The sequence below is a fragment of the Schistocerca gregaria genome, chromosome 11 (assembly GCF_023897955.1).
Source record: "Schistocerca gregaria isolate iqSchGreg1 chromosome 11, iqSchGreg1.2, whole genome shotgun sequence".
In the NCBI taxonomy this organism is placed as follows: domain Eukaryota; kingdom Metazoa; phylum Arthropoda; class Insecta; order Orthoptera; family Acrididae; genus Schistocerca; species Schistocerca gregaria.
In genome coordinates this window covers 18,139,364-18,283,542 of record NC_064930.1, presented here as the reverse complement: position 1 = coordinate 18,283,542, position 144,179 = coordinate 18,139,364, and the positions used below count along the sequence as shown (strand labels likewise).

The following is a 144,179-nucleotide window of genomic DNA, read 5'->3' as shown; positions in this document are numbered from 1 at the left end:
ACGCCAAGACCGCAGGATCCTACGCAGTGCCTTAGGGGACCGCACCGCCACTTCCCAGCAAATTAGGGACACTGTTGCTCCTGGGGTATCGGCGAGGACCATTCGCAACCGTCTACATGAAGCTGGGCTACGGTCCCGCACACCGTTAGGCCGTCTTCCGCTCACGCCCCAACATCGTGCAGCCCGCCTCCAGTGGTGTCGCGACAGGCGTGAATGGAGGGACGAATGGAGACGTGTCGTCTTTAGCGATGAGAGTCGCTTCTGCCTTGGTGCCAATGATGGTCGTATGCGTGTTTGGCGCCGTACAGGTGAGCGCCACAATCAGGACTGCATACGACCGAGGCACACAGGGCCAACACCCGGCATCATGGTGTGGGGAGCGATCTCCTACACTGGCCGTACACCTCTGGTGATCGTCGAGGGGACACTGAATAGTGCACCGTACATCCAAACCGTCATCGAACCCATCGTTCTACCATTCCTAGACCGGCGAGGGAACTTGCTGTTCCAACAGGACAATGCACGTCCGCATGTATCCCGTGCCACCCAACGCGCTCTAGAAGGTGTAAGTCAACTACCCTGGCCAGCAAGATCTCCGGATCTGTCCCCCATTGAACATGTTTGGGACTGGATGAAGCGTCGTCTCACGCGGTCTGCACGTCCAGCACGAACGCTGGTCCAACTGAGGCGCCAGGTGGAAATGGCATGGCAAGCCGTTCCACAGGACTACATCCAGCATCTCTACGATCGTCTCCATGGGAGAATAGCAGCCTGCATTGCTGCGAAAGGTGGATATACACTGTACTAGTGCCGACATTGTGCATGCTCTGTTGTCTGTGTCTATGTGCCTGTGGTTCTGTCAGTGTGATCATGTGATGTATCTGAGCCCAGGAATGTGTCAATAAAGTTTCCCCTTCCTGGGACAATGAATTCACGGTGTTCTTATTTCAATTTCCAGGAGTGTAATATGGGAACTCTGAAAGAAACTGTGAGAAGATTGCAGCAGGTACATTCCTTTTCTTCATTATTAGAGAAAGCAATTAACCAAGATATCACAATTTCCATCAGAATGACAGTACTAGGAACACACGAAGTAACATCAGTGGGGAGCAGATTGATAATCTACATCAGGCTAATACGGTTCCTAGTGTAAATCAGTCAAACCTAAAGGATATAAATTCAACTAAGTAACCAAGAATTACAATTATGAACAAATTAAATTGGAAAGAACAAATGGAAAATGTTATGGGGAATGCTAACCGATGGCTAGCGTTTTATAAGGAGGACACTTAGGAAATGTAACAGATCTACTAAAGAAACTGCCTACACTATGCTTGTCCGTCTTCTTTTAGAATACTGCTGCGCATTGTGGGATCCTAACCATATAGGACTCATGGAGTAAAACGAGAAAGTTCAAAGAACGGCAGCACGTTTTTTATTATCGCAAAATAGAGGAGAGAGTGTGTCTGACATGAGACAGGATTAGGGTTAGACATTATTGAAATAAACGCATTTTTCGTTGCGGCTGCATATTATCACGAAATTTCAATCACCTACTTTCTCCACCGAATGCGAAAATATTTTGTTGACGCCCACCGACATAGGGAGAAACGATCACCATAATAAAATAAGGGAATTCGGAGCTCGCACGGAATGACATAGGCATTCGCTTTTTCCACGCGCTTTACGGGATTGGAATAATAGAGAATTATTGTAAAGGTGGTTCGATGAACCCTCTCTCAGACACAGTCGGCTAGAGACAGGCCCGTTTCGTGCGCTGAGGAGCATCTGCGGCGAGCAGCCGTAGGAAGAGTAGCTTGTATAGCAGTGCAGACTGGGAGTGACGTGACAAAGCCGGCCACTGAAATGATACCGCTATCAGCTGATGCTTTAAGTAAGCTAGTAGGTGATTGACTCGCTATAACAAGGTAAGAGGAAGTGGACAGATAACTTGCAGTAAATGAATAGGAAGATTGCGTTACAACGATCAAAAATTTGCCTACGGATAGCAAAGAAGTGAAGGAGAAAAAGCCGCGCAGAGTTCACAAGCTGCCAATGCAATTGAATCCAAAAGCACCGCGCAAAGGACGCGCCTGCCTGACGTTAGGGTAAACGAAGATGTCGTGAATGTACGTGAAATGGACGATAAAAATTTAGACATCAGAGAAGAGTCATTCCGTGACAATGAATCTGCGAAAATTATTACTGTCATTTTGCGCGACTGATAGAAATTCACAAAGATTACAACGTATATGAAGTGCAAGCTAATGATATCAGGGAAGATGTAGAAGACAGTTTGGATGAAGACAAACTAAAACGTACAATAAATAATTTGACTGCTAATGAAAATCAGCAAGAGAAACTCGTTACTATCGAATTAATTCAAACCTGCATGTGCTATGAGAGTAGCAATGACCTAGAATTTTCAAATAAATTAAGAAGGGCTTTCATGTTAGAACCAGACAGTGATATTGAAGATTTCGATCAAATGATTCAGAATGGGAAGAAAAGAAACTTACTGAAAACCTCTGTCTTACACATACAATAATGCCAGAAAATGAGTACATTTCGTGTGATAAGTTGCCGAAACGAGATATGAAACAAGAACTTGTTTCAGAAGAAAGAAAAGCACTAGAAGACGAGCCATGTGAAGAAGGAATAATGCCAATACAGGAAACGAAAGACGTAACGGAGCCAAAGACGAAGGAACCACTGTGCGAAACGTTTAGTGACAAACAACAACTGAAGATTGTGAAAGAATTTGCGATAAGAAAGAAAAAAGACCCACCTGACACTGAATTTAAAGAAATGAACGCCATTTCATGGAAATATACAATGTTAGATTAGATGGCTATGGCTAAGGAGGTAAAAGTAACTAAACAAACCCTCAATTCTGATAGAGGTTTATGGATACTAAATTAGAGCGTTACTGGACACTAGCTCTCAATTTAGTGCTTAATCTCAGTCCTTTTACGAGTACATAAAAAATAAACCAGTCGTAATGTCTGTGCAAAGAATGATAATTGGGGGGCGTGGCTGGAAGAAAAAGTACGCCGATAGAGATGAAGGGTTTAATAGAATTTGTAATACAAGGACGTGTTTTTACACACGTTTTCCCGGTGATCTCAGAACTTAGGATCGAAGTAATAATGAGCATAGATTGGCTGCAGAAGCAAAAGTAGTAATTACCTATGCAAATGAAATAGTTAACATTACGAATGGAGAAGGTGACGTAAATAGAATTTGAAGAAGCAAAAGGAAGAATCGAACCAGAATTTCAGTCTGTGATGATTGATATAGATACAGAGAATGACGTACACTCCTGGAAATGGAAAAAAGAACACATTGACACCGGTGTGTCAGACCCACCATACTTGCTCCGGACACTGCGAGAGGGCTGTACAAGCAATGATCACACGCACGGTACAGCGCACACACCAGGAACCGCGGTGTTGGCCGTCGAATGGCGCTAGCTGCGCTGCATTTGTGCACCGCCGCCATCAGTGTCAGCCAGTTTGCCGTGGCATACGGAGCTCCATCGCAGTCTTTAACACTGGTAGCATGCCGCGACAGCGTGGACGTGAACCGTATGTGCAGTCGACGGACTTTGAGCGAGGGCATATAGTGGGCATGCGGGAGGCCGGGTGGATGTACCGCCGAATTGCTCAACACGTGGGGCGTGAGGTCTCCACAGTACATCGATGTTGTCGCCAGTGGTCGGCGGAAGGTGCACGTGCCCGTCGACCTGGGACCGGACCGCAGCGACGCACGGATGCACGCCAAGACCGTAGGATCCTACGCAGTGCCGTAGGGGACCGCACCGCCACTTCCCAGCAAATTAGGGACACTGTTGCTCCTGGGGTATCGGCGAGGACCATTCGCAACCGTCTACATGAAGCTGGGCTACGGTCCCGCACACCGTTAGGCCGTCTTCCGCTCACGCCCCAACATCGTGCAGCCCGCCTCCAGTGGTGTCGCGACAGGCGTGAATGGAGGGACGAATGGAGACGTGTCGTCTTCAGCGATGAGAGTCGCTTCTGCCTTGGTGCCAATGATGGTCGTATGCGTGTTTGGCGCCGTGCAGGTGAGCGCCACAACCAGGACTGCATACGACCGAGGCACACAGGGCCAACACCCGGCATCATGGTGTGGGGAGCGATCTCCTACACTGGCCGTACACCTCTGGTGATCGTCGAGGGGACACTGAATAGTACACGGTACATCCAAACCGTCATCGAACCCATCGTTCTACCATTCCTAGACTGGCAAGGGAACTTGCTGTTCCAACAGGACAATGCACGTCCGCATGTATCCCGTGCTACCCAACGTGCTCTAGAAGGTGTAAGTCAAATACCCTGGCCAGCAAGATCTCCGGATCTGTCCCCCATTGAGCATGTCTGGGACTTGATGAAGCGTCGTCTCACGCGGTCTGCACGTCCAGCACGAACGCTGGTCCAACTGAGGCGCCAGGTGGAAATGGCATGGCAAGCCGTTCCACAGGACTACATCCAGCATCTCTACGATCGTCTCCATGGGAGAATAGCAGCCTGCATTGCTGCGAAAGGTGGATATACACTGTACTAGTGCCGACATTGTGCATGCTCTGTTGCCTGTGTCTATGTGCCTGTGGTTCTGTCAGTGTGATCATGTGATGTATCTGACCCCAGGAATGTATCAATAAAGTTTCCCCTTCCTGGGACAATGAATTCACGGTGTTCTTATTTCAATTTCCAGGAGTGTATTATCAGAATTATTTGAAGGTTACCATAGACGAAACATCAACAGTTTACACCAGATGTTCGAAGAATTTCGGAAAGTTGTCACTGACGTACCATATTTAGATCCATTGCAGAAAAATGAGTTGCTACGTATACGAGAATAAAATTGTGTCATGTTTTCAGATACTCCTGATGGAGTGAAAAATTTCGAATGTCATGTGAAAATTCTGCCACATAAACAATTTTTTGTTTACTCATATCCGGTAACGGCAGCGAAAAAACAGACCGTTCAAGCCGAAATTGACAGGATGCTTGGATGTAAAGTCAGAGCGCAGCAACAAAGAATAAATTAATCCATTGATTACTGTAGGTAAAAAAGATGATGGACTAAGAGTGGTAATTGGTACCAGAACTTTGAATAAGACAAAGATATTACGATATTAAATATTTATAATGCCTGAACACGACGGCCCGTTTCTGGCAGTCAGTTTTGATGCTGAGTCGAGAAAACATACAGCTTTCCTTTTCAGCGGAAAATGTTATTACGACAAGGTAGTACCGTTGTACTTAAATACATCAGATTCTGTGCTCTTACGTGCGTTAAACTGGATGTTAGGAACAGAATTAAGCAGCAAGTTCACAATTTATGTAGACGATTTATTAATAGCTACACAAAAATGCAAAGGAATATTGTGGACAACTCGAACAGGTATTCATTGCATCGCAGAATGGAGGAATGACGCTGAAATTTAAGAAATGTGAACTGGTGAGAGAACAAATTAAATTTTTAGAACATATTATTACAACAAATGGAATAGAGAAGGCCCCTGAGACACTAAAGGCTATTGAATGGTGTCCTCCTCCAAAGAAGACGAAACAGTTGAAAGCCTCTTTAGGTTTGTGGAGATTCTATAGAAAATTCTTAAAGAGACAAACTTTTAACATTCAAGCTTTAAACAACTTGTTACGAAAGAACAGTGCATTAGTTTGGACCTCTGAATGCCAAAGAGATTTTGAAGAAATGAAAAGCGAATTGCTTACAAACAATATTTTGCGCAACCCTGATCATTACCATTCCATATGAGTAGGAATAGTAGCAACTATGGGGCAGGAGTAGAGACCTTTCAGGAAGTCGAATATGAACGGTAAATGCATTGCTTTAGCAACCAAAATTTTTGAAGGATTGGAGACTACTGAACCAGAGGTTATCTCGTTGGGCTTTATATCTACAGCAATATGAATATGAGATACTTTACGTGAAAGGTTGCAGATTCATTTTCGAGACTACCTGAAGGCAAAGGCAAAACTAATCTGGAAACAATGACGACAGAATATTTCAGTTACTATATCTGAAACACCTAGCTTGTTGCGAATCTCAATCAGCCACGGGTACAAACTGAATGTATTAGGACTTATTCAGTGGGAGAGGCAGCTAGGCGTACACTCCAGTACGGATGCACTGCGACAGAGTTTGTCGATGATACGGGCCAGCACCGTCGAAGCGGCGCCAGGCAACAAAAAACCTTACGTGACCAGCTGGACGCTGCAGCCGAGTGCATAACAGGGATCAAAGTAGCTTTCTCACATCACATGATGATGGAAATATACCAAGTACATGGTCAGCCTCCAGGGAGGAGGTATAGAACATTCTAGAAGCTCTCCGTGACGCACGAAGGTAGTATAAATAGGGGGTCAGGAGGACCCTATAGGCAGTCGAGATCTGCTGAGTATAACAACGCAAGCTCCGTGTCGTTCTACGCCAGAAGTGGGAACTTAGTTCGATTCGCTAGCCTCGGCTCCGCAACAACCAGGGAGATAGATTCCAGAGTAAGAGCTTCTACTGACGGAAAGTACTGCAAGATAGCGCCAGTAGGGACTGTCAGCGTTCAAACTGTAAGGGCTCTTACGAATTCTACCCTGCAGCAGTAATCACTCCTCATCGAGTTACATATCCTGCACCTTAGCATTATCTTGCTCCTTCTAGCTGTCGGAGTTGCAAAAGCTGCCCGCGCCTGCTTCTACTGGCTGGTTCAAATGGCTCTGAGCCATGCCCGAGGCAGGATTCGAACCTGCGCTCGTAGCGATCTTGCAGTTCCAGACTGCCTCGCATAGAACCGCTCGGTCATATCGGCCGGCCCCTGCTTCTACTCTTTGAGAAGATCGATTGAGCTAAGTCCCCTGAATCCAATTCGTGTCAATCTCACTCCCTCTGGGGACACGATAAGCTGGTAGTAAGAGAACAGCTACTGTAATCTGGTACTCAGGGAGAAGCAGGATAAGGTTACAATTGTGGACTGATCCGTAATCGGCTACCCATGGTTGCACAGCAAAACATACACCTTATTTAAGGAAATAATTTTCAACAATCAATTTAAAGGAACTGACTGTAACACAAACTACATTGACAGCTGAAGGCCTTATCGAGAAAGAATTCAAGATTTTCTTGTCGGCTGAAGGCCACAATCAATACCACAAAGAATTAATGGATGAAGGTCTGAATTACAAGTGACGAAGGAAAGTACACGTTGAAAATGTTAAAATAAATTTTCAAACAATCTTTCGGTTATTGACTGCTGACAGCTGAAGGACTTATTAAGAAAGAATTCAAAATTATTTGTGAGCTGAAGGCCGTAAGCAATACCACAAACAATGAACCGCTGAAGACCTGATTTACAAGTGAGGCAGAAATTACACTTTGAAGATTCTAAAACATGTTTTCAAAACAATCATTAAAAAAAATTGACCGGGCTGAAGGCCTTATTAAGAAAAAATTCAAAATTATTGGTCGGCTGAAGGCCAGAAGCAATACCACAAACAATTAATGGCTAATGGGCTGAATTACAAGTCAGGAAGAGAACTACACGCTGTAAATATTAAAATAAATTTTTAAACAATTAACACAATCTGACCAAATAAGAAGGGAGTGATCCATAGACATTGCTCCAAGGATCGACCTGAGAAAACTACATACAGCTGTGTAAGCGGTGAGACAGGCAGCCAAGAGTAATGCTCACCTAACAGGATGGTAACTCTAACTAGAGACCGTTTAAACGCCGATAAAACCTCTTACCAAATCCACCTAACGTCAGATAATTCAGGTCAGGGTGAAGTGGCCGACAGCAGTGCTTCTTCAGAATCCGGTGTTTAAAACACCGAACGGCAGAAGAAACCTCTACAACCAAGGTAGACAAGAGAAACAATTATCCACACCCCAATCAAGGAAGCTGTCAAATTACACGCAATGCCGGACAGTGTCGGCAAGAAGAGGGAAAGTACACTACCGCAAAATACGCTAACCTCCAGGGCAGGTAACTGGGGCGTTAGCGGCCACTACGCAGTAAAATACTGCTGGTAACACTTGACCAATAATAACTCAAATTCAAAACTAATAACAAGCAGTAGAAGACGGCTAATAGCTTTAGCCAACTTGATACACTCCACTTGCTGCTGTTGGTCTCACCGACCCTGGGAGCAGCAACACGCAAACAACAGCGAGATCTCAAACAGTGGAGGTTTCACATAAAAACCAGTCACTGCGGAGCCACAAAGACGAATCACAGAGAAGCCAGAATCGGTCGGCAGCCCAAATACACGTCGTCCGCTAAGACGACCGACCGAACGACCAACCAATGGTCGTCGCCGCTGAAGTCAGGCAAGGGAAAGGTCCCAGTATGAATCGTCGACCGACAGCTTATTCCATGAGGTCACTTCGGCAGACGGACTCACGAACACACACACAAGTGAAGGTTGCACTACTCGAATATAACGATCCATTCAACTTGCTGAATCTGGAACTCGAAGTGGTCGTGCACTCTCGCGACCACATCATTCGGTCGGGCAGTGCATGTATGTCGCCAGTGCTCGGGCGAGTACTGGCTGTGCGGACCAAACTGCTGCTCTGTCCCAACTGAACTCCGACACACAACGACCAGGAAATACTACAGGTCGCTCCATAGATAGTACCAGAGAACTCACTATCGATAAGCGGTGCTGCTGCCACTGATGGAAAGAGAAAACGAGCAAACGTAGTGGCGCCAGTGAACACACTAAGAAAACGAGAGGTCACAATCCCAATACACTACACCAGCCTGTCAATGGCACAAATGCGAGTTGAAGCTCGGCTCAGCTACAATATGTAAAAATATCAGACGGTTTCGAAACGAAGGCTAAATGTGGAAGTCAGTGAAGGCCAAAGTTGACAGTGTTGATTGTCAACACATACAAAAATTTTACAAAATCTGTAAAGATGTAATGTATATTAAATAAGGAAATAGTAGTGGAGAATGACAAATTTGTTGGCCATCACAATTCGAAGTGGAGGTAATTGATTACATCCATTTAGCATATGGATATTCTGTAGTGAAAAAGTGCCATGAGAAATGCATTAGTCTCATTTTTGACTACACTTGCTATTTTCTCAAGGCACTTTTTCTCCACGACAGCTATTACGGCCCATATCACTTACACCTTGTGCTTCGCTTACTAGCGACAGATTTTTGACATCAGGAGCAGTTTTGTCACTGGCTTCCTCATCAGGCAAGTACGATTCCGGAATTTGTGTCATCCATCCCACTCACAGATGAGGCCACCTTATGCAGAGTAGTATCTTCAACTTTTATAACAGTAATCTATGGGATGGTATGCAGAACCCCACGGTATGACGGCAGCGAATCATCAACATCGGTGCAGCCGGAAAGTATGGGTCGGAATAATTAGCGACCGTATTTTGGGGCCAGACTTCCCTCCACGTCGCCTGACCAACCGGAACTATCGGCGTTTGTTGTGGGTGACTTTGCCGCTGGAAAAAGTGCCATTGATGATTCGAAGGGTTATGTCGTTGTACATGATGGTCCAGCCCACTTCGCCGTTAACATCCAGACACATCTCAATCGTGTCTTCCCTGATCGATGGGTCAGCGAGGGCATACAGTTGCATGGCGTGCTCATTCATTGGATCTCAACATGTGTGATTTCTAGTCATGGGGCCATCTCAAAAGTATCGTGTATGCAGAGCCCATTACAGATGTGGAGACATTGGAGCAGCGTACTCATGCTGCCTTTGACACTGTTCGGATGTAGCTTGAACGATGTGAACACGTGAGACAGAACACGCTACGGCGTGTACACGAACGTGTCGAGGCACATGGAACCGATGTCCATCACATACCGTAACTTTGGCTCCATGGTATACTGCATATCAGACCGCAGTCTCCATTATAATGTATGATTGAATAAATGGTCTGCAGCATGGACACTGTGCTTTTGAGGACATAGATTCATTTCACCTTTTTGTTCCGCATCCTCTGATTGATCAAGCACCAGAGTGGGTACTGCAAGAAAAGAAATAATTCTGCTAATGGAAAAGGCATGTGTAACACTATTATATTGGGAATTGTGCGTATAGTATAATGTTACGCCTTTCACAGGATTTGACCGTGATCAATGACTAATGGATATGGTAATCAGACTATTAGTTCCTTTTGCTAAGAGTTTTCTAGCTGTTAGAAAGAAACGCAGTAAAAATGGGTTAATACTGAATCTAGAATCTTTCTGCATCAAGTTCATTAAATGCTTTGTCTAACAGATTTACGGTCGTCATCCTGTCTAGGTAAAGGAATGGTTAAGTTTGAGAAAAGCATGAAAAATAAAATGGTCTACTCTCCTGCTGTTCCCTAATATAACTTCACAAATAAATATAACATTGAGGATATGGTTCTGAGAAAGACACAGAAATTTTTTAGCTACTACATCCACATACATACTTATATTGCTTCAGTCTAGAAAGGTCACAAATATTTAATCATTGCTATTTGCAAAAAAAAAATTAAAAATATTGGCTGGCGGGGGCGCAACATGTATATTTTTTATAACCAACAACTTAAATAGTTAAATATTCTAATAGCATAATACACACATTTAAATTTATTAAGAGACTTTGTTTATATCTTTGCCAAAGGTCAAATGTAAGATGGGTGTGATCACTCCATAGTGTCATTCAATATTTATTTGCAACCCTACTTCAGTGTTATTCAGCCACATAAGCAATTTTGTTTTCATAACACTTTGTAATGCATAACAATTTCTATCTCATGTCTGTATTTTGCTCAAAACTTATTTACTCACTTTCACTTTTAAAAATGAGGCACAACAGTTGTTTTCAGACATTTATTCAAAGGTCAAAATTAGTTATACTGAATAAAACACTTCAAAATTTTTTATAACCGCTTTACTCAGAATAATCAGACACAAGGAAAGATCCTATATAGGTGAATCATTAGTAATAAAGGACATGGTGCTTCAAATATTATGTTTTAACACAATAATTAATCAAGAAATGTCAATTTCTATGGTTCACGCTTCTACAATTCTAATTATACTGTTCTTGTTGGCTGAAGCCGTTGGATAAGGCGGTATTGAGGGTAGCAGCCAGTCAAAGAATATTTTAGGGAGCTGGTTTCAAAATTTTTATTTCAAAGAAGACAGTCAAATCGTTACAAGTTTTCTTCCAGAGCAACTTCCGCTGTGCCTAGATGACACAAGTTCAATGCCTTTCATAACCAATGCCGTTCTGTCCAGTTAAAGCAGCTGACAAGAGACGCCTTCAGCTCTCTGCTGAAACTAATAGCCACTGGTTTTAGCAAATGACGTGCGTGGGATACAGGTCACGTGTGTGGACTCTGGAGGGCTCTACAGTGCAGAACACAGTAGCTTCTCTCTTCTGTGATCCAGACCTCGAGCAGAACAGACGTCTTTCTCGTAAGGTCGGGTCTCTGGCTCTGCGTTCCGTGAGTGGCCATTAACACAAGGTAACAAAAATCGCCTCCTCTTCCATTGGCCACTTATTTTGTTGTTCGTCCTCCTAGACTGGCCTACACCTGGTAACTTCCTCCCTAGGAGCGCCACTTGTATACTGTACACTGAAATGTATTCTCCTTATTTTATCTACTTTTTTGTACCATTATTTAACGGCTCTCCTGGATGCCCACTTTCAAGTCCTGACCGCTCGATCTCGTGTACATCGTCGTCCGTAGCCAATAGTAATGGTGTCTACACTGACCATGATACGGCGTAGAAGTTTCTTATAGTATGGTCTAATTAATCTTTCTTGGCGTCGTTTAAACACACATTACCGAGCCCAACAACTTGTACCGAAGCTGTAATAACACAGGAGTCGTCATCCGAGACAAATACGCAACAACTTCCAGCAAGGCATCGTCTGCCTCTTCCACTACTGCCTACAGACTGCGTCCTCTCGTTCTCGCTCCTCCTACAGGTGGTGCGTCAAAACCCAAGCCACCGTACAGTACAAAAGCACTCCATCTTTTACATATCACCCAACCTACGCATTGTCTCCCCCCATGAACCATGGACCTTGCCGTTGGTGGGGAGGCTTGCGTGCCTCAGCGATACAGATGGCCGTACCGTAGGTGCAACCACAACGGAGGGGTATCTGTTGAGAGGCCAGAAAAACGTGTGGTTCCTGAAGAGGGGCAGCAGCCTTTTCAGTAGTTGCAGGGGCAACAGTCTGGATGATTGACTGATCTGGCCTTGCAACATTAACCAAAACGGCGTTGCTGTGCTGGTACTGCGAACGGCTGAGAGCAAGGGGAAACTACAGCCGTAATTTTTCCCGAGGACATGCAGCTTTACTGTATGATTAAATGATGATGGCATCCTCTTGGGTAAAATATTCCGGAGGTAAAATAGTCCCCCATTCGGATCTCCGGGTGGGGACTACTCAGGAGGATGTCGTTATCAGGAGAAAGAAAACTGGCGTTCTACGGATCGGAGCGTGGAATGTCAGATCCCTTAATCGGGCAGGTAGGTTAGAAAATTTAAAAAGGGAAATGGATAGGTTAAAGTTAGATATAGTGGGAATTAGTGAAGTTCGGTGGCAGGAGGAACAAGACTTCTGGTCAGGTGATTACAGGGTTATAAACACAAAATCAAATAGGGGTAATTCAGGAGTAGGTTTAATAATGAATAGGAAAATAGGAATGCGGGTAAGCTACTACAAACAGCATAGTGAACGCATTATTGTGGCCAAGATAGATACGAAGCCCACACCTACTACAGTAGTACAAGTTTATATGCCAACTAGCTCTGCAGATGACGAAGAAATTGAAGAAATGTACGATGAAATAAAAGAAATTATTCAGATATTGAAGGGAGACGAAAATTTAATAGTAATGGGTGACTGGAATTCGAGTGTAGGAAAAGGGAGAGAAGGAAACATAGTAGGTGAATATGGATTGGGGCTAAGAAATGAAAGAGGAAGCCGCCTAGTAGAATTTTGTACAGAGCACAACTTAGTCATAGGTAACACTTGGTTTAAGAATCATGAAAGAAGGTTGTATACGTGGAAGAACCCTGGAGATACTAAAAGGTATCAGATAGATTATATAATGGTAAGACAGAGATTTAGGAACCAGGTTTTAAGTTGTAAGACATTTCCAGGGGCAGATGTGGACTCTGACCACAATCTATTGGTTATGACCTGTAGATTAAAACTGAAGAAAATGCAAAAATGTGGGAAATTAAGGAGATGGGACCTGGATAAACTGAAAGAACCAGAGGTTGTACAGAGTTTCAGGGAGAGCATAAGGGAACAATTGACAGGAATAGGGGAAAGAAATACAGTAGAAGAAGAATGGGTAGCTCTGAGGGATGAAGTAGTGAAGGCAACAGAGGATAAAGTAGGTAAAAAGACGAGGGCTGCTAGAAATCCTTGGGTAACAGAAGAAATATTGAATTTAATTGATGAAAGGAGAAAATATAAAAATGCAGTAAATGAAGCAGGCAAAAAGGAATACAAACGTCTCAAAAATGAGATCGACAGGAAGTGCAAAATGGCTAAACAGGGATGGCTAGAGGACAAATGTAAGGATGTAGAGGCTTATCTCACTAGGGGTAAGATAGATACTGCCTACAGGAAAATTAAAGAGACCTTTGGAGAGAAGAGAACCACGTGTATGAATATCAAGAGCTCAGATGGCAACCCAGTTCTAAGCAAAGAAGGGAAGGCAGAAAGGTGGCAGGAGTATATAGAAGCTTTATACAAGGGTGATGTACTTGAGGACAATATTATGGAAATGAAAGAGGATGTAGATGAAGACGAAATGGGTGATACGATACTGAGTGAAGAGTTTGACAGAGCACTGAAAGACCTGAGTCGAAACAAGGCCCCCGGAGTAGACAACATTCCATTAGAACTACTGACGGCTTTGGGAGAGCCAGTCCTGACAAAACTCTACCAGCTGGTGAGCAAGATGTATGAGACAGGCCAAATACCCTCAGACTTCAAGAAGAATATAATAATTCCAATCCCAAAGAAAGCAGGTGCTGACAGATGTGAAAATTACCGAACTATCAGTTTAATAAGTCACAGCTGCAAAATACTAACGCGAATTCTTTACAGACGAATGGAAAAACTGGTAGATGCAGACCTCGGGGAGGATCAGTTTGGATTCCGTCGAAATGTTGGAACACGTGAGGCAATACTGACCTTACGAGTTATCAGAGAAGCTAGATTAAGAAAAGGCAAACCTACGTTCCTAGCATTTGTAGACTTAGAGAAAGCTTTTGACAATGTTGACTGGAATACTCTTTTTCAAATTCTAAAGGTGGCAGGGGTAAAATACAGGGAGCGAAAGGCTATTTACAATTTGTACAGAAACCAGATGGCAGTCATAAGAGTCGAGGGGCATGAAAGGGAAGCAGTGGTTGGGAAAGGAGTGAGACAGGGTTGTAGCCTCTCCCCGATGTTATTCAATCTGTATATTGAGCAAGCAGTAAAGGAAACAAAAGAAAAATTTGGAGTAGGTATTAAAATTCATGGAGACGAAGTAAAAACTTTGAGGTTCGCCGATGACATTGTAATTCTGTCAGAGACGGCAAAGGACTTGGAAGAGCAGTTGAACGGAATGGACAGTGTCTTGAAAGGAGGATATAAGATGAACATCAACAAAAGCAAAACGAGGATAATGGAATGTAGTCAAAGTAAATCGGGTGATGCTGAGGGAATTAGATTAGGAAATGAGACACTTAAAGTAGTAAAGGAGTTTTGCTATTTGGGGAGCAAAATAACTGATGATGGTCGAAGTAGAGAGGATATAAAATGTAGACTGGCAATGGCAAGGAAAGCGTTTCTGAAGAAGAGAAATTTGTTAACATCGAATATAGATTTAAGTGTCAGGAAGTCATTTCTGAAAATATTTGTTTGGAGTGTAGCCATGTATGGAAGTGAAACATGGACGATAACTAGTTTGGACAAGAAGAGAATAGAAGCTTTCGAAATGTGGTGCTACAGAAGAATACTGAAGATAAGGTGGATAGATCACGTAACTAATGAGGAGGTATTGAATAGGATTGGGGAGAAGAGAAGTTTGTGGCACAACTTGACTAGGAGAAGGGATCGGTTGGTAGGACATGTTTTGAGGCATCAAGGGATCACAAATTTAGCATTGGAGGGCAGTGTGGAGGGTAAAAATCGTAGAGGGAGACCGAGAGATGAGTACACTAAGCAGATTCAGAAGGATGTAGGTTGCAGTAGGTACTGGGAGATGAAGAAGCTTGCACAGGATAGAGTAGCATGGAGAGCTGCATCAAACCAGTCTCAGGACTGAAGACCACAACAACAACAACACATTGTCTCTAAACGTGTTTTAGTTTATACAAACGAAAACCTGCACAAACATATAAAATTACATACACAAACATTTTCATTTCATTACTCCATGACAAAATACTATTTAATAAATTAAACTTTTCACGTTTTTCTTCACAAAAGTTTCAAACATACATTTGAAAAGCACTGTAATATCACATATATCATACTTACCAAATAGTCTTTGCATATCACAGTTATATTACGAAATGCAAAATAGAAAGTATAAATTCAGATGAATGAATTTTTTGGGGTATACCAACACCCCCAGGAACCCAGAGGAATGCCACAGAAATGCCCCCCCCCCCTCCCCCAGGTGGAGCACGTGGAGGCAGTCCTGAATCCGGTGGACAAAGGGTAGATGGGATAGAGAGCTTGGAGGTTGAGAAGAGAGCAAAGCGAATCTGAGCATATAATATACTGCATCCACTGATGTAGACGGATTTATTGGACAACCTGGAGAACAGCGTAAAGTTCCACAATAAAAAACTGAACACTGGTCGGGAAGGCGAAACATAATAGGGGTGTCATCAATAATATTGGCACTCTCATCACCAAAGGTGGTCTTGGAGCCGTCAGTGTAAATAAGTGTGGCGTCCTCCATTTGTGTGCACAGAGCAGCAAATGTCCGACGACGAACTATGTATGAGCATATTATTATCTATAGCTGAGAAAATTATTTTTGTAAACGTATGACATTATGTTGATACTCAGAGCTTCCACTTGATCTTGTAGACTGAACGTAAAGTAGTTGCCTTTTGGATATGTGATGTGCTATCACACTGACTTTAGACCTAAAATTTTGGTCACTTGCAACTGTTTGCAGATTGCATCTAATTATCTGCAGTCTCTCTCTACCTTAAAAAGGGAACATATGAGAACATGATCACCATAGCCTTCCTCTCCACAATCAGAGATTCGTGTGTTACTACATCCCACATGGTGCAGGTGTTTGGGATATGGACAGAGCCCTCGACATCGACCTCTTGCACCATTCCTCGTCCTGCAGTTTGGATCTGTTCCTGATGCTTGACAATACGCGTCAAACGCTCCTTGTAGTGCTCCTAGCGCTCGAATAAGACTGCTATTCATCTGACTTCTACGCTCATAAATGTCTTTTATCAGTAATATGCATTCATCTGATCTCATACACAAGATCATATTACTCACACCCTCACCAAAACAGCACTGCCCTGTAACATACCACGATATCCATCAGACATATCCCTATTATCTCCAACAAACCCTCTACAGGTGTGGTGCGGAAGGCACAGTGAGCTGCAGAAGTATGCTCCACTGAATTCGTCGCAGTATTGTTTTGTTGCTCCCTAGTCTAAGACAATATGTCAAGACGATGAAGTCCATAATGGTGTCAAAGTTAGCTTCGTGTTATAACCACACCACATGAAATGGAAATTTATAGTCAGCACAGGCAATATGATGCATAATTTTGGCCTCTTTCTGAGTAACAGAGTCGGCCGGTGTGGCCGAGCAGTTCTAGGCGCTTCAGTCTGGAACCGCGCGACCGCTACGGCCGCAGGTTCGAATCCTCCCTCCGGCAGGGATGTGTGTAATGTCCTTAGGTTAGTTAGGTTTAAGTAGTTCTAAGATCTAGGGGACTGATGACCTCAGATGTTGAGTCCCACAGTGCTCAGAGCAATTTTTTTAGTTACCGGTTTTTTGTGTTCTTGACAGTTTCTTTCCTCGACTTGAAGAAACCGTAAATATCTACTAGCAGTACTGCAATTTGCAGGTATTCCGTCAAACCTCATGGAAGGATTCCTACTAAGAGAAAGCTTTCCATTCAGAAATATGTATGTGGTTTTATGAACACCTATAGACAATTTGTTGCTCTTGCACCGACGCACCGACACTGCATCTGAGCAAGCACATCACTCGCCATTGAACTACACTCCTGGAAATGGAAAAAAGAACACATTGACACCGGTGCTTCAGACCCACCATACTTGCTCCGGACACTGCGAGAGGACTGTACAAGCAATGATCACACGCACGGCACAGCGGACACACCAGCAACCGCGGTGTTGGCCGTCGAATGGCGCCAGCTGCGCAGCATTTGTGCACCGCCGCCGTCAGTGTCAGCCAGTTTGCCGTGGCATACGGAGCTCCATCGCAGTCTTTAACACTGGTAGCATGCCGCGACAGCGTGGACTTGAACCGTATGTGCAGTTGACGGACTTTGAGTGAGGGCGTATAGTGGGCATGCGGGAGGCCGGGTGGACGTACCGCCAAATTGCTCAACACGTGGGGCGTGAGGTCTCCACAGTACATCGATGTTGTCGCCAGTGGTCGGCGGAAGGTGCACGTGCCCGTAGACCTGGGACCGGACCGCAGAGACGCACGCATGCACGCCAAGACCGTAGGATCCTACGCAGTGCCGTAGGGGACCGCACCGCCACTTCCCAGCAAATTAGGGACACTGTTGCTCCTGGGATATCGGCGAGGACCATTCGCAACCGTCTACATGAAGCTGGGCTACGGTCCCGCACACCGTTAGGCCGTCTTCCGCTCACGCCCCAACATTGTGCAGCCCGCCTCCAGTGGTGTCGCGACAGGCGTGAATGGAGGGACGAATGGAGACGTGTCGTCTTCAGCGATGAGAGTCACTTCTGCCTTGGTGTCAATGATGGTCGTATGCGTGTTTGGCGCCGAGCAGATGAGCGCCACAATCAGGACTGCATACGACCGAGGCACACAGGGCCAACACCCGGCATCATGGTGTGGGAAGCGATCTCCTACACTGGCTGTACACCTCTGGTGATCGTCGAGGGGACACTGAATAGTGCACGGTACATCCAAACCGACATCGAACCCATCGTTCTACCATTCCTATACCGGCAAGGGAACTTGCTGTTCCAACAGGACAATGCACGTCCTCATGTATCCCGTGCCACCCAACGTGCTCTACAAGGTGTAAGTCCACTACCCTGGCCAGCAAGATCTCCGGATCTGTCCCCCATTGAGCATGTTTGGCACTGGATGAAGCGTCGTCTCACGCGGTCTGCACGTCCAGCACGAACGCTGGTCCAACTGAGGCGCCAGGTGGAAATGGCATGGCAAGCCGTTCCGCAGGACTACATCCAGCATCTCTACGATTGTCTCCATGGGAGAATAGCAGCCTGCATTGCCGCGAAAGGTGGATATACACTGTACTAGTGCCGACATTGTGCATGCTTTGTTGCCTGTGTCTATTTGCCTGTGGTTCTGTCAGTGTGATCATGTGATGTATCTGACCCCAGGAATGTGTCAATAAAGTTTCCCCTTCCTGGGACAATGAATTCACGGTGTTCTTATTTCAATGTCCAGGAGTGTAAGTCTCGCCTTGGACTCTGCACACACACCTACTAGGATGTCACCTGTGTATGCGACAACGCTTTCAACAGCATCTGCCTCAGGTGTAACAGAGTTCAATACTAAGTTCCCAAACCAGTGGGCCACTTACGGAACTTTGAGAACAGTCCTTGGTCGTCTTCTTAATTACCTTTCTCTGAAGCCCTGGCTTACGATTTAGCAGAGCACTATCCCGAAAAATGAGAAGTCAGCTACTACAGATCATTTATCCACATTAAAGCACAAGATAAATCAAGAGTTTGCTGATCAAATACGAACTGTCACATATGCGTTAGGGTCGGATACCACACGTAACGACGTGTTAATTGAGGTAGCTACAGCCAGAACAATTGACGTCTTCGTATGTGGAATAAATCTGCAGATATATAGTGAAGTAATTGTGGTCTCACCTACTTCACTACATGAGGCAGTAAGACTGACACATTTTTGCAAGGTAGTTGCAAGGTTCGTCTCTACTCCGTCGCAAAGTAAAAAGCTGTGCATGGTTTTTCTAAATGAGACTAATTTCAAACGCTGAAATGCAAATACTAGCTGCCCAAAAGATCAGAGACAGAATCTTCAATAGCGGAATTCTCCACATGATAATAGACAAAATGTGAGTACACATTGGGGAAATGGTCAGGGATCAGGCCCCACCACCCATCCTCCACGTAACGTGGGTAATGTATCCAGTCAAAGACAGAAGTGTAAATGACGTGACTAACATATTTTTAGAGGCCAATATCAGAGGAAGAGCTGCCAAAGAGTCAGTGGTCAGTAGATACAGGGACTCAAATTAGAGCATTATTTGTTTCTCTTAATGATAAGAGTGCACTTAAATCGTTGCACTGTAGCATTAAAGGATTAAGAGAAGAAGTAATACTGCCTGCACGAATATGTTACGTAAACCTGCGGACGCATGGTAAGAATTATGGTTTTGTAAGGTAAGTTTGGATAGGATGCAGAAGAGATTTCAGTTTCATTCTAGAGAAGGATTTCCTACACTGGTACCGGGTGGGTGTAGATTATGCTACGCATATTGTTCGAATGAGTAAGGCAACTATTTCGGTGGAACTCGCTACCGTCAATCGCTATGAATTTGTGGGATGAGGCCTCTTCCACAATCTCCAACAGAACCACATACATGGGCATTTGAAACTTACACAACTGGTAACAATCAGCGGTGGCACAGGCCAGTGTTCACAATCCAAATGCTGCCTAGATTGGACTTTCTCTTTGATACACTCGGTCTAAACAACGTTCTTTGCAGGTCGTTGATTCATGTGAGAAGAAGTGTAAATAAAATAGAAACACTGGTAAATAAGTTTTGTGTTCCAGTATTTATTGATGACTTTCGCTAAGGAGATATAAAGATTACACGTGAAACAATAATTATTAGTGGTGAGGAAGTTGTAGAGGAAGAATTTCAGTGTGAAAATAAGTTAAACTTTAAGAGCAAGAAGAAGCTGACAGAAGGAGACTTTGCACAGTAGCGACCTTACTTGAAAATCAGGCCTACGAGAAGATAGCACATTTGCCAGTGTCAGTGTAATCTTTTGTACTCGATATTGGAGGAATATGCTTGGTTGTTCGAGGAACAGCAGTATATGTCAGTCACTGACGTTGTACTACAAGAAATTCGAACTTAAGAGATGAGGCCAATTTCTTAGAAACTGGACGAATTCCTACTTTATCTACAACCTGTTGTTCAGGATGTTACACAACAACAGCTGGCTGCAGGGATAAACCAATCCTCTGCGAACCCTTGCATGGTCCCTATCGTTGTGGTACCCAAAATGGGCAATCAGTAGAGAGAAAGCCTATCGCCTATGCATTAACATACAAGCAGTAAACAAGGTAACTACCACTGATACCTACCCTCTACCCCATATCGACGAAACATTGGACAGACTGGGAAACTGTAGGTATTTTACTACCTTTTACATGTATTCTAATTACCACCAAATTCCGATTGCACCAGAATACCTAAAAATCGCATTTGTGGTTCCATAAGGGTTGTATGAGTTTTTACACATGCCTTTCAGCCTTAGAAATGCGCCTATCACTTCCCAAATTCGTTGACTTGTTACTAAGATGATTGAAGCCTACAACGTCTTTAGTGTATTTAGATAATATAATAGTTTTAAGGAGTACTGAGGAACATTTGGTGAGATTGCGGTACGTTTCATCAAGGTTACAGAGTACACATTTTAATTTAAATTTTTTTCTGCACAGTGAAAGGCTAAGTACCTGAGACATATATCTCAGTTAAGATGAGGTTCAGACAGATCCACAGCTACCCAAAGCAGTTGAGACTCTTCCAGGCCCACTAGCATTAAGGAGATGTAACATTTCTTGGCCTCACTAATTGTTATCGTCTTTGATAAAGGATTACACTGTGATAACCAAACGATTAAATAAGTTGTTAAAGTAAGGTGCAGTGCTTGAGCAGACAGAAGGATTTGAATTGGCTATGAGGGAACTTAAATATCATTTGAAAGCTTCACATTATTAGTATACTGATTCTGAAAAGCCTTTTATCCTTTGAAGAGACACCTCGAATGTGATATTAGTGCTGTCCTTTGTCAGGAATAATTCCTAGCACTTTAAGTCGGAGTCAACTATTTCGGATGTTGTCTGTACAGAAGAAAATTCACTGTAGTACCTGATAATACTGCTCTTTTGTAGACGCTCAGTGTAAAGGACCCCAGTAGTCATTTGGCTCGTTGGGCATTGAAACTGTCAAAATAGGATTATGACCTATGCCACAAACAAAGCTGTTCACACCTGAATGGTGATGCACTGAGCCATATGGTCAAAATGATTCAGACTGAAAATGTTTTAATAGAAGAACTGAGAGACGTACAATGTCACTGGTACAATTCTCTTCCACATTTTGTCACAGTTGATTATATTCTATGCCACATAAATCCCCCTGAGCAACAGAGTCATAATTGCAGAAAAAGCTGCAAGCATGTATAACAGCTCAGTATCATGACAGTTTCCAGGCATGTCATAATGGACAAAAAGCCATGAATGCTAGAATAGACACATGGTATTGCTGAGAAGATAGACAGACTGCTGTTCAGAAGTACATACAAAACTGCTTGCCTTGTGGTCAGGGGTCAGTCCCACTATGAAAGTAAATTGTCTTGCAAACACTTCTGGACGCTACAGACGTTTCAAACCCGTTTCAGAATCTTCACTTAAAACTTCCGGGCTGATAGGCCGTGGTCGAAGTATAAAACTCTCTCCTGACGTTTCGTCTCCGACTGCAGGAGACATCCTCGGAGGATGTCTCCCGCAGTCGGAGACGAAACGTCAGGAGAGAGTTTTATACTTCGACCACAGCCTATAAGCCTGGAAGTTTTAAGTGAAGACAATACCGGCCTTGAAAGCTTACATTGTATGACCGTTTCAGAATGTTACCTCAGACATTGTCAGACCGTTGCCAAAGACCACATAAAATTATAAATATATCCTATCACTGATCAGTTCCTAGATATCTAATTCTAGTATAAGTGCGCAGATATGAGTACAGGAGCAGTAACAAGTACCTTTGTCAATAGTTAAGTTTTATCATTCGGATATCCTGATGATATTTAGATTGAACAAAGCACTAATTTCTTGTACACTCTGCTTTTACAAGCGGACAAATTTCTACAAACCAAAAAATAGAGAAACACACCTTTTCACCCAAAAGCTAACAGCCACCTCCAATGTGTTCATCAAACAACAGTTCGGATTTTGTCTTACTACATAAACCACTCAGTGACTGGGCAGGTAGGTCACCTATGTAACTTCTGCGTAAAATAGTCATATACATGAATCAATTAGGTATATATCCCATGAGGAAGTATATGGACGGCTTATGAGCTCCCCATTTGAACATGATAAACTCTCCTCTGTCGTAGATGTGGCAGAAGTGCTCAATGCTATCTGGAAGCAGATAAAGCAAAATAAATATAAGCTACCCAGATACATGATGAACGAAGTAACAAAGGAACTGTGTTTTCTCAGTATAAACCTGGAGAATTACTTTTGATTTGTAACCCCATGATGAAGAAAGGGAAGACTAAGAAATTCATGCCTCAATACTAAACCCCTTATTCCATCACACAAGTGACTTCTGTCAGTGCAGATATTCATTGTCTGACCATACAGTGGTTACAGTGGTAGTACCATGGTAAAGCTCTGTCGCCCTCTGCAGAGTCACTTAGTCCAGCTCAAAATAATTTATGACAAGGCACGTGTACTATCATGCAGAAATGCAGGAAAAAAGGACAAGTTGCTGTCAGTATATTCTCAGTATGTCTTAAGAAATAAGCACCCTTATGCCTTAAGGTCTGTGTAGGAGTGATTTCACTATGGGAAGAAATGTATTTTATTGATGTGGTTGTGAGTAATAATTCTTTCGTTCAGTCAGTCAGTTTGACTCACTGGTGCAAACGAATTGTGCTAGACTGTAGAACCAGTCTCCAGTTGAGTCTAGTTTGCCATCTTTCTTTTGCCTTTTTTTAATGCAAGAAGCTGCAAGAATTGCTTTCTAAAATAGGAATATTTATAATAGCTTTATTATAAGTTACTGTATATTGACAGCAAAGTAACGAGAGCATTGATAATGTAAAAGATTAAAGTGTGACCAGAAGTAATTGCTTATACAGTGGACAAAAGTGTAGAGAGATCAGTTATTTAGTAATAATAATGTACTAGTAAAAGAGAATGTGAGGGGCTACTATTCAACATCATAAGGAGGTTACTATGTTACTCAGTAAAGCTTTAGACGTTCCCCTAAGTGAGAAACACACTGCTGTGATACATGAAATAACTGTTAGTTTTGCATTATATGCAACAAAGATTTTACGCCATGTGAAGTGAACTTTTTATGAACGAATTTACACTATTTCGAATGAGGTTTAATTAGTACTACATTGTTATAAGATCAGAATTTCAGTTTTGAGGTAGAAGAATGTTTTACTTAAGCAGCGTTGAAGTGAAATAGATAAATGGAGACATTATGTAACTAAGTGTCTTTCTGGTAGCTGCTATTAATCGAATGGTTTCTTTATAGCAATACATATTTTTCTTTTGCCGAGTTTCGTATGAAAAACACATACACGAAATTTCACTTATTATCAGATGTCATGCTTTTTCCACCTTACTATCAAAATTTACTTTAGAACACATAGTTCTCTTGTCCACAATAGGCAAATAAACTTCTTAATTAAATACATGAAGAGACAAGAGATAAGTGCATTAATTTATAAAACAGTTAAGAACCAAATTTGCCACAACCAGAGGACCTCCACATGAAGTGTTTGGAGTTAGTACTAAAGACTAATTCATGCAATGAGTAACCTACAGAGATAATGTACTTAACACACTCGCCTAAAATCTGCGAACCACAGTTATTTGAAATTGCTCAAGACTCTCATAGTATACACTAGTGGGAAGTTATAATGTATAAAACAAAATTATCTGGAAGTTGTGTTAGCCTTTTGTAAACAAATAATAACTCACACTGCAACGTTTTACTATCAGTCAGACCAATGCATGCATATAGTGTAGCATATGTCACTGTTTGGCAGCACCTTTGCACATCAGATGATCTATATTCCTTGTAAGTGAAGGATAACACAACAAAAATAAGTCCTCATCTGCGTAATAATTTGTGGACTGTATCATAACTCACGTGGAGTTATATCATGAAACAAGCGATTTATGGTTACGAATTTTGCCATATACCCTTATAGGAAATGTACTATGCCTTTAAAAACTACCCTTTCCAGTACTCTCCACCTAAATTAAAATAGACTTCAGGCGTGAAATCATGAACATCACATGTAAGTCTATTGTCAGACGACACTGCTACATGTCGAGACCCTAAATCCAGCATGTCAAAAGTATGGGGTATCAATGGTAGGTTAGGAGAAAGAAAGCATAGATAAGTTGTATTATATACTACTTCTGTGTCACAAATGACTTAACTCATCACCAAACAATGATACTTGAAAGGAACTAAAGACACAGAAGGTGTCAAATACAGTTTCAGAGCAGTGGTTTGTGAAAGGTGATGTGTACTTATGCCCTATTCCATCTGAGGTTAAGAGACAAACAATTTTCAAACAACAGTAGCATGTACACTGCCATATGGGTGAATTAGACTTATTTACGGGGCTGCAGAGCAGGGTAGATGCATTGATTGTTGTAATTACATAGCGATGGGCTAACTGCTCTTATCACTGTGACAGTTACTCTGAAAGCATTCCATTCATAAACGTTCTTTTGCTTTTCCCTTAAAATATTTCTATGAGTACCTCTTTGTATGCTTCGTGTTACTTTTCCTGTATTTTGTTTACTGTATTTCATGCCCGATAGAAATGATGACATGATAGTCACTGTCCCTGAAACTAGCCAAAACCAGTAAGCTAGTTTGTTACACTACTATGTGGTAGATTACCTTCCTTTAAGCTTCAACACAATATTTCACTTGAAATACTCTGATCAGTCAGTGTGCGTATTCTTATACAATAATTATTTTTCTCTTGCTTTTATGGGTTAGCCAGTGATTGTGATTTAATATCCTCCTGGGAAAACTAACTTACTACATTCACTACAGTGACGCATGTTATCTCTCTGTCCACTTCTGGTATCATTAACTATATTGTGTGTACTCAGACCAAGTAATATAGTACTATTTCTTAATTGTAGTTGCGCTTTTACTGCATCTGCCACTATTCAAATGTGTAGGCATCATTAAAACGAGTTGTTGCCACAAGACCTGGTGATAATTACCTGTATTACACATAGTTAATGTGCAAGTGGACATAATTTTGATACAATCCCACAGGTATGAATAAATGTATGCATCGATCCATGGTTGTACCATTTTGTCGTTAGACACTCCTATGGTGCTGGCATGTGATAATGAAGATTATGCTAGCATCTTTTAACCTGGTCATCTGCTTAAAAAATGCATTTAGTGTCACTGGTTGTCATATTCAGTAAACAAAGAGGAACAGGGACAACATCTCAATTACATGGTTTCTTACACTACTGGTAATGCACGACGAACAGTCATTCTGTACTGCTGGAGAAATCCTGTAGTCATGTATCATTACAGTTAGTTCCTTAACCCTTCCCTGTTATTCCTGTCCCTACCACCATGTCCTTGAATCTGTTCTTCTCTTCTTCTTCCGTTAAGAAGGGATTATTCTGAGCACATCTTGACCATGTCACTCTCATAGTACCAGCTCTGTTTCACTATTCCAGCCAATACAACAGAGTTATCACTGCTGCTTTGTTGCAGTGTCCACTTTAGCTATTCTCCAGAGACTTACTGCATGGTATGTGCCGTAGCTCAATTGGTCAGTTAAGCAATAAGCCAGTGTAATTTTCTAGCGGAATGATTTGGCATATCAGTTGTCAAACAGTAAGTTTTTGAACAGTGACAGCAAAATCGCTAAGCATTCCATCTTGACCCCAGCTAAGCCTACCTGTGATTTATTCACGTCATCTTGGCTCATATATCTTGGCAATGGGAATATCGTCACTCCATTCATGTGTTTCGCAAATTAGATGTATGCCCTGTTCATTTTGGACTTACCACTCCATAAGAGAATGATCTGGAACCTTGATCATTCTTTTAAGATATTCATATGGTACACATCAATTGGACAAAGATGATTCCAGCAAGTTTAGAAATGCTTTCAGTGTGCATCCCAATCTGAAAGATAATAGTACTGCTATCTCTTACACTTACATTGTCTTTATTTACGACCACATACATTTAACATGAGGATGTAAGACCATTAAACAATAATATAATGCGACAAATGTGATATGCCTTGTCTGATGTACAGCCATCCAGTTTATTCCACATCATAAATCACTCAACAATTTATGGTTGAGAGGAACCAATGGGACTCGCTAGATAGGCAGTTAGTGTCTTTCAACATGTACCCCACGCAAATGAGATAGGAGGATGTTGCTTAGCCTTCTGGTTCCTCCAGGGACGTCGTCCTAACAGTGTATGATTAGCGATCAAAGAGACCCTGGTCTGGTCATACCACTTAATTCTGATTCGTCTTTGTACTATAATCCATTCTACCATATGTCATCTTGCTCTCACACAAAAACATGCGTGCCCCACTTGCTCACTGAGAGCTACAGTACACCAATTAGAATTGTAGTGGCTCCACTCACACACACCCAACACAAACACCTATGAAACACAACGTTCGCTCTTACACGCTTACAGAGTGTTCCCTGAGTAACTATCTCTAATTCCTACACTATGGTGTTATTTTTACTCATAATGTTTCACTTACCACAGACACTTTTCAGTTTGAACACTGATCTGCCCTTGGATACCTATCTGTTTAGTACATTTTTATAATAATACTGTAGCCTCTCCATTTAATGCTTATGAACACTAGTCCTACATTACTCGTCGCCATTGTGCAAAAGTGGACCTCAGACATTATCTACATCCTCCATTGAATGAAATATGACATTTATCAGCACAGAATCACATTTGTCGAGCAGTTCCTGGCTGATGCAGCCGGCACCACACCAATTTCAGCTTTGCCCACTCCTTCAAGAAGCAATATGAATAATGAAGTCTTCTCCCAATGTGGCCAAAACCAATGTTATCAGTTACGCTCATACTTTAATTAAATACTCACTAACCCACCATTTTGTGTACTTGTCCCTCCAGTGATGTGTTTCACCTGCCAGTTAGGCTCTGCTATTTTGATGACATGAATTAAAACTCATCTGATGACCACCATTCCATTTAGTGAAAGATTTAGAATACTTCATACAATCTGTTCAACTGCTCTGTGCTTCCCTATCTGTCACTAACCGAAAGAGGAGCGTATCTGGATATGCATACATTACTGATACAGGTTACTTTTTGACCCTTTCATTTCCATTGATATGTACCACATTATGCATTCACATGTAGTACACTATAAACAGTTATACAGTTCGACACACCTCAGCGCCTTACACACCTACAAGGTTAATGTAGTACTTGCCAGCACTGCATCACTGATATAAATTATAAATGATTTGCCTCTTAACTTATTTATTTACCTCATGTATAGGTGTTTCTGCTCATTTCACATTCCTTTACCATCTTTAGCTTTGACAAACTTTAATAGCTGTTGTTGTCTTCAGTCCTGAGACTGGTTTGATGCAGCTCTCCATGCCACTCTATCCTGTGCAAGCCTCTTCATCTCCCAGTACCTACTGCAACCTACATCCTTCTGTATCTGGTTAGTGTATTCATCTCTTGGTCTCCCTCTACGAATTTTACCTTCCACGCTGCCCTCCAATGCTAAATTTGTGATCCCTTGATGCCTCTGAACATGTCCTACCAACCGATCCCTTCTTCTAGTCAAGTTGTGCCACAAACTTCTCTTCTTCCCAGTCATATTCAATACCTCCTCGTTAGTTATGTGATCTACCCATCTAATCTTCAGCATTCTTCTGTAGCACCACATTTCGAAAGCTTCTATTCTCTTCTTGTCCAAACTAGATATCGTCCATGTTTCACTTCCATACATGGCTACACTCCATACAAATACTTTCAGAAACGACTTCCTGGTACATAAATCTATATTCGATGTTAACCAATTTCTCTTCTTCATAAACGCTTTCCTTGCCATTGCCAGTCTACATTTTATATCCTCTCTACTTCGACCATCATCAGTTATTTTGCTCCCCAAATAGCAAAATTCCTTTACTACTTTAAGTGTCTCATTTTCTAATCTAATTCCCTCAGCAGCACCCAATTTAATTTGACTACATTCCATTATCCTCGTTTTGCTTTTGTTGATGTTCATCTTATATCCTCCTTTCAAAACACTGTCCATTCCGTTCAACTGCTCCTCCAAGTCCTTTGCCGTCTCTGACAGAATTACAATGTCATCGGCGAACCTCAAAGTTTTTACTTCTTCTCCATGAATTTTAATACCTACTCCAAATTTTTCTTTTGTTTCCTTTACTGCTTGCTCAATATACAGATTGAATAACATCGGGGAGATGCTACAACCCTGTCTCACTCCTTTCCCAACCACTGCTTCCCTTTCATGCCCCTCGACTCTTATGTCTGCCATCTGGTTTCTGTACAAATTGTAAATAGCCATTCGCTCCCTGTATTTTACCCCTGCCGGCTTCAGAATTTGAAAGAGAGTATTCCAGTCAACATTGTCAAAAGCTTTCTCTAAGTCTACTCTTATGTCTGCCATCTGGTTTCTGTACAAATTGTAAATAGTCATTCGCTCCCTGTATTTTACCCCTGCCACCTTCAGAATTTGAAAGAGAGTATTCCAGTCAACATTGTCAAAAGCTTTCTCTAAGTCTACAAATGCTAGAAACGTAGGTTTGCCTTTTCTTAATCTTTCTTCTAAGATAAGTTGTAAGGTCAGTATTGCCTCACGTGTTCCAACATAGCAGCAGATCAAAATTCTATGGCTTCATGACACAAATGTTGTATGGCAGCAGCACACTCACTTCGATTCCTACCACTCGTAAGTTCATTACGCCTTGATAGGCTGATGAGATGACGAAAAACGTCTGATTCATCCAGTAACAAGCCCCTAACCTTCTTTTGCTTCCCTTTATGATTAAGTGTCAGTTGCAGTAATTCTAGTGCATGGTGTCACCTCTTTTCCTGTTAATGTATTTCTGTTTTTCACTTCATACTGTCATATTCTGCCATCTGTTTTTATCACCTAATTTAATTAGGACCGGCATGGACCAGTTAGGTCCCTCAACAGTCAGAAGACTGCAACCATATTCAAAAATTGTCTATTGTGAAGAACTGTTTTCAGTTCATTACATAGGCTACCCTGTGTGGTGCACAACATGCAATTTTGTTTGAGACATCATGAGCTTGGACAGTTGGTCATGTGAGATCGAGGGGAAGTTCAAATTGGCTAAGCAGGGATGGCTAGAGGACAAATGTAAGGATGTAGAGGCATATCACTAGGGATAAGATAGATACTGCCTACAGGAATAAAAAGAGATCTATGGAGAAACGAGAAGCAATTGTATGAATATCAAGAGCTGAAGTGGAATAACAGTTCTAAGCAAAGAAGGGAAACCAGAAAGGTCGAAGGAGTATATAGAGGATCTATACAAGGGCTATGTAGGCATACTTGAGAACAATATTATGGAAATGGAAGAGGACATAGATGAAGATGAAGTGGGAGATCCGAAACTGCTTGAAGAGTCTGACAGACCACTGAAAGACCTAAGTCAAAACAAGGCCACAGGAGTAGACAACATTCCAATACAACTACTGATATCCTTGGGAGAGCCAGCTCTGACGAAACTACGATCTGGTGAGCAAGATGTATGAGACAGGCGAAATACTCTCAGACTTCAAGAAGAATATAATAATTCCAATCCCAAAAAAAGCAGGTGCTGACAGATGTGAAAATTACCAAACAATAAGTTCAATAAGTCACGGATGCATAATACTAACGCGAACTCTTTACAGACGAATGGAAAAACTAGTTGAATCCGACCTCAGGGAAGATCAGTTTGGATTCCGTAGAAATGTTGGAACACGTGAGGCAATACTGACCCTACGACTTATCTTAGAAGAAAGATTAAGGAAAGGTAAACCTACCTTTCTAGCATTTGTAGACTTAGAGAAAGCTTTTGACAATGTTGACTGGATTATTCTCTTTCAAATTCTGAAGGTGTCAGGGGTAAAATACAGGGAGCGAAAGGCTATTTACAATTTGTACAGAAACGAGATAGCAGTTATAAGAGTCGAGGGACATGAAAGGGAAGCAGTGGTTGGGAAAGGAATAAGACAAGATTGTAGCCTCTCCTCGATGTTATTCAATCTGTATATTGAGCAAGCAGTAAAGGAAATAAAAGAAAAATTCGGAGTAGGTATTAAAATCCATGGAAAACAAATAAAAACTTTGAGGTTCGCCGATGACATTGTATTCTGTCAGAGACAGCAAAGGACTTGGAAGAGCAGTTGAACGGAATGGGCAGAGACTTGAAAGGAGGATATAAGATGAATATCAACAAAAGCAAAACGAGGATAATGGAAGGAAATCGAATTAAGCCGGGTGATGCTGAGGTAATCAGATTAGGAAATGAGACACTTAAAGTACTAAAGGAGTTTTGCTATCTGGGGAGCAAAATACACTCCTGGAAATGGAAAAAAGAACACATTGACACCGGTGTGTCAGACCCACCATACTTGCTCCGGACACTGCGAGAGGGCTGTACAAGCAATGATCACACGCATGGCACAGCGGACACACCAGGAACCGCGGTGTTGGCCGTCGAATGGCGCTAGCTGGGGAGCATTTGTGCACCGCCACCTTCAGTGTCAGCCAGTTTGCCGTGGCATACGGTGCTCCATCGCAGTCTTTAACATTGGTAGCATGCCGCGACAGCGTGGACGTGAACCGTATGTGCAGTTGACGGACTTTGAGCGAGGGCGTATAGTGGGCATGCGGGAGGCCGGGTGGACGTAACGCCGAATTACTCAACACGTGGGGCGTGAGGTCTCCACAGTACATCGATGTTGTCGCCAGTGGCCGGCGGAAGGTGCACGTGCCCATCGACCTAGGACCGGACCGCAGCGATGCACGGATGCACGCCAAGACCGTAGGATCCTACGCAGTGCCGTAGGGGACCGCACCGCCACTTCCCAGCAAATTAGGGACACTGTTGCTCCTGGGGTATCGGCGACGACCATTCGCAACCGTCTCCATGAAGCTGGGCTACGGTCCCGCACACCGTTAGGCCATCTTCCGCTCACGCCCCAACATCGTGCAGCCCGCCTCCAGTGGTGTTGCGACAGGCGTGAATGGAGGGACGAATGGAGACGTCGTCTTCAGCGATGAGAGTCACTTCTGCCTTGGTGCCAATGATGGTCGTATGCGTGTTTGGCGCCGTGCAGGTGAGCGCCACAATCAGGACTGCATACGACCGAGGCACACAGGGCCACAACCCGGCATCATGGTGTGGGGAGCAATCTCCTACACTGGCCGTACACCTCTGGTGATCGTCGAGGGGACACTGAATAGTACACGGTACATCCAAACCGTCATCGAACCCATCGTTCTACCATTCCTAGACCGGCAAGGGAACTTGCTGTTCCAACAGGACAATGCACGTCCTCATGTATCCCGTGCCACCCAACGTGCTCTACAAGGTGTAAGTCCACTACCCTGGCCAGCAAGATCTCCGGATCTGTCTCCCATTGAGCATGTTTGGGACTGGATGAAGCGTCGTCTGACGCGGTCTGCACGTCCAGCACGAACACTGGTCCAACTGAGGCGCCAGTTGGAAATGGCATGGCAAGCTGTTCCACAGGACTACATCCAGCATCTCTACGATCGTCTCCATAGGAGAATAGCAGCCTGCATTGCTGCGAAAGGTGGATATACACTGTACTAGTGCCGACATTGTGCATGATGTGTTGCCTGTGTCTATGTGCCTGTGGTTCTGTCAGTGTGATCATGTGATGTATCTGACCCCAGGAATGTGTCAATAAAGTTTCCCCTTCCTGGGACAATGAATTCACGGTGTTCTTATTTCAATTTCCAGGAGTGTAACATGATGGTCGAAGTAGAGAGGATATAAAATGTAGACTGGCAATGGCAAGGAAAGCGTTTATGAAGAAGAGAAATTTGTTAACATCGAGTATAGATTTAAGTGTCAGGAAGTCATTTCTGAAAGTATTTGTATGGGGTGTAGCCATGTATGGAAGTGAAACATGGACGATAATTATTTTGGACAAGAAGAGAATAGAAAAGCTTTCGAAATGTGGTGTTACAGAAGAATGCTGAAGATTAGATAGGTAGATCATATAACTAATGAGGAGGTATTGAATACTATTGGGGAGAAGAGAAGTTTCTGGCACAACTTGACGAGAAGAAGGGATCGGTTGGTAGGACACGTTCTGAGGCATCAAGGGATCACCAATTTAGAATTGGAGGGCAGCGTGGAGGGTAAAAATTGTAGAGGGAGACCAAGAGATGAATACACTAAGCAGATTCAGAAGGATGTAGGTTGCAGTAGGTACTGGGAGATGAAGAAGCATGCACAGGATACAGTAGCATGGAGAGCTGCATCAAACCAGTCTCAGGACTGAAGACCACAACAACAACAACCAGAATCGTCCAATTCAAACTCTAAATTATTGTACTATTATCTTCAACTTCTTTAAGGCTTTCTGAGTTTTCTATTCCTGTCCACTTTTTTTACTAGAATTTGGGAATTCTTTGTTTCCCCTTTTAGAACTTTGCATCCCTTAGCAAGAGCCACTCATCCAAAGGAGCATTTTGAAACATTATACTACTATTCTGTAATTTTGAAATAATAAGCCAGATGCTATGGAGGGGGAGTGAAGTGTCTGTGTTACACTGACAGACTGAGTGGCAAACACTTTATGAAATATGTTTCACTGCAGAGCTGTGGCTCTGAAGGGGCTGGTTCTGTACTAATTACCACTGTATATTCCTATTCACATTCGTACCATTCTGACAATGAGAATTCTGAAGGGGTGACACTTCTGAGAAGCATTGCTAGTGAGGAATAGCTTCTAGAAAACCATCCAGCAAGCAGTTAGACAACTGTTAATGGTCCCATGGGGCCATAGAGCATAGCTGGGATCAATTTGGCTCACTCTTGGCAACCAGCTTTCAGTCTCATTAGAGGTTCCCTTCCATCCCATTCTCCAGCACTATGCCCCTCAGCCTGTTAGTGACCTTAGAGGTAAAGTTCTGATGTAAACACCAGTCAATTCTTTCAAAGCACTCTCCATTCTTGTTTTTTAAACAATATGCTCGATTTCCATGTACCCATGGATCCACATCCTACAATTGACTTGTACTTGACATTTCTTGTACAACATTTTGTTCTGTCATGATTAGCTTAGGTTATGATTTTATTAGGTGCAGTTACACTCTTTAATTTATAGGTATTTACTGTGTTTATGTAGATTCAGATCTTTGGATGGTTTTCTAAACAACCACTGAATATATTTATTTTCTGCTAACATCTCGTGTACCAGAGAAACACTAAATGACCCATCTTTAGCTGACTCATATAGATATTCAGTACATATTGTGCACAATTTTTAACATATTACTACAAATTTTACTGTTTTCCTTAGTGATTCATTATATGTATAGTCGCCACACTTAGTAGTATATTTTCAGATTCAAGTGCATATTGGCCAGACACCCAGACTTCCTTTCATTTTATTGGAAAATAATTTTTAATATGAATGTGTGTTGCCTATTGTGAATAATCTACACAGCAATTGTGGATATCCTATCATGAGAAAGATGAAATAAAATGTAATCACATCACTACAAAGTGTCATAGCTAAAGTGTAGCAAAACAGAACAGTGGCAGTCCCTTAATCACAACTATCTCCAGTTGTTACATGTATGATGGGACATACTAAACCACTTTCACCAATAACAAATAGACTGGAAATCAAAAATAAAAACAATCGTTCTGAAATTATAAATAAAGCATAAATACAGATTTCAAAAACCTCATTTATTTACACAACTTCAGAAAAATATCCACAATCGAAACATCTTTGAATATAAGACAAGAAATATTTAGTACTGACGTTCTGAGATCTCCCAAGTGTTTTTCTTGTGTATAAAAATATATGGAATCGAATTGTAACATCTAATGTTTGTTTACCTATTTAACTTTTAGAGAAGATCCACAGTATTAAGTGCAGAACAAATAATTAATAGGTTTGATGGATAACACTTATCTACATTATCTCTGAATCATGTACAAAGCTTTGTGAAACAAAAAAATTTCACAGAAAATACAGCAGTTGTGGACTGGTGTAAAAGCAACCAAGCACAATGAATTTGTTAGATTACACATTTTCGCATCCGACCCGTTCTCTTGAAGATGAACTGATGAGCAAAAATGTTATGAACACTGCCCATCAGGAGACTCAGTGCCACATGTTGTACGCACATGATGCAATAAGCAGATTACAGGTATATAAGCAGACCAGAGGTTAACAAGAAATTGTTCCACCAATTAGATGGGTTGCGTGCATGTGAATCGAATGCTGTAAGTGACTTTTGCAACGGGCAAGTTACAGTGGTATTGCAGTTGGGAACTAGCGTCTCAAAAGTGGTGAAGCTGGTTGGCTGGATGTATGCTACATTTGTGAACCTCTGTGGAAAGTGGCTGAAAGGTGATAAACCCATAACCTTATGAAAAGCTGTAATACATCTATACTTCATCACAAATCATGGCGATCAGAGGTTTGCCTACTCTGTAAAGCTGAACATGTGGCAATATGTGGGATATATAATGACAGAAAACAATGCTGCAGCAGCCATACATGTTTTTGAATACACAATTCAATCTACATTGTTGAACATGGGGCTTCACAGCATACGGTCACTGTATTTTTCCATACCAATCCGTCAAAACCTTCAATTGCAACTGCAGTGGCCAAGGGATCATTGATGCTGGAATGAAGGCCAATGCAAATGTCAGCTGTCAGGATGGGTGATATTTCCTGTTACACTAGGTCAGTTGTCACCTCCAGATATGGTATCATCTAGGTGAATGGCACCATATGGAGGGCCAATTACCCCATGTGACAGTCACTTGGGCTCCTTTGGGAGATCTGGTAGTAATTGAAAGCATCATTACAGTTGCAGACTATGTGACCTATATTGCAACTGATTCCTTCATGACTGATGTGGTCTCCCATGGTGAAGGCATCTTTCAGCAGGGTAACTGTCCATGTCACATGTGCAGAATGACCCCACAGTGGTCCACGTAGCATGGTAACTAACACTGATGTCTCGACCACACCACTTACCTGATCTGAATACAACTGGTGCAACATACATCCAGAAATATGTAGAAGACATCTCAAATCCATATCATGTAGAATTGTCATTGTATTGTGTTCCACAGGTGGGCAAACATGCTATTAAGCAGGTTGCTATGTACTAACACAACATAAATGTACACACTACTAATTACATATACAGCAAATATCTCGAGGAAAAATACCTAAGTAAAGTAATTGCCATAATCATGTTCTTTCAGTGTTGAGTTTACTAGCCTCAGTGAAGGAAGTGTGATGAATATATTTTTGCTGTCACTTTCTACAATGCAGAGTTACAAGTACTACATAATGACTATGTTAGGAATAATAAGCAGCAAGTCATCACATTTCCTTGGCCTTATATTGAATATTGCATGGTAATTATAGCTACTGACAAAGATAAGTATTTATCACCATTCACAATCTTCTTGCCTCAACCTCGATAGGAAAAAGCAGCAGTGTTAATGACAAAAACACATTTGATTCATGTTTCTGGAGTATTTAGTAATACAATTTCTTGACATCTCAAGCTGCATATATGGATTTTTATATTGGCACATTATTGTTACCTCAATATAGTACACATTATTTCACTTTTTTCACAATTCAACCACACTTTAATGTTATTTCACTGGCATTACAATTTACTGTCCCCCTATTACATTCATTATTTTATAGGCCCTGAGAGCACAAATCAGGAAAATCTATTTGCATAAACTAACACTTACTTGTAATTTCTTCCTGATGTGAAGTAATGCATGTGTCTTGAAAGTACCCAACTGTCACAGATATCACATTTGTGAGGTCCACTTCCACTGTGGTCTAATGCATGTGTCTTGAAATCACCTGATGTAGCAAATGATTTTCCACATATATCACATTTGTGAGGTCTTTTCCAGATGTGTTTATAAATGCATGTTTGTTGAGATCGCCTGACTCAGCAAAAGATATCCCACAAATCTCACATTTGTGAAGTTTCTTCCCAGTGCGAATTAATACATGCCTCTTGAGAGTGCTTGACCTAGCGAAAGATTTCCCATAAATCACATATTTGTGACGTTTCTTCCCAGTGTGAATTAATGCGGATCTGTTGAGATAGCTTGATGTACCAACAGATTACCCAGAAACCTCACAGTTGTGAAGTTTCTTTCCAGTTTGAATTAATATGTGTCTCTGGAGAGTGAATGACCTAGTAAAAGATTTCCCACATTTCACACATTTGTGAGGTTTCTTTCCAGTGTGAATTAATATATGCCTCTTCAGAGTGCCTGACCTAGCAAAAGATTTCTTACAAATCTCACATATGTGAGGTTTCTTTCCAGTGTGAATTAATGCATGTGTCTTGAGAAGCTTTGACAAAGCAAAACATTTCCCACAAATCTCACATTTGTGAGGTTTCTTTCCAGTGTGAGTTAATATGTGAGTCATGAGAGTACTTGAGTGGGCAAACGATTTGTTGCAACTCTCACATTTGTGAGGTTTATTTCCAGTGTGAATTACTACATGAGTCTTGAGGTAATCTGATCTAGCAAAACATTTTCCACAAATCTCACACTTATGAGGTTTCTTTCCAGTGTGAATTAATGAATGAGTCATGAGAGTACTTGACTGGGCAAACGATTTCCCACAATTCTCACATTTGTGAGGTTTCTTTCCAGTATGAATTAATGCGTGAGTCTTGAGGTGATCTGATCTAGCAAAACATTTTCCACAAATCTCACATTTGTGTGGTTTATTTCCAGTGTGGATAAAAGCATGCTTCTTGAGATCACCTAACGCAGTAAAGGATTTCCCACAAATCTCACATTTGTGACGTTTCTTTCCAGTGTGAATTAATGTCTGTGCCTTGAGATCGCCTGATCTAGCAAACCATTTTCCACGAATACCACATTTGTCAGTTCTGTTTGCAGTATGTATATCAGCTTCGGCACTGACATTACCAGCTGTAGGTAAAATTATATAAGCGCTTGTTTTCTCTGAATCATTTATCATGTGTGTGTTACACATGTCATTAGAGGCCTTCTTTGAAGCTTTCCAAGTTTCCTTATATGAAGACTGTTCAATGTGTTCTGTAACAGAAACTTCTGGCTCACTATCCAAGAAGATACTGCTTTGATGCTCATCACTATAGCCATATTTTTCATGGTTGCCAGCAGTTAAGACATGACAATTCTCTCTCATTATCAAATGTTTTTTCAAACTTACCTTACTGTAAAATACCTCACCACACCACTTACAAACATACAAAGGTGGTTGCATGCCATTAGTGTGCATAGACACATGCATTATGAGTCCGTATTTTGAAGGAAAGATCTGTTGGCAGAAATCACAGCTGTATAGATGTAATTCCTTTTCCCTCTTACTACAGTCATATTGAGTGGCAACTGAGCATTCCTTATCAATAGTCACATGTTCTGTATTGGTTCCAAACTTCTCAATGTCTATCACCGACTCATCCTGGACCAGTCCATGGTGACAAATTTCTTCATATGATATGCCACAGCTCCCACCAGTATTCTGAGTCCATCTGAAGAGTGAGGTCAAGAATAGGCGAGAATTAAAATAATTCACTTTCATGTGTTACAATCTTTTCAAAATACAGTGCTACAAGTTAACAGTTTACACCAAATTATTAAATGTATCAAAAAAGTATCAGTTACATATTTTAATTAAAAATTCTTAATTTCAAGGTATTTAAGATTTAAGTAAGAGAAATCATTTTTAAATGTTCGTCTTCCATTATCTTAGCTCTGTAACTGCCTTTTCTTTGCTTTGGAAACACTTTCAACTTTGGAAATGATAAATTTATTTCGACTAGTAAACAGATTTTTTTTGTTTGGTCCCAATAAGTCAAGAACTAATGCAAGCTGCAACATTTTGTTAGGTATCAAGAATGGATGTTAATCAGGTGGATAATGACGGTTCATGAACAAGAATCAATGTCACATCAATCAAGGGAGAAAATTGCATACTAATGAATGAAAATGAATGACACACTCGCAGATGGTTTTAATCTAAGACTGTGTTTTTGGCAATGCAACTTGTATGAAGCCTTTGACAAATGGAAATACTGTCTGAATAGATGGAAATAGTTGTAAATTTTCCATTATATTTTCAATGAGTCTTCTTGAAAATTTTTACATCTTCCTAACATCTGGGCATCTGGCATTGCAGAACACCATTGACTGAAGGGCACACATATAAATGGCCACATCATCACCCATTAAACCTTTCCAAATGGCAGTGATAACAGCTGATGCATGAGCTACTCCTGTAGTACCTGGGTCCCATTATTCCACCTGCAGTTGAACGCTTTCCCACAGAACAGAACTGTGATGCCTTTCAGGTCCCCAGTATGTGCATCATGTTGAACATGAAAGGTAAGAAACTACTGAAGGCCTGAATGCTCCAGTGTTTTCTTTTGTTCTGACTGTAACATTTGACTCTTTTGCATTTTGTTGGGGATATAGTTTTGTGTGGCATGGTATCTGGTAAATTTCGAGTGTTTTCAAACTCTTAATTAGCATCACACGATTTTTTAATGTAACTGGTATCATGGTGTGTATCAGATTCTAAAAGTTGACAACTGTATCACTACATATTGTAACTTTTTTTTAATTCAGTTAGTTACAACATGTATTTTCATACATATGGAAGTAAAGTAACTGCACGTTAATAATTAAGAAAGAAATAAAAAAAATATGCAAGTAAGGTTTCAAACAAATAGCTTTCTTTTTCTCAAATTACTAGATCTAAAACTTACAATTAAAATTTTAAGCTATGCCAGTGGACCATAAAGAAACCAGAATAAGAAAGAGAATTTGTGGAAATGTTCAACAAAAAATAAACTTTGATGTTAATTATTTATCAATTGTTTTAGAGACCTCCATGTAAGCATTGTGTAGGTACTGGGTACTTGTGTCATATCCATAATATTTACTGCACAACATTTTTTGTGGCAGGCATATTCATAAACTATTCATGCAGTGATGATGGAAGTGCACATGTGCAAATGCTGTATCCATGACATGACATTGTTAACAGTAGCCACAGCATATCCAGTGTAATCAGACTGATTGTCATCATATGATATCTTTCTGATCAGGAATATCTGGATACATCCCCAATAAATCTTTCACATATCCCAACGTGCACATGTCGCATGATCTTAGGTCAAGGGATCTCTAAGCCCACATATCTTTAAACTGCCTAGATATAATGCGGGTGATACTGAAGATTTCATGAAAATAATAGTTCACTCAACAACTGACATATCATGCCACCCCATCTCACATCAAAATAATGGTGCAGACACTTGTGGTCTTGAAAGGCTGGAATCACGTTCCATAACAAGATCCTTATGAAGTTCAGATGTCACTGTACACCTAAGAGGTGCTTGACGTGTCATCTACAAGGAACAGTGGCTCATAATGAAGGGGGTTGTGAAATCACACCAACCATACTGTCACACAAGCTGAGTGCAGTGGATGTCCCTGCACAAGATTTGGGAGGAGGACAACCCCACATGTGACAGTTCTGTGCATTCACGGCCCCATGAAGAGTAAAACATGCCTTGTCGTTCCAAAGAATAATCCCCAATCAAATGTCACTGTTTTCCACGCAAGCTGAAAATGATGGCAAGGTCACAGAGTTGTGGCCCATCCTGGGGCTACTTTAGCAGAAAATACTGAGAGATACTAGTGTAAAGTGTGGCACAAAATCTTTTGAACTTTTGACTGGGGGAGGCACAGTAATAGGAGTGTGAAAGCGAGAGTGAGTGAGTGAGTGTGTGTGTGTGTGTGTGTGTGTGTGTGTGTGTGTGTGTGTGTGTGTGTGTGTGTGTGTGTGTGAGAGAGAGAGAGAGAGAGAGAGAGAGAGAGAGAGAGAGAGAGAGAGAGAGAGAGAGATCCTGTGACAACTCTAGCAACTTCAACAACCGCTATGGGAATCTGTTGCAGTACTTAATTCAGCTATTTGTTCAAATTTCTTGATTATATTCTTCACCATATTTATTGAAATGAGGCTCTTCTCGGGCATTTATGTCAATGATATCCTTGCAATGCAGTACTGCTGTTCTGATAAAAACAACTGTACCACCCAAGCAAGGCGTTTCTTCTGAATAGACACTTTATTTCATATGGAAGCCTTAAACCTTCTTAACTGGGTGTATATCCAGAAAAGAAAAATTCCCAGATTTCCCAGTTAGAAACGTTCTTTCTAGGGTGAAAAACTTTTTACTGGGTGGAAGTACATTTTTCAATCTTGAAAGATAACGTTACCCTAGGAGCAGTAAACCTCATCAATCCCTTCAATGTTTAATATGTTTATAAACCTGTATAGACTTTCTGGCACTTAAGGAATCTCAACCTACCAAAAATCAAAGCATTTCTGAAAGATCTTTGATGTGTATCAACATGTCCACTACATATATTCGTATGATGTAATTGTTGGAATTCGTGTTCATACTTTCATCACAGTAGCTTCCAAAGCACTGAAATAAAGATTGCGACGTGCTTTTGTGGGCCAAGCATAGCATGTGTCACATGATCTCGTCAGCTGGCTACAGCAGATATTCCGACATAGGAAACACACAAGCGGAAGACGTTAATAGTTTAAATTAATATACGTTAGTACAACTACAAGATAAGTTAAGTTTTCATACATAATATTGACTTTCGAAAAGTTTTTGCTGTTTTCCAAAGGCATCAGTTTAAATTTTAGCAGCTTTATTTCACTTATGTGCACCGGACACTTTGTGTGTTCCATAGAGCACTTTGACTTCTCCCATAGTAAAGGGAGTTACATGTGAAATCGCTCAAAAACTTCGCTCTTGTTTTTGAAAGGCAACTATATTTTTTTGCCAGCATTATTGCATAATCTGTCATCAATGAAAAAACTATAATATTTATGAAAGACTAAACTCGAAACTTCGTCATTATTTGTTTTATCTTCTCAACATATAGCAAATGCAAGTGTGCCACCAAGATTTAAAATTATGGCATAAATGTCTTGTACTCTGGGCCAAAAATTTTTCCACATTGCTGGTCGTCAGCGTTAAATCTTGAATGAGAATATAATGCTCCATGATTTAAGAAAATCATCACACATTCTGATCATCTTGCATAAAAGGAAATTTACTTTGAAAGTAATTCTTCTGAAACCAACATCATTTCACCGTGTCCTGTTAGAAATGTAACCAGTTGTGACTTCACTCAACAAAATGTGCCACGGAATGAGATATATTGAAAGCTGTTCACTGTTAGAAAATATTGTAGAATTTTAACACTGCTGTCGGCAGATGCCTGTGTGTGCATTTATTCTGTTGATGTGAATGGCGCATTTTCTTTGCAACGAAAGATTTATTTTGGTGATACTCTCTCTTTTATCTTCTACTGCTGCTGTATTATTCTGCAGTGGCGTGCTAAACTATTATCTTTATTAGTGTATCAGTTCTTAGCAATCAAAATTACAAAAATGTAACTGAAAAACAAAACTTTAAAAAATTCCTAGAATGCTGAGAAATCACTCATAAGGATCTGAACAAATCCAAGTCGTTTTTGTGTGGCTATATTAAAGACAAGGTGTACAACAGTAATCCCCAACCACTGTTGAGCTGAAAACCGACATTCAGGTGGTCGTCAACGACACTGATGTTCCGACACTTCAGTGGGTATCTGAGAATTTTGCTCTTTGGCTGAGCCACATCATCGCCAATGATGGCAGGCATATCGAACACGTCATAACCTAAATCCAAATATCTGTGTTGAAGGTTACATGTTGAATAATGTGTGTGAACGCTGTAGTTTGTAACTAATTTACGATTTTTTTCATATAGTTTAATAATTGTCACCTTGTATGTTTGCTAAGTGACAGACTGGGCACTGGGCTACATCAGTGATGGGATGGCGAGGCGCGGCGACTCGAACGCACCGAGAATTTCTCGAGCCTCTAGTTCTCAAGCAATTCTCGAGAAGCTCACGAGAAATGGCTTGGCGGCGTGTGCCGCTGCGCGCCAGTTGGCTGCGACTACGTACGCCGCGCCGCTGTTTTATGAATTGAATGCCGCCGCTAGATAAACACGCTCGCTGCTCGCTGCGCTCGTAACTAGTATGTCTCAGGTTTCATTCATTCAAATCAATATGAACACTCGAAAACGAACGTCATGGTGCTGGCAATACTTTACGGAGGATGGAGATAACGTTACTTGTAACATTTGTCGTAAAAATCTCCGTAATGTATCAAAAAATACAACGGGCATGATTAGACATCTTAGACTGCACAATTTATCGAGCAATAAAACAGCGACGTCCGTGGATACAGATGCTCATTCTTCTAATAGTGCAAGGTAGACGAAATATCCAGGTACGTGTGGTACAAAACCTGAATTCCGTGCAAAAGTTCGGACAGTGTCCGAAGCGGTCTTAGGTCAAGGGATCTCTAAGCCCACATATCTTTAAACTGCCTAGATATAATGCGGGTGATACTGAAGATTTCATGAAAATAATAGTTCACGCTTAAAAAAAAATTAAAAATGATAATCTACAACATACCCCAAAATCAAACCTATACTATCCTAGCTTTTGCACGATACGATATGTAATTTTATTGGACTAGTTGTCGAGCATAACGTACCCTCTCGCAGGAGCACTGATCTAAATCTTACGTTTCTCTTCATAGAGGGAAGTAAACGGCAACAACAGCTAGATGAAGCACTAGTGGCCATGATAACAGACGATTTTCAGCCGCTTTCAATCGACGAGGACACTGGTTTTCGACGTTTTGTTTCACTGTTGGACCCACAATACTCGATACCAAATCGAAAAAAGTTGCGTCTCATGATTGAGGACGATTACCATAAACAGAAAGAGGCTGTAAACTTGGCCGTGGAGGACTCTACTTGTGTTTCTTTAACGACCGATATTTGGACCTCACTCAATAGTGAGGCATATATTGTTGTAACTGGTCATTTCATTAACACTAATTGGAGTCTGAAAGCTTTAGCTCTCGAGACATTCCGTTTCCCGGAAAAGCATACAGCGCTAAATATTAGTGAGGCGTTAGATAACGTGATTTCAAAATGGAACATTGAAAACAAAGTTGTAAGCATCACAACTGACAACGCCAGTAACATGACGGCGGCCGTACAACTTATTCACAGTGGCGACATAGATATGCAACATGTGCCTTGTTTAGTACACACTATCAATTTAGTTGTGAAAAGTTCTTTGAACAGCAACAGTGAGCTCTGCATAATGCGGAAAAGGCCAGAAAAATTGTTAGCTATTTCAAAACAAGTTGCAATGCTAATGAAAAACTCCATGAGATCCAGCATATAATGAAAAAATATGTTCATAAATTGATTCAGGAAACCGAAACCCGATGGAACAGTACGTTTTATATGCTACAACGTCTAGTGGAGCAAAAGGAATGCATTGCAACCTGTTTATCAACTTTGTATTCAGGTGTAGAGAACCTTACAGCTGAAGAGTGGCGATTTTTGAGCGAATGTTTATGTGCACTTGAGCCATTTGAAGTGGTAACAAATAAAATCTGAACTGCAAACTATACCTCTCTTTCGAAAGCTATTCCAATAATGAGACAGCTAGTCATAACCGTATGCAATGGGAAGTGGGCTACCACGACAGCGCAAGAGCTACAGCAACGTCTACACAACTCACTAATAGCCCAGCTAGGCTTAATAGAAGCAAACAATGTACATGCCGTTGCCACAGTTCTCGGCCCAAGATTCAAAACGTTACCATTTAAGAATCCCATTCATTCGAAACATGCCGTTGCAAGCCTAATTACAGAGTGCACAAACGTGGTAGAGACCGTACGATCTACTCATTCGACTGCTAACGACACTAACCACGAGTGCTATGTCGTACAAAACGCCAGTAGTTCCTTATGGGCTTCTTTCGATGAAGAGGTTTCCAATAAAAATTTAATGAAATGCGGTTGTGATAGCATAGACCTGGAGGTACAACGATATTTGGAAGAACCGTACCTACAACGCACAGATAATCCTTTACACTACTGGGGAAAAAAATTTAAAACAGTTACCCAGGTCTATCTGTCGTGGCAAAAAAATATCTTGCAGTACCTGCAACTTCTGTTCCCAGGACTACTTATAAACAAACAAAGAAGCAGACTAAAAGGCCAGTTGGTTAATAAAATCATATTTCTAAACAAAAATCGAAGGCAGTGTAGCAATGCGATGTGAAAATGCCTTCTGCTGAACAACTTTCGTTTACTTTGTTTCTTCTGTAAGTAAACTCATGTACGCAGTTTCTGTATATAAAAAGCTATAGTACCTCCCTTTCACGTTTAACCATATATGCATACAAGCAGAATGTACAAGGTAATTTATTTTGTAAGAATAAAGCTTCTGTTTTATGTGAATTCTGTGCTTTGTTTTAAAACAACAATTCTATGATTTTTGTCTTATGACACATATACAAACACTTCAGTAAACCTTAATAACGGTAATACAGTTGGTATCAATCATAGAATTTCAAAGTTTTCCGAGCACGTACGTACGACGAGTACAACCGCTGCGGCTCAGTGCTTCTTGTACTGAAGGTTTGCGCAATTTCTCAGAGAGCGCAGCACTGTCAATTTCTCGAGCGTACCCGAGAAGTTCTCGAGCGTACCCGAGAAGTTCTCGAGAAATTGCCTTCGCGTCGCGCGTTTCTCGAGCGCGATCATAGCCCATCCCTAGGCTACATATCCCTTACTGCTACCTGTGTTTTGACGGAGTAATTCAATTACATATGTTGGTGTGGCTTTCTGCCCAAGTTGAAACTAAGGTTATTACTTCCTTTGCCATAATGCATAGGAAGTTGAAATCACTGTTAATGTTCATCATCCTTGACACACAGTATCACTCCTTCACACTCTCATTCTTTCATGGAAGCAATTTGTGGTCGAAAGAAAATTTAAGGGCCACTGATTGAAACTTTCCGCTTTAGGTGAGGTGTGTTTACTGGAGAGTGTATATCATCCATGTACACACACACTTTAGAACCATTTGCTCTAAATGTCTGATTAAATATATTTACTTTGTGACTGATAAAAATGTTTGCAGATGATCGCTTTATTGGTTAGTAGTATTATCTGCTCAGGATGTTACACAATGTCTCAATGAATTACAAATTGTAAGTTAAGAAGAAAAACAATGAAATGGCTTTTCATCCGAATTTCCAAGTTGGCAGGTTAATGTGTAATATATCCTACTGATTTGTGTACTCTGTCTTCAAAGAATATATGCCTGTCTGGTACACATATAGGTACATTTCTTAAACACCCACTGTGAGATAGGACACGTTACACAGCACAGAGGTCTAGTGAATGCCTTTTAGATATTGCTTAGAAGACGAACTTTCACGATCTACAGATGGCAAGTGCTGACTATGTACTTGAGGGTCCTCTGAACACAACTAATCAGACAATTACAAACTTGTCATGCACTGCTCAAATGTAACATTGACATACAGGTGGTCAGTGCATTCTGGCAATCATAATGTACAGAGCAGAGTGATTGATACCTTTTGAACCGAGGCAGGAAGTCAATCAGTACTTTCTTGGATTCTTTGACAAGTAAACCACATGCTGACAAAACTTTCAACATGATTTTGCTTACAGCCGGTAAGATACAAATTATAGTAACTATATAGTAACTATATAGTAATGCCTGGTTGCATGATATTGCACTACATTAATACATGTTCCACAGATCCTGAATATGACATTCTGCAATGTGGAACTTGTGAGTTTAACATTAGGTTTCTTTACACAATGTATTTTTTTACAATAACTATTTCATATTTAAAAATTTATCTACTGAGTAGACGATGTCCTCATTCATACATAATTTTGATTTGTTTTTAGATGCTTGTTAGCTATCTGTCAGACTGTTAATGCTACCTGGTAGACAAAGATTTTTGTGGCAGCATGGTTCATCTTTTCCTGTGCCAAAGTCAGATTTTGCCACTACTCTTTGCTATTGTTTTTGAACTGTGAGTCGTCATTAATAACAAATTTCGTAAGTTAATGTATGTATTGTGAATGTACTGGAACGTCCCTAGTTCCTTAAATAAGTGTGTGCAAGGTGCTTCCCAACTATTATTCTGATTACAGGCTTTTGTGCAATGAATACTCTTACTCTAAATGATGAGTCACCCCAAAACGTCACGCTACATGAAAGCAGTGAATGGAAATAGACGTTGTTAAGTTAATTCACCGATATGTTTGTCACCGAAATTTGCAATAACACTAACGGCGTAAGATGCTGAACCGAAACGTTTCATAAGCTCATGATGTGCTTCTTCAAATTAATTTCTTATAAAGGCACACTCCCAGAAATTTCGAATGTTGTACTTAGCAACAGATTTCTGTTGAAAATCTATACTTATCAATGGTAATCTGCCATTTACTGCACGGAGCAGCGTACATTGTGTTTTCTCAAATCCATCTGCAGACAACCACTTAATTTCCTGAAAGACATAATTCACTATTTCCTCAGCTAATTCATATTTCTTGGGTGTGATTACTGCATCATCAGAAAAAGAATTAGCTTTACATCTTCATGAATGTAGAGAGCCACGTCATTAACATATATTAAGAAAAATATGGGGAACAAAGAACAAAACCGAACATTGTGGGACACCATTCTTCATACCTCCCCACTCAGAGGATGTAGTATTACATATCTATCAAACATATAATTAAATTTTTTTTGATAACTCTGCAAAAGAGTCACAGATTGAGTATATTATTGTAACAAGCTACTGCAGTGAACCCCATCTGATAGATATTTTTTAAATACTTGATTGCATTAATTTTGACAAAGAGCAGCAGATTATTCGATGAGATTTCGAGATTGCAGCCGGATCATGTTGACTTCTTGCCACGATATTTCGGCTGGCAATCGTTCCACCCATCTTCAGGTGGGTGTCCGTCACTGGAGACTGCAAGTTCCTTATATAAAATACTCTTTGCTGGCACTGTGTGTTTTGGAATCAAGTCATCTTAATTCAGAAATAAAAACTGCAATATTAATAAATGAAAATCACTGCTCTCTTAGCAAACATATGCTTCTGTCCAGTGTGCACAAGTAAGCGATGGATAGTGAGTGTCAATCTGAAAAGCCATGCCACAGCAGCATGAATTAAGCACAGCGTTACCATATGACCTTGTCTGTCTGGTACCCATTGCTTATTATGCTATTTGGAAGGCACCTGTGGTGGAAATGACGCAGTGGCCAAAGTATGAGCTTAGAGACATGGCCCAAGCAAAATAGGCCATGGGAGCTTGTTGGCATTCAGAAAATTGAGAGTAGATAAAAGCTGTGAAAACTGGCATAACCCTCTCAACCACCACTTGTTGCTCCTTGATGTAGCAAAGCACAAACTTTATGCAAGGAAGCAATCTTGTTTCCTTTCATAAATTACATGTGACAAGTTTTTCCAAGCCCTGTGCACATATTAGTGAAGTGATAGATGATGTAGGATAATTGTGTAAGGGTTTAAAAAGGCAGGATCCGGATGTGATAATGGATGGAACAGGAACCAGTACTGACAGGCATCAGGTCTAAAGTGTTGAGTATGACCTGCTACAAATAGAAACTGCAACAAATCTTACAAATCCAGGATTGGTTCCTGCTTTCATGGCGTTACATTTTCCTCAATTGATTAGCTTTGTCAGGAAGGAGAAGAGTGTGAGAGAGTGTGAGAGAGTGTGAGAGAGTGTGAGAGAGTGAGTGAGAGAGACAGTGTGAGAGAGAGTGAGAGAGAGAGTGTGAGAGAGAGTGTGAGAGAGAGTGTGTGAGAGAGAGTGTGTGAGAGAGAGTGTGTGAGAGAGAGTGTGAGAGAGAGTGTGTGTGACAGAGTGACAGAGTGACAGAGTGACAGAGTGACAAAGTGACAGAGTGACAGAGTGACAGAGTGACAGAGTGACAGAGTGACAGAGTGACAGAGTGACAGAGTGACAGAGTGACAGAGTGACAGAGTGACAGAGTGACAGAGTGACAGAGGGAGAGGGAGAGGGAGAGGGAGAGGGAGAGGGAGAGGGAGAGGGAGAGAGGGAGAGGGAGAGGGAGAGGGAGAGGGAGAGGGAGAGGGAGAGGGAGCAGCATCACCCCTCCTGAGTTATCCTGTTCGTGTTGAGGACCATCGTAGACTGAACTCTTCACATGGTGTTCTTTACATTCTGATGCTAGATGACCTTGCCAATGGAGAAATCCACGCTTATCTCTCTAATCATGGTATCACTGTGGCCCACTGAGAAATGAAAAAGATGGATGCAAACTTAATGCCCACATGCACTCTGTTTCTACCATTTGCTCGAGTAGTGTTTGCGTCAAAGATAAAGGCAGGCTATGAAGCCATCATGGTCCAACCATACATTGCAAACAAAATTTCAGCATTATAATAAAACACGTATCCTGTCAAAATATGGCCAAATGCTTTAGTCTTGGCAGAGATACTCAAGAGTTCAGCTGTTCGTCTCCTCACTGCTGTATCAATTGTAATCCCATGAATGTCCCATGTGTCTTAATGAGAAAGCCATCCAGGAAATCTGAGTGAAGAACATCAAACTCCACCTTGTGACTTGCAGTTGTTTGCTAGTCAAAATCCTTGCATTTTACCAAGTTGCATTTACAGTATCTTTTTTGCTATGCCATGCATAACGGAGGATACGCCCACCCAGACTTGCAACTTCAAGTTCAGTACTGCAGTAGTGAAATCACTAAGGTCACAGTAGCATCCCCATCTCCTCCTGCAGCTGCACAAGAAGCCATCAAATCCTTGCCCCTGGTGGCGAAATCGCCTGCTACACAACTGTCAGGCTGGAAGGACAAAAGCAGTACTCCTGCAAAGGCTTTCTACAGCTAAAAACATAGTCTTCATCTGCCAACTAGAAAGTTCTAAGAAATCAAACAAAAACAAATGGTCTGATCTTTCCCTAACGTGGAGATCCTCTTCAGTGGTGTTGGTACATGTACCCTCACCCAGCTGACCTCCATTTTGCTGATGACCACTGCCTACTGATTTTCTGCCAATGAATTCACAGGATGACCTAAGGAGAATGCTAAAATGTTTGTAGATCTCATGGAACAGGATTCTCCAGCCTCTGCCCCTGTAGCAGTGAATTTTTGAAGGCTGGCACTCAGCAACCACCAAGGTGACTAAACTTAATTTGTTCCCTCTTCCCCAATCCCCATTACGACTCTCCTCCAGTGGAACATTTGTGGTACTATAACCAACAAGGAGGAATTAAAGCTGCTCTTGGAATTGCAGTGTTCGCTTGTTTTCTGCTTCCAAGAAGAAAAATTGTCCTCACAACCTCTTTGACCTCTCATGTTTTCTTCTGGTCCTCTGTGACCTTTCCCGCAAGGACAGCATTTCACCTCATGGAGCCATGCTGATCATGCATCTCACTGAACACTTGTGTGTTAGCTGTTGCAGTCTGCTTTTTCCTCCTTCATTTCACCTTTTCCTTTTGTAACTTCCACACCCCTCTGTTATTTGCTGTTACCAAGTTAGACTTACTCCAGCTCATTGGTAAGCTCCTTCACTCCTTTTTGCTGCTTGGTGACTTCAGTTCCAACCATCTGTTTTGAGGCTCTCAGAAACCTGTCCAAGAGGTTACCTCTTTGCTGACCTTCTGAATCCTCTCTCTTAGCACTGGAGCACCCACGTTTTTCAGCTTACATGCATATTTATTTCTATTTGGACCTCTCGTTCTGTGCTGTCCAGCTCACCAGTCATCTTGAATGGTCCGCTCCTTCTGACACGTACTCAAGTGATCACTTTGTGTGCTACCCATTTTCTGACTTGAACCCCACCTGAGTGCAAACCCAGTTGGCAGCTTTACTCCTCCCTCACGACCTTCACATAGCTGTGATGACCAAGTAAAGTACCTTACGAACGTTATCCTTACCATTGCAGAATGTTTCATACTGTGCACTTCAAGTTTACTGTAGCACGTCCTGGTCCCTGGTGGACTGAGGCGTGCAGGAATGTGATTCACTTCTGGAGATGTGCTCTCCACATTTTGAACCATTATCCTGATACATCTGTTTATATGGTTTGTCTTTGTCGGACACATTTATCTGTGAAAACGGGATGCCTGAATGCTCGTCCAGAGTATCATTGTCTTTGCTATTCCCATTAACCATATTATGGATTCTCCCACCAGGCATCTCACCTCCATTTTCGTCAAGGATTTTACAATCTGTTGCAGTTCTACATCGAGTTGTCTCCTTGAGCAGCATCTTCAGCGTTGTTCCTATCGCCTTTTCTTGTGAAGCTTGGGCAGTAGCATTCATTTTTCCACTGCCAAAACCTTTTGTATGAATATTTCTCGGCGAAATGAGTTTGTTACACCATCTTACATCTCATGCCTTTTGTTCTTCCATTCGCTGAAACTAGAAAATTCTTGGGGTTCATGTCTGATATGAAACTTCCTTGGTCCTCCCATGTATTCTTACCTGGCTCTACATAGTACCTAGTACCTCAGTGTCTTACATCTCCTAAGTGATACTTCCAGGGGAGCTGATCAGACCACCCTCCTCCGTTTTTTTATCCCATACCCATTCATAACTAGACTGTGAGTCTTTACTTTATTCCTCTGCACCTCTGTCCATCACATGTTGTCTTAACACACTCCACCACCATGGAATACGTTTCGCCACTGGCGGCTTTTTCACCAGCCCAGTTGTGTGTGTGTGTGTGTGTGTGTGCAGAAGATGCTGAACTACTAGTCACACTGGCATGATGTCCTCCTCAGTGGATAGGCATGGTTTATCTCTCTCACGTCTGGCCACTCATCCTGTTTCCTCATATTTGAAGACGCCCTTGCCTGCCAGTATGGGACACGCCATTCTTCTGTTACCTCCCGGAGTTCACTTTTGGCTTTTGCTTCGGCAGCCTGACTTCACGGTACCTGCCGCATTCCTGATGGTTGTGAACCCTTCGCCACCTAGCTTTCATGTAGCAGCCCATGTTCATTGTGGACTTTTATAAGCAGAACTCACTGTAGGAAAAAATGCATAAATAGTATGGACTAACCTGTCATCAAGGTACAAAATTTGTTGCAATATTATGCTCTACACGAATTGTACTGACAGGCAGTATGGCCACCAGTTGATAAGTCAAAAATTTTGTCAGTATTATACACCATCACTTGACCCTTTGAGAAACATAGTAGCCATCCTACTGAATATTTGTGACCGAAGTCCGCAATGTGTTTCGTTTTTATCTCTGATTTAAACATATTAACTTTTACATGTACCTCAAATCCTTCAACAAAACGTTTCAAGTATGCATATGAATTGCCAAAACTTCTCCATTCCCTAGACGCAATTTGTTAATTCAGTGACGTTAGCTATGTTTTTGTGAGTTTCCACACCAGACAATACTGTACATCACTACTCCCTGCTCATGTATTGGAGGAAAGTAGTTTGCTTTCAATTTAGACCAATTAGCATTAGAGTGTAAATAATTACATTGCAGCCTCAAATGATGTGGAGACTTGTATACTGCATGTTTTTATGCAATTTTCTGGAAAAATATTGTGCAGAAATATCCTCAGAGGTACGAATGAAGTTATGGTAGTGTCAAACATTGTACAACAGCTGGTTCCTACTGGTGAAATGACAACACAATCCTTCAGGTTTCCTTAAATCACAAAGAGCTCCATACCCCAAACAATATCTAAATTGACAGTTCCACGTTTCTTGGATTTCCACATTGCTCAGGCAATGTATTCTACATAAACACGCTGTAAAATCTCGTGATTTTAAATTTTCTGATGAGTTTAAGCGGATCTATGTTTTTAATCCTTTCTGGTACCACTGCTGTGGGCTTTTTTTAAATGTACAACCTAAGCCATTTCCTGTATTGTAAATATAGGCCTTCACCTATAGCGATGGCCCCCATGGTCATATTATGCCTTTTAGCTGCCTGTAATTACTTTTCACTTTCTTGGACGTTCTGTACTGCTTTAAATATATCAGCTCTCCTAGCTAATGAAACCAGTGGCTGACAGCCCAGCAAATGGAGTTATTGTAAACAGAGTTGTTTCACCATCTGTCTTTGGTATTGGTAGCAACCTATGCGTTTTAACGCATCGTTTCCTTCCTTCTTTCTGCCTCAAGGCTCCTTTTGCCACTGTCACGAATTTTTTAAACATCACATAGGTTTTTCTCCTTGTTTAATTATGCAGTGAGCTGCATTCAGTATTGTTTGAAGGTTAGTCAAGTACCCAATTTAAGTTCGAGCAAACATTGCCTTATCAACCACATATGCAGACATAGGTTGTCCTACATGAATATCCATCTCTTGACATTCGTGCGCAACCTCATCAACGAATATTTGGTCTGCAATATGGTGCTCTTTGCGTACATTGTCCAAAGCATCAAAGCCCTTATCACCATAAGCTAGGTGCTATTTCAATTTTGTTTCAGCTCCACAGAAATTGTATCCAGAGATACAAACTTCTGATGGCACATTCTCGAGAGTACCACCTCCAACTTGGTTGATAAATTTCCTTGCCCTGGTGTCACACTACTGCATGGTTTGAGCTTTGCTTTTCGTATTACATAGTAATTTGCAAGTGTTCACCCAGCTGTTGAGCTTCGATGAGAAACTAAACCATTTCATCAAAGCACTGTTACCTCGACATCCTACGATCTGCTCTGAGGAACATAATGGGTTTCAAGCTTTCTGGTAGTTGGTTTGTGACATCAATAGGTTTGTTCTTAATTCTGTGGTGAATAATGCGATTATACTTGCAATGATTTGTGGTTGTATGTTCAGACATTTGCACATACGTTGAAGATTAAATTGCTTCCACATTCGGTATCTAATTGTCCAGTTCAACCATTTGGCAATACTAGCTTCAAAATGGGAGAATGTTGAGTAGTGATTTATCCCACATCATTTCAGTTCTGCTTTGAAATGCCTATCGTAAAATTCACTTCCATCATATGCCTCAAGGTTGTTGGGCAGTTGATTTAGTCCTGCGTGCAGCAATCATTCAGAAACTTCTCAAACCTTTTTCCCTTTCTTTTCTTTCAAAGGTAAGGCCCAAGCGAAGTTGGTGTGTGCCTGGAAGTGTGAGAATGTAGGGGAAACCATTATTTCATTATAAGTAGTCTTGTGTATCTAAGAGATCAGCCTGCCATGCATAATCCATTCCTCGTATCACCAGAAATATTCTGCATGCGGGTCTGTAAAGCTCATGAACAACTCTCTCCACAATTACTCGACGATGCATATTTTTTAAGCATAGGTAAGATTGATAATATTTTGTTGATGGAATCTGCATTCTTCTCACCAACTGAAGCTGTAAAGTCGTAATCGATATATCTTCATTTAGTTACCATAATTTATATACTTCAGAGGTAGATTGTTTAGTCTTTCTTGCTGAACTTTGCTTTTAGCTACACTATGTGGGCCTGCTACTGCTGGTTTAGTTACAGTCCTATATTTGTCGCTCTGTGAGACATCCATTCATCCTTTTGGGGTTCTACATGCGTTGGTCATGCTTAACATTGGACCACACGTTTTTATACTTTCAGGGTATATTTTTAACATTCGCCATTTTCAAAATTATTATGTTAATAATCTGTTAGCAATCTTCCAAATTCCTTGTTCCCAACTCTTATTGCCTTACTGGTTAAACCTTACCTAACAAATATGGTTTTGCCCTGATGACCCCCATATGTTTTAAGTCAGCATTCCTCCTCCTCCTCCTCCTCCTCCTCCTCCTCCTCCTCCTCCTGCTTCAATCCATACTTCATGACAGCTCTTTCAGCCTGTCAGTTACTGGCTTAAATATTACTGAGAGATAATGCTCTCATTGTAGTTGACCTAACTTCCACAAAAGTAACTTTGGTCAAATTGCCAGTTTTTAACATAACACGTTTTCGACAACATTTTGTTGTGAACTAAGCCATTGTTGGCTGATGTGGCTAAGCAGTTTTAGGTACATCAGTCTGGAACCGCACGACCGCTACGGTCATATTTTGCCTCGGGCATGGATGTGTGTGATGTCCTTAGGTTTGTTAGGTAAGTAGTTCTATGTTCTAGGGGACTGATGACCTCAGATCTTGAGTCCCATAGGACTCAGAACCATTTCTGAACTAAGCCATTTTTGAGACAGTTTACAACTTAGGTTTACTTTCAGACAATTGGTGGTGATGGGAATCAAGTACCTTAGCTATCACATCGATATTCCACAATACATTAGTTTTAAATTGACTCCTTTAATTTTCTCGTTGACATACAGTTCGTATTGCTGTATCTGAATATTCAACACCTCAATATTCATAGCACCTCTCTTAAAAAGACTTTCAGTTCCATTAATTTAGTGGTGTTTGCCTCCATTTTTTGTGTCAAATGCACGTGCTTTGTGTCCTCTTAATGAATGTGCAACACATTTGAAAATTTGTACATAGTGTACAATATACTGACACAAGTGCGTTTTGGTGCATTGCCTTTTTGAAGAATCTTATTCAAATTCTGTTTCTGTTGACTCTCATTCAATTTACTAGTTTAATCTGTAACCAGCAAGCTATGTTGAGAGTTACTCCATCAGCCCTCAAATATAACAAATTCATTGAATGACATGTCAGTTCCTACATGTGCATCGAAAATATGCTTTAAATTCAGATATCCTGTTCGAAAGTTACAAGGTTGGTGTATTCCAGACCAACAGCTTTTGGCTGCTTAAATACGTCTCACTGAAATAAAAAAAAATATTGACTTGCATGTGACAAGCAAAGCAGAAATATCTGCAGATATCCTGATTTCCCACAGAGATGTTGCTAAATAAGAATGTGCTGTTTTGTTTTATTTTTCAGATGGTGGAATATCAGTGCTTGTTAGTCCCTTAATTCCACGTAAAATCTGCAATAGCTGATGTTGTGACTGAAACAAGTTTTTGAAAAATATATACATGGTCTAAGTGGACTCCCACAGGATATGTCAACAGTGTAAAAACTTGATTATTTTCCACAGTATGAAGCCCCAATAACCAAAGCACTTCTAAAATCAGGAAGTGATGATCCATTTGTCTCAGCGTCTGGTTCCTACCTTCATCACTGCAGGACCAGTCATTTAAAGACCCTTGGGGTGAGACTGTTTCATCCACTTGGTTACGGTGGTAACTTTTTTGTTTACATTGAAATGGAGTTGTTTTACAAACTCTTCTTTACAGCTGAGTATATCAACAAAACTTAAATAAGATCGTAATTCAGTGCCCACATCTGGTTATGTTGAATCATACATTTACACTTCCATCAATGCACAGAATTCATCATGGAGTCGAGCTATGGTAGTTTCTAATGAGTGGGGGGTGTGGCAAGCGATCGACAGTATGTTTACTGCACAGTGTGTCATAGAATTGGTGGCTATTTGACTGCCATCTTTGCCAACACTCTATCTCATCCTGTACTGCATTTAATTAAATGTTAAAAATCAGCTCCTGTAGATCTGTGCTCCCTCTGTTTGTCAAATATTTTAACTGTACCAACTGAATCCCCTATAGAGATGGTATGATCATTGGTAATATGAGGGGAGAGCGAACTTTCCTGTGGAACAAGGCTGAAATCTGCTTTGACACACTGCATGGTCAATTTCATTCATCCAAGGAGGGTATCTTTGTTTTGTTGTTGTCTTCAGCCCATCGATTTGTTTGACGCAGCTCTCCATGCTACTCTATCCTGTGCAAGCTTCATCATTTCCAGCTAAATACTGCAACCTACATTCTTCTGAATCTGCTTAGTATACTCATCTCTTTGTCTCCCTCTGCGATTTTTACTCTCTATGCTGTCCTCCAATTCTCAATTGGTTATCCCTTGATGCATCAGAATATGCCCTACCAACCAATCCCTTCTCCTAGACAAGTTGTGCCACAAATTCCTCTTCTCCCCAGTTCTATTCAGTACCGCCACATTATTTACATGAGCTACCCATTTAATCTTCAACCTTCTCCTCTAGCACCACATTTCGAAAGCTATTATTTTCTTATCCTGACTATTTATCGTCCACGTTTCAGAACCATACATAGCTACAATCCATACAAATACCTCATTCAAAAATATTTTAACAAGTTTGCGGTCAAGACTGTTTTAAATTTTAATTTCAACTCTCAGAATCACCTGATTTAATTAGACTACATTCCATTATCCTCGTTTTGCTTTTGTTGTTCATCTTATAGCCTCCTTTCAAGACACTGTGTGTTCCGTTCAACTGCTCTTCCAGGTTCTTTGCTGTCTCTGACAGAATTACAGTCCCGTCGGCAAACCTCAAAGTTTTTATTTCTTCTCCATGAATTTTAATTACTATTCCAAATTTTTCTTTAGTTTCCTTTACTGCTTGCTCAATGTATACATTGAATAACATCAGGTATAGGCTACAATCCTGTCTCACTCCCTTCCCAACCACTGCTTCCCTTTCGTGTCCCTCGACTCTTAAAACTGCTATCTGGTTTCCGTGCAAATTGTAAATGGTCTTTTGCTCCCTGTGTTTGACCACTGCCACCTTAAGAATTTGAAAGAAAGTATTCAAGTCAACATTGTCAAAAGCTTTCTCTAAGGTTACAAATGCCTTTCATTAATCTATCTCCTAAGATAAGTTGTAGGGTCAGTATTGCCTCACATGTTCCAACATATCTATGGAATCCAAATTAATCTTCCCCAAGGTCGGCATCTACCAGTTTTTTCCATTGCTCTGTAAAGAATTGCTGTTCGTATTTTGCAGCTGACACTTATTAAAATGATGGTATGGTAATTTTCATGCACGTCATCCACACTTGATATTACTTTGTCATCACTAAATTGATGGTTTTCAGGTAATGCCACTTATTAGAACTCCCTTTTCGATATTACAATGACACCAACATGCTTACACCCACAGCAGTTTCATCTGGATGACTAAGGAAAACATCAACTAAGTGTTACAAACAAACAAACCACCAAACAAACAAACAAACAAACAAACAAACAAACAAAAATTGCACTGCTAAGCAATCGATTTTCTGCGTTTCCATAATTTACTTTTTGTCCATGGTACGATGTAATGGGAGTGCTGCTGATGAAGATATTGAAGCATTTTGCTGTTGTCGTCGTGGTCTTCCAAAAAATGTAATGGGAATACTGTTGGTAAATATGTGAAGAGTAAGTAGATCTGAGACAAGTATCAGCCATGCATCCTAAGCCCACGAGCATGACCATGAGCTATATCTACATGATAACTCTGCAATTCACAATGCAATTCCCTATGTAGATTGGCACCTAAAAAATATGATACTGTCGACAAAATACGTGTTTGAAATTTCATGAGAAATTCTTTCCATAGAGAAAAACACTTTGCTTTAATTAGCACCATCCCAGGTCGTTTATCATATCCACAGCACACTCATTCTTATTTCGCCATAATACAAAATGAGCTGTATTCCCTTAAATTTATTTGATGTCCCACATCACACTGCAATATTTCACAAGAGGACAAGCATAGAGTAAGCCGTTTCTTTAGTAGACCTGTTACGTTTTCCAAGTGATCTGCCAAGAAAAAAGTCTTTGGTTTGCTTTCTCCAGAGCATTATGTATATGAATGTTACGATTTAATTTATTCGCAATGAAATTCCTATGTATTTAGTCGAGTTCACAGCTTTTAGGTTTCTATTATTTATCGTGTGAACGATAATTTAGCACATTCCTTTCAGTACTCGTGTAGTCGACTTCATACTTTTCATTATTTACAGCCAATTGTTTTTTTATCATATAATGCAGATATCTTTATCACTTCACAAATCGTCTTCATCATCTAATGACTTTGCAATAAGGTAAATGACCGTTTAATCCGAAAAAAAATCTAAGACTGCTGCTCAGATTGTCTCCTACATCGTGTATGTACATCAGGGACATGAGAGAGCCTATAACACTTACTTGGGAAACGTCAGATATTACTGCAATGACTTTCTGTCAGTTAATACGAACTGTGACCTTTCTGGCACCAAATCACGAATCTGTGCACGCAACTAGGATGATACTCCAGGGGCACACAATGTAATTGGAAGTCGAGAATAAATAGCTTGTGCATTTCACAATAATTATTTTTTCCGAGTATATGTTGGCTACTTGTCAACAAATGATGCCTTCAAGGTAATTCATAATGGTCAAACATATTTTCCAGTATCCTACTGCAAAGTGATGTTACTGGAATGGGTCTGGATTTCATCGGATTACTCCCATTTCCTTTCTTTGTTCTGGAATAATTTGTGCAACTTTCCTGTCTTCATGTAGCGATCTTTCTGCAGTTGAAGACTTGTATATGACTTAAGTATGGAGCTATTGCATCAGCAGATTCTAAAAGGAACCTGAATGGTGTAGAATCTGGACCAGAGGCATTACCTTTCTTAAGCTGCTCCACTGCATTTAGGATACCAACGCCTGAAGTTACAGACAGTTATTCTCTATTAGAATTCTGGAATACTTGGTTTTCCTAGATCCCTTAACAAGAAAAACAGTCTTCAGTAACTCGCTTAAGTAGTACTGTGGTCAGTAGCTCTACCATTGATATCGCGCACTGAAGGTATTATTGCACCTTGTCAATTGTATACTTTACATATAACCAGAATGTCTTTGGATTTTCTACTACATTTCGAGGCAGAGTGTCGTTCTGGAAACTATTAAAAGCCTCTCTCATTGAAGTTTGCACTGAATTTCGAGCTTCTGTGAAACTTGGTCAATCTTGCGGATTTTGCGTTCTTTTAAATTTGACCTGTCTATTTCATTGCATCTGCACCAGTGGTCGGACCTGTTTTGTGTCAGTACCACCACTTATTAATTTGAGAAATATCTCTGTTAAAACTTATTTGACTTTAAACCACATCTGGACTATGTTTAGGAAGACTTACCTGAAGAAGTGAATACTGAATCTTCGGAATGTCTCAAGCAAATTTTTATCTGCTTTTCCAAGTGCATGAATTTTGCATTTATTTTGGTGAGTTTCGATGTTACAGTATTCACTCTTGAGAAATCTTCATGGCTCAACAACATTGAGGTCACTAATCCCTGTACCTGTTATTCTCCCTGTTTAATCAGTGTTATTAAGGTGTCAAGTATGTTTTCCCAATCATTTACCCTGTGTGTGCGCTTCTGAACTCATTGTTCACAATCCTTTTCAGAGACGCCATTCAGTATAGCTTCAGACGACGTTTTATGCCTACCACTGGAGTCGGTAAAGGGATCTTACTAATTTATTGCCGTTGGTAGGTATAAGCCCCACTCGTACTCATGATAACTTGTAGGCTTTCACAGTCAGTGTCTTCTTTAGTTAAAATTTCTGGGCTGAGAGGTCGTGGTCGATCTGTAAAACTACTACTTCCTGACATTTCGTTACCAACTGCAGGCAACAACTTCAGAGGTGAGTCAACAGCTGGCTGCCAGGCTGTGGAGTTCCCAACACTGCTCGTCCATGACATATTCAGAATGACAGTACGTTTCACGAACAAACAGAAAGGGTGGCCACAGGCAGCCTCCGAGTCCAGCTGATGCTAATAGTCCAGTCAAATAGCAGATATACCTTGTAAAAGTTGCGGTAGAAGAGTTTATTTTTTCTGTTCGTTCATATGGTTGGAAAGATTAGAAAACTGAGTTTTGCCAACAAAATTTCGCTTGGGAAAACTTTCTGCACTCAAAAAACTTGAAAATTTTCGGCCTTTCCCAGTTTTTTTCAAAATCTCAGTTTTTTGCCTCTATCGCTTTAAAGTCTAATTTCCTTTTTAAAGAGCACAAAATTCTCTACGAATTTGATTCTTGCCATTTTTTTCCACTCCCAATATCTAAGGCGCTACAGCGCCTCAAATAATACCAATTTTTCAAATTTTGAGGACAGTGGCAAGATACCTTATTTTTGAACACTTTTTTTCAGTTTCTCTTTGTGTAGTATAAATATATTATACATCATGTTGTATGTTGGAATTTACCACCTCATTTTCAGGTATTCAATTTCTCTGTATGCGACATGAGGTTTGCTGGGCACCCAACTATTGTGATTCTTACATCAGTACCAGAAGTTCACTATGGGCCACCTCAGCTGTGGTATTTTTAAAACTATAAATATAAAAATACATCATTAGGTGACAGACACACAGACACACAATAAATTGTCTCAGCAAACTGAACTATTATTAGATGCAATAGGAAACCTAATTAGGTAGGTAATTACTCTTGTGTGTAAAACCCACACAGCTGACATTAAAAATAGCTAGCTTTACTACAGTTAAAATGTGTCAGTTACTAAAAAATGTTGACAGTTCTGGATGTGTAATACTTGTAATATCGCACTTAAGCGCACTTGAGACAGATATGAGCATCACTTCCAACATTTTGATGGTCGAGATTCCTCAGTGTCACCAGAAATACCTTTAGTTAAGGATTCAGGGTCTGTACAGAGAGTTGATCCTACATTGACCTGTTCTTTAAACAGCGAGTCAGCCTCAGCAAATTCGTTGATTTCGTCAGCGGTTTCCTCAACATCTTCAATATCATCATCTTCAGAGTCTTCATATAAAAATTTTGGCATGTTTTCGCAGTTGACCCCAATACATTTATTCCTAACTGAAGAACATTTCAAACCCGCTTTTCTGCAGGAGCACGCTCCGCCAAAGTTCAGCTTGCATGAGCATGAAACAATGTGAAAAAGTGCTTTGGGTGCTGGATCTTGGCTCATTATAACGGGTATTTGACCGGGGTCACTGGGGTTCCAGCCCCATTTCTCAGCAGGTTTCCAGTTTCCCATGCAACTTTGGACTTGTTGGTAAGTCCGCAACAAATGATGATGTGCAGCATCTTGTGTACGTGGCAACCATGTAAGATTCAGTTTGCTTTTTGTGGCAGACTTGGCGAATGGCTGGTACCGCAAATGGTCTAGTGTGTGGGAACTGCTGACAGCTCCACTATATAATGCGATAGTAACCTGTTCTCCTGCTGTTCTCCTACAATGGCAACACTCCCAAAATCTTTGGTTCTTGAAACGACAGATGTTAATCATAACATCAGCATCTTCTTGTGCCTGGTGCACTTCAATGCTACACTCCAGAAATTCCTTTTTAAGAAGTGTGATCAAATGCGAAGACAAAACCTGGATGAGATGTTTTGAGCCAAACTTGCAGTACAAGTATGCACTAATATCAGTCAAAAGTGATGAAATAAATTAACGTGGCCTCACAGCACTTATGAGTGCATGGGCAAGAGAATCACATTTTCCTACATTTCCTGGGAGACCGCTTGTGTTTCAAAATTGTTTCAAAGAGACATCTTACAGATTCTGGTGTGACAGACTCTACATCACATAAAAAATTATCAGAGGGAGGGTGCTGTTTTACATCGTACACTACTGATCTTATATCGTCTAATATGATATTTGCAGCTGCTTTGACAATTCGTAGTCTTTCTTGCTGAGGATCTGAATTTCTTTTGGTGTACCAATTTTCACTGAGTAGTTGGTGCCCAACATTCTTGAAAACTGCTGGCTTTGAAGCTGTTTCAGCTATCACCACATCGTCACCGTATCTGTGGAAAAGGCGAGCCTTGACAGTTCGAATATCAGGACGAGGTGATGTGGGTATTTGCTCTAACAGATCGTCCATAGAAAACTGACATTCTTCCATATCGGTTTCCAGGTAGGCAAATATAGCCTCCATGCCTTCATCTACTTGTGTTGCAAGTCGGTAATCTTGTTTCTGTCCAGTAGCTGAAACAAAGTGAAAGAACTTTCTGTAGCAAAATCTGTGGTACCACCCATCTGCAGCAACCAAATCATTTACATTTTGAATCCGCTCTATCACTTGTTGACCAAATTCTTCACGACCTCGTTTAGCATGTTCTAATACTGTCGATTGCACTTCCAATTTTCGTTTGGCATATGGCAATCTTAACTGCTTGGTTAAAAAGTCATCAGAATTCCCTTTTGCTCATAAGTAGCATTTCTCTTTGAAATTGAACTGACCTTTTTCCTGAAACCGACGTAGCACGCCTGCTGGTTCCTGAGGATGTCTAAGGCTAGCTGCTATCAGTCTCTCAATGTACTTCTTGTAGCATGCTTCATGCCCCATCACTTCACTGAGCGTTTTCAAAAAATGGGTGTGGGGAGACTCCCTGCATTTAGCACTACAATCGATAAGTGTGCTCAGTCCTTTCTTTTTAACATTGCGTCCACCACTCACCGCACTGTTTTCGCAAATGAAATAAATTCATGTCAAACACACTCATTTTCAGCACCACAACATATACTGAATGGAAGAGACTCCAAGCTGTAGGACCCTTATTATTGTGTGCTAATAGCAGTCAGCGTGCTGTGAACAATCACCAGAGATAATCGCCTTCTGCCTGCCAAAGAATAAATACGCTTTTGTCCGCTAAAGAACAATTCCTACTTACTTTTTCTTATAACTGATCATTAACGTCAATCAACTGTAGAAAATGTATGGCACCTGCATGCAATCGTATTACATATTTTAACACAAACTTCACGCAATCCGACATGAATGTGTTGGTAGTTACTGAACATGATGCTGTTTCTCCTGGCCCTGAAGCAGAGTGAGATGGTAAAATCCAAAGAATAACATGACTAATGTGTTTATACTACACAAATAGAAACTGAAATAACAGGGTTCAAAAATTAGGTAATATGCCACTTTGCTAGAAAATTGAAAAGTTTGTATTTTTTGACGCGCTGTAGCACCTTAGATATTGGGAGTAGAAAAAAATTGGTAAAAATCAAACTTTTAGACCATTTAGTCCTCTTTAAAAAAGAAAATAGACGTGAAGGCGATAGGGGCAAATGAAAATGAGATATTTTGAAAACCTGAAGTTTGACTGCAAAATGTTTGCCCACGAGAAATTTTGTTGGAAAAACGTGGTTTTCTAACCTTTCCAACAATATGAACGAGTTAAAAAAATAATCTACCCCACCTTTTGCAAGGTACAGGTTTTTTCTGACAGTTTAAGTGGACTACAATCTTTTCATGGCGTTTTTTAATAGCAGGTGCTGCAGTCTGGCAGTAAAAGACCTTTAAAGTGGTATTGGTATGTGGATGAGAATTTTGTTCTATGGAATCACAGTAAAGAGGATTTGTATGGTTTCACGGTGTATCTGGATAGTAGTAGTTGTCTTCAGTCCTGAGACTGGTTTGATGCAGCTCTCCATGCCACTCTATCCTGAGCAAGCCTCTTCATCTCCCAGTACCTACTGCAACCTACATCCTTCTGAATCTGGTTAGTGTATTCATCTCTTGGTCTCCCTATACGATTTTTACCTTCCACGCTGCCAGGCCGGCCGCGGTGGTCTCGCGGTTCTAGGCGCGCAGTCCGGAACCGTGCGACTGCTACGGTCGCAGGTTCGAATCCTGCCTCGGGCATGGATGTGTGTGATGTCCTTAGGTTAGTTAGGTTTAAGTAGTTCTAAGTTCTAGGGGACTGATAACCACAGCAGTTGAGTCCCATAGTGCTCAGAGCCATTTGAACCATTTGAACCACGCTGCCCTCCAATGCTAAATTTGTGATCCCTTGATGCCTCTGAACATATCCTACCAACCGATCCCTTCTTCTAATCAAGTTGTGCCACAAACTTCTCTTCTTCCCAGTCCTATTCAATACCTCCTCGTTAGTTATGTGATCTACCCATCTAATCTTCAGCATTCTTCTGTAGCACCACATTTCGAAAGCTTCTATTCTCTTCTTGTCCAAACTAGATATCGTCCATGTTTCACTTAAATACACGGCTACACTCCATACAAATACTTTCAGAAACGACTTCCTGATACATAAATCTATATTCGATGTTAACAAATTTCTCTTCTTCATAAACGCTTTTCTTGCCATTGCCAGTCTACATTTTATATCCTCTCTACTTCGACCATCATCAGTTATTTTACTTCCTAAATAGCAAAACTCCTTTACTACTTTAAGTGTCTCATTTCCTAATCTAATTCCCTCAGCATCACCCTATTTAATTTGACTACATTCCATTATCCTCGTTTTGCTTTTGTTAATGTTCATCTTATATCCTCCTTTCCTTAATCTTTCTTCTATGATTAGTCGTAACGTAAGTATTGCCTCACGTGTTCCTGTATTCCTACGGAATCCAAACTGATCTTCCCTGAGGTCGGCTTCTACTAGTTTTTCCATTCGTCTGTAAAGAATTCGTGTTAGTATTTTGCAGTTGTGGCTTATTAAACTGATTGTTCGGTAATTTTCACATCTGTCGACACCTGCTTTCTATGGGATTGGAATTATTATATTCTTCTTGAAGTCTGAGGGTATTTCACCTGTCTCATACATCTTGCTCACCAGATGGTAGACTTTTGTCAGGACTAGTTCTCCCAAGGCCGTCAGTAGTTCTAATGGAATGTTGTCTACTCCCGGGGCCTTGTTTCAACTCAGGTCTTTCAGTGCTCTGTCGAACTCTTCACGCAGTATCGTATCTCCCATTTCATCTTCATCTACATCCTCTTCCATTTCCATAATATTGTCCTCAAGTACATCGCCCTTGTATAGACCCTCTATATACTCCTTCCACCTTTCTGCTTTCCCTTCTTTGCTTAGAACTGGGTTTCCATCTGAGCTCTTGATGTTTATACAAGTGGTTCTCTTTTCTCCAAAGGTATCTTTAATTTTCCTGTAGGCAGTATCTATCTTACCCCTAGTGAGATAAGCCTCTACATCCTTACATTTGTCCTCTAGCCATCGCTGCTTAGCCATTTTGCACTTCCTGTCGATCTCATTTTTGAGACATTTGTAATCCTTTTTGCTGCTTCATTCACTTCATTTTTATATTTTCTCCTTTCATCAATTAAATTCAATATTTCTTCTGTTACCCAAGGATTTCTAGCAGCCCTCGTCTTTGTACCTACTTTATCCTCTGCTGCCTTCACTACTACATCCCTCAGAGCTACCCATTCTTCTTCTACTGTATTTCTTTCCCCTATTCCTGTCAATTGTTCCCTTATGCTCTCTCTGAAACTCTGTACAACCTCTGGTTCTTTCAGTTTATCCAGGTCCCATCTCCTTAATTTCCCACATTTTTGCAGTTTCTTCAGTTTTAATCTACAGGTCATAACCAATAGATTGTGGTCAGAGTCCACATCTGCCCCTGGAAATGTCTTACAACTTAAAACCTGGTTCCTAAATCTCTGTCTTACCATTATATAATCTATCTGATACCTTTTAGTATCTCCAGGGTTCTTCCACGTATACAACCTTCTTTCATGATTCTTAAACCAAGTGTTAGCTATGATTAAGTTGTGCTCTGTGCAAAATTCTACTAGGCGGCTTCCTCTTTCATTTCTTAGCCCCAATCCATATTCACCGACTACGTTTCCTTCTCTCCCTTTTCCTACACTCGAATTCCAGTCACCCATGACTATTAAATTTTCGTCTCCTTCACTATCTGAATAATTTCTTTTATTTCATCACACTTTTCTTCAATTTCTTCGTCATCTACAGAGCTAGTTGGCATATGAACTTTTACTACTGTAGTAGGTGTGGGCTTTGTATCTATCTTGCCCACAATAATGCATTCACTATGCTGTTTGTAGTAGCTTACCTGCATTCCTATTTTCCTATTCATTATTAAACCTACTCCTGCATTACCCCTATTTGATTTTGTGTTTATAACCCTGTAGTCACCTGACCAGAAGTCTTGTTCCTCTTGCCTCCTGGATAGTATTAAGCCAAATATACAATTTACTATGGAGAAAGAGAGAAATGGACAACTAAATTTTTTGGATGTATCAGTAATTTAATGGGCAGATTGGAGTCGAGGGCGTAAAGTGTATAAAAAGAAACACACATCACCATTACCTCCGTAAGGATTCGAACCACCATCCCAGGAAGAAGAGAGGCGTCATTAAAACACTGGTGGACACAGCTAATAAGATCTGTGACCCAGTTTATTTGCAAGATGATCTATATCATTCGCGAACGGTTGTTAAGAAAAATCAATACTCTGACAACGAGATAGATTGAGCACTTCATCCCAGAAGAAAAGTGTTTGACAACATTCAGTCAGAACAGCTGTCAGCTGGAAAAGTGTCTTCCATTTATTTGCAATATTACGAAAAGTATTGAGAAACTTCTGGCAAAGTTTCATGTTGAAACAATCTTTAGACCCACATACAGGATTAGTGAGTGTAAACATAGGCTTCCACGGCCCTTGTCACAGTCAATAAAATTCTTCTGTGTCTGAGGCCATAGTGTCAATTATGAAATTCCGACGTTTCGGCGACTGTTTAAAGACGCCTTCCTTGCAACAGTCGCCGAAACGTCCTAATTTTGTAGCTGACAATGCAACCTCAAACCCAGAAAAATTTTATTGAAAAGATTAGTGAGTTTAAGATCGGCGAAAGATGCACGACACCTCTTAGCAACTCCTGATGTGTATAAAATTCCGTGTGGCTGTGCATAGGTTTATACAAGAACAACGATAAGAAGTGTCAATTCCCGCTAAACTTAACACACAAAGAACTGTCGACTGGGATATACCGACAAATCAGCTGCAGCAGAACATGTTTTTAAACGTGTCGACTATGAAGTAAAATTTAATGAGAAAAGCGTGCTAGCCAGGACATCGATTATGGTGCACAAAAAAATGGTTCAAATGGCTCTGAGCACTATGGGACTTAACATCTGTGGCCATCAGTCCCCTAGAACTTAGAACTAGTTAAGCCTAACTAACCTTAGGACATCTCACACATCAATGCCCGAGGCAGGATTCGAACCTGCGACCGTAGCAGTCACGCGGTTCCGGACTGAGCACCTAGAACCGCTAGACCATCGCGGCCGGCTATTGTGCACATATGTATAGGGAAGCTGTATAGATTCAGGAACACCACAATGATTTCAATGCATAAGAGGAAGGCTTAAAGTTAGACAGGATATGGCAGTCACCTTTGCACCAACGATGTGACGATCTATTACATTAAATCGAGAATGGCGTTAGTCAGAGATAAGCTTACAGTCGGCCCCACATGACGTATGTTGGTGTCCTCTATATAAACAGGAAATCCATGGCCTGGTAGCCATCGTTGACTCACCTCCAAAGATGTTGCCCACAGTTGGCAATGAATTACAGATAGACCATTGCCTCCCAGCCTGGAACTTTTAATTGATTGCTATCTGTACTACCTCACAGGAATATCTACTTAAGTTTTGTTACAAGGTAAATAACTTCGAACAGCAATGAACACTATAACTGTATTTCACGCATTCTTTGGGAACATGGTTAGATCTCTTTAAAAATTTCAGCTGAACTTATTTCAATACGTACAAGGATTAGAGATTCCGTATTTTCTGTTACCGCTTTGAGCTCTGTTTCTTTTATAATGCAGCTACCACGATTTACAACTACAATACTTATTGTGGTTGTATCTACTCTCGTTTGGTATTCTACTTTCAGCCTTAGATAAGTGCAGAAAGGGCTTCAGTTTCAGAGACCCTCTCACCTAAAATAGCCCAGTCTCCTCTACACATCCCCTATACTCGTGGAACTGCTTCCTTTCTGTAGTTTACTCCTGACCCATTTAATAGAACCTGTAAATCCACCACCTTTTGGTGCTACTCAACAAATCTGCAACCTACACAGTTGCAGAACAGTCTGGGACTCTGATTCAGACCTTCATTCCACTCTGTATGAAATAACCACTTTCAGTTCAGCCCATGATGGTGAGCTCCACCTTCATCTCACAGGCAAGAATGGCAGTCTTTATTACCTAGCACTGAAACCAGACAGAACCTCTTCCAATCCAATGTGGCACATATAAGTTGCGTTTCATAAGAAATGAGACAAAATTCATAAAAAATCATTTATTTAATATATTCATACAAATAATAAAAAAATTTCAAAATAGCACCCTCTTGCGTCAATACGGAGTATTGGAGGCGGAGTTTCCATGCCTGGAAGGCATCCTGGAATTTCTTTCCCGGAATGTCCTTTAGAGCTGATGAAACATGCACCTAGATGCTTTCAATCGTGTTCCAATGTTTTCCTTTCACGACTCCTTTTAACCAAGGAAACAAAAAAAAGTCAGCAGGAGCCATGTCGGGAATGTAGGGAGGCTGGAGAACCAATGGGGTCTTGGTCCTGGCAAGGAAGTCTTTCACAATGAAGGCGCTGTGACTCTGCGTGTTGTCGTGGAGAACTTTCCATGTGTCCTTGCTGTCGCTTCAGCAGCGCGAGACCCTCCTTTTCAGTCTTTTGAGCACTTTCAAGTAGAGCACTGTAGGTACGAATTCGTGGTGGACAATGCCTCTGACGTCCAAGAAGACAATGGGCATGCTTTTGATCTGGGACTTGCTCATGCGTGCCTTCTTGGGATGGGGCGATGATGGGGTGTGCCACTCTGAACTCTACCTTTTTGTCTCAGGATCATAACCAATTTTTAAAATTGAGAATCATTTTCACACATTTCCAACATTTCTCGGCACCGTGCTTGTGTTGTTGGGACAAATTTGGCACACATCTTCCTCATGTTCATATCTTCGGTCAAAATGCGGAAAAAGGTTGGTTTTGACAAGTTTAAAGTTTGTGCTATCAATTCAAGGTTCAGCTGTCTGTCAGAGTTCACACAAGCGCACACGCGTCACATTTTCGTTGACTTGCACGGTTGATGGCCATCCACTGCAAGGTTCGTCGGTGATCTCCTCTCGGCAATCCATGAACGACTTGTGCCATCGGAAAAGTTGCGATTTGTACAAGCAATCATTCCCAAAGGCATGCTGAACTAATGGAAACGTTTCGGTGGCGGACTTCCTAAGTTTAATGTAACATTTGACAGTGTACCGTTCCTCTACAGAATGATCCATTGTGCCATGTTACATAAACTCAAAACAGGGTTGACAGGAACGCACGTCCTGACTCTCGAGCAGCTTGCAGCCCAATGAGAAAAAAAGCGTTTTGAAGCTAACACCCACATCCACTTAGCCCAGCAGGTTACAACATGCTGTGGTGTACCGTTGCGTCAGAAAGACATTGGTCGTAGTACTTATGGAACCCAATCTGTATTGTTACCACCAACATGAGTCACCACTTACAATTGGCTATGCCATGGTTTTCATGGCATTCGGAAGTACCCATTTCTAACCTGTAAGGACTCCACCCAGTATGCACACAGAATGCACATTGCATAGGAGAGGAAGGAATCCAATCTTATCTCTAAATGGCGCCATTACACGGCTAACATCGGAGATTCCAAGTACCAGTAATACTACCCTCTGTGAATGTTCAGTCTTGCACCGAGAGGCTTCCTCTGGAACATGGCACGCGACTGCATCTGACTCATGGATTTCATCAGCCACAGACAGCTCCCAAATCTGTTCAGACGCACTGAGCAGGCTCTTCGATCAGCAACATGGAAATTCTTTCACTGCCATCCACACACTTGAATGACTTCTCACACAACCACAAGTGAAAGGTCAATCTCAGTGTGGGCAGTACCCAAGACGACTGCAGCAGTGGACCAATTACTGGACAACACTGCCTGGAGCTGTGAGCGAAATATCACCAACTTGATTCACATCTGAACACAGCAATTACTGTATCTTTTCATACCAGAGTTGGCATGGTAAATACACAGACATATACGAAATATAGGAGTTGAAGGTGAGGAACACTGACAAAATTTAAAATAAGTCACTTCTTATGAAAACATGAGTCAGCCCACAGTACTCTGATGTGCTATTGCTTCTACTATGAGAGCTACCACTGGATTGGGAGATCTAAGTACTACAAGTAACACAAAACGAATGATTCAATGCAGACAGTGGTTCAATGCACTACACAGTTACTAAAGCATATAAATGTGCCTGATGAATACACAAATGTGAGCAAAATACAGGATTTGAAGCTAAGTAGCAACAACAACAATATTACAATTGTAACTATAATAATAGTAGATGTCACAAAAATATACTTACAGCAATCAATAAATAATTTGCTCTCTCGTGACAAACAACAAAGAATAAGGATGTCAAGTCATGCATCAGAAGTCCCTGTAGTAAGCCAATTTAAGTATTAATGCTGATGCTGATGAACAGAGAAAATGCGCAAATAAGCTTATAACTAACACTATGTGCTTTCCTTTAGGAAAAGGTGAAGTCGTTGCAGCAGCAGGCATCTGCTTTCAACATAATGCTGTCCAATCAAACCTACTCTTTGAATACCAGTGGGTGTAAGCATGTTGGTGTCATTGTAATATCGAAAAGGGAGTTCTAATAAGTGGCATTACCTGAAAACCATCAATTTAGTGATGACAAAGTAATATCAAGTGTGGATGACGTGCATGAAAATTACCATACCATCATTTTAATAAGTGTCAGCTGCAAAATACGAACAGCAATTCTTTACAGAGCAATGGAAAAAACTGGTAGATGCCGACCTTGGGGAAGATTAATTTGGATTCCATAGATATGTTGGAACATGTGAGGCAATACTGACCCTACAACTTATCTTAGGAGATAGATTAATGAAAGGCATTTGTAACCTTAGAGAAAGCTTTTGACAATGTTGACTTGAATACTTTCTTTCAAATTCTTAAGGTGGCAGTGGTCAAACACAGGGAGCAAAAGACCATTTACAATTTGCACGGAAACCAGATAGCAGTTTTAAGAGTCGAGGGACACGAAAGGGAAGCAGTGGTTGGGAAGGGAGTGAGACAGGATTGTAGCCTATACCTGATGTTATTCAATGTATACATTCAGCAAGCAGTAAAGGAAACTAAAGAAAAATTTGGAATAGTAATTAAAATTCATGGAGAAGAAATAAAAACTTTGAGGTTTGCCGATGGGACTGTAATTCTGTCAGAGACAGCAAAGAACCTGGAAGAGCAGTTGAACGGAACACACAGTGTCTTGAAAGGAGGCTATAAGATGAACAACAAAAGCAAAACGAGGATAATGGAATGTAGTCTAATTAAATCAGGTGATTCTGAGAGTTGAAATTAAAATTTAAAACAGTCTTGACCGCAAACTTGTTAAAATATTTTTGAATGAGGTATTTGTATGGATTGTAGCTATGTATGGTTCTGAAACGTGGACGATAAATAGTCAGGATAAGAAAATAATAGCTTTCGAAATGTGGTGCTAGAGGAGAAGGTTGAAGATTAAATGGGTAGCTCATGTAAATAATGTGGCGGTACTGAATAGAACTGGGGAGAAGAGGAATTTGTGGCACAACTTGTCTAGGAGAAGGGATTGGTTGGTAGGGCATATTCTGATGCATCAAGGGATAACCAATTGAGAATTGGAGGACAGCATAGAGAGTAAAAATCGCAGAGGGAGACAAAGAGATGAGTATACTAAGCAGATTCAGAAGAATGTAGGTTGCAGTATTTAGCTGGAAATGATGAAGCTTGCACAGGATAGAGTAGCATGGAGAGCTGCGTCAAACAAATCGATGGGCTGAAGACAACAACAAAACAAAGATACCCTCCTTGGATGAATGAAATTGACCATGCAGTGTGTCAAAGCAGATTTCAGCCTTGTTCCACAGGAAAGTTCGCTCTCCCCTCATATTACCAATGATCATACCATCTCTATAGGGGATTCAGTTGGTACAGTTAAAATATTTGACAAACAGAGGGAGCACAGATCTACAGGAGCTGATTTTTAACATTTAATTAAATGCAGTACAGGATGAGATAGAGTGTTGGCAAAGATGGCAGTCAAATAGCCACCAATTCTATGACACACTGTGCAGTAAACATACTGTCGATCGCTTGCCACACCCCCCACTCATTAGAAACTACCATAGCTCGACTCCATGATGAATTCTGTGCATTGATGGAAGTGTAAATGTATGATTCAACATAACCAGATGTGGGCACTGAATTACGATCTTATTTAAGTTTTGTTGATATACTCAGCTGTAAAGAAGAGTTTGTAAAACAACTCCATTTCAATGTAAACAAAAAAGTTACCACCGTAACCAAGTGGATGAAACAGTCTCACCCCAAGGGTCTTTAAATGACTGGTCCTGCAGTGATGAAGGTAGGAACCAGACGCTGAGACAAATGGATCATCACTTCCTGATTTTAGAAGTGCTTTGGTTATTGGGGCTTCATACTGTGGAAAATAATCAAGTTTTTACACTGTTGACATATCCTGTGGGAGTCCACTTAGACCATGTATATATTTTTCAAAAACTTGTTTCAGTCACAACATCAGCTATTGCAGATTTTACGTGGAATTAAGGGACTAACAAGCACTGATATTCCACCATCTGAAAAATAAAACAAAACAGCACATTCTTATTTAGCAACATCTCTGTGGGAAATCAGGATATCTGCAGATATTTCTGCTTTGCTTGTCACATGCAAGTCAATATTTTTTTTTATTTCAGTGAGACGTATTTAAGCAGCCAAAAGCTGTTGGTCTGGAATACACCAACCTTGTAACTTTCGAACAGGATATCTGAATTTAAAGCATATTTTCGATGCACATGTAGGAACTGACATGTCATTCAATGAATTTGTTATATTTGAGGGCTGATGGAGTAACTCTCAACATAGCTTGCTGGTTACAGATTAAACTAGTAAATTGAATGAGAGTCAACAGAAACAGAATTTGAATAAGATTCTTCAAAAAGGCAATGCACCAAAACGCACTTGTGTCAGTATATTGTACACTATGTACAAATTTTCAAATGTGTTGCACATTCATTAAGAGGACACAAAGCACGTGCATTTGACACAAAAAATGGAGGCAAACACCACTAAATTAATGGAACTGAAAGTCTTTTTAAGAGAGGTGCTATGAATATTGAGGTGTTGAATATTCAGATACAGCAATACGAACTGTATGTCAACGAGAAAATTAAAGGAGTCAATTTAAAACTAATGTATTGTGGAATATCGATGTGATAGCTAAGGTACTTGATTCCCATCACCACCAATTGTCTGAAAGTAAACCTAAGTTGTAAACTGTCTCAAAAATGGCTTAGTTCAGAAATGGTTCTGAGTCCTATGGGACTCAAGATCTGAGGTCATCAGTCCCCTAGAACATAGAACTACTTACCTAACAAACCTAAGGACATCACACACATCCATGCCCGAGGCAAAATATGACCGTAGCGGTCGTGCGGTTCCAGACTGATGTACCTAAAACTGCTTAGCCACATCAGCCAACAATGGCTTAGTTCACAACAAAATGTTGTCGAAAACGTGTTATGTTAAAAACTGGCAATTTGACCAAAGTTACTTTTGTGGAAGTTAGGTCAACTACAATGAGAGCATTATCTCTCAGTAATATTTAAGCCAGTAACTGACAGGCTGAAAGAGCTGTCATGAAGTATGGATTGAAGCAGGAGGAGGAGGAGGAGGAGGAGGAGGAGGAGGAATGCTGACTTAAAACATATGGGGGTCATCAGGGCAAAACCATATTTGTTAGGTAAGGTTTAACCAGTAAGGCAATAAGAGTTGGGAACAAGGAATTTGGAAGATTGCTAACAGATTATTAACATAATAATTTTGAAAATGGCGAATGTTAAAAATATACCCTGAAAGTATAAAAACGTGTGGTCCAATGTTAAGCATGACCAACGCATGTAGAACCCCAAAAGGATGAATGGATGTCTCACAGAGCGACAAATATAGGACTGTAACTAAACCAGCAGTAGCAGGCCCACATAGTGTAGCTAAAAGCAAAGTTCAGCAAGAAAGACTAAACAATCTACCTCTGAAGTATATAAATTATGGTAACTAAATGAAGATATATCGATTACGACTTTACAGCTTCAGTTGGTGAGAAGAATGCAGATTCCATCAACAAAATATTATCAATCTTACCTATGCTTAAAAAATATGCATCGTCGAGTAATTGTGGAGAGAGTTGTTCATGAGCTTTACAGACCCGCATGCAGAATATTTCTGGTGATACGAGGAATGGATTATGCATGGCAGGCTGATCTCTTAGATACACAAGACTACTTATAATGAAATAATGGTTTCCCCTACATTCTCACACTTCCAGGCACACACCAACTTCGCTTGGGCCTTACCTTTGAAAGAAAAGAAAGGGAAAAAGGTTTGAGAAGTTTCTGAATGATTGCTGCACGCAGGACTAAATCAACTGCCCAACAACCTTGAGGCATATGATGGAAGTGAATTTTACGATAGGCATTTCAAAGCAGAACTGAAATGATGTGGGATAAATCACTACTCAACATTCTCCCATTTTGAAGCTAGTATTGCCAAATGGTTGAACTGGACAATTAGATACCGAATGTGGAAGCAATTTAATCTTCAACGTATGTGCAAATGTCTGAACATACAACCACAAATCATTGCAAGTATAATCGCATTATTCACCACAGAATTAAGAACAAACCTATTGATGTCACAAACCAACTACCAGAAAGCTTGAAACCCATTATGTTCCTCAGAGCAGATCGTAGGATGTCGAGGTAACAGTGCTTTGATGAAATGGTTTAGTTTCTCATCGAAGCTCAACAGCTGGGTGAACACTTGCAAATTACTATGTAATACGAAAAGCAAAGCTCAAACCATGCAGTAGTGTGACACCAGGGCAAGGAAATTTATCAACCAAGTTGGAGGTGGTACTCTCGAGAATGTGCCATCAGAAGTTTGTATCTCTGGATACAATTTCTGTGGAGCTGAAACAAAATTGAAATAGCACCTAGCTTATGGTGATAAGGGCTTTGATGCTTTGGACAATGTACGCAAAGAGCACCATATTGCAGACCAAATATTCGTTGATGAGGTTGCGCACGAATGTCAAGAGATGGATATTCATGTAGGACAACCTATGTCTGCATATGTGGTTGATAAGGCAATGTTTGCTCGAACTTAAATTGGGTACTTGACTAACCTTCAAACAATACTGAATGCAGCTCACTGCATAATTAAACAAGGAGAAAAACCTATGTGATGTTTAAAAAATTCGTGACAGTGGCAAAAGGAGCCTTGAGGCAGAAAGAAGGAAGGAAACGATGCGTTAAAACGCATAGGTTGCTACCAATACCAAAGACAGATGGTGAAACAACTCTGTTTACAATAACTCCATTTGCTGGACTGTCAGCCACTGGTTTCATTAGCTAGGAGAGCTGATATATTTAAAGCAGTACAGAACGTCCAAAAAAGTGAAAAGTAATTACAGGCAGCTAAAAGGCATAATATGACCATGGGGGCCATCGCTATAGGTGAAGGCCTATATTTACAATACAGGAAATGGCTTAGGTTGTACATTTAAAAAAAGCCCACAGCAGTGGTACCAGAAAGGATTAAAAACATAGATCCGCTTAAACTCATCAGAAAATTTAAAATCACGAGATTTTACAGCGTGTTTATGTAGAATACATTGCCTGAGCAATGTGGAAATCCAAGAAACGTGGAACTGTCAATTTAGATATTGTTTGGGGTATGGAGCTCTTTGTGATTTAAGGAAACCTGAAGGATTGTGTTGTCATTTCACCAGTAGGAACCAGCTGTTGTACAATGTTTGACACTACCATAACTTCATTCGTACCTCTGAGGATATTTCTGCACAATATTTTTCCAGAAAATTGCATAAAAACATGCAGTATACAAGTCTCCACATCATTTGAGGCTGCAATGTAATTATTTACACTCTAATGCTAATTGGTCTAAATTGAAAGCAAACTACTTTCCTCCAATACATGAGCAGGGAGTAGTGATGTACAGTATTGTCTGGTGTGGAAACTCACAAAAACATAGCTAACGTCACTGAATTAACAAATTGCGTCTAGGGAATGGAGAAGTTTTGGCAATTCATATGCATACTTGAAACGTTTTGTTGAAGGATTTGAGGTACATGTAAAAGTTAATATGTTTAAATCAGAGATAAAAACGAAACACATTGCGGACTTCGGTCACAAATATTCAGTAGGATGGCTACTATGTTTCTCAAAGGGTCAAGTGATGGTGTATAATACTGACAAAATTTTTGACTTATCAACTGGTGGCCATACTGCCTGTCAGTACAATTCGTGTAGAGCATAATATTGCAACAAATTTTGTACCTTGATGACAGGTTAGTCCATACTATTTATGCATTTTTTCCTACAGTGAGTTCTGCTTATAAAAGTCCACAATGAACATGGGCTGCTACATGAAAGCTAGGTGGCGAAGGGTTCACAACCATCAGGAATGCGGCAGGTACCGTGAAGTCAGGCTGCCGAAGCAAAAGCCAAAAGTGAACTCCGGGAGGTAACAGAAGAATGGCGTGTCCCATACTGGCAGGCAAGGGCGTCTTCAAATATGAGGAAACAGGATGAGTGGCCAGACGTGAGAGAGATAAACCATGCCTATCCACTGAGGAGGACATCATGCCAGTGTGACTAGTAGTTCAGCATCTTCTGCACACACACACACACACACACAACTGGGCTGGTGAAAAAGCCGCCAGTGGCGAAACGTATTCCATGGTGGTGGAGTGTGTTAAGACAACATGTGATGGACAGAGGTGCAGAGGAATAAAGTAAAGACTCACAGTCTAGTTATGAATGGGTATGGGATAAAAAAACGGAGGAGGGTGGTCTGATCAGCTCCCCTGGAAGTATCACTTAGGAGATGTAAGACACTGAGGTACTAGGTACTATGTAGAGCCAGGTAAGAATACATGGGAGGACCAAGGAAGTTTCATATCAGACATGAACCCCAAGAATTTTCTAGTTTCAGCGAATGGAAGAACAAAAGGCATGAGATGTAAGATGGTGTAACAAACTCATTTCGCCGAGAAATATTCATACAAAAGGTTTTGGCAGTGGAAAAATGAATGCTACTGCCCAAGCTTCACAAGAAAAGGCGATAGGAACAACGCTGAAGATGCTGCTCAAGGAGACAACTCGATGTAGAACTGCAACAGATTGTAAAATCCTTGACGAAAATGGAGGTGAGATGCCTGGTGGGAGAATCCATAATATGGTTAATGGGAATAGCAAAGACAATGATACTCTGGACGAGCATTCAGGCATCCCGTTTTCACAGATAAATGTGTCCGACAAAGACAAACCATATAAACAGATGTATCAGGATAATGGTTCAAAATGTGGAGAGCACATCTCCAGAAGTGAATCACATTCCTGCACGCCTCAGTCCACCAGGGACCAGGACGTGCTACAGTAAACTTGAAGTGCACAGTATGAAACATTCTGCAATGGTAAGGATAACGTTCGTAAGGTACTTTACTTGGTCATCACAGCTATGTGAAGGTCGTGAGGGAGGAGTAAAGCTGCCAACTGGGTTTGCACTCAGGTGGGGTTCAAGTCAGAAAATGGGTAGCACACAAAGTGATCACTTGAGTACGTGTCAGAAGGAGCGGACCATTCAAGATGACTGGTGAGCTGGACAGCACAGAACGAGAGGTCCAAATAGAAATAAATATGCATGTAAGCTGAAAAACGTGGGTGCTCCAGTGCTAAGAGAGAGGATTCAGAAGGTCAGCAAAGAGGTAACCTCTTGGACAGGTTTCTGAGAGCCTCAAAACAGATGGTTGGAACTGAAGTCACCAAGCAGCAAAAAGGAGTGAAGGAGCTTACCAATGAGCTGGAGTAAGTCTAACTTGGTAACAGCAAATAACAGAGGGGTGTGGAAGTTACAAAAGGAAAAGGTGAAATGAAGGAGGAAAAAGCAGACTGCAACAGCTAACACACAAGTGTTCAGTGAGATGCATGATCAGCATGGCTCCATGAGGTGAAATGCTGTCCTTGCGGGAAAGGTCACAGAGGACCAGAAGAAAACATGAGAGGTCAAAGAGGTTGTGAGGACAATTTTTCTTCTTGGAAGCAGAAAACAAGCGAACACTGCAATTCCAAGAGCAGCTTTAATTCCTCCTTGTTGGTTATAGTACCACAAATGTTCCACTGGAGGAGAGTCGTAATGGGGATTGGGGAAGAGGGAACAAATTAAGTTTAGTCACCTTGGTGGTTGCTGAGTGCCAGCCTTCAAAAATTCACTGCTACAGGGGCAGAGGCTGGAGAATCCTGTTCCATGAGATCTACAAACATTTTAGCATTCTCCTTAGGTCATCCTGTGAATTCATTGGCAGAAAATCAGTAGGCAGTGGTCATCAGCAAAATGGAGGTCAGCTGGGTGATGGTTGGTTGGTTGATTGGTGTTGAAGGGACCAAACAGCAAGGTCATCAGTCCCTTGTTACAAAGGCGGTCAGTTCCGACAGAGGGACAGCTCAGAAGAGTCAAAAACGATAAAAGGTAAAAGGTAAAAGGCTAAAAAAGTGCAGTTGTGTCGTCAATGATAAAAACACAAGGAGGGAAGTCAGTAAATGGGCAACCTCAAGAGAGGAAATATCCCACCTGTGATGCAGTACAAGCAAGACCACATGCTATTTAAAAGCGTTCAACCGCCAGAGTGTAAAAGGGCGGATTGTAAAAGGGATTAAACAAACCTAAAAGGCGATAAAAACAGTAAAAGGGAAAAAAGAAGGAACATGGCCAGGGAGGGGAGTCAGGAATCTCCAAGCACAGCCTACAGTGGGAGACATCCCAACCCTCACCGCCCTGCCCCTACTCCAGAGGGAGATGAAAATCCTTAAAACTGAGAATAAAAACCACTTTCACGGAGGAAACTGAGAACCAGTTCAACCATCCGGGAATCGTCTGCTAATATTAAGGGTAAAGTGCAGGGAAGTCTGTACTTAGTACGCAGAGCTAAAAGAAGGGGGCATTCCACCAAAATGTGGGCCACTGACTGGAAAGCTCCACAACCACAAAGTGGGGGTGGCTCACCACGCAAAAGAAAACCATGGGTCAGCCTGGTATGGCCGATGCGAAGACGACAGAGGGTGGTTGAGTCCTTTCGCGAGAGGCGTAAGGAAGAACGCCTTGGGACAGGTGTCACCTTAATCACACAAAGTTTATTAGACAAGGAGGTAGCCTCCCAGGATGTGGCCCATGATTGCGCAAAGTGGGATTTGAGATGAAGCCGTAAATCCGCCACAGGAGGGGTGACAGGGAATGGGGGGTAGGTGACTGCTCCCCCAGCCAAACGATCAGCAAGCTCATTTCCTTGGATGCCCACATGGCCAGGGACCCAAAGGAAGCTAACAGAACAAGCAGCATGGTGGAGATCAGCGAGATGGTCATGGATGGAGGAGACCAAGGGATGACGGGAGAAACACTGGTCAAGTGCCTGAAGGCCACTCATTGAGTCTGTACATAACAAAACGCGATTGAGCTTGGACTGTTTAATAAAGGCCAGGGCCCAGGAGACCGCCATCAATTCCGCAGTGAACACCCCACATGCATTTGGCAGGAGATGATTTTCCATGCCTACAGAGGAGGTGAAGGCATAGCCCACACGATCAGCAGATTTAGAGCCATCAGTGTAAAAAACAACAGCATCCCGAAACTCAGATAAAATGCGGCGGAAAAAACAACAGAACACCATCGGGGGAACGGAATCTTTCGGACCTCGGCAGAGATCCATCCGAACTCGGGGCCGAGGAACTAACCAAGGAGGTGTGTTGGGGAGGGAACGTGGGATACAGGAAAAGGAAGGAAGCTGAAAATCACGGCGAAGAGACGCTAGGCGGAGCCCAACCGGTAACCCGCCCGAGGGCGGGAGTCAGGTGGGCGACTTCCTTGGGCAGGGAACAGGATAGAATAGGAAGGATGAGTGGGAGAGGAACGGACAGCGATTGCATACGAAACCAGAAGCTGGGAGCGCCGAACGGAAAGGGGGGGGGATCCCAGCCTCAACCAGGAGACTATCAACAGGGCTAGTCGGGAAGGCACCGATGGCCAAACGGATACCACGATGGTGGACCGGATCCAAGAGGCGCAATGTAGAAGGGGCAGCTGAACCGTAAACTTGACAACCATAGTCCAAGCGAGACAACACTAAGGCCCGATAAAGGTGGAGGAGAGTGGAACGGTCAGCACCCCAAGAGGTGTGGGCAAGGAAGCGAAGGATGTTTAGTTTACGGAAACATCCTATCTTCAGGCGTCTGATATGAGGCAGCCAAGTGAGCTTGTTGTCGAAAAGAAGGCCAAGGAAACGAAACTGTGGGACCACAGGTAATCGTTGTGCATTGAGATAGAGCTCTGGATCGGGGTGGACTGTCACACGGCGACAAAAGTGGACCACTCGCGATTTTAAAGGAGAAAACTGAAATCCGTGTGAGATGGTCCATGCAGAGGCACGCCGTATAGCACCCTGGAGCTGCCGCTCTGCAGCGGCCATCGAAGAGGAACTAACCCAAATGCAGAAATCATCCACATACAGAGCAGGAGTGACCAAAGGACCGACGGAGGCCACAAGTCCATCTATAGCAATGAGGAACAGAAGTACACTCAATACGGAACCCTGAGGGATGCCATTCTCCTGGGTTCGTGGAGAACTTAAAATGTACCAACCCTAACCCTAAACGAACGATGAAACAAGAACTGGCGGATAAAAATCGGGAGTGGGCCCCGAAGACCCCACTCATGAAGTGTAAGTAAGATATGATGGCGCCAAGCCGTATCATAGGCCTTGCGAAGGTCGAAAAATACAGCAACCAAATGGCGGCGCTGGGAAAAGGCCTGCCGAACTGCGGATTCCAAGCGAAGTAAATGATCGATCGGAGACCGTCCCTCTCGGAAGCCACACTGGTAAGGGGACAACAGACGCCGAGATTCGAGGACCCAAGTGAGCCGACGGGCTACCATCCGTTCAAGTAACTTACAAACAACGTTCGTCAGACTAATTGGCCGATAGCTGTCGACGAACAGGGGGTTCTTACCGGGCTTAATGACGGGAACCACGATGCTATCCCTCCATTGAGAAGGGAAGTTACCCTGGAGCCAAATACGGTTAAATATCCGGAGAAGATGTCGCTGTTGTGGAGCACTGAGATGTTGAAGCAGTTGGTTATGAATGGAGTCTGGGCCAGGGGCCGTATCATGAGAAGAGGAGAGTGCGGAAAGAAGTTCCCATTCAGTAAAAGCGTCGTCGTATGATTCTGACTGGCTGGGGGTAAAACATAAGGCGGAAGCTTCGGCCCGCTGTTTCTGGGGAAGGAAAGCAGCCGGATAGGAGGCTGATGCCGACGCTGTTGCAAAATGGGTCGCAAGGTGTTCCGCGAGAATCAACGGGTCCGTGCAAAGGCCATCCGGGAGGTGAAGACCCGGGAGGGTAGACTGCCGATGGCAACCTTGGAGAGAGCGAAGTGTAGCCCATACCCGCGACAGAGGGACAGCAGAACCGAGGGAAGAAACAAAGCGTTCCTAACACATCCGTTTGCTCCGTTTGATTAAGTAACGGGCTTTTGCGCGAAGGCGTTTAAAGGTAATAAGATTGGCAACGGATGGATGCCTCTTAAGGTGTTGCAAAGCTCGACGGCGATCACGGATGGCAACGGCAATGTCCGAACTCCACCAAGGGACCTGCCGGCGGCGAAATGGTCCAGATGAGCGCGGGATAGCAAGGCTAGCAGCGTGAACAATCGCGTCAGACATGTCACGTATGACATCTTTAAATACCATCCGACAATGAGGGAGAAAAAACGACCTGTGCAGTATACAGAGGCCAATTGGCACGTTTGAAGGACCAACGAGGTGATCTGTCCATGGGGGAGCGGGAAGGGAGCGAGAGAATCAACGGGAAGTGGTCACTATCGCAAAGGTCGTCGTGCGGTGACCATTGTAGGGAAGGGAGGAGGGAGGGAGAAGAGAGAGAAAGATCAATGGCAGAAAAGCTACCATGACCGGCACTGAAATGGGTAGGGGAGCCATCGTTAAGAAGGCACAAGTCGTGGTCGGTAATAAACTGGTCAATGAGATGACCCCGACTAGATGGAAATGCACTGCCCCACAAGGGATGATGTGCATTAAAATCGCCAAGTATAAGGAAGGGAGGAGGAAGTTGCTGAAGGAGGGCACTTAAGGAGGCAGGTGTAGGAGTTCTGTCAGGAGGGAGATAAAGATTGCAAATTGTGACCCCAGAGTCCAGGTGGATCCTAACAGCAACTGCTTCCAATGTAGTTTGGAGAGGAATCCACGTGCTGGCAATGTCCGTTCGGACCAACGTGCAAACTCCGCCAGACGCCCGTAGGGGGCCGACCCGATTTCGACAGAAAGCACGGAAGCCACGGAGGGTTGGTGAGTGACCACCAGTAAAATGAGTTTCTTGTAGAACCACACAAGCCGCAGAGTAAAACGAAAGAAGGGATTGCAACTCCGGTAGGTGACGGTAATAGCCATTACAGTTCCATTGGATAGCCAAAGAACGATGAGTCAATTGGGGGGTGAACAGGATAATGTCAGTCATGCCGGTGGGTCACCACCCGTCACCGACAAGGAGGGTTGGTTGGTTGGTTGGTTTGTGGGGGTTAAAGGGACCAGACTACTTAGGTCATCGGTCCCTTGTTCCACGACCATAACAATACACGAAGAAAAGTCCAACAAGCAATAAACACATAACGGAGACAAGGGACGACACAGTACAAGAAAGACACAGACGAAGACCAGAGAAAAGAGATTAAAAGACACACAGAGTGTGACGGACATTGGCCGACCATGAAAATAAAACTGGAAAGGCCAACAACCAAGGGACACATTAAAACACCACAAACTAAAACCCCAGGCCAAAAGCCACAGTCGACACTAAAAAAAAATAAAAAGGGACTCTCATATTGAATGATAAAAACCCCCTGCTCGAATAAAACGGAGAACTAAGTCAGCCATAGTAGAGTCATCGGTTAAAAGAGCAGGGAGTGTATCGGGCAGCGCGAACGTCTGCCTGAGGGCAGTTAAAAGTGGGCAGTCTAGTAAGACGTGTACCACGGTCAGGGCCAATCCGCAGCGACAGAGAGGCGGGTCGTCACGGCACAAGAGATACGCGTGCGTGAGCCGGGTATGTCCTATGCGGAGCCGGCAGAGGACGACAGCGTCCTTGCGAGACCCCCGCATGGAGGAGCGCCACACACTGGTTGTCTCCTTGACTGCCCGAAGTTTGTTGGGAGAGGGCAGGGTGCGCCACTCATCACGCCAAGCAGCAAGGACCTTCTGCCGCAATACGGATCGGACGTCACTCTCTAAAAGACCGATCTCCATGGCCGGGGAACTGACCGCCTGTTTCGCCAGTTCGTCAACCCGCTCGTTACCCGGGATGCCGACGTGACCTGGGGACCAAACAAAGGTGACAGAGCGGCCGCAACGGACGAGAGTATGGAGGGACTCCTGGATGGCCATCACCAGACGGGAACGAGGGAAACACTGGTCAAGAGCTCGTAAACCGCTCAGGGAGTCACTACAGATGACAAAGGACTCATCTGAGCGGGAGCGGAGAAACTCTAGGGCACGATAGATGGCAACCAACTCGGCAGTATATACACTGGAGCCAGCTGCCAATGACCGTTGCTCACAATAATCCCGTAGAGTGAGAGCGTAACCAGTGTGACCAGAGACTACCGAACCGTCGGTGTAGGCCACCGCCGCGTTCGGAAACTCGGCCAGGATGGAAAGAAAGCGGCGGCGGAGGGCCTCCGGAGGCACTGAGACCTTCGGACCCTGTGCCAAGTCGAGCCGAAGGCACGGTCGGGGCACACTCCATGGGGGCAGACGGAGATTGGCCCGGAAAACAGGCGGCAGAGGAAAAAAGTCAAGGCCACGGAGAAGGTCCCGGAGGCGAACCGCAATGGGACACCCTGACCGGGGCCGCCTGTCTGGAACATGGACGATCGAGCGCGGGAACAGGAGACGGTAGTTTGGATGCCCTGGCATGCTATAAACGTGCGCGGCATAGGCGGCCAGAAGGCGGTCACGCCGGAACCGCAATGGAGGGACACCAGCCTCCACAAGTATGCTGTCGACGGGGCTTGTCCGGAACGCTCCCGTGGCGAGGCGGATCCCGCAGTGGTGTATGGGATCCAGCAATCGCAACGCCGAAGGCGAGGCAGAACCGTACGCCACACACCCATAATCAAGGCGGGACTGGATCAGCGCTTGATATAGGTGGAGGAGGGTGGACCGGTCGGCACCCCACCTGGTGTGGCTTAAGCAACGGAGAGCGTTTAAGTGCCGCCAGCATGTTTGCTTCAGCTGCCTAATATGGGGCAGCCAAGTCAACCGGGTATCGAACACCAGTCCCAAGAACCGATGCGTCGCGACCACAGCAAGAGGTTCACCGTCAAGGTAAAGGCGCGGCTCAGGGTGAACCGTGCGACGCCGGCAGAAATGCATAACGCAGGTCTTCGCGGCCGAAAACTGGAAGCCGTGCGCTACAGCCCATGACTGCGCCTTGCGGATGGCACCTTGCAGCTGCCGTTCAGCAGCGGCGATGCCACTGGAGCTGTAATATAGGCAGAAGTCGTCCGCATATAATGAAGCCGCGACGGACGACCCCACCGCCTCAACAAGCCCATTGATGGCAATTAAAAACAGGGACACACTGAGGACAGACCCCTGTGGGACCCCGTTCTCCTGGACCCGGGAGGAACTATGCGACGCAGCTACTTGCACGCGGAAGGAACGATACGAAAGAAAATTCTGAATAAAAATCGGGAGCGGGCCCCTAAGGCCCCACTCATGAAGTGTGGCCAGGATGTGATGGCGCCAAGTCGTATCGTATGCCTTCCGCATGTCGAAGAAGACGGCAACCAGATGTTGGCGGCGCGCAAAGGCTGTACGGATGGCAGACTCCAGGGAGACCTGATTATCGACGGCAGAGCGGCCTTTACGGAACCCACCCTGAGACGGAGCCAGAAGGCCCCGAGACTCGAGGAGCCAACTCAACCTCCGGCTCACCATACGTTCCAGCAACTTGCAAGGAACGTTGGTGAGGCTTATGGGGCGATAGCTGTCCACCTCCAGCGGGTTCTTGCCAGGTTTCAATACGGGGAGGACTATGCTTTCCCGCCATTGAGACGGGAAAACACCCTCGACCCAGACGCGATTGAAAAGATCTAGGAGGCGTCGCTGGCAAGGCACTGAGAGGTGTTTCAGCATCTGGCTGTGAATGCGGTCTGGTCCAGGAGCCGTATCAGGGCAAGCAGAAAGTGCGCTCTGCAATTCCCATTCGCTGAAAGGAGCATTGTACGACTCCGCGTGGCGCGTGTGAAAGGAAAGCCTCCGACTTTCCAACCGCTCTTTCCGGGAGCGGAAGGCCAACGGGTAGTTCGTTGACGCGGAACACTGAGCAAAATGCTCTGCTAACCGGTCCGCAATCGTGTCGGAGTCGGTGCACACTGCTCCATTCAGCGAAAGGGACAGAGACAGGTGGCCGATAGCCTTGGAGTCGCCGAATCTTGGCCCAAACCTGCGATGCGGAGGTACGGACGCCAATGGTGGAAACATAACGTTCCCAGCACTCCTGCTTCCGTTGGCGAATAAGGCGTCGGGCTCGGGCGCGGAACTGTTTAAAAGCAATGAGGGTCTCCAACGACGGGTGCCGCTTATGGCGCTGAAGAGCCCGCCGGCGATCTCGAATCGCCTCTGCGATCTCGGGCGACCACCACGGCACAGTCCTCCGCCGAGGTGCCCCGGATGGACAGGGAATCGCAGATGCCGCCGCAGAAACGATGCTGGTGGTGACCGACTGAACCACTGCATCAATCGGATCAGTGGAAGGAGGTGCGATCACTGCGACAGATGTAAATAAGTCCCAATCAGCCTTATTCAGAGCCCATCTGGAGGGGCGTTCAGAAGAGTGACGCTGTGGCAGTGACAGAAAGATGGGGAAATGGTCACTACCACATAAGTCGTCATGGACCCTCCAGTGGATGGATGGTGAAAGTCCGGGGCTGCAAATAGAAAGGTCAATGGCCGAAAACGAGCCATGGACCGCACTAAAGTGGGTCGCCTCTCCCGTGTTTAAAAGGCAGAGGTCAAGCTGTGACAGAAGAGTCTCGACATCTCTGCCCCGGCCAGTAATCGCGGCGCTACCCCACAAGGGGTTATGGGCGTTAAAGTCGCCCAGCAACACAAAGGGAGGCGGCAGTTGTCCTATCAATGCAGCCAACACATGACGAGAGACATCACCATCCGGCGGAAGGTACAAACTGCAGACAGTAATAGGCCGAGGCGTCCACATCCTTACAGCGACAGCCTCCAAGGGTGTATGAAGAGGCACACACTCGCTGTAGATAGAGTTAAGGACGTAGACGCAGACTCCACCAGACACCCTCTCATAAGCTGCCCGGTTCTTATAATAACCCCGATACCCTCGTAGGGCAGGGGTCCGCATTGCCGGAAACCACGTTTCCTGGAGGGCAATGCAGAAGAAAGGGTGACTGCTGACGAGTTGGCGGAGCTCAGCAAGGTGGTGGAAAAAACCGCTGCAGTTCCACTGGAGAATCACATTGTCCATGGGCGAAATAGGCGTGAAGGGACCTAGGAGGCAGATCACGTCACTGGGTCACCTGCTGTCACCGATCGAGGACCAGTACAATCGGCGTCCTTGGCGTCTGAGGGTATGGCGAGATCCAGGTCCTCAGCGGACGCCATGATCTCCACCTCATCCTCAGACGCAGAGCCTGTATGGAGCGGTGGGGCGGATGCCACCGCGCGTTCCTTGGCCTTAGAGGCCTTCTTCTTCTTCGTCTTCTCTCTCTGCTCCTTGGGCTTTACTGGCTGGGAGGGCTCCACCGAGTCAGTCTCCGGGACGGAGGAGGAGCGGGAAGCCCTGCGACCAGCCGCTGGCCTGCTTTTCAGCCATTGGCTGACGTCACCCTTCCCAGAGGTGGAAACTGGGAAGGGAGGGACCCGAGGGATCCCTTGCGAGAGAGAGTCGCCGAATAAGTCGGACGCTTCTCCGGCTTAGAGTTGGGGACTTGTGTCCCCGATGGTTGGGGGGTCGTTGCTCCTGAGGTAGGTGGTGCAGGAGCAACAGATGGGGAAGTGCCCCCCACCATCAAGGGGGCAGGTGTAGTATTCCGGCTCAGAGTGTTCAGTGGAATCGGTGCAGCAGATGACAAAACTACTGTTTTGGCAGCGGTGGCATAGGAGCTGGTCAGAGCCACAGGATGTAGCCTCTCGTATTTCCGCTTAGCCTCAGTATAGGTCATGCGGTCCAGGGTCTTATATTCCATGATCCTTCGTTCTTTCAGTAGAACCTTGCAGTCTGGCGAGCAAGGGGAATGGTGTTCGCCGCAGTTCACACAGATGGGAGGCGCCGCACATGCAGTATTAGGATGTGAAGGGCGTCCACAATCTCTGCATGTCATGCTGGAAGTACACCGAGATGACATGTGGCCGAACTTCCAGCATTTGAAACACCTCATCGGGGGAGGGATATAGGGCTTCACATCACATCGGTAGACCATCACCTTGACCTTTTCGGGTAGGACGTCACCCTCGAAGGCCAAGATGAAGGCACCGGTGGCTACCTGATTATCCCTCGGACCCCGATGGACGCGCCGGACGAAGTGAACACCCCGCCGTTCTAAATTGGCGCGTAGCTCGTCGTCTGACTGCAAGAGTAGGTCCCTATGGAATATAATGCCCTGGACCATGTTGAGACTCTTATGGGGTGTGATCGTGACGGAAACATCCCCCAACTTGTCACAAGCGAGTAACCGCCGTGACTGTGCAGAGGATGCCGTTTTGATCAATACTGCCCCAGAGCGCATTTTGGACAAGCCCTCCACCTCCCCAAACTTGTCCTCCAAGTGCTCGACAAAAAACTGAGGCTTGGTCGCCATAAACGATTCCCCATCGACTCGTGTACAGACTAAATAGCGAGGTGAATAAGGTTCGCTGCCAACCGTAGCCTTTCGTTCCTCCCATGGTGTGGCCAGGGAGGGGAACGATTGTGGATCATATGCCTGAGCGTTATATTGAGGCCGAGAACGCTTAGAGACTGCTGGCGGCTGGCCGCCAGCAAGAGATGATGTACCACGCTTCATCGCGGGTCATCCGCCCTGATGCCACCTACTCCGACCAAGGGCCCTCCCCACGGGCGCCACCCAGCCTCAGCAACGACCACCTGGCGGGATGGCCATTGCCGGGAGTCCCGATGCCCCAAGGAGACAGGCATCTACTCCTTGGCATACGCGGGGAGTTAACGGCGCAGGCATCAGTAGAGCGATCCCTGTGTTGTCAGGGGGCTACAACCGACAGGGTACATGGCGGCCCCACCACAACGGACTGGCTACCATGCTGGATTTCAGGTGAAATGTAGTCCATGATCGTCATCGGCGCATAAAGCGACACAGCAGAGCAGACTGCAAAAAAAAAACCGCACCCAAGAACAAAGCCACGCCCTAGAGATGGTGAGTGGGCGGGACAGCTATGCGACGACGACCAACCAAGCTAGAGATGGTAATGAGCGATGGACACATTGCACGTTGTAAGGCGCCCTTCCCCAATCAGCTCGCTCTTCGGAAGAATTTAGAAGATGGAGGTCAAACCCGGTAGGGGACCATCACATAAGGCCGAAACGTTTGAGACTCCTTTTAGTCGCCTCTTACGACAGGCAGGAATACCGTGGGCCTATTCTTACCCCCGAACCCACAGGGGGAGACAAGGAGGGGGCGACATCCATGAATAACAGGTCAGAGTCAGGTTGTGAAGATGGGGACGAGACCTCTGGCGACACCAGAGACTCCTTGTCCCGGGACTTGTGCTGCTTCTTTCTTTCTGTTTGGGATCGTGGAGGGCTGTGCAACAAAATGGAGCCAGCCACAGCAAGATCGGGAACAGAAAGAGAGCGGGCGATCTGGGGGCCCGCAGACCGTCGTTCTCGTGGTGGCCGCGTGGCAGCAGACCTTTGGCCTGGAAGGTGCCGGGAAGGGGGATCCCGCGAGGGGCGCCCATGACCGGCAGACGCCGAAGAAGCAGGACACTTCTCCAGCCGGGGAGAGGAAGCGGTGCCCGGAGGGGATGGTGTGGGAACCGCAGGGGGAGGGGGGAGGAAAGGGGTTCGGGACTGGGGTAAGGAATGAGGAGGAGGGGGTGAAGATACTACTGAAGCATAACTAGTTGTCAGGGTCACTGGATGAAGGCGTGTATACTTTTTACGGGCCTCAGTATAGGTGAGACGATCAAGAGTCTTATACTCCTGTATCTTTTTCTCTTTCTGATACACTGGGCAATCCAGTGACCGTGAAGAATGATTCCCACGACAATTTACGCACACAGGAGGGGGAACACAGGAACTTCCCTCATGGAACGGATGTCCACAGTCACCACAGAGGGGGGCCTGCGAACAGCGCGAAGACATGTGGCCAAAACGCAAACACTTGAAACATCGCATAGGTGGTGGGATGTATGGCTTCACGTCACACCGATAGACCATAATCTTGACCTTCTCAGGGAGGGTGTCCCCTTCAAAGGCCAAGATAAAGGCACCAGTGTCAACGCGGTTGTCCTTCGGACCCCTCTGAACCCACCGAACAAAGTGAACCCCCCGCCGGCTTAGATTGTCCCGAAGTTCCTCATCAGATTGAAGGAGGAGGTCTCTATGGAAAATTACACCTTGCACCATGTTCAAGGACTGGTGTGGGGTAATTGACACAGGAATCGTACCAAGATGGGTACAGGCATGGAGAGCTGCAGACTGGGTAGCTGAAGCGGTTTTAATCAACAGCGACCCAGACCGCATCTTGCTGATAGAGTCCACCTCGCCAAACTTGTCTTCGATGTGTTCAACAAAAAACATAGGTTTCGTATGAGTAAAAGTATCCCCATCAGTTCTGGCGCAAACCAGATAGCGAGGGAAAGGTTTCGCCCCCAGCCGACGAGCCTGGCCCTCCTCCCAGGGGGTAGCCACGGAAGGGAAGGCGGAAGGGGCAGACGAAGCAGCACGTGAAGAATCTTTTCCAGTCAAAGAGACGGCCGGAGGACGGCCAGAGTTGTGGACTCTTATGCGTTTCATGAGCATAGTGTCCGCCCTGATACCACCCACTCCGATCAGGGGCTCTCCTCATGGGCGCCACCCAGCCACAGCAAGGGCCGTCTGGCACGGCGGCCATTGCTGGGAGTTCCGATGCTCCAGGACGACAAGCAACCACTCCTAGGCTTACATGAGGAGGTCACAGCTCAGGTATCAGACGTGTGATCCCTGTGTTTTCAGGGGGCTCAACCAAAAGGGTACATAGCGACCCCACCACACGGGCTGGCTACCGTGCTGGCTATGGACCCTAGCGTCAAACAACGACGTAAAGGAAACGATGGAATCAATGATGATGGCACACGCCGGAGACACTAGGTAAGGTGCTCTTCCCCAAATGGCTCACACTACGGAAGAAAATTTAGTGATGGAGGTCAAACCCCAGAGGGGACCAGAGAATACCAAAAGGATGAAGGAATTACAGAACAAGGCCGAATTGCAGGGTCAACAGAACCAGGAGAATAGCAGGGCCAACATAAGGAGGGACACCATAAGTAGGGACACCAAGAGAGGGAGAGGAGAGGTCGGAGGGAAGGATGAAGGACAGGAAAGGAGGGGAAGGGAAAGGAAATGCAGCCCGGAAAAAGAAGGAAGGCTGCAATAGCTCGGGGCCCCGTGCTCGCCACGCACGTACTCACGAAAGGACCGCTAGCCCCCTGGGGGTTCAGCTGGGTGAGGGTACATGTACCAACACCACTGAAGAGGATCTCCACGTTAGGGAAAGATCAGACCATTTGTTTTTGTTTGATTTCTTAGAACTTTCTAGTTGGCAGATGAAGACTATGTTTTTAGCTGTAGAAAGCCTTTGCAGGAGTACTGCTTTTGTCCTTCCAGCCTGACAGTTGTGTAGCAGGCGATTTCGCCACCAGGGGCAAGGATTTGATGGCTTCTTGTGCAGCTGCAGGAGGAGATGGGGATGCTACTGTGACCTTAGTGATTTCACTACTGCAGTACTGAACTTGAAGTTGCAAGTCTGGGTGGGCGTATCCTCCGTTATGCATGGCATAGCAAAAAAGATACTGTAAATGCAACTTGGTAAAATGCAAGAATTTTGACTAGCAAACAACTGCAAGTCACAAGGTGGAGTTTGATGTTCTTCACTCAGATTTCCTGGATGGCTTTCTCATTAAGACACATGGGACATTCATGGGATTACAATTGATACAGCAGTGAGGAGACGAACAGCTGAACTCTTGAGTATCTCTGCCAAGACTAAAGCATTTGGCCATATTTTGACAGGATACGTGTTTTATTATAATGCTGAAATTTTGTTTGCAATGTATGGTTGGACCATGATGGCTTCATAGCCTGCCTTTATCTTTGACGCAAACACTACTCGAGCAAATGGTAGAAACAGAGTGCATGTGGGCATTAAGTTTGCATCCATCTTTTTCATTTCTCAGTGGGCCACAGTGATACCATGATTAGAGAGATAAGCGTGGATTTCTCCATTGGCAAGGTCATCTAGCATCAGAATGTAAAGAACACCATGTGAAGAGTTCAGTCTACGATGGTCCTCAACACGAACAGGATAACTCAGGAGGGGTGATGCTGCAAGCAGTTGTTGGGCTTGACAATCAGAATACGTCTTCAGAAGCAAAGTTGCATTACAAAAATGAGAAAAGAATTTCACAGGGCCTGCAACTGCAAGGACAACTTTCAGAATAATGCATTCATTAACCGTAGCAAAGTACTGACCACCTCCGGTACGTGATACCATGAGGAACTGATGTGCAGCTGGGATGGCCTTGAAATCTTTAGCCTCATTCTGTTTACGTTTAGTAGACATGCACTAAGACGTTGATTGAGCTACTGCAAAAAAAAAAAAAAAAAAAAAAAAAAAAAATCACCCATGATTGCCAACATCTCCAATGGCATGCTCCTTCCAACTGGGTGCCCCCTCAGAGGGGGATTCACCCACGGTAAGTGACTGTTCACATCTCAGGTCACACCTCTCGAACCCCTGACAGAGGGACCAATTGGCATTTGGGAAAGTAACGATCACCCCTCTCTGAGCCTGGCCTGTATCAGAGGGTGTGTGTGAACCCTACCAATTGACCTGGAGCTGGTAATTATGCATTACCTTGTCACCTGTAATGCGTCTAATGAATGAGCGAGCCTTCAGGAACACACCGGGATAAAGGAGAAACAGAGAATGAGGATTCAACACTTAAGTCTTCACAACGTCACTGAAACTAGCACCAGCTACTTACAATTCTTCTTGATCATGACCCGTTAACTGTCACCACAACAAGCCTGTGTGTTCCCTGACCACCACTGTGGCACAGCATTGAAACAGTTGTCCAACACTATATTCGTTGATCTGAAAGGTTGGGAATCAGCTCCAATTTTCTGATTTATAGCCACTCACCCTTTTTTCTTTCTTGTTCTACGACAGTATGACATTAGCTTGTGCCCATCAAGATGAATCTGTTGAATTTCAGTGATTTTCATGTGATGTTCTGCACTAAGCAAAATACAGCCACTGATATACCACCTGAACTTTTATTTTCCTGTACAGATATTAACCATGTGCTCTATTTATCTAGGAACAGTCACATAATGGTTGTTGCACAGAATAGCATTACTGACCATCTGCCTTGTAATGTTGGTACTTATTGAAAATACTGAACAATTACAGTAGTGCATTTCATATCTGAAGTACTCTCACAATAAATAAGAATTATTATTTCTCAAAAAGTTCTGCAGTGAATTATGGAAACTTACCTTGCAGTATCAGATGCGTATCTTGTTGAGGCTTCCACCTGAAATATATTAAGAAATGGCCAGTGATTTACAACTGATGGGACAGTAAATAAATATATTTCTATTAACACCCACGAACATGTGATTGGTCCACCAACCGCTTGAAAATATCATTAAAGAGGACATGATGAACTGTTGCAGTTAATGAAACAAAATATTAGTAAGAATTCACTTTCCATTTTCACACTGTCTTCAGTAGTGTAAATAACTAGACGAGCCAGTAATTTGGTTGTAGCCATACTTCCTACAAGACACTTCACAAAGAAAAGTGACCAAAACATCTTTCACCTGTCATGCACTTACACCCTGTGTTAAATTTCCGTGCACTTTTGTTTTATTAAGGGATTGCCATTCACTGACTGATGAATCGATGATCGTAAGTGACACATTTGGGCCTTTGTGCTCTGGGCAGCCCAGATCAACTTGCAGGTGAGGAGCGACTTCTAAACACAACCTTAAGTTCACATCCAACACTACATAAAGGCTGGACCATTAAATATACAAACATTAATAAATATTGGCAAACTCAAAATGCTTTCAAACACTGTACATATATGACAAAATTGGAATTACAAAACAGCACATTCACAGATGAAGAAATACCACATTCAGAGAACTGTAGATTTTTTACAGACAACACAGGGAAGAAATTCGCGAAACTACTCCAGAACTAGGCTCTGCATTCATAAACGTCAAATCTATGTTGCACTCAGTACCAAAATTTTCCGTTACCTCCAGAAACCCTCACTCCCTGCAATAATGCAATATTTAGATGACAGGTACAGAATAATTGATGTACATGCATCAATAAATCATGTTAACAAGAACAATGCAGAAAGCAAAACAGTCCTGAGAACTATGTTGAGAAGCACCTGTTTATTAAATTTTTATCCTCAGATTGGTACAGAATGGAGATGGGAACACTTTCTGCCGAAACTGCTATTAATGAAATGTATTCACAACTGGAATTTTATCTTCTGCCATTCCCAGGCGACAGCTTACTATGAACTACGACAAAGTTATTAAATGTCATGCCTAGTCATTTGGGAGTGGATATAAAGACGTGCCGTACGATAGGACTTTGATAGAAATTAGTACATGAAGTACAACCATTGTCTGGGTGTACACATTATGAAGACTCCCGTCTTGTAATGACTACGGAATTTGTAAACACAGTTAACACAAGGAGAGTATTACCTCAAAAGGAATTATAAAGGATTCAGACATCACACTGAGTTACCACTTGAGAATCGTACAGCTGCCAAATTAATTTTCAATAAACATATTCCATAACAGTCCAGGGAGAAAATGTTTTCATTTATAAATTTCTACTTGACTGTGGATGTAAGAAAAAAGGATAAATGGTAAGAAAAAGACAGTTAGCTAAATTGTTGGTAGATAACCACCCTCCTCCCACCCCCCACCCCCCACCCCCCCCCCCCCCGCTCCCCACCCCCCCACATATATCACTAAATCACTAAAATCATATGCGATTGACAGTTATACGATTTGAGAATATCAGATAGCTTATGTGCCAATAACAAAGCACAATTCCAAGAACATGGTAAATTTCATAGACAGATACCTGTTGAAATTTACCATTACCACTGAATAATAAAAGTGATTCCTGGCCTAGAATAACTGATAACCATGTTCACAGAAGATTCCAAGAAATTCCAAGAAAAGTTCAAGGATAAAACAACAGCAGAAATTCTAAAATATGAGATATATCAGGGATGGCTTAGGACAGGAAGGTTCTGTGATGGGCAGATTGATAAAGTACTTAAGGGGCAAAATACTATTGGAATACATTTGTAAAATTTTAGAAGGCTTATGACTATAAAGCTCAACTGCTTTTATTCAAAATTCTTAGAGAATCTGACATGCACAAGACGGCATGAGTCCCCTTAAAAGAACTTCAGCCTCATTTGATATAAGAACAGACTTTAGCCAAGGCAATGGACTAACTCCATTCTTCTTTCAGACCATACTAGAAAAGCGAACATTGAACAGATGGAGCACTTGTCAGAATGCAATAGCAGAAGTTGAATACTACTTGGTTACAAAATGGGTGTCAAAATTGTCTGTTATACTTTTGTAGATAATTTAGCAATACTGATGGTGTAGAGAAAGTACAAAACAGAGAGAACTAGAAACAGTAGGAAAAGCATGACTACTCATCTCCTCTGAAAAGAAGCAGTAATTGCGAACAGCAATACTGCAAAATCTCGCTCAAATACCGTGTATGGGAGTGATAAATCATGTAGCCAAATGGTGGAGAAAATGGAGCCACAAGAGGAAGACTATGAAAAATGGACTTTGCATTACATTAAACAGAAGATGTTTATAGTAAAAATTCATTCTCCAAAATTGCAGTACCTCTGACTCGCAAAGCAGTAACTTAGCCAGAATACACATCTGCATTGCAAACACTGATTTCAGATTTAACAAATGATAGTGAAAATTACGAAAAAAGAAGATATATTAGGAAACAGAACACCAGTACAAACATTTAAATTCAGAAACAATACACAAGTATATATAAATATGTAGGAAAATAACTGGGTCCAAAATTTGGCAAAGAAGGCTAAAGAGTCTTAGCATACTGAAAAGAAAAGCTGTGGAGCAGCACTAAATCTTTTCTATTAAAAAACTCATTGGCTTTCAGAAGAGTACAAAGACCTACCAGAAACTTGTTTAAATAGGCCAGAAATTGAAAACCAAACCAAATACAGAGACAGCATTGAGTTGATAAAACTCTCCACAACAAAATAGTTCCAAAACAACAAGATAGAAACTGGACATCAGGTGAGTACAGGCAAACAAGTGTACAGATGAAGGAGTAGCATAAAGAAATGTAAAACCTTACCTGGCCTGTAACTGAGCAGAACAAAAAAAAAAAAAAAAAAAAAAAAAAAAAAAAAAAAAATTCTTCCTCGTTTGTAACACCTTCGCAGTAAAGCATAGTGATGGTGTATGTACTGCAAATGAACTACAGCAAAGAGGTCAAAGAATCTCTGCAAATATGCAGATAACAGTATTTGAAGTGTTTTGTTAGGCTACAGCAGTGCTCAGAAGTATTTTTCAGTTGTGTTATGCTGTCAGTACTGCTTGCATGCAGTCACAAAAGAGCAACACATGATAAGTGTCACTCCATCAAGTGCTTCATGCTGCTGTGGTTACATATCCAGCGAATGAGCAAAATCATACAACAATGTAAGTATATATTCCTTTAGCTCAAAAGTACGTAACTTGCCTTGATGGTATGGTATGGTATGGTATTGTATTCATTAACCACTATGACTCAGGTATTCACTCAGTGATTGCTTACTTGTAGAGAACTAGAAGTATAACAAAACAGAACACTTGCTTGATGTGAAAAACTGTCTGGCATGTCTTCAAGACTGGGAGGTAACAGTCTAGCACTGCTACAGAGTATGGCATATCACAACAACTAACTAGTGTGCAAAGTCAATGGCAAGAACAGGAAGTAACAGTAACCAATAAGATAAGGTCCGATCAGCCTTGAAGAGCAAGGAGGAAGGACATTGATTTACTTATTTATTTTCTTTGATTAACAGTACAGAGTAACCCACCACCTTGAAATTTAAGGTGGGTCAGATGCTTCTGAATCTAACAGCAAAGACTTCTCATTGTTACAATTTTACTGCTATACAGTTGCTACGCTTTTAAAAAAAATAATATATAAAGATTTGTCTTAGGTTACAGCGAATGCAGTGCTTAACAATTGTTAAAGTGGTTCAAATGGCTCTGAGCACTATGGAACTTAACATCTGAGGCCATCAGTTCACTAGAACTACTTAAAGCTAACCGACCTAAGGACATCACACACATCCATGCCCAAGACAGGATTCGAACCTGCGACCGTAGAATTCGCGAGGTTCCGGACTGAAGCGTCTAGAATTGCTCTTAAAATGGTTCTATATAAATTGTTACTACCTAGTTGATGAGAATGTAATTTATATAATGCACATGTCAAAGAAAAATAAACGAAAAGAGTATGCTGTATTTGGAAGTGTAATATTGTCTAAGTAGCCTGTTGGTAGATAATGGCCCATTTCTAAGTATTTCAGATGAGAAGGTATCGGTACAACCTCCAGCTATTCTCATCTGAAATGGTTTGTATTAAGGACAGAATGATTTGTAGGCAATCAGCTGCTGCTCCAAGAGAAACATCTCAACAAATCAGGGAATATCTGAAACACAATAATGGACTGAGCACACGCACATCTACCATAAAAAGTCACTTAGTAACAGATGATTTACATGATAAATGAAATAAACCAGCTCATCAATTCAAAAACTAGGGACAGGATAGACTTTCCAAGGAAAGCCTGAACTTGGAATGCGGAAGATGGATTTAAGGTTTTATGGAGTGACAAAAATTAATTTAACATTTTTTTTCTGATGGTGTGGAGTATACTGGGTGAGTCACTATTACCAATATGAGTAACTCCCAAAGTATGATAGGAGCCAAGAGGTTTGTGGGACAAAAGTTTCATGGTACAACAGGGGCCACAGTACGAAATTGGTGGATTGTTACTTCAGAGATATAAAGGTCAACTTTGCTTTTTAAATGGGATGCTACAGTTTGATACTTATTTTCTGATAGTGGCTATGAAGATGAATCCAATGATGTTTAACACTAAAGTCTTTAAAGGTCAATGAAGGTCAAAAAGGTGGCTTGTACATCCATTTACAGAAGATCTTCTTACCATGGATGGAGTGGTATTTCTTATCACATCAGCATTTATGGAAACACATGCTCTGACAATTCTTTCTCATATCTCGTTCAAATAGATATACAGACTTGTACTAAACAGATCACAATTTCATATCCTTTAATTACCCAATGGCAGTTTTTTTCTATTACACACTTATGTTTATATAGTTGTAAATAATGATTTATATAAAAGATTTTTGTGTGCTACTGTAATAGGACTGTATTAAGACCCATGGTGAGATGAAAGAAGGAGATAGTAAATAACAGTGGCAGAGTACAAATACTGTTTTGTTCTGCAGATCACTATATGCAATTTGATGACCTTCTGGACAGCAGCAACAATCCTTAAGTAAATTGATATGAGCTCATCACATCAGATCAAAATGCAAAAAACAATTACCACGTTTTACAGACTGTAAGGTGCACCTTAATTTTCAAGCAATTGTTAAGGAAAGTACATTTTTACCATTTTTTTTATTAGATTTCAAAGTAAGCCTAAAAATTTCTTTGTTTACAAAACCAAAATGACCTTTTAAGATCACTGACATTCATTATCTCAACTTTCCTCTTTCCTCAGCATCATTGTCCTCTTCATATATAAGATGATTTCACTACCATTATGAGCATTATTTATGCCGACCAACTGAAAGATTTAACACTGATATTTTCTGTCACCCTTCATCACAACTGCTTTACTGACACACTTGTCTGTCTGTAGATCATTTTAGAACTTCCTTTGTCATGAATTCATGTTGGGCTTAATCCATCATCCATTTGTTCCAATCCTCTTGCATATACAATTTCAATACAATAAAATGCCATGGAAACCAGTATAAGCAGGTCTATTCAAAGATAGTAAACAAGCAGGATATGACACTGCAGTCGGCAATACCTATATAAAACAAGAAGTGTGTGGTGCAGCTATTTTATCAGTTACTACTGCAACAATGGCAGTTAATTAAGATTTAATTGAGTCTGAATTTGACGTTATAGCCAGGGCATGAGCGATGGGACAGCATTTCTGAGATAGCTATGAAGTGGGGAGCCTCCCATATGATGATTTCAGGAGTGTACAATGAATATCAGCAATCCATTAAAATATAAAGTTTCTGATATTGCTGTGGCCAAGGAAGGATACTGTAAGAATGGGACCACCAACAAATGAGGAGAATCATTCAATGTGATGGATGTGCAATCCTTGCGCAAATTGCTGCAGGTTTGAATACTAGGCCATCAAAAAGTATCAGCGTGCAAACCATTCAACAAAACATCACTGATGTGGGCTTTTGGAGCTGAAGGCCCACACGTGCACCCTTGATCACTGCACGACACAAAGTATTACACCTCAATTTGGTCTGTCAATACCGGTATTGGACTGTTGAAACTGGAAACATGTTGCCTGGTCAGATGAGTCTCCTTTCAAATTGTACTGAGCAGATGGATGTGTACAGGTATGGAGATAGCCTCATGAATCTATGGACCCCTCTTGTCATCAGGGAACTATTGAAGCTGGTGGGGGCTCTGTAATGGTGCGGGGTGTGTGCTGGAGTGATATGGGACACCTGATACATCTAGAGATGACTGACAGGTGACATGTACATAATCATCATGTCAGATCACCTGCATCCATTCATGTCCACTGTGCATTCTGAAAGACTTGGGCAATTCCAACAAGACAATGTGACACCCCACACGTCCAGAATTGCTACCGAGTTGCTCCATGAACACTCTTCTGAGGAACACTTCTGCTGGCCACCAAATTCCCTGGACATTAACATTACTGAGCATATCTAGGACGCCTCCCATCACGCTGTTCAGAAAAGATCTTCACTCCATTGTACTCTTTCCGATTTATGGTCAGCCCTGCAACATTCAAGGTGTCAGTTCTCCCCCAGCATTACTTCAGACATTAGCTGGGTCCTTGCCATGTTATGTTGTGGCACTTCTGCATGCTCACTGGGGCTCTACATGATGATATGCACATGTACCAGCTTATTTGGCTTTTCAGTGTAGTGTATTTCTCAAGGCATCAAGAAGTTGCAATTGTGAAGTAAGTCCTCCTGCAATAATAGCAAGCTCTCTATTTAATTGTCTCCATTTCTCTTTCACAGAATTTTACAAATGACTTCTGGAGTGATCTAGCACTAGATGAGAACTCGTCTTCAATGAAGTGACTTTCCTATGCATCTGTTAATACACAAGTTAATACCAGCCTTGTCCATCCAACCCTTGTCACATACGTGAACAACACCTGCCACAAGGTTTTGATGTTGTTTAGCACTTGAAAATGAGCACTGGATTAAGTTTAGCGCCATCAACACAACACGAAAGAACAACAGTGTAGCGCATTTTTCATGTTCACCTGTTTGAATAGTTACCGCTTTAGCACCTTTCATGGCAACAATACTGTTAATTGGCACATCAAATCTTTATTCACTACTTAGTTCCACACTGGTTTTATTTCAATGTTGTATAATAATGTGCTCAAAATATAATACTCTCTCTTCATACTCTTATGGCATTTTATGAGATGTTTAGGTCTTGGTTCAGTTCACATGCTAAGTCCATGGCACTTCATAAACCTGTAGCACCAAACATTTTCACACTTAACATCTGTTAAGTTACACTGCAGCACTAGCTTACAAGCAGGTATTGGAGTCATTTTTGTAGTAATTTGAATACCATTTGGATGGTGTGCTTGAATCCCTTTCAGTACATCATCTAGTTTTGGCCATTTTGTATTCAGTCCCCTATTTGCACATTTAGCCATCCTCATGCTTTTCTGTTCTTCTTTACTAACCTGCCAATATCAATTTTTTTCTGTTGCTGGAGGACTGAAATGATGCTCAGCTGCTCTGTTTCCACGTTCTTCTGCATATGCTATTAATTTCTATTTATAGCCTGCATAATACGAGCAGCTTTTATTTTTTCCATTGTGAAACTAGCTACTAAATAAAATATTCTTCTGTTACTAATAACACAAATCACTTTCAATTCAAGTTCACTGGCACTGTAGACTGCAATGACACATCACAGGCTAGACTGTGCTCTTGGATTGTGATTGCGGGGCATGAGGGAGACACTGTTAGCAAGCTTGTGAATCCCATTAACTCATGTTTGTTGCATCAGTGCAATTGAATCCAATGTTCCTAGACAGAAATGGATTTCCTGCAGCATTGAATATATGGCAAATTTTAGGGCAACCAGGAATTTTGACTCCAACACTGGACTTGTTATATCAAATTCAAGTACAACACACCTCAATTTTGAAGGCACTTTTTTTGAACAAACGAATGGTTGGTTGGGGGTTTAAGAGACCAAACAGCAAGGTCACCAGTCCCTTGTTTCAAATGTGGTCCATTCCGATAGTGTGACATCTCAGGAAAGTGAGAACGATAAAAGGGAAAACGCTAAAAAATGTAAAAGGTCAATCATGTTGTCAATGGTAAAAACAAAATGAGGCAAGTCTGCAAGAGAACGAACCCAATGCTATGCTAGAGGCACGAAATATCCCACTTCTGAAGCAACACAGGCAAGACCACCTGCGACTTAAAAGGTGCAACCGCTACAGTGTTGAAGTACATATGGGGAAAGGAGACTAACCAATCCTCAAAAAAATGATGAAAACAGAGTAAAAGGGGAAGAAAAGAGGATCTCGGTCATGGAGGGGAGTCAGGAATCTCTAAACACGGCTTACAGCGGGAGATACCCCAACACTCACCACCCTGCCCCAACACCAGAGAGAGATGGAAAAAACCTTACAACTGAGGATAAAAACAACTTTCCCCAAAGGAAACCGTGAACCAGGTCGACCATCTGGGAATCGTCAGCCAACATCAGAGGTAAATTGCAGGGGAGTTTGTACGTAGCACGCAGAGACAAAAGAAGGGGGCATTCAACCAAAATGTGGGCTACTGACTGGAAGGCTCCATAACCACAAAGTGGGGGTGGCTCATCACGCAAAAGTAAACCATGGGTCAATGGCCAATGTGGAGACGACACAGTGTCGTCGAGTGCTTTCGAGAGAGGCGAAAGAAATAACGCCACAGGCCTGGTGTCACCTTAAATGCACGAAGTTTATTAGACAGAGAAGTTGCCTCCCAAGAGTTGGCCCATGATTATGCGAAGTGGGATTTGATGTGAAGCTGTAAATCCGCTGCAGGTGGGGTTACAGAAAATGGGGGATAAGTGACTGCTCCCCCAGCCAAACGATCAGCGAGCTCATTACCTGGGATACCCACATGGCCAGGGACCCAAAGAAAGTTAACGGAACCAGCAGCATGATGAATATCAGTGAGATGGTCATGGATGGAAGAGAACAAGGGATGGCGCAAAAAACACTGGTCTATAGCCAGAAGGCCACTCATTGTGTCCGTATATAACAAAACACGGTTTTGTTGGGACTGTTTAATAAAGGTAAGGGACTGGGAAATTGCTATCAATTCCGCAGTAAACACCCCACATGTAGGTGACAGTAGATGATTTTCCATTCCAACAGAGGGCGTGAAGGCATATCTTACATGATTAGCAGATTTAGAGCTATCAGTGTAAAAACAACAGCATCCCGAAACATGGTCTTGGCACAGGATAGAATAGGAAGGATGAGTGGGAGAAGAACGGACAGTGAGTGCATAAGACACCAGAAGCTGGGGCCGCCGAACAGAAAGAGGGGGGAATCTCAGCTTCAACCATGAGACTATCAACAGGGCTAGTAGGTAAGGCACCAGTGGCCAAACGGATACTACGATCATTGACTGGATTCAATATGTGCAGTGTGGAAGTAGCAGCCGAACCATAAACTTGAGAACCATAGTCCAAGCGGGACAGAACTAGAGCACTATAAAGTCAGAGAAGGAGGGAGCGGTCCGCACCCCAAGAGGAGTGGGATAGGAAGCGAAGGACACTGAGTTTATGGAAACATCCTACCCCCAGAAGTCTGATATGGGGCAGCCAAGTGAGCTTGTCGTCGAAAAGAAGACCCAGGAAACGAAACTGTAGGACCACAGGGCATCGTTGTGAATTGAGATTGAGCTCTGGATCATGGTGGATTGTAGTACGGTGACAGAAGTGGACCAACCACGATTTTAAAGGAGAGAACTGAAACCTGTGTGAGAGAGTCCATGCAGACACACGCTGTATAGCTCCCTGGAGCTGCCACTTTGCAGAGGCCATGGAAGAGGAACGAACGCAAATGCAGAAATCCACATACAGGGCAGGGGCGACCAAAGGACTGACAGAGGCCACAAGTCCATTGATAGCTCAAATGGCTCTGAGCACTATGGGAATTAACATCTATGGTCATCAGTCCCTTAGAATTACTTAAACCTTACTAACCTAAGGACATCACACAACACTCAGTCAATGGGGCAGAGAAAACCATTGATAGCAATGAGGAAAAGAAGTACTCAAGACCGAACCCTGTGGGATGCAGCCGGATAGGAGGATGATGATGATGTCATTGCAAAATGGCTCGCAAGATGTTCCGCAAGAACTAACGGGTCTGTACAAAGGCCATCTGGGAAATGAAGGCCTGGGAGGGTGGTCTGCAGATGACAACATTGGAGAGAGCGAAGTGTAGCCCACACCTGTGAAGAACCAAATCGTTCCCAACATATCCGATTGCCCTGTTTGATTAAATAACGGGCTTTAGCGCGAAGGCGATTGAAGGTAATAAGGTTGGCAACGATGGATGCCTCTTAAGGTGTTGCAAACCCCGATGGCGATCACGGATGGCAATGGCCATAGTCCACCACACGACAAGCTGGCGACAAAATAGTATAGATGAGCGCGGCACAGTAAGGCTAGCAGCGCGAACAATCACATCAGACACGTCACATAGGACGTCATCAGTACAACCCAACTAAGAGGGAGAAAACATGACCTGTGCAGTGTATAGAGGCCAATCGGTGCGTTGGAAAACCAACGAGGTAACCTGTCCATCTGGGAGCGGGAAGGGAGAGAGAATCAATGGGAAATGGTCACTATCACAAAGGTCGTCGTGTGGCACTCAGTGTAATGGAGGGAGGAGGGAGAAGAAAGAGAAAGATCAATAACAGAAAAGGTACCATGACCGGCACTGAAGTGAGTAGGGGAGCCATCATTAAGAAGGCACAAGTCGTGGTCTGTAATAAACTGATCTAAGAGAAGACCTCATCTAGATGCAAATGCACTGCCCCACAAGGGATGATGAGCATTAAAATCCCCGAGAAGGAGGAAGGGAGGAAGAAGTTGCTGAAGAAGGGCAGTTAAGGCAGCAGGTATAATAGTGCTGTCAGAAGGGAGATAAAGATTGCAAAACCGTGACCTCAGGGGCCAGGTGGACCCTAACAGCAACTGCTTCCAATGTAGTTTGAAGAGGAATCCACACGCTAGCAATGTCTGTACGGACCAACGAACAAACGCCACCAAAAGCCCGCAGGGGTCCAACCCAATTTCGACAGAAAACACGGAACCCACAGAGGGTCAGTGAGTGAGCATCAGTAAAATGAGACTCCTGTAGAATCACACAAGCTGCAGAGTAAGATGGAGTAAGGGATTTCAATTCCGGAAGGTGACTGTAGTATCCATTACAATTCCATTGGATAACCACAGAATGATGATTTAAATGGGGGTTGTACAGGCTAAAACCAGTCATACCGCCAGGTCACCACATGTCGCCGACAAGAAGGGGGCGACATCTATGAACGACAGGTCAGAATCTGGTTGTGAAGCCAGAGATGGGACCTATGGTGACACCAGAGGCTCTTTGTCCCGGGACTTGTTTCTCCTTTTCAGGTTGAGATCAAGGAGGGCTGTGTGGCGTAAAGGAGCCAGCTGCAGCAAGATTGGGAACAGAAAGAGATCGGGCAACCTGGGGGCCGACAAACCGCGGTTCTCACGGTCATCGCGTGGCAGCAGACCTTTGGCCTGGAAGGTGCCAGGAAGGGGCATCCCGGGAGGGGCGCCCTTCACCGGCTGATGCCGAAGGAGTGTGACACTTCTCCGGCTGGGGAGGGGGAACAGCGCCCAGAGGAGAAGGTGTGGGATCTGCAAGGGAGGGGCAGAGGGGAGGAGTCTGGGATTGGGCTAAGAAGGGGGAGGAAGGGGTGAAGATGTAACTAAATCATAACTAGACGTCATGGGCACGGGGAGAAGACGTGTACACTTCTTTCAAGCCTCTGTGTAGGTTAAACGATCAAGGGACTTATACTCTTGTATCTTCTTTTCCTTCTTATATACTGGGCAATCTGATGAACGTGAAGAATGATTACCATGACAATTAACACACACAGGAGGGGGAACACAGGGACTCCCCTCATTGAGTGGACTCCACAGTCACCACAAAAAGGGGCCTGCGAACAGCGGGAAGACGTGTGCAAAACGCAAGCAAGCAAGCAATGAAAATACTGCATAGGAGGTGGGATGTACTGCTTCACATCACATCAATAAACAGTAATCTTTCCTTTCTCAGTGATGGTATCCCTCTCAGAGACCAGGATAAATGCACCAGTATCAATGCGATTGTCCTTAGGACCCTTCTGAACACACCGAACAAAATGAACACCCCGCCGTCTGATATCATCCCGAAGTTCCTTATCAGTTTGAAGGATGAGGTCCCTACGGAAAATCACACCTTGAACCATATTTAGAGACTGGTGGGGGGGTTAATGGACACAGGAATTGTGTCAAGATGAGGACAGGCACAATGGGCTGCAGACTGGGCACCTGAAGCAGTTTTGATCAGCAATGAACCCGACTGCATCTTGCTCAGGGAGTCCATTTCGCCAAACTTGTCTTCAATGTGTTCCACAAAGAATAGAGGTTTGGTATTGGTTAAAGTATCCCCATTAGTACTGGTACAAACCAGATAGTGGGGGAAAGGCTTTGCCCCTAGCCAACAGGCCTGACCTCCTTTCCAAGGGGGTAGCCATGGAAGGGAAGGCCAAAACGGCAACAGAAGCAGAACTCGAAGAATCAGTTCCACGCAGAGACACGGCTGCAGAAGAACAGCCAGAGTTCTGAGCCCGTATGCATTTCATTTGCACAGCATCCACCCTTATACCACCCACTCCGATCAGGGGCTCTCCTCATGGGCGCCACCCAGCCACAGCAATCACTGTCTGGCACGGCAGCCATCGCCGGGAGCTCCGATGCTCGAGGATGACGAGCAACCACTCCAAGGCTTGCATGAGGTGGTCACAGCTCAGGTATCAGAAGTGTGATCCATGTGTTCAGGGGTCTCAACGAAAAGGGTAAATAGCGACATGAGTTTTATAATCTGTAATATATGGTATGAAGTCTCTGTAAGTACCACTGGAAATTAATTTGAACAAATATTTAAGGTAAGTTAAAATTTATCATGCATTCAAACTTTCAAATACTACAAGTGAGATTGCAATCTGAGTAACATCAAATGCACAGGATTGATTGATACTGAACATTTGTCATTTAACATTGAAACACAAACAGATATACATCTAATATTTTGCTGTGGTGAACTATTTTCCTCACACGCCAAGTGAAATGCCACTAACTACCTATCCATTGGGAATTCTTTCCTGTGCAAGAAAGCCAACAACTGTGAGGCAGTATTTAAATTCACATTCATACAACTTTTGGAATAGTATCTTTGAGGAATTTTAGGACATTTCCAAGGTCAATGCTATGATGGAAAGTAGAATTTGTCACACATTTAAACACACTCATCAACTCACTGACGAACAAAAGATGGATGCAGTCAAAGTAAGTGAGGAACAGCAATAAGCAAAGGATTCAACAAATCAAATGTTCTCTGCTGCCTGATCTCTCAAAAAATCAGATGCATAGCCAACTGCTAATTTGTCACTTTCCAGCTATACAATATTACTCACAACTGTTACTTAGGGAAACACTAAAATTGAATTCAACAGTACTACATCAAACTGCACATCTCCGTTCCAGGTGTTAAATATAGCACTGTATAGTTTTTCATTAATTTTTATGAACACTGATTACAATTACACTGAATTTTACTACTGGTACACCAAAACTGCCACAAGCATAAACAACACATCAAACTGTACAGTTTCCATGGAACTCAATTGTATCCAGGGTATCTAAAATTTGACAAACTACTCAATTTGACAAGAACTAAATATACTCCACAATTCCATACACCAAACAATAGAATATTTTACACTACACCCTTACCTTTATCCTTGGTCAGTATGTGTTAGCACGTTTTTGACAAATTAACTATTATGCAGTGTGATGAAGATATGTCCATTTCAATTGGATGTAATTCAAACTTGGTATGTGCTACATAGTACCATAAAGCACCATGTAAATAAGCAGGAAGTTATGATCTCACCTGATATGACGCACTTGTTTGTATAGAAATATTCCTTTGTGTTTACTTTTGTAAAAGGATGTGTGGATACTGCCAAAAGGTTGACAATTCTTAGAAGAAGGGTACTAAATCTGTGTAGTCAGAACAGTGCCAGCATGCTTTTGAGGAGTTAAAAAAAGCTTAAATATTGAGTCCAATTGTGGCATTTCCAGATTTTAATAGAGAATTTGTTTTATTATGTGATGCACCAGGTTGTGTCTTATCAGAAGAGGTGGAATGCATAGAACATCCAGTTGCTTACACTCAAAGCAACTGAATTCTGCAGAATGAAATTATTCCACAAAGGAGAATGGGATGTTAACCTTATTTATGGATTCACTTATTTCAAATTTTATCTGTACAGTAAAACATTCAGAGTAATAACAGATCATGTGGCATTAAAATGGTGGTTAGATTTATAGAATACTTCCCAAAAGGTTGACAATGGGCAGCAAGACAGTGAATTTGATTTTGAACTTATGCATAAAACTGAGAAGAAGCATAGAAATGCAGATAGGTGAAGTAGAAAAGCAGCAGTATTACATATTACTCAGAATATCAGGGAACTACAAACCCAAGTCAAAGTCGTAGATAGGGAAGTTGTTATTAAAATGGTTGCAGTCTGTGGAAGATAGTGTTTCAGCTAGGGGTAAATTTGTTGCAAGAAGAGCAGTATTGAAAGGGTTTAAGAAAGTACAAAAGGAACTATTACTGAAGTTGAGGTTGCTTTCAGAACCTGAGCACAAATACTTGCCCTTTAACTTGGAGTAGCCACAGCATCAGTCAGAACTGATCAAAGGGAAGTTTCAATTTCCATTTCTATAACAGAGAAACAAGCACATCATGAGTGGTACATAGTTTGTATAACTCGTCAAGTGGGCAATACTGAAGAAATTTGTATGAGTAAAAACTCAGCAACTGTTATTAACTGCAAAAGACAGAGGAAAATATGTAGAAATGGAGGAAGCAAAGTTACAAAAATGCCACCGAGAGAAAACTGCTCTCTGTACAAGTATGGTAATATGAGTGAGGCAGAATTTCTGAGCAGTGGAATTGCTAATGGGACATAGGAGGAATGACAATGCAATAAAGAAGCAGTTCAACCAGAATTGTACTGTAAGCAGGTCAAGGCACTTGGGTTGTACCCTAGCTTTGACAAGATAGTAGTAGCAGCTAGTTGTTTCAAGAGGTGGAGGGGTACATGAGCAGCTGGGGTAACTCACTGGAGTATTGCCCAGCCACATTTGTACTGGCCAGAAGAGCCCATGGAAGTGCCACCTGCTGCAAATCTAACCAGCTTAAACTCTAGGGCCAGAACTAATGTAATCTATAAACACAGTTTTCAATCAGCAGGAGGGACCAATTTCCCTGGAAACCTTATTGCAGCATGTAAATTCATATTGTGAAAATCAGCACCAGAAAGAGGACACAGACTATTGTAATACCAACCACCACAGCAGCACTTGCTCTGCTGAGCCTGGTGTTGTTCTGGTACATTAAAGACAAAGAACATCAGAAGTTTGGACCCAGTCATAGTTCAGACTACCCTCGCATAAAAGAAGCAGAATGCACAGCGATATAGTATGAAATATGATTTATTTATTTTTGCTTTTATGTGGGAAGTATAGTGTTAGAAAAAGCTGTGCAAGAAGCATAGTAATGAAATTAGTTCCATGGTGTTTGAGTTAAGATGTAGGGTAAGGGGTCCTATGGAAATGTGCAAGATTAAGTGAAAAGGTTAAGGTAACTAATTGCTTGATACTTAAGAGGGAAAATATGGCTGGAAATAATGGTCGCCAGTAATTCTGGTGCAATGGGTAGTATAGTTTGGTCAATCTGAAGGGACAGTGTCTTGATAAAAAGAAGGTCAATGTAGTCGATTGACCATAAAAGATTGAAGCTTTTCATCACTTGCTACCAGAGCAGTATTTATAATACATGCCTTACGCCCTAAATAAACAATCTGGCACGTAGAAGCACTCAGCGGTTCATATACTACATAACTCTTGTCAGACTATCACAGCTGATGCCACATGCCTGTGACGCCCACAATGACATCCTCGAATGCAGTATAAGCTGCCTCCTCACTCTAGACATTGCCTTCTGTGAAGATGTGTCAACAATAGACATACAGCAGGTCTCCAACAATAAATTAGGCCACTGCTAAAGCCATCTGTACACAGTTTACCTTGATACAGCACGTCCAGCAGATGCTGTGAGCCCATATGCCAGTTGCCGTGTAGTACTAAGGTGGGACCTTACAGCTAAATAACAGTCCTCTCTTCTGAAGTCACATGTGGTCAACTCTGCCCTGGACTCTGGGATACAGTTTCAGTCTTTGTGAACTGTTGTCACAACCAACTACTAAAGAAAATACTTTTGTGTTACTGATAACACAAATCACTTTCAGTTCAAGTTCACTGGCACTGTAGACTGCAGTGACACATCATAGGCTAGACATGTTCTGAGTTTGTGGTGACACTGTTAGCAAGCTTGTGAAGTTCCACAACTCATGTTTATTGCATCAGTGCACTGCTGCTGCCAGCTGAATCCAGTGCTGCCAGACAGTGGTAGGTTCCCCACAGTATTGAATATATGACCTTTTTTAAGCCCGGCAGGAATTTGAAATCAAACACTGGAAATTTCTACATTGATTTTGAGAATAAGACACACTGGAAAATTGTAGGAAATTTTTTGAAGGAAAAAGTGTTGTACTCCATAAAATATGTAAAATATGGTATGTTTTTGTTCTCTCTAACATATAAGGTCAAATTGATGATGTATCTTTGTGAGTGACGCACTTTGGGTCTCAGTGACCCACAGCAGGTGTATCTAATATTACTCTTTCCAGGTGAAGGAACTAATAATTCCAAAAGCTAGTGAAGTTCCTTGTACTTTTGTGTGCATGTATTGTCAGTACTAGCTATTTCACCTCCTGAAGTTAAGTGAAGGAGAGCCATTTTGTGTGTCAAATTTTTAGTTTTGAGCCATTCCAAAATGTGAGCACGAGAGTAAAATATTATTTTCTGAAGCTTATCTCTGTTTTTGCATCAGGGTTTATCTGTAGTATCCATTTTCCTGTACGAGGAGGAAAATGTAAATAATTTCCCACATCTATTTTTTAAAAGCTAGGAGTAGAGGTTACAATGACATGAAGAACCTATGTCTTCACAATACATGCCTAACTAACTGATCAGTATGTCACTTCCTGTGTGCTGATTTGAACTGCATAGACCATGTTACAAAGTACATTTTGTTTGGCTACAGTGTTAGAGGCATTTTAAGTTTAAATTCATGTTTACTGCCAGATATTCTACTAAAAATACCAATTAAGTTGTGATATCGAAAGAAGAATTTAACATCAGGGCTTCTTACTACATAGATGGTAGGTCAGGAAGAAAGTTTAGGTTAATGTTAACTAACAAAAAAAGTAAACATTTTTAAAAATGTTGTGTAAAGCAAAGAATTTATGGGGGATTTCTGTTGTGAATGAAACAATAAAAGTATCATTTGAAGAATAATTAACACAGTAATAAATCTGTATATGAAGGCTGAAGCATTGTTACATATTATTAAAACTAGCTTTCTGTTCAAGATAGTGGATTGTAAATTACACAGAGAGCGAGAGAGAGAGAGAGAGAGAGAGAGAGAGAGAGAGAGAGAAATTTTGCAAAACTATAAGCAAATCAATTATAATTGGTTCAATGTAGAGAATAAAACAAGACAATATGACAAGACTTCAGAATAAAGGAAAGAGAGCAACTTAGCAAATGTCTAGATTTAAAATAAAGGAAAAGAGGAATAAGAGATTTTAATAGTATATACAAACAAAGTAAATGCACAATGACTCATGTCGCTGGAGTTAACACATGAAACAGTTTCTGATGCTGTGTTGTCACATAAATAATAGCTGATGTAAAGAGGATCTGGAAGATATGATGTCTGAAACAAGTTTACAATTTACAGAGATGGCTGTACTTCTCTATTTGAAAATGAGTACACATTATACAGTTTGTGTTTGCAACTATTTGAAGTGGAAATCGACTGTGTTATTCTTTGCTGCATGACACAGTAAAGTTGTCATGGATGCTGTTGATGGTACAATGAGAGTAGTAATGTGGAACCAGATGAAACACAGAAAATGGTATGCTGGCTGAGCTAAAGATTTTTATGAATAAACTCAAATTCAAGCAAAAACCATGTTTTATGGTACTGGAAGATGATTTCTGGACAACTAAGTAAGCATAGCTTATGTTCAGGTCAAACGTTTTGCTCATATTCAGAACTATTATTTTTTACCTTAAGCTATCTTAATATTGTCACAACCACCCTGAAGCTTGAAAAAAACCAAACCTTTCCATAACTGAGAATGCAACCCATCAAAGATGTGCTGGGTGTTCAGAGGAATAAAATGATTCTTGTGAGGATCAAACGGTGCAGATGAAGACACAATTGCAACAGATGCTGGCAATGATGTGCATGTTGATGTGAAATCATGGACTGTTTGTCACTGTTTAAATTTTAAATTTCTATAACATCTCTGAAAATGCAGAAGCTATGGTAATGTTTTTGAAACCCATTCCCAAAGCTACAATTTATTCACAGATACAAAAGTGACAGTGCTTTTTGTTAGAACTGAACAATTTTGAACATTAATAAATTAACTCATTATTATTTAAAAAGCAACAGATATTATTTATGTCTTAAGAATTTAGACCTGTGACTGTGTTGCAAGATCAATCTTTTTTTATATATAAGAAAATGTAATGTAATGGAAAACAAAGCTTTATGTATTTAAGCCGTATGATTGTTGTATACTTTTTGTTTTTTGGAGTATCAAAAAAATTGCATTATGAATGACGCTATTTGTGCAAGCCGTGTACAGAATCTATGATGTCCCAAATGCAATTAGTATTTGACTTTTATCTTCAAGATTTCAAGTTTTAGATACAATTATTGCATGCCTAATGTAACACATTCCTTAGGTGTTTGTATTTTAAAGGAAGATTGCAATTTGAATTATTTCTGATTTAAATATAATTTTTAAAAATTCTTACAGGAGCTATCTTTAATTGCACACAGCCAACTATGTGTACACATTAAGCATTTAGAAAAGGAGCTGTTACTATAACAATGAATGAACCTCACTTTTCATACATGTGATTGCCCAAGAGGAAACTTGGAATCACTCTTTCCTCAGCTGAAATGTACTTTTGATTTAACTGACCTTTAATGTGTAAGTATACTGTTGTACTCCATTAAGAAGTAATTATATCTCTATCCACTACAAGTACCAGGCCTACTGATCATACAACAAATTCAGTTTATTGCCAACATAAATTGGTGGATATTTGTGCATCACTTATTTCTACAATGAAGTAAACAAATTTATTAACTAATTTACAGGTTCTGTCAATTCTTCACTGCATTTTCTTCAGACAAAATACTTTTCGAAGCTATGCTGATTTTCTGATTATATGTCAATAAACCCTTGGGTTCCCACTAAAATTATCAAGAATGGTAACTCAGAAGAAGAGTATTTAGCTTTTATGTTGGCTAACTGTCACAACACAGCTGACCCACCCATAACTACACAAATGTTCTAAGGTGCAAAGATTACATTAACCTCTCAACAGAGTCACATCCTTTTATGACTAGAAATTAAGTATCTTCTGACATACTCAGCTATAACCTCACTTGAAGATCAGAATTATTTTGAGGAATTATTAAATTCTTTATGAAGTTGACAACTAAAGACAATATGATTCATCATTGAACACTTAGCACACATTCACTGAGATAATTACATTAGGAAAGATATGTACGATACTCTCTGTGTTTGCAATGTCTGTACCCAGACACTGGGATTAACAGAACAAGTATTTTTGAACATTATACATATTGGTTAGACAGAGATGAAAGAAAACCCAGTTTACCAGTAAAATTAAAAATAGGTTAGGCATATGTACCCATTTGCAGCAAGTATTTGTTTGGAATATGGATCTTGGCATTTTTCCATAAGTTTAATAGATAACAAGTACAAATAAGGGAGACTTAAATAATCAATGAAATGTTCTCTTTCACTATTTACAGCAGTCTCCGAATACTGGAATGACTTTCATTCTGTAACTGTAGATGTCACGTGGTTTTAAGGAAAAGAACTCATTGAACAAGGTTCACAGTGCATTTTCATCTGGAAAGGAAGTTCCTTGAAAGTTGTTCAATAGAAAGCAGAAAAGGAGAAAATCTGAGGGTGCAAGATCAGTTGAATAATGTAGGTGTGCAATGACTTCAAAACTCAACTCTTTTGTACTGTTTTTTTCAGTCTAGAAGCTTGCGGGCGGGCTTATCATGGAGTAGTGTCTTCCTGATCATTGTTCATGTACTGCATCTGCAACACATCCCAGTTATTGACAGTAAATGTCGACAGAATCAGTTGTTGAATCTCAAGGATGCAATTCGAAGTACACCACACAGGATGTACAACACTCTTTTGCGGATGCTTTTTGTTGCTGCTTTCTTTAAGCTCAACCTTTCCTTTCCTTTTCCTTATTTTAGCAGACAGACACCATTTCTTATCAGCATAATAATACAGGGCAGGAATGATTAGTGTTGTTTACAAGCAACTGATGACAGGTGAGCAAGGATGCACATATGGCCATTCATTTTTGTTTTAGAGCATGTGGTATTTGTACGATCTATTTTTGAGCGTTCCCCACTGGATACAAATGTCAGAAGGTCATGAAATGATCACAGCTCATCACATTTGCCAGTTCTCAAGTACAATGGCATGGATCATTGTGAGTTAATACATTTAAATGATCATCAACAACCCCGAAGTCATCACTAATGGCAAAACACTTCTCCTCAGAATGACAAAACCTTATTCTTGCCAAGCTCTGTCCAATGGCATTGAACACAAATGGGGAACAAATGTTTCTGGCTGCCTCCACTGCTGTTATCCCTCTATAGAACTCAAACAGAAAAATATGTTAACAGTGATCCTATTTCTCCACCTGGTATTCCACTTTCTAGGGACCACAGTTCCACTCAGTATCTTCAAATGACAAAATGACAATATGTAAACTCAAATATATGGAAACTCAAAGAGCAATAGTGAACTACAAATAAAAAATGACAATTGATAAATAAACCCTCAGCAACTGGAATACCAAAATACAAAATGAAAGTGCTATCAAGTTGTCCACCACCCTAATATTTAAGAAAAAATGAGATGATATCAGGCCATAAAAACAATTTCTTAACAGCAGCTGAAAAAACTGGGGGGAAAACTGACCATTGAAATTAGATCCAGACGACTCAGTCAGGAAGTGTACACTCAACCAGACATCAGTTTCATCGGATGAATGCAGTAGAAGTGGAGAAAACTTATTGCAAATCGTTACAACCTTGATCTCCCTTTACTCAGGAAACTGTAGTGTAATTGTGTTAAAATAATTACACTTACAAGAACTGAATCTTAGCTTAGTAATGAAAAACTGGGTCATAGTAATAAATGATACCTTGGGAGGAAGAGAGAGAAGTATCACAGGGTTCAACATTTGATTTATCCTTACCTACATAAATGTTGTGCTAAATCCATTGGAAGTGCCTGAAAAATCTGCAATGCTTGCCAATGAAAAGTATACTGATAACTGGCAAACACATTCATACTAGAAACAGCTAGGAGAATAATGGAACATGCTTGCAACTGGTTTACAGGAAACAGAACAAAAATTCAACCTTTATACTTACAAAAATGCACATCATGCAATTCCAAACAAATCAAAATGATTTACTGGTACAAGACATCAATGACAGACACTAGATGAGAATCCATGCGATAAGTTCTTGGGCATTTGGATCAATAATAAGTTAAAGAGGCACCAGCATGAGAATGAGTTAACCAAAACTTTTATATCTCTCTGTCTTGCAATTAATGAATTTTCCTCCAGTGTCAACTTGCAGAAATGCTTCCTAGCATGCTTTCACTCAGTACTATCCTATAGGATAATCTTATATGGCATGGCTTCTATGAACAGAATAACATTTATCTGATACAACCTTCTAGCAAGAATGTGGTGTGATGTTGACAACTGGACACCTTGCATAAAGCTCTTCACTGACCTAACGAATTTTGCACCTACATGTCATGATGGAACTCCTTATTGGTTTTTACATTAAACAACATATAAATATTTTATTTATTTCCAGTTGGCTGTCCCAAAAGATAATTCCAAAAACAAGTGAAAAATCCAAAAGAAGCCATCATAACTGCCTCCAGGTGAGTAATGCTGAGGGCATCAACTTGACAAGTTTACCAATTTGTTGACCCAATTTCAATTGAAATGTAAGCAGACACCAAGAAATTGTACGCAGTATGTCTCATTTAGTGTGTGATCATTGATGTTTACTTCTTCCAGTAGCAGGTCATTTTTGATTGCTTTACATTTTATAAAATGAGTCTTCAAGGGACAACTTGAACTGGTAGCTGCAGCATTAATAAGGGTAAAGTGCTGTGCATTATGGCACAGGAAGTTTGTTGGTAGTGATCACGATTTATTATTCAACTCATGTACTGTAATTAACAGTTTAATGAGATTAACACTGACTGAATCTGAAGAGTAGGGAATTCTTTAAGAAACGGAAGAAAGTGGATGATATTAGAAAACATATAGACGGACAAAAAACAGAAGAGATGGAAAATGATCAGAAATATAATTTATCATCTGTATGGTGTTCCACTGCATTGTAACCTGCATGGAAGAGCACTTCTGAACAGTAAGCTGCCCGAGGTATTAATCAGCTACAAGGAGCTCCAGACCTGACCATGAAATTTGCTTCATTTCACAGTATAGTATCTTTTTTATTGGTAGGAGTTTGTGAAAGGCTCCACCCATGGGAACAGCAGTGAGTTTCCTATACTGACATGCTAGCAAATGAATGGATCAAGTCTATCACCTGGATGCTTAAATGTGTTGAAAAGAATTTTGATATTTGTGATTAGTAAATGACAAATTTGATCCTAAACACAGCTGTTTATGACAAAATTATAGCCTTGTGAAATCTGATGATTTTAAAGATCCTGAGGAATTGCTTACACAGGTGTAACTTCTTTCAGAAAAATATGATAACCTTAATTTGTCTGAACATTTCAGAATTTTTTTTCAATAAATTAAATTTGTTTTCAACACTGTAACGTCTTCTCTGGCTAGAGATGGGGTGTGAACATTATTCATTCGTTCATTCTTTGTTTAACACATCACATTCCGTAAATGATGATGTGGGATGAGCCAGGCTGCAAATCTGAAGGCAGAGGCTCCCACAAGAGTTTACCTATGTGAAGTATGCAGACAACCAGCTGCTTGTGACTAGTGCTAATGTCACACTGCTAATTATGGGAACTGCTAATAAATTATTTTGTAAGTATGTATATGTACATTTACTACTATGAAAAATATCACTGTTGTTCCTGCTACATTAACCAGCTATTTATTTTCCTAGTATCTCCTAATACACCGATGCTCTGCTATCCACCTAATGGGGTGTCGTGAAGGGTACCCCATAACCCTGCTGGTCATTTCCTTTCCGATTCCACTTGCAAATATGAGGGAAAAAGACACTATATGTGCCTCCATATCAGCCCTGATTTCTCAAATTTTATCTTCATAGTCCGTATGTGCAATGGATGTTGGAAACAACAAAATTGTTCAGCAGTCAGCTTTAAATGGCTGTTCTCTAAATTTTCTAAATAGTGTTCCTTGAAAGAACACCACTTTCCCTACGGGCATTCTCATTCGAGTTCCTAAAGCATATCCGTAACACCTGTGTGTCGTTTCAACCAACCAGTAACAGATGTAGCAGCCTGCCACTGAATTTATTCTCCAACAAAGTATTACTTTGCTATCTTGCTAGCTTGCTCTAGCTTCTCGTGCAGTTAAAATTCCCAGTTCCACAATTAATACAGAATCTTGCTAGCCATATGCCTGTATATAAATTGTCAGCCTTATTTTTCTTCATTATTAAGCCCTAGCATTTTATGCTCCCAAGACGACAAAGACTGCATGTCACTCCAACTGACAGAGCTACAATGTTCACTGCACAACTGCATGTGCTACTCAGGATCACTGTTATGGTCACACATCCTACTCGTAGATTTGCTCAGGTGTCTACCACTATTTAATTTGTTGTTGTTGTTGTTGTTGTCTTCAGTCCTGAGACTGGTTTGATGCAGCTCTCTATCCTGTGCAAGCTGCTTTATCTCCCAGTACCTACTGCAACCTACATCCTTCTGAATCTGCTTAGTGTATTCATCTCTCGGTCTCCCTCTACGATTTTTACCCTCCACGCTGCCCTCCAATGCTAAATTTGTGATCCCTTCATGCCTCAAAACATGTCCTACCAACCGATCCCTTCTTCTAGTCAAGTTGTGCCACAAACTTCTCTTCTCCCCAGTCCTATTCAATACCTCCTCGTTAGTTATGTAATCTACCCATCTAATCTTCAGCATTCTTCTGTAGCACCACATTTCGAAAGCTTCTATTCTCTTCTTGTCCAAACTAGATATCATCCATGTTTCACTTCCATACACGGCTACACTCCATACAAATACTTTCAGAAACGACTTCCTGATACATAAATCTATATTCGATGTTAACAAATTTCTCTTCTTCATAAACGCTTTTCTTGCCATTGCCAGTCTACATTTTATATCCTCTATACTTCGACCATCATCAGTTATTTTGCTTCCCAAATAGCAAAACTCCTTTACTATTTTTAGTGTCTCATTTCCTAATCTAATTCCTCCAGCATCACCCGACTTCATTCGACTACATCCCATTATCCTCGTTTTGCTTTTGTTGGTGTTCATCTTATATCCTCCTCTCAAGACACTGTCCATTCCGTTCAACTGCTCTTCAAGTCCTTTGCCGTCTCTGACAGAATTACAATGTCATCGGCGAACCTCAAAGTTTTTATTTCTTCTCCATGAATTTTAATACCTACTCCAAATTTTTCTTTTGTTTCCTTTACTGCTTGCTCAATATACAGATTGAATAACATCAGGGAGAGGCTACAACCCTGTCTTACTCCCTTCCCAACCACTGCTTCCCTTTCATACCCCCTCGACTCTTGTAACTGCCATCTGGTTTCTGTACAAATTGTAAATAGCCTTTCGCTCCCTGTATTTTACCCCTGCCACCTTCAGAATTTGAAAGAGAGTATTCCAGTAAACATTGTCAAAAGCTTTCTCTAAGTCTACAAATTCTAGAAACGTAGGTTTGCCTTTTCTTAATCTTTCTCCTAAGATAAGTCGTAAGGTCAGTATTGCCTCACGTGTTCCAACATTTCGACGGAATCCAAACTGATCCTCCCCGAGGTCCGCATCTACCAGTTTTTCCATTCGTCTGTAAAGAATTTGCGTTAGTATTTTGCAGCTGTGACTTATTAAACTGATAGTTCGGTAATTTTCACATCTGTCGGCACCTGCTTTCTTTGGGGTTGGAATTATTATATTCTTCTTGAAGTCCGAGGTTATTTCACCTGTCTCATACATCTTGGTCACCAGCTGGTAGAGTTTTGTCATGACTGGCTCTCCCAAGGCCGTCAGTAGTTCTAATGGAATGTTGTCTACTCTGAAGGCCTTGTTTCGACTCAGGTCTTTCAGTGCTCTGTCAAACTCTTCACGCAGTATCTTACCTCCCATTTCGTCTTCATCTACATCCTCTTCCATTTCCATAATATTGTCCTCAAGTACATCACCCTTGTATAAACCTTCTATATACTCCTTCCACCTTTCTGCCTTCCCTTCTTTGCTTAGAACTGGGTTTCCATCTGAGCTCTTGATATTCATACACGTGGTTCTCTTCTCTCCAAAGGTCTCTTTAATTTTCCTGTAGGCAGTATCTATCTTACCCCTAGTGAGATAAGCCTCTACATCCTTACATTTGTCCTCTAGCCATCCCTGCTTAGCCATTTTGCACTTCCTGTCGATCTCATTTTTGAGATGTTTGTATTCCTTTTTGCCTGCTTCATTTACTGCATTTTTATATTTTCTCCTTTCATCAATTAAATTCAATATTTCTTCTGTTACCCAAGGATTTCTAGCAACCCTCGTCTTTTTACCTACTTTATCCTCTGCTGCCTTCACTACTTTATCCCTCAGAGCTACCCATTCTTCTTCAACTGTGTTTCTTTCCCCCATTGCTGCCAATTGTTCCCTTATGCTCTCCTTTAAACTCTGCACAACCTCTGGTTCTTTCAGTTTATCCAGGTCCCATCTCCTTAAATTGCCACCTTTTTGCAGTTTCTTTAGTTTCAATCTACAGATCATAACCAATAGATTGTGATCAGAGTCCACGTCTGCCCATGGAAATGTTTACAATTTAAAACCTGGTTCCTAAATCTCTGTCTTACCATTACATAATCTATCTGATACCTTTTAGTATCTCCAGGATTCTTCCATGTATACAACCTTCTTTTATGAAACAACCTTCTATTTAATATAAGTTACATACTTTCAAAGTAACAAGTGAGGTAAACGTCAGTGATTTCAGTGCCAACCACATGATATGTTTTTCCAGACCACAGAATCAGCAACACACTGTTCTGCACACTTGCATTGGGAGCAGTTTTCAATGCAGTGGACACTATCTCTGCACCTCTGGGCCTGGTGCCATGCAGGCATCTTGTGCGACCTGTGATCTCTTGCGCTGCATACCAAGGTCAGTATTGCCTTTTATATTTTCATGGTAAGTGCTCACCAACAACAATCCAGCCACTTTGACAACTACAGATACGCCTTAAGACACCCTACAGTTCGTTGTTTTAGCCGAACGTCTCTTTTGCACATTCCTGTCTACTATGCATGGCATTCTTATTCCTGTAAAACCCTTCTTGTGGAACATCATCACTAGTTTGACTTACTGTCCTGTCTACTTGTGATGCCAATGCATTCCTTTCATTTGTTTAAAATGGTGAAATTTAGTACTGGCCTGTTAGCTGCGAATCAGCTACATTCCTTTACATACTGTCTGAGCTGTTCCTAACCTGATAGTTTGGTTCCTTGGCCTGTATGCTTGTATAATCACCACACATTTCAGTGTCTGAAGAAGCCAACACTTCAGTGCATGAAGAATCCTTACAACCGAAACAAGTTTGTTTATGGACAATGCTATCAAGAGTGAGCCAGTACCAAAAAATTGTGAATAGAATGTTCCCCAGTCTTTGTCTCATTTTACTCCTGTGACATATTTATCACTGTGGCCAAATCTTTCCATACACAAGGTCATAAAGCATATGTACAAAAATTAGTATTTCTCTTTTTACATCTGCAATGACTCTAATGGTGAGGTCATACATGGCTTCACCTATGTACAATCATTCACCAAAAGCCATACACAGTTTTTATTACTGAAAAATTTATTACTAATACAAAAGGTACCACAGAAGCTGCCACAAATTGGCCAAAGTATCTGGGCTGATCTAAAACTGCAATTTTATCTCTCTTTTTTGGAACCCAAAAACATTTTAGGACAAACTCAAGAATAACTATGATACACACCAAAAAATAAGAATAGCCAATGTTCTTTTGAATTGTATTGATAAGAAGTTATTGAAAGGAGGAATATTTTCAAATGACCTACACTTAAAATAAATGTGAATTTAGTGTATCCATCACACACATCCATTATACAATATAGTTGATACCAACAAGGGCTACAGTGAATAGGATTATACCAGGCAATAGTCCTCTTTCACTTTTATTTAAGACTGTCAGCATGTTACAGGTGATATGAAAGTCAAATGTAGGAGTACAAGAATACAATTATGAACAGCAACAATCTGTGGCAATTCCACTGCAGTGCATCCTTTGCTCTACACAATTGACAAAGACTTGTTACTTGATTACATGCAATACATTAGACATGTAAATACTTACAATATTCTCAGTTACATCCATTTCCAAATTTAACTCAGGATCCTCCTTGATAAAATCACTGGACCAAGATACTGCCAATGGATCTTTAATAGTCTGAAAGAAGAAAACAATCTTAATTACAGCTACTTGCTAACTTCTGTGTGTATGACACAGTTGTCAATATTCCTTTCTCATGTATATCATCCAACTTCGTAGGTATTCATATCGATTGGCCAGAGTGAGTATCAGAATGCATCCATATCAGTTCTAATGTGTCTGATTTTGGTTGGTTGGAGAAGGGACCAAACTATGAGGTCATCAGTCCCTCCAACCTGAGATTAACTAAAACCAATAAAATTCCACATTAAAAGAGGGAATTACAACATCCATAAAATGATAAGCTATTGACAGGGAAGAAAGGGAAAGGACAGAAGACGACATGAGGGAAAGAAAGCGACTAATGACATGGGCATGAAGGAAGGAGCACAGGAGGTGAGAGATGCTCAGGACATAGCAGACCCCATGAGGAAAGGAGTGGGAAGGTAGAGAGCTGCCATGAACCACCAAGCCCAGTTGAAGGCAAACCGGCTGGGATAAAGGGGGGAGCATGAAAGCCTGCCATCCCCTCAACTCACCAATAAGGTAGAAGGCCTCTTCCTTTAATAAAGCAATAAAAACCCCAATCATGAATAAAACTTAAAATGAGATCTGTCACTGAGGCATCATCAGCCAACACCAGGGGCAGCGATTTTGGAAAGCTAAAAGTCTGTCGTAGGGTGGCTAAGTTGGGGCAGTCCAACAAGATGTCAGCCACAGTCAACATTGATCCACAAAGACAGAGAGGGGGGCCTCACAATGGAGGAGATAACCATGAGTCAGAAAGTATGGCCAATGCGGAGCCCACAGGATGACAGAAGCCTTATAAGAAGCCCGTAAGGAGGACAGCCATGGAGTTGCAGAAGCCTTAATTGCCCTGAGCTTGTTCGGAGAAGAAAGAGTGCTCCATTCGGCATCCCAAAGGCCCAAAGCCTGACAATGTAATGCTGAGTGAAGGTCTATTTCTGGAATGCCAACAGCAAGAGACAGCCTGGTAGTAGTTAATTTATCCAGTCGATCAGCAAGTTCATTGCCTGGAATCCCAATATGGCCTCGGGCCCAAATGATAACCACTGAGCATCCATGTTGAACGAGGAGAGAAAGGAAGTCCTGAATAGCGATGACCAATGGGTGAATGGGTGGTGAGGGAAGCAGTAGCCAATAGCGTGCAAACCGCTCAATGAGTCGCTACAGATAGTAAAGGCTAGTCCTGAGCAGGAGCATATATGATCCAGTGTGCGCAAGATGGCTACTAAATCTGCAGTAAAAACACTACAGCCATCTGGCAAGGAATGAAGTTCCGTGCATTGTGCATAGATGTAAGCAAAACCAGTGCAACTAGCGACCATGGAGCCATCAGTATAGATCACTTCTGAACCCTGAAAGGAACTGAGGACACAGGAGAACTGGTGATGAATAGCCATTGGAGGGACAGAATCCTTTGAATCTATTGAGAGATGAAAACAGAGTTGCGGCCGAGAGACGCAGCATGGAGGGGTACATGTGTGAGCACAGAAGACAGGTGGTAAAGGCAAGTGCTGAAGCTCAGAAAAGAGCGACTGAATGCGGACAGTCATGGTAAGCCCACATTGTAACCATTGCTGTGGCAGGGTGGTGATCATGTCTGGATAAAGGAGACCATAATTAGGGTGCAGTGAATGTGGACTGCATAAGATATCACCTGTTGCTGGCACAAAACTCACAGTGCCGGAATCCCTGCCTCTGCGAGAAGGACAAGTACGGGGCTAGTCTGGAAGGCACCAGTCGCAAGTCGGACCCCACAGTGGCGGACAGGGTCTAGGATGTGCAGTGTCGAAGGCGATGCAGAACCATAGACAGGACTTCAATAGTCCAAACGAAACTGGACCAATGCTTGATAAAATCACAAGAGAACAGAGCGGTCTGCACTCCAGGTGGTATTGCACAGACACCTAAGAACATTGAGATGGGACCAGCATGTCCTCTTCAGCTGGCGAAGGTGAGGGAGCCATATCAATCGGGAATTGAAGACCAGACCCAAGAAGCAATGGGTGTCCATCACCGCAAGGGGCTGGCCATCAAGGAACAGTTCCGGATGGGGATAGACTATACGGTAACCGCAGAAATGCATGACAAGTCTTGGCTGCCATAAACTGGAAGCCATGGGAGAGAGCCCATGAGTGGGCCTGACAGATTGACCCTGTAGATGGCATTCTGCAGCACCCATTATAGAGGAGGTGAGGTAGATACAAAAACCTGTCAGCATACAAAGAGGAGGGCACTGTTGGCCCTACAGCTGTAACTACACCATTAATGGCTATGAGAAAGAGAGGGACGCTCAGCATGGAACCCTGTGGAACCCCATTTTCTTGCTGATGGAGAGAGCTGTAGGAGGAGCCAACCTGGACACGAAAAAAGCGATAAGAAAGAGGAATTATGGATAATAACGGGCAGAGCACCACAAAGGCCCCATTCGTGAAGAGTCGTGAGGATGTGGTGGCACCAGGTGGTGTCATAGGCCTTATTCAGATCAAAGAGACTGCAAGGCGGTGTTTCCAATGGGCAAAAGCTGACCAGATAGCAGACTCTAGATGTACCAAGTTATCCACTGTAGAGTGGTCACAGCAAAAACCACTTACAGTCGATGCCAAAAGGTCGCACGAGTCAAAGATCCAAAACAGTCGCCGACTCACCATGCATTCAAGCAGTTTGCAGAGGGTGTTAGTAAGACTAATTGAACGGTAACTATCCAACTGAAGACACTGCTTCCCTGGCTTCAGCCCCAGAAAACAATACTATCCTGCCAAAGGGTACGAAATACTCCCTCACGCCACAGATGGTTGAAGAGGGTCAATGTATCATGGTGGCCAACCACTGGTAAGTGTTTGAGCATTTGGTTATGTATCTGATCTGGTCCAGGAGCTGTCTCAGGACAAAGGGCGATGGCACTGGCAAATTCCCACTCACTAAATGGGGCAGTATATGGTACTGAGCAGCAAGTAACAAAAGACAAAGGCAGTCGTTCGGAATGCTTTTTCAGGAGAAGGAACATGGGCAGATACTGAGCTGACACCGAAGCTTGAGCAAAGTATTGACCGAAATTTTCAGCCACAAAGTCCGGATTGTTAACGATAACCTCATGTACAGAAGTTCTCGCGACCTTAGTGGGAGGACAGTGGCCAAAAATTCGCTGGAGTTTCACCCAGACTTGTCAAGACGGGGTGTGGAGTCCTATGGAAGCCAGATATCGTTCCCAGCAAATCAGTTTCTGAAATTTGATTAGGTAGCAATGTTTAAAGACCAGAAGAAGAGCAGTAGAAGAGTGCCACTTGAAGTGTTGAAGAGCACGCTGGTGGTTTTTTATGGCTGCAGCAATTTCCAGCGTCCACCAAGTGACCATGTTCTGGTGGGGGCAACCTAAAGAAGGGAATGCTCAAACAGCTGCTGAAAGGATGGAGGCAGTCAAAGTCTGAGTAGATTAATCAACACTGTCGTGTGGCAATACAGAGGGGATGGGAGCAGAGGAGAAGGCACCCCAGTCAGCCTTAGATAGTCCCCACCTGGGAGGGGGACAGAGGGAAACACTGAAGGAAGGTCAAGACAATAGGGTAATGGTCGCTGTCACATAAGTCATCATGGACTCCTCACTCAATCGAGGGAAGAAGGCCGGTACTGAAGTTGGAGAAAGTGCTGTGCGTCACACACCTGTGTTTAGTAAACAGAGCTGAAGCCCTGCCAGAACAGCTTCAACTGTTCTGGCTAGGGCAGTAGTCGCATGCCTACCCCAAAGTCCCCTAATAAAAAGAAGGGAGAAGGGAGTTGAAGGGGTGGTGAGGGTATGGGTTGTGGGCGGCATGTCAGGTGGGAGGTAAGGATTACAGATTGTGATTGGAGTGACCAGATAAAGCCTGACAACAATGTCTCCCACAGTGGTATGGAGGGGAACCCATTTACTAACAATGTCCTTCCGGACGAAGGTGCAAACACCAATACAGGCCGCAAGGGGCCAATTCAGTCCGACAAATCGTGGAACCCACAAAGGGTCGGTGAGTAATAAATGACAAAATGGCTCTCCTGGAGTGCAATACAAGCAGCAGAGTAGAAGAGGTGATGCAAGTATCCAAGAATTAGTCACGCCACTGAGTCACTATCCATCACTGATAACGATGAGGGTAATATCCATATAGGTTGGCTCAGACTCTGTTGGTAGGGGACTCTGTAGGAGGGGAAGGCCGCACCTCAGGGAGTACCAGAGAGGTCTTGCCCTTACTCCTGCGATTCTGCTTCTTCTCTTGGGAACAAAGAGAAGAGCAGACTTCAGCAAGGGGAGGCTCCCGATGTGGAGCAGCAGATCACCTCTCCGGGGAGTCACAGGAAGAGGACTCCCGGAAAGGAGCTCCAGTACCAGCAGCTGCCGAAACCAGGCAGCACTCCTCCGGCGGTGGAGATTAGCACCGGGGAGGGGGGGGGGGGGGGGGGAAGCAGGAGTGGCGTGTTTGACGTAAACTTGATAGTTCTGAATCTGTATATTTATGGTGTAAGAGTGGTGGTTCCTTGGGTAATGATTGTAATGTTCAAGGAGATATTATGTTTTATTATTGTAATGTTTGATACTAATAAATATATTATTTTCCTTTATTACAATTTTTTTTACACAAAAAACAAAAATCTACACATTGATCTTGTCAAAAGCCGAGAAGCGATTCTTCTTGGTGTTTTAGCTCTCAGGGATGCACTCTGTGTGAGGCACCTCTGGGTTTCCGCTGTTGGCACATTGCCCGGCGTGGCGCGCGACTCTATGCTTACCAGTCGCGCGCCGGGAAATCAAGTTTGAGATGACGTAATAGGGCGTGGCTGGGCTATAAATAGCGTGATTCTGGAAGATGACGTCAGTCAGCCTGCAGCCGCACGATGCCTCGTCATCGTTATGTTAGAAGGCGCTTTAGGCCCTCTGTTTTTAAAGCTTGTAAGAGTGTTAATCTTTCTCCAAAAGCTACAGACGAGGCTTCTATACTTTCTGGTGCCCACAGGTGGATGGGTTTTGTTGCAAGATTTAGTTTGGCTATGTCAGTGCAAGGGGGGGATAATGGGCGGGAGGGGGGATAATGGGCGGGAGGGGGGGGAAGGGAAGGAGAAAGTAGTAGCTGAGTATGGAATGTGATTAAGGAATGAAAGAGGGTATAATTTTGCACAGAGCAAAACTTCATAATACACTATGTGCTGAAAGTATCCAGACACCCCTAAAAACACACTTTTTCAAATTAGGTGCAGTGTGCTGCTACCTACTGCCAGATACTCCACCTCAGCGACCTCAGTAGTCAGGCATCATAACAGACCACAATGGGGTGCTATGCAGAACTCATTGATTTCGAATGTCTGCAGGTGATTGGGTGTCACTTGTGTCACACTTCTGTATGCGAGAATTCCACATTTCTGAACATTCCTAGATCCACTGCTTTCCATGTGATAGTGAAGTGGAAATGTGAATGGACATGTGCAGGGACATGTGCAGCACAAAAGCATAGAGACCAATTTTGTCTGCTGACTGACAGATACCACCGACAGTTGAAGATGATCACCTTGCATAATAGGCAAACATCCATCAAGACCTGAAGGAACTACAAGAAGGTAGGAATTTTATTTGATGGGATCTGGATGAACTGAAAGAATCAGAGGCTGTAGAGAGCTTCTATAGTACAAGAGGGAACAGTAGCTTTGAGAGATGAAAGTGCACGCAGCAGAGGATGAAGTAGATGAAAAAACCAGGCCAGTAGAAATCCTTGAGCAACAAAGGATATATTGAATTTAATAGATTAAGGAGAAAACATAAAAATGCAGTAAATGAAGCAGGCAAAAGGGAATACAAACATCGTAAAAATTAGATCAACAAGAAGTGCAAAATGGCAAGGCAGGGATGGCTACATGACAAATTTAAGGATGAAGAGGGATATATGACTAGGGGTAAGATAGATACTGCCTATTGGAATACTGATGAGACCTTTGGAGAAAAAGAGAACCACCTGTAAGAATATCAAGAGCTCAGATGAAAAACCAGTTCCAAGCAAAGAAGGGACGGCAAAAAGGTGAAAGAAGTATGTTGTTGTTGTTGTTGTTGTTGTTGTTGTTGTCGTCGTCATCGTCTTCAGTCCTGAGACTGGTTTGATGCAGCTCTCCATGCTACTCTATCCTGTGCAAGCTTCTTCAGCTCCCAGTACCTACTGCAACCTACATCCTTCTGAATCTGCTTAGTGTATTCTTCTCTTGGTCTCCCTATACGATTTTTACCCTCCACACTGCCCTCCAATACTAAATTGGTGATCCCTTCATTCCTCAGAACATGTCCTACCAACCGATCCCTTCTTCTGGTCAAGTTGTGCCACAAACTTCTCTTCTCTCCAATCCTATTCAATATTTCCTTATTAGTTATGTAATCTACCCATCTAATCTTCAGCATTCTTCTGTAGCACCACATACCGCAAGCTTCTATTCTCTTCTTGTCCAAACTATTTATCATCCATGTTTCACTTCCATACATGGCTACAATCCATACAAATACTTTCAAAAATGATTTCCTGACACGTAAATCTATACTCAATGTTAACAAATTTCTCTTCTTCAGAAACGCTTTCCTTGCCATTACCAGTCTACATTTGATATCCTCTCTACTTCGTCCATCATCAGTTATTTTGCTCCCCAAATAGCAAAACTCCTTTACTACTTAAAGTGTCACATTTCCTAATCTAATTCCCTCAGCATCACCCGACTTCATTCGACTACATTCCATTATCCTCATTTTGGTTTTGTTGATGTTCATCTTATACCCTCCTTTCAAGACACTATCCATTCCGTTCAACTGCTCTATCAACTCCTTTGCTGTCTCTGACATAATGACAATGTCATCGGCGAACCTCAAAGTTTTTATTTCTTGTCCATGGATTTTAATACCTACTCCGAATTTTTCTTTTCTTTTCCTTCACTGCTTGCTCAATATACAGATTGAATAATATCGGGGAGAGGCTACAACCCTGTCTCACTCCCTTCCCAACCACAGAATTTGAAAGAGTATTCCAGTCAACATTGTCAAAAGCTTTCTGTAAGTCTACAAATGCTAGACATGTAGGTTTGCCCTTTCTTAATCTAGCTTCTAAGTTAAGTCTTAGGGTCACTATTGCCCCATGTGTTCCAACATTTCTATGGAATCTAAACTAATCTTCCCCGAGGTCGGCTTCTACTAGTTTTTTCACTTGTCTGTAAAGAATTGGCGTTAGTATTTTGCAGCTGTGACTTATTAAACTGATAGTTCGGTAATTTTCATATATGCCAACAACTGCTTTCTTTGGAAATGGAATTATTATATTCTTCTTGAAATCTGAGGGTATTTCGCCTGTTTCATACATCTTGCTCACCGGATAGTAGTTTTGTCAGGACTGGCTCTCCCAAGGCCGTCAGTAGTTCTAATGGAATGTTGTCCACTCCAGGGGCCTTGTTTCGACTCAGGTCTTTCAGTGCTCTGTCAAACTCTTCACGCAGTATCGTATCTCCCATTTCATCTTCATCTACATCCCCTTCCATTTCCATAATATTGTCCTCAAGTACATCGCCCTAGTATAGACACACTATATACTCCTTCCACCTTTCTGCTTTACCTTCTTTGGTTATAACTGGGTTTCCATCTGAGCTCTTGACGTTTATGCAAGTGGTTCTCTTGTCTCCAAAGGTGTCTCTAATTTTCCTGTAGGCAGTATCTATCTTACCCCCTAGTGATACTCGCTTCTACATCCTTACATTAGTCCTCTAGCCATCCCTGCTTAGTGATTTTGCACATCCTGTCGATCTCATTTTTGAAACGTTTGTATTCCTTTTTGCCTGCTTCATTTACTGCGTTTTTATTTTTCTCCATTCATCAATTAAATTCAATATTTCTTCTGTTACCCAAGGATTTCTACTAGCCCTCATCTTTTTACCTACTTGATCCTCTGCTGCTTTCACTACTTCATCCCTCAAAGCTACCCATTCTTCTTCTACTGTGTTTCTTTCCCCCATTCCTGTCAATTGTTCTCTTATGCTCTCCCTCAAACTCTGTACAACCTCTGGTTCTTTCAGTTTATCCAGGTCCCATCTCCTTAAATTGCCACCTTTTTGCAGTTTCTTTAGTTTCAATCTACAGATCATAACCAATAGATTGTGATCTGAGTCCACGTCTGCCCATGGAAATGTTTACAATTTAAAACCTGGTTCCTAAATCTCTGTCTTACCATTATATAATCTATCTGATACCTTTTAGTATCTCCAGTATTCTTCCATGTACACAACCTTCTTTTATGATTCTTGAACCAAGTTTTAGCTATGATGAACTTATGCTCTATACAAAATTCTACAAGGCAGCTTCCTCTTTCATTTCTTAGCCCCAATCCATATTAACCTACTACATTTCCTTCTCTCCCTTTTCCTACTACCGAATTCCAGTCAACCATGACACTTGAATTTTCATCTCCCTTCACTATCTGAATAATTTCTTTTATTTCATAATACATTTCTTCAATTTCTTCGTCATCTGTAGAGCTAGTTGGCATATAAACTTTTACTACTGTAGCAGGCGTGGGCTTCGTATCTATCTTTGCCACAATAATGCGTTCACTATGCTGTTTGTAGTAGCTTACCCACATTCCCATTTTCCTATTCTTAATTAAACTTACTCCTGCATTACCCCTATTTGATTTTGTGTTTATAACTCTGTAGTCACCTGACCAGTAGTCTTGTTCCTCCTGCCACCGAACAGAAGTATATAGAGGGTCTACACAAGGGCGATGTACTTGTGGGCAATATTATGAAAATGGAAGAGAATGTAGATGAGGATGAAATGGGACATATGATATAGTGTGAAGAGTTTGGCAGACTGCTGAAAGACCGAAGTTGAATCCAGGGCCTTGGAGTAGACATCATCCATTAAAACTACTGACAGCCTTGGGAAAGCCAGCCTTGCAAATACTCTCCCATCTGGTGAGCACAATGTATTGGACAGACGAAATACCATCATACTTCAAGAAGAATATAATAATTGCAATCCCAAACAAAACAAGCGTTTGACAGCTGTGAAAATTACCTAAATATAAGTTTAATAGTATAATAGTGTTTTGGCTGATGTGTATGTGGATTTAGTATTTTGACTTTCAAATGGATGCTAGGCAATGCCAAAGGAACCATTCCGCAACATTTAAGGCAATTGTCAAATGCATCAATTTATTACAATGGTGTACCAGAAAATGCCTCCAAAATTTTTATTCTATTGTTAATATCAGTTTTCATGGATATTACTCTGTTGATGTTACCACTTTGCTGACAGTATGCAGCACCCTCCTGCTGGAGAGTTCTGAACTGCCATGTGTAAAATGGGTATGTGTTGTTTAACCTTTGAATCACATGAAATATCCCTCAGAACACAGAGTGCAAATTAAAATAGTTCAGCCATGTGTTGACACCCTCTCCTACATCATGACAATGCCAGACCATACACAACTTTTTTTTCCACTTGCAGCAGTCTGACACCTTTGATTCATTATTACTGAGCATCCTCCTTAGTGTGCCAGTTTGATCCAATGAATTTTCGGCTATTTCCAAAACCTAAAGAACACCTTCAAGGCCTTCACTTTGATACAGAGGAATTGGTGTGAGGAGATGTGAGGCTGTGGGCCTGCCAACAAACACACTACACTGACGACACCAAGAATCTGGTGTCTCATTGGGACGAAGGTGTTAAGTGTCATGGTGACTGTTTGAAATAAATACATAAACACAAAGAATAAAGAAGTAAAATATTATTAAGATTTATTTCAATTTAAATGCAGCAATTATTTTTGTGCCACTACTTTCCAACATGTGCTCATGCCAAAATGTTCACCAATTAAAATTTAAGCTTTAATTAATTCGGCAAAGAAGATGGTTATCAACAGATGTCTACTGGCATCTCTTAAGGTCAAAGGCATAAGCATTATCACCTGGCAAATAAAAACACCCAATGATGGAGTTCACATACAAGGAATCGTTAAAGAAACTGCTCATTAAAACAGGAAATCGTGGCTTGAATTTTGATACCAATTACCATATAACTTTTTCAATGCCATCCCATTTAATTCTTATTTGTGCTTATAATGTAAAGAAGCAATTCTACCAATTCACAAGCTAAACTAGTTCATCTGCTTCAAGATAATGTTTAAATCCATATGGGTGAAGTGTAACAAAATATTCTTTTTACCTGTTTCCACGTTTCCAAACTGGCACATACTGTAACACTGTCATCCTTACCCTAAGGTACAAACAGGACTGCTGAAATGACTACTCACACCATTGATAACCATCTCATTAGTTTCACCACATCTCAGCAATGATTAATTCCATGCAGCCATATAAATTCTAAAATTACCTCTTTATTCACATTCTCCTCCAACTCTTCTTTTACATTCGTGGTGCATGGGTAAACTTGGGCCTGTGGTAAAACAAACTGTAATAAGTACATTTAAGCAGTCACAGTGCTCCCATATTATATAATTGTCTCAGATATATAAAGCCCAACTGTCATACCACTTAATAACTAAATAGTAGTATGGTTAAGTGTTGTCTTTTGTGTTTAAAAGCCTGTGTGACGAGTTCACACTGCGGTATATTTCAATGGGAGGTAACTAAAAATTGTAAGATTGATTAAGGACAATGCCTTTGAAAATTCATTATCATCTTCAACTTCTGCCTTAGATAGAAAGAATACAGCAACATATTATTAACTGATCTTTGTATTAATTAACTGCCGACAATATTACTAATATACTAGTACTAATACCACATCAAACCCACCAACAAGCAACAGTACCTCCATTATGACAGCTGCCACCCATTCCATATCAAGCAGTCCCTTCCCTACAGCCTAGGACTTCATGGCAAACGAATCTGCTCCAGTCTTGAACCATTACACCAACAACCTGAAAACAGCTTTCGCATCCGGCAACTACCCTCCCAACCTGGTACAGAAGCAAATAACCAGAGCCACTTCCTCATCCCCTCAAACCCAGAACCTCTCACAGAATAACCCTAAAAGTGCCCCACTTGTGACAGGATACTTCCTGGGACTGGATCAGACTCTGAATGTGGCTCTCCAGCAGGGATACAACTTCCTAAAATCCTGCCCCGAAATGAGATCCATCCTTCATGAAATCCTCCCCACTCCACCAAGAGTGTCTTTCCGCCATCCACCTAACCTTTGTACCCTCTTGGTTCATCCCTATGAAATCCCCAAACCACCTTCCCTACCCTCTGGCTCCTACCCTTGTAACTGCCCCCAGTGTAAAACCTGTCCTATGCACACTCCCACCACCACCTACTCCAATCCTGTAACCCGGAAGGTGTACACGATCAAAGGGAGAGCCACGTGTGAAAGCACCCACGTGATTTACCAACTGACCTGCCTACACTGTGACGCTTTCATTGTGGGAATGACCAGCAACAAACTGTCCATTCACATGAATGGACAGAGGCAGACAGTGTTTGTTGGTAATGAGGATCACCCTGTGGCTAAACATGCCTTGGTGCACGGCCAGCACATCTTGGCACAGTGCTAAACCGCCCGGGTTATCTGTATACTTCCCACCAACACCAAACTATCCAAACTCCGGAGATGGGAACTCGCCCTTCAGTATATCCTCTCTTCTCGATATCCGCAAGTCCTCAACCTCCGCTAATTTCAAGTTGCTGCCGCTCATACCTCACCTGTCTTTCAACAACTTCTTTGCCTCTGTACTTCCGCCTCGACTGACATCTGTGCCCAAACTCTTTGCCTTTACAAATGGCTGCTTGTGTGTGTGTGTGTGTGTGTGTGTGTGTGTGTGTGTGTGTGTGTGTGTGTGTGTGTGTGTGTGTGTACACACGCGCGCGAGTAACACCTATCCTTTTTCCCCCTAAGGTAAGTCTTTCCGCTCCCGAGATTGGAATGACTCCTCACCCTCTCCCTTAAAACCCACATCCTTTTGTCTTTCCCTCTCCTTCCCTCTTTCCTGAAGAAGCAACCGTCGGTTGCGAAAGCTAGAAATTCCGTGTGTTTGTGTGTTTTATTTATTGTGCCTATCTACCGGCGCTTTCCCGCTTGGTAAGTCTTGGAATCTGTTTTTTTAATATATTTTTCCCATGTGGAAGTTTCTTTTTATTTTAGCACTAATAATGATGATTTTATGGTTATTACTATCTAAGCTATGGCAGGCTACCTCTGAATTCCCACCATACACCTGGTGTATGTCACTTCTGCTTTGAGCTTGTGGCGCCATAGGGCATGGTAGAGCCATGCAGGGTACATAGACAGTATTTGGCATTCAGCCAAAATTGACAGAATGAAGTGACTGGTAGTCCTTTAAAAGTTCTGTTTAGTTAATAGTTGCAGGCACAATTGTTAAAAAAGACTCAACATTGGTGTGGTCTTGGCTATCTGCGTTTGCTATTGGTTCTTCTATGTGGAAGTTGCATTATGCAAGGAGCTTTCTCATCTGAAAAACTGCCTGAATTGGGTTGTGTTGCATGACTTAATATCTTGTGGCGTTGCCTTGGAAGGGGTTGGGATAATGTCTAGCAACCAGACAGGCTTGTTATTGCTATTCAGTTCCCCATGTTCTGCAGTGGATTCGATGATTTGATAATCTTTAACACTGTTTTTTGAATGTGACTATGTTTAGCCTTAGACCAAGCTTCTGATGAGAATCATGAGATGACTCCATTGATCTGCACAACTACTGTGGTCACGTGGTTGCATGAAGTGAGAATGACAGTGGAATTTAGATGCTCCTTAGTCTGCTCCAGCGTTCTACTGTTGTGGCACACTGTTTTGGACCTGGACTCAGAGCATGCTCATCATACTATGGCTGTTAACATTGACTCTGTATGTCAGCCTCATGGAATGCACCACATCCAGCTACTGATGGGCTGCCTTCACTTAAGCTACGTGAATTTCTGCTTGAAATTTATAGTAAAATTTTGTACATTTTGATGTTTGGGAGTTTGTTGGGTTGAGTGCTCTTCTTGTACGTAACGTCCAGCACTGTTAGAATGGCCACATGCTGATTGGCTCTAAGGGTATCACACATGTGATATTCAGACGTCATCCAGACATTTGAGACTCACGGGCTGGAAGAAGCAAAAGTGTGTAAAACCGTCAAGTGTTACTGAGCTCTGAATTTTGTGTGTTCATTCACTGGCCATCTGTGAGCTGGACAGTGAAAGGAATTTATTTCATCTCAGGGCAAGTTACTGTTTACTAGATTTAATTGTCCAACTGTTTGTTATTTTAAAGTTGTCATGGGGTGACATTTCCTCACCTTTTATTTACTGTTACAAGTTATTTCCGAGTACTAATTACTGGTTTTTATTTTTCCATGGCGTTCTTGAGCTGCCATGCATGCGCATTCACTTACTGCGTTACTTACACATTTTCTACAGTATACCTTAATAGAATTTTCACTGTGTCTTAAGCCAGTTACATCCATCTGCACACACACATTCTATTATTTATTACTTAACTGTTCACTGGGGCAAGACACTGCCTGACACAGCTCTAGAAATGATTGCACCTGTTTACTTCATTAAATTACCTAGATGCACTTGTAGGTGTATTTTATGAATTTCCTTTTTCTGGTGGTCCCAAGGCAGCTGTAAATTCCTCTGTCTTCCAGGATGGCTATTCAGTTTTAACATTTGAGATGAGTTAGGCTTCTGTCTTGTATTAAAGAGCCACCTGTTTCCAAATAATTAGTTCATTTGTTGAAGCATTTTATGAGTAGCAGTTTGTGAAGATGGAAATTTTTAATCTAATATCTAAGAACTGGTGTCAGACACAGCTTTTGTCTTTAATTATTGCCTGATTTAAAATGGTCACTAAACTACAGTATGTAATGTCTTAAAGTTGAAAGTTTAGAGTTTTTGTATTCCTGCTAACGTATCTGTAGTTATTTTCCTTAAATAAATATGTCTTAATAAACAATGGTGACTGATGTGAACCCCAATCTGTCCAGTCCTTCCACTTAATTTCCCCTTTTCCTGCTGGATGTTTGGTTGGTAACAGAGGATCGTTATTTTCCAGGAAGTAAACGGGAAAGGGGTGCTCGTACTGTCATTCACCATGAGGTCTGTGTGTGTGTGTGTGTGTGTGTGTGTGTGTGTGTGTGTGTGTGTGTGTGTGTGTGTGTGTGTGTGTGTGTTCTTATTGAAGAAGCAACAGTTTATCTATGAATTAAAAGTGTGTGTGCTTCCATGTTAGGGGTCAGTGCTGCCGAACTTGTGGCTCATCTGCATGCTGCTGTGGACAACCCCTTGGTGATTAGTACGAACTGCACCAGGAAGGTATATGTTGCACTAGCTGACTGAGCTCCAGCTATGGCAACATTGTGTCAGAATGTAAAGTGTTTAGAAAGTAGTCAGTCCCTCCATAAGCAAATACATACAATTCAGGCACAATTTATCCATTGGGATAATCACTTGTGTATTCCACAGTGAAGTCTATATTCTGAGCAGGTTAGATTAGCTCTGCAGTTACAGAGGCAATTAACTGACTTGCAGAGTGGTGCCAGCTGCTTCGATTTAGACAAATTAGGATCAATATGTGGTAAACAAGAGTCTCCCACTAACAGATTATTGCTGGAAGTAGTAGGAATTCCTCAGATACCTTTGAGGTCAAGAACGGAATTCATTTGGGAAATTACCTTACTAAATAATTTTACTGCTTCAAGCTATACTGGAACTTTCATTTAAAATTTAAATACAGGTGAAATCCATCCTGTGGATCATGGTCAAATTTGTGTTTTATGTCAATGCATAAGCCGTGTTTTCAGTCAAATTTTACACCAAAGTGCAACATCGAGGGAGTTGTGGAAATCAATTATTGGACTCACAATGTAACCTCGTATTAAGATGCTGCTCAAGCATCAACATTTTTGGCTAGTGCAGTTTCTTCATGAACATTTTCCTAGGTAGATAGATGAATGTATATGGCCATTCCATCCTTGGAATTGCAAGTCACAGAGATACAAATACTCAATAATATATTAGAGAAAATGGAGTGACAGGACCGTTCATGGATTACCTTCACTAATAAATGCACATCTTTCACTGAACTAGTGGCTTTGGTGTCTGCCATTGAAGCCCGAGTTTCGCAGACCAGCGGTGATGGGGGTTTAAGTGTGATGCACAGGATGGGGATCGAGATTCCAAGCAATTTAAAAGGGGACCACCCATAAGGAACAACAGTAGGTTGTGTTTCTGGTGTAATTAAGAGAGGCTTTTGTATGGCAATGCCTGGTGCCATGGAAGGAAAGTCAAACAGCTGACATCACAAGGAATGGAAGGGGCATGGTACTGTTCTTCTGCCGATTTGCTGTCTCTGTGCGAAGTCTGAGGTAGGGGAACCCATGCCTTACCTTTGGTTACAACTTAACCAGGAATCACTGTGCACCCTCCTCAACTCTGGTCGTTCAGTTTCTTGTTTCAATTAACTGCGGTATTTGGTGTTCCACCATACTTATGAACTGCCTCATTTGCCTCCTTCCTCCCAGTGTCGAGCTCCCATGGGGCACATGTTGCCTCGGATAGTCAAAACTGAGTACTGGAAAATTTTCTTGGCCTGTGCAGTGCATAGCAATTACAAATCTTTCAGTGAACTTAATTTCAGAGTGTGTTTATGTAAGTGGTAGTGGGTTGATGTTACATTGTCAAGGCAGGGTTGTTTATTTTAAATGTAACCCAGCTGAAAAATTTAAGTTTTGCTACCGCCAGGTTGTCACAGGAATTCATAGTGCATTACTGCAGGAAGGAAAGGCGTAATGGTGAAAGAAGTATCTGGACGGTCTGTGTAAGGGTTATGTAAGCAGTATTACGCAACTGGAAGAGAATGTAGATGAGGATGAAATGGGAGATATGATATAGTGTGAAGAGTTTGGCAGACTGCTGAAAGACCGAAGTTGAATCCAGGCCCTGGGAGTAGACATCATCCATTAAAACTACTGACAGCCTTGGGAAAGCCAGCCTTGAAAATACTCTTCCATCTGGTGAGCACAATGTATTGGACAGGCGAAATACCCCTCATACTTCAAGAAGAATATAATAATTGCAATCCCAAACAAAACAAGTGTTTGACAGGTGTGAAAATTACCTAAATATAAGTTTAATAAGTCAGTATAATAGTGTTTTGGCTGATGTGTATGTGGATTTAGTATTTTGACTTTCAAATGGATGCTAGGCAATGCCAAAGGAACCATTCCGCAACATTCAAGGCAATTGTCAATTGCATCAATTTATTACAAGGGTGTACCAGAAAATAATGCCTCCAAAATTTAGATTCTGTTCTTAATATAATTTGTCATGCATATTACTCTGCTGATGTTATAATTTTGCTGTTGCAATATGCAGCACCCTCCTGCTGTAGTTCCGAAATGCAGTGTGTAATGTGTGTAGTGTGTGTGTGTGTGTGTGTGTGTGTGTGTGTGTGTGTGTGTGTGTGTGTGTGTGTGTGTGTTTAACCTTATAAGCATGTGGCAAAACCCTCAGAACACAGAGTGCAAATTAAAATAGTTCATCCACGTGTGGACACCCTCTCCTACATCATGACAATGCCAGACCATACATAACTTTTTTTGCACTTTTAACAGTCTGGCACCTTTGATTCATTATTATTGATCATCCTCCATAGTGTCTCGGTTTGACCCAATGAATTTTCAACTATTTCCAATACCTAAGAACACCTTCGAGGCCTTCACTTTGACAGTGGTGAATTGGTGTGAGCAGAGGTGAGGCTGTGGGTCTGCCAACAAAGTCACACTATACTGACGACACCAAGAACATTGTGTCTTATTGGGACAAAGGTGTTGAGTGCCATGGTGACTGAAATAAATATATGAACACAAAGAATAAAGAAGTATAATGTTAGTAAAGTTTGTTTTAATTTTGATGCAGCAATTATTTTCAATTAAAATTTTTGTGCCATTACTGTCCAATGTGTGCTCATGACAAAATGTTCACCAATTTAAGCTTTAATTAATTTGGCAAAGAAGGTGACTTTCAACTGACATGTCTACATGCATCTCTCAAGGTCAAAGGGAAGTTCTGCCCATCAACTAACACAGCACACAATGTAAGGCAAGACTTATTGTACATAAAAATACATTCTGGGCACCATTTGGATTTTTGGTAAATATTAGGCTGTGCTATTGGTCAATTTGTTACCACATCCTTTACATGCCTTTCACATTTCTAGGCTTTGTCAGCTCACAGCCACATTGCCACCTTTCAACCCAGGCTAGGCCTTGAGCTGCACTATGGATTAGTCTCATCGCAACCAATTTTTCAAGGGCGGGGAGGGGGGGGGGGGGGGGAGTGTAGCACCACATTTTAACCTTTTAGTCTTTGAATAGTTCCCAGGTTCAGGTCCAAGGTCAATGACTCCACAAATTTCTTTTCATTCACATGATTAGTGTTGTGCATACATATCATTCTGTGTGCAAAACCATTATTACGTCAGGTGTCAAAGCCAAAGCCTGAACTATGTTGTGTCTAACCATTCTTACTGTATTTAATAAAATTTAGTGTTCCGTATTTACTCGAATCTATGCCGCACCTGAAATCTGAGACTCGAAATTCAAGGGGAGAGAAGTTTTAGGCCGCATCTTCAAATCTGAACAAAGTTGGTCCATTGTAATATGAGACAATTTATGTCGAATGAATAACAATACAGCTACAGTAGTTTGGTTCGAGTCTTAAGCTTAGCAGTTAAGCTTTACCAGGCAGCCATAGCTATGCGCCAGGCTTCCGGCCATATTTATACGGTTACCCTTCCTTTTTCACGTGCTTCGTCTGGTTTGAATTGATTGCTTATTTTTCTTTGTTATAGGTGTTTACATCACTAAGCTGAAAATTCGTTACTGTACTGTGTCACACATTGTTTGTCGCATTCTGATAGTGCGTGTTTACGGCCTGTCACTGGTTGCTGCATGGCTTGCTTTTGTGTACACCACCGCCACTTACAATTTTTTTTAAAATAGAGGAATCGTCTCATTAGCGAAACAATAGCAAGAGACTGCTATTTGTTGTTACTCACACTGCTACTTTCTTTGATAATGATCAACAAGAACAAAATTATAGACTGCCTATGATAAATGTTCTGAACGAGAGTATGGCAAAATTTTTTCTCTGTTTGAAAATCTTTGCAGGTGCCTCTTTAGTACATGACATTCTGCACAGAAATTAGAGTTATTTTAGATTTAAAAATCTAGTCAATTGCTTTGCCTTATTTCTGACTGTATCACTATTACTCATCTGAATAATACGAAAATAATCATGACATGATATGTATACTCTCCCACATTTGCTGTTGTCTCAATCTAGTTTTGTACTTTATTAGACAGACAGGATTTAAATGAGATAGCAGAAAACATGAAAAAATACATGGCAAAATGTTTATATTCGTATTATTCTTATGGTAAAGAGAATACTGCATGTGAATCACAATTAATAAAAATTCCTATTAGAAACCATCTCTTCTCACAGATAGGAAAAAATTCAGAACATAGAGTTGGCCATATTGACAAACATCGCAAACAGTCTTGCCAGTCGGATTTTGGTAGTACGTTGAAATGCTACTACATTCGAAGACGAACAACATGGAATTTGTATTTACTTCGTTGGATAATTTATGAAAATGCAGTGGTCGAAACTCGGGGCGGAGAAACAAGCTCCTCTTCCACTTTTTTCTTTATTTATTTACTGACGCAGAGGATTTGGTGCCAGTATTTATCTTTGTGCCTACAAAGCATGCCTGTGTAGCGCTACATATATTCGATGGCAGAAGTTAGTTGTGGCAGCACCCACCAACATTTTTCAGAACTTCCACTTGCTTTGCATTCTATGCCAAGCCGCAGGCGGTGTTTTGGATTACAGAAACCGGAAAAAAGTGCGGCGTAGATTCGAGTAAATACGGTATTTACTTTCCTATAATTCCCTCACAGAGACAGTTTAGGATTATTGCTGTGATACTGCTTGTCAAATGAACTGCAAGCTGTTGGCATATTTTGTACAAACTATAATGAAGCAGTCACATATGTTCAATTGAAAATGCTGCATTAATGCTACCATAGTACTTTTGTAGTTGTACTCAAGATGGATGTTGAAGCAGAATAGTTCAGCACAGACAGTACACAAGTAGTTTGCATGATTGTACCAGGACTCAAAATTCTGGTTGGCAGAAAAAAACACTAGTGACACCAAGTGAATTTAGTTGCCTACTTATAGCTGAATATCTTACAAACGGTTGCACTGCACCACATTTTAAGTGACATGTATATGTACGATTGTTTACACCAGTAACTAACATTCTGGCCATTTCACAAACAATGTGTAACAATGTGCAGCAAATGGAGGAAGTGGTTATGTATAAACCTGTCAATATTTAATATGCAACTCCATGGCTTCATCAAAACTTTGCTGCCAAGAAATTCATTTTGCATATACAGGCTGTGTAACAATTTATGCTTCCATGTGATATTTGTCTGTAATTTAACTTTACTGCTGACAGTTCTACTTACACTTTGTTCACATATTTAAAGTCAACTTCTAATGTTAATAGTACTACAAAATGTACTTCTCAGATTAGTGACAAACATCACTTTAAAATTATTTACAGCTAATTTAGTTTACGCCATATCATTTATAAATTTAATAGCACTGCTAACATTCACCATAATAAAAATGATTCTTAAGTGGCGCATTAAGGTTATCATTTTAAAGAAACGTATCAGAGCAGCATACACTAACTTAATGGCAACCACTTTATCTGTATAACTGTGTTGTGCATTAAATATGTTTTCCATGTTCACTGAACATTAAATTAAAACTCTTAATTCTATGTGACACTTAATAGAAGGCTTATTTCAATGCACTGTGCAAAATGCCATATTTAAGACAAAGTTTTTTTTTTTTTTTTTTTTAGTAAATTGAATTACTCATGTTTCCAGTATTCACACACTCTCCTGCTGCACACAGAAATTAATGAAATACTTAAGGAATACAAGTAAGTCACTTACCATGCACTGTAGCTCAGTTTGTACTTCATCCATTCCCTCTTTTTTTATCCACATAGTTGGCTCCTGGTCCATGACTTCAGTTCTACAGTCTGAAAAAGGAAAGCAATCAGATAAGAACAGTTGTACTCGTTTTCCATTGTTACCATGAAGTATAGCTCAAAGGCAGTATTTTCACTCATCTATTGGCCACAGCAAATGGGTGATTACGCAGGAAACAGATTCAAAGTAGCTGAGGAAAAGAGTGTTTAGTGATATAAACTCATTTCCATTTCTCAGGTCATGAAGAGAAAGAACAATCATAAAATAAATGCACTGGAAACTGAGTATTTACAATTGCTACTGTTCCTTTGTAACACTGGCTTATGGATACTGTCATAACAATTAAGGAAGATGTGTATTTTTTGTGCATGCACTAACTTCAGCATTACGAAAATCAAAGCAGTCAATAGATCGAAGCAAAACTACTGAATAACACCAAATATTTCATTATACACTTTGTTCGTTGTGTTAATTTCAGTCTTATGGGGACATCATGAAAATCTGGACATACAGATTGTTTATCAGTAAATATGCATTTTCAACACAGGTATTACCTTGGAACTTTCTTCATCTGTATTCATTCACGGATGTATACTCAATTTATAGTAGGCAACATCATTTGAGAATGTTTACCTGCTATTCAAGAAAACCATACACGTGTACCATAGATTGCACACTGCAATGCAGAAGTCCTCATTTTTTATTACCATCAAGATTAAACATTGGTTAGTTTTTTCTGGTGAATGATCTATTAAGTTCTGATGACATGTAGGACCTATAGCTTTATGTTAGACAAACTACAGTTAATTTGTACCTCATATTTCGTCAGTTCCTGAAAAAATGTTACACTATTCTTATACAAAACTCCATTAAAAACCACACACTACAACAAACTGGTATTTACACATGATTACACGAACACTAATGACACGAGTCATCAAAGCACAGCACTAACAAAATGCAACAGAATTATAGCATTTCCTTTCATGTGAACACACTCAAACCATGAAATGATGTAACTGTGGGCACTTGAAAAAATGCTTACGTTAGCTCGAAAATCTGGAGCCGCTTTATGTCTACATCAAATAACAGCAAATTATCATCACAATCATTAATACAGTTAAGTAGGTCAACATAACCGTAGTAACATAGCGAATGTTTGAACTTCACTGTCCGCCTTTTCTCGTCAGTCACGAAGTACATGACGGAGATAACTGCAAAGACAAACTGCTCCTGACAACACGTCACAATCTCAGCCGTTTCTTTTACGAAGATACACGTACCGATTTTACCGGACAGGCCCAAAACAACACGCACTAACAACTCAGGTATTTGGTTGTTATGAACATAACCTGAAAAATTACAATTCACACACAGTTACCAAGCATACTATAGGTAATGTGATCACAATTAAATACAGAATAAAACCTCATCCTTCTGTAACCATTAAATTAAATTTTTTAAAAGAAAAGACAGCAGCCTGAAACATAGCAACCACAGATTCATCACAAGATATTCACGAAATATTACACTCATCAAACTTAACTCTTGTTGTGATATAAATTAAGTACAATGTTAATTTATTTGCGGAGCACATTTGTTCACGTACTCCTGCTTACAGTTTATAAACGCTTATAAATTACCTGCAGAGTGCCACACACAAGTTTCCGCAAATCCACAAAGTTGCAGCTGACTACTTCACTGAAACGAGCTAAACCAAAGTTCTTTCTGCAAGACAAAGCACTATGCCGTGGGATGTGAGATAAGCAGTATATGAATACTGGAAAGATAAAATGCGTAAATTAAATTCCATAGGATATTCTATCCCTTTGGTAAATCCTTCTCGCTATTTTAGGACAGCAACTACATAACTTAAAATAGCTGTTACTGAATAAATGCGTTTGAAAATTTCTTAAAGTTTTAAATCTTCACTGTGCCTTGTCGGAAGCACTGATCTGAACAGGGACTTCACATAGTTGTACTTTCCCGTTGTTTCAGGCTGGACGGGCATGTACAAGGCTCTTGACAGTGGGATCTCGTTGATTTTCTTGTTTTCTTGTTGGAATTATGAGCTCTAAACTCTTCATCAAAGTTCTCTTTAAATCGCATAACCAATGGATGCTGTTTTATGACATTCCCATCCGAAGAAGGAAGGTGGATTAGTTTTAACGTCCCATCGACGCCAAGGTCATTAGAGACAATGCTCAAGCTCGGATTGTGTTAAGGATGGGGAAGGAAATCGGCCGTGCCGTTACAAATGAGACATCTCAGCTTTTGCTCGGAGCAATTTAGGAAAGTCACTGAAAACCTAAATCTCTATGGTCCCAATTGCGAGTCCGAGTGTGTTAACCACTGCACCACCTCACTTGGCCTTAGCCATTTGATTGGGTTCCTGTTGACATCTTCTTTCTTAAGAGCAACATAGCGAACCACAAGGTACTTTCAATTGATAATCTTCTCACTGGTTGTTTCACGGGCAATATAAGGTCTGTCACCACGTTCTTCTCGCATATTCAGCAATAGTATTCCAGTCAGCATGTTACTTCACTTTTACCAACATTTTTGTTCCTACGCTTTTTCCACTTGAAATCTCTGTTTATGTCGTTTTAATTATTGATATGCAGTAACTTCGAATTAATTTCTTCCATTTTACCATCCTATATTTTTGTCCATGCTATTGGATTCCTTATTTCTGTTCCTCAGTTTGCTAA

The 144,179-nt window shown here is 41.8% G+C and overlaps 1 protein-coding gene across 4 annotated transcripts; it reads right to left on the bottom strand.

Annotated features, from left to right (window-relative positions):
* Positions 1–34,271: 34,271 nt before the first annotated feature.
* Positions 34,272–143,198, bottom strand: LOC126295132 (zinc finger protein 708-like). 4 transcript variants are annotated; one of them, XM_049987405.1, is made up of 7 exons: positions 143,112–143,197; positions 141,430–141,518; positions 131,757–131,819; positions 121,283–121,375; positions 93,215–93,252; positions 37,819–38,140; positions 34,272–37,682 (listed from the first exon to the last, which is right to left on the bottom strand). In XM_049987405.1, exons 2-7 carry the CDS (start codon positions 141,499–141,501, stop codon positions 37,602–37,604), a joined length of 669 nt encoding a protein of 222 aa, XP_049843362.1. In that variant the 5' UTR covers positions 141,502–141,518; positions 143,112–143,197; the 3' UTR covers positions 34,272–37,601. The 4 variants fall into 4 exon arrangements, with proteins under 4 accessions (XP_049843362.1, XP_049843361.1, XP_049843360.1 ...); XM_049987404.1 differs by having other exon boundaries at positions 34,272–38,140; positions 143,112–143,198; XM_049987403.1 differs by lacking the exon at positions 143,112–143,197 and adding an exon at positions 142,752–142,876 and having other exon boundaries at positions 34,272–38,140.
* Positions 143,199–144,179: the final 981 nt, after the last annotated feature.

What these genes read in the sequence shown, in the direction of transcription:
- LOC126295132 (XM_049987404.1), bottom strand. Translation starts at nt 141,501, where the DNA reads ATGGACCAGGAGCCAACTATGTGGATAAAAAAAGAGGGAATGGATGAA. An exon ending in AAACTGAGCTACAGTGCATG is followed by an intron (nt 131,820 to 141,429) that starts GTAAGTGACTTA and finishes GTTTTACCACAG; the next exon opens with GCCCAAGTTTACCCATGCAC. An exon ending in AGGAGAATGTGAATAAAGAG is followed by an intron (nt 121,376 to 131,756) that starts GTAATTTTAGAA and finishes TTCTTCTTTCAG; the next exon opens with ACTATTAAAGATCCATTGGC.